General features: G+C 48.4%; 1 protein-coding gene across 2 annotated transcripts; it reads right to left on the bottom strand.

The window, feature by feature from the left end:
- Positions 1 to 487: 487 nt before the first annotated feature.
- On the bottom strand, positions 488 to 112,785 carry SH3PXD2B (SH3 and PX domains 2B; the record flags this gene model as incomplete). 2 transcript variants are annotated; one of them, XM_082652413.1, is made up of 14 exons in its annotated part: positions 112,679 to 112,785; positions 80,887 to 80,967; positions 67,559 to 67,634; positions 60,660 to 60,736; positions 47,692 to 47,783; positions 39,457 to 39,482; positions 32,330 to 32,464; positions 27,783 to 27,887; positions 22,789 to 22,906; positions 19,502 to 19,728; positions 17,403 to 17,452; positions 16,407 to 16,526; positions 5,445 to 6,935; positions 488 to 700 (listed from the first exon to the last, which is right to left on the bottom strand). In XM_082652413.1, the coding sequence occupies exons 1-14, from the start codon at positions 112,751 to 112,753 to the stop codon at positions 563 to 565; spliced, it is 2,811 nt and encodes a 936-aa protein (XP_082508539.1). In that variant the 5' UTR covers positions 112,754 to 112,785. The 2 variants fall into 2 exon arrangements, with proteins under 2 accessions (XP_082508539.1, XP_082508540.1); XM_082652414.1 differs by lacking the exon at positions 488 to 700 and having other exon boundaries at positions 5,379 to 6,935.
- Between the last annotated feature and the right edge of the window lie 31,394 nt (positions 112,786 to 144,179).

Raw genomic sequence — 144,179 nt, forward strand, 5'->3', positions numbered from 1 at the left:
AAGTAATAAAACATCAGGCAATGCTCTCCACGTCCTGGGAGCAGGCGGCTTGGGCAGTCCCTGTGGCCCAAACGTGGCTGCACCCTCCTACTTCCCTGCCCATCAGGCAATGCCAGCGAGAGGTTCAAACTCCCTGGACATGTAAAGTTTTCCACCTTTCGGCACAGAGCCGACATATGGGAGATACCCAGTGAATACAAGGAAGCTTTCTCTTGGTTTCTGGATATTGCAGTTAAAAGAATCAAAGTACACTAAGGTCCAGAGGAGTCATCCCTATTTCTGAGCAATGCCCAAACCTAGCTCACACAGGCTTCTGTTTTTTGATCCCCAAATCCAGGCCAAGATGCCAGGGCACAAAGCTACTCACCCTTTCTTCAGCCAAATAAAATCCATAGACACGTCTTCACAATGAAGCTTGAAACCAGTCAAGCACTTTTTTTTATTAAAAAAAAAAAAGAAAAGTCTAATGGTAAAGTATATAGTCTATACATGCTACAGCTAATTCATTGTTCATCACCCCTCCCCCCTCACATTATATATCCTCATGTATTTTTCGTGTGTGTTAAAAGGAAACAAAGACACCACCAGAATGTGTCAGCTTGCCAAGGGTATGAGGAGTGCTGAGATGTCCAGAGATCTCCAGCATCATCCTGTGAGCAGACGCGAGGTGGTGGGGCAATGCTGTCAGAGCCCACTGCTGCTGGAGGGATGCAAGAAATGGCCTAGTTACTTGGTGGCTCCCTGAAGCAGGAAATGTGGGTTGTAGCCAAGGTGACCAGTTTCTTATCACCCCGTGAGTGGAAGGGGCGCTGCTACTAACAATTACATGGGCACAATGTCACAGACGGGCGTACACTGGGGTAAAATATGGACACCTTAGTTGTGTTAGGATTGCTTATTGCCATCATAAGCCTGGTGGGTGCACCTCCTCTTGTACGTTTATAGAAGACCTGAAAGTGAAGGCTACTGGCTGTGGCACTGGGCTTGGCCTCTTCAAGGACAACAGAAGTTGAGTCCCTTGTTCCTGACTGGAGCCAAGAAGGCCTATTTGGGAGCAGACGATAAAAACGGGAAAGGTGGAATGTGGAAACACGATGGGTGGCTTGAAAACTCCACAAGGTAGCACCAGAAAGCAGACGTTACCCCATGGGGCTGGACGGTCAAGTCTGTGAGAAGGGTCCTCAGCAGGTGGTTCATGAGCAGACAAAGACTCTGGAGCCTCCTGGTTTTAACTCTACAACTCCACAACTCTGTCTGTGACCTTCACGGGCTAAGGTCCATCTAGACGTTACTTGGCCAAGTTAGGAGCAATCCCTCCAGGCTAACGGAGGGCTTGCCGCACCCTCAGGCCTCAACCCAAGCCAGTTTCCTACTCATTCAGGCCACACTGTTTGGCAATAGGGAATCTTCATCTATGGTCTGGTATGGTTGTTTGCAGCAGAAGCCCTGAAGGACAGGCCTGACAACCAAGGAGCGGACAAGACTGCCACGTGACTCAGGTTGTTACATGTACATTATCACAGCCCAAAGTGAAGGGCAAGACCTGACCCGACACTTAAAAACTCAGAAACAATGAAAGGACGGGAGCCAAGCCGAGGCACGAATGTTCTCGTTCTTGATGATGTTGAGTTGCCAGCTACCTGAGGCCAGGAGCGACTTCTACTTCATCCCACTCAGTGCCGTGCACTCGGTACAAACGAAATAAATACTAGACTGTCCATCCCTCAGCCTAAGAGTAGGGTCTTCCAACCTTGGGGAGATTTGGCATCTGTCCTGTAATGTGGCAAGTTTGTTTTCCTACATTCTACCTGGTAAGGAAATCCTCTGTGGGCCCAGAAATGTTTTAAGGCCAAGAACTTTGTCTAAGAAATCAATCACGTGGCGAGGCTTTGGGGAGGACATGTAACATGACTACTGGAAGCCTGGTGAGGCTCTAGCAATCTCCCGGCAGGGCAGGGCATTAAAAATGGTTTGAGCTGCAGCCCAGCTCCCCAAGTCTCATCCTGGGACAAGGACATAAACCCACCAAATGGCAAAGAAATTCTGAGTAAAAAACTTGAGTAAAGGCCTATTTTATCAAGGGGTGGTCCTAAAACGCAGATTTTCCAAAGATTTGGCGTTATGACTACAAGCTGTAGTTTTGCCCTAGGGTGTAAGATAAAACAGCCATCCCGAGAAAGTATGCGGGGGTGAGGAAAGGAATAAAATCCATCCTTGCCTGCCTTTCTGGGCTGGCATTTGGCCTGTGACCTACTGACATGTGTGATGGTGGGGTCAGGAGAGGAAAAACCTAAATTGAGAGGGAGGGTCACCTGCTTCCCTGGAAGCACCATGAACATTTCATTGTTGATGGCAGAGGAAACGTCACGGGCACTGGGGAGAAAAAACGGGATTCAAGTCTCAGCTTGGTCAATATTTGGATGACGCTGACTTCAACCTCTGAACCTCAGTGCTCTCATGACAGATTGGGGCTGATCCTAGGCACCTCACAGGGTTGAAGTGAGGATGAGATTAAAGGACGGAGCGTGCGTAGGCACCGGTAACCTGCCCGGAGGCTGGCACAAAAGTTATTCCTATGGCCCTGGACATTTGCCACGGTGGTGACTCCAGGGGATTTTGCATCTGCTCTATCAAATGCGCATAGAATGGTGGCTACAGTCCTGGATGGTATCAACCTAAGCCCCCAGGTGAGGACAGCTAGGGAGAGCCGTTGGCCCTCAAGACCGTCCCTTGCAGCTGCCTGGGGAAGTACCCTCACCGTGGTAGGAGGAGCTGGAGAGAGGAGTCCTCAGGCCACACACGTGTCCTGAGGAAAGAACAGTGAACAGAGAGAAATGTGGCTTTAGGACCTTCAGTTCACGCCAGAATAATAACAATAAAAAGGCTGATTACTTTTTCATGTGCAGGGAAAATTTTCTATCCAGAAAAAGGCGGAATTAGTCCATTCCCACCCAGCTGACCCCTGGGAAGAGGAAATGAAGCCAAAGACAAACGCCTTCAGTGGAATCTGCACACAAAAATCAAAGCTCTTCACAGCCAGGCACGGAGCCACTCGCAGCCTGGTCTATACCCAGCGCCTAGTACATAGCAGGCACTCGCAAAATACTAGAAAAGGTCAATGAAAGTTGAGAGATAATCAGAAAAAAAAAATTTAGAGTTTTGTCTTTTGAAATGTAGTCAAATCCTGCATAACAGCTTCACGAATGGTGTTTAAACCAAAATGGGTCAAAAACTCAGGAAAACGTGCTGTGGGGCCTCCTCCCGAGTGAGGGGACCTTGGAGGGTGGATGGCCCTCTCCCATTCTCCCTTCTGCCCCTGGCTGCCATCTTCCCCCCAAGGTTCTGGGAACAGGGCTGGGGGCAAGTGGGCACGGCAGGGCACCTCAGGGCCCTGTCCCAAGACTCTCGGGGTGTGGGATTTACAGACCTACTGAAGGAAGGAATAAAGATGCGATTGTGGATCAGGGAAGGATCCAGAGCCCATGTGGCAGTGAGGAGGGGTGGGGAGGGGAGGGGAGAGTGGAAGAGAGCTGTCTGCACATAAATTTTGGCACTGCAGGTAGACGGCGAGCATCCCTGGGAAAGCTGCTCTTGTGGTCCCAAAAGCATGGCAGCAGATGACTACTCTGCATCAGAGATCTCTGGGGGCAGGGCCAGAGGGCCACTTCCTCTTGTCCTGCAGAGTAGGGTGGGATGAGGAGGGGTGCTGCATTCTTACCCCCCAAGGCAGCCTGGACCCCAGGCAAGAGCTCTGGGCTGGAAGCCAGAAACCCTGGGTCCTGATTCTCGTTCTGCAGTGTAGCTGTGTCTCTATGTGACTCAGTGAACCACATCAGTCAAAACGGGTGCAAGGGCTGCCCCGGGTTCCTTCCAGTGAGACCACAGAGAGAGAGAGTGCATGGAAAGAAAAAAAGAGAAAACTACTCTTCGAGTGCCAGAGAGGAGCAGGAAGCAGCAGCAGAGACAGGAGGTTCTGCCTGGCCCTCGGGTCCCCGTCTCCTTATGGGACTACTGCCTACTCTGCCCAGTTTGCTGGAGACTCCGCTGCTGGCCCTTGAGCCACCAGGGTCCCTCAAGGCTGGCATGTGAGACCACCTTGGCTTCCTTTGCTCCATAAGTTCTATCCCCCGGGGTGGGCACCAGCACAGGAGCAGGAAACAGGGCTCTGTGGCAGCACCGGGGCCGTGGGCAGCCTTGTGTGGAGCAACCATATGGGGTCCAGGGCAGCCTTCAGTAGATGCTACAATGGGTTGGAGGGGTGTTGGGTGTGGGAGCAGCCACCCGGCCCCCACATGCACAGCCCAGGGCAGCCAGCTGGCGTCTCCCTCTCCCCGCCTGGTTTGCCTCTTACAGGGGCAGGGCACAGGCATGGAAGTCAGGCCAGCCTGGATGCAAATCCCCTTTCCTCCTCTTCCCAGCTAGTGTGCCCTTGGGCCCATTGAACCCATTTCCTCATCTATAAAACAGGTGTAATAGTATCAGAGAGGGCTGCTGTGAGTGTTCAGCATGAAGGTAAAGTGCCAAGTACAGCGTTTGGCACCTACTAGCTACTCAGCAAAGAGGAACTCCCAAGGGGCGTGGCTTGTGCACGGTCCCCTTATTCAAACAGACCTTGAGATTCTTGCTCTAGGTAGGCAGAAGTGAAAGGCCCCCCCAAAAGCGGGCTGGGGATTCTTGTTTAAAAGCCCTGGGTTGGACCCCAGCCTGCAGCAGGAAAAGGGGAGCATGCTTGGAGCTGGAAGCACTCCTTTAGAACTGATCAGGGTCCCAGCACAGAAGGGAGGCAGCGTGGCTGGGAGGACCTCCAGGCCCACTCCTGGGGCAGCTGCATCTGCTTGAACCTGAGAGGCCCGTGGACCTGAGGCCTCGGGGAAGACACCACCTCCCTGGAACTGGCAACGGAGCTGACTTCTACGGGATGAAGTTCTTTCTGGGACCAGGCATTTTGGAAACTGAGTGAATCAAGTTGCTTGACATGAATGAACTGGGTGGGGTGCTGGGACGGCAGAGGGCTACCCATACTCTGCCTGATCCGATCAACAAGAGACCCTTGCTGTAGTTTCTCCAGATGATGGATTCCGGTCCTAGAGACCTCAGAGAGTCATGGTCCAGCTGTTGGGTGGGCAGGGAAGCTGGGTGGCAATGCCACTGGCCTTAAGGCAGGGACGCTGAGTAGAGAGAAAGGGGTGTGGCCTCTGAGCCTCCAGGGGACGCTGTGATGGGAGGGATCCCTCTCCACCCAGAGAAGGGAAGAAACCACAGTATTCCAGTCTTCCTTCCTTTGAAGCTGCGTGGAGGTTGATAAATTAAGAGGCATATTAAATATGTAGGTAAAGCCGGCAGGGTCGTGCAGGACTTCCAGGCAGGAAGGGAGCAGGCTAGGGCTTCTTTCTGAGATAGTTGGAAGGAATCCACCCCTCCCAGGAGGGGGCCCCGCTTTGCACCTGGCAGAACCACCAGCCGCTGCTGTTCTTTTCCCGGACCTCGAACACCGTCCCCTCCTGGAAGCCGCTGGTACCTTCGTCTCCTTCAAAGTTGGCCACGGCCACGTACAAGTCCTTGGGGCCGTCTGCATTGGGGAAGGGGGCTGCAGCCACTTTCTCCTTGTTTTCTCCCATCTTGCCCATCATCCGTGGCCCCAGCCCACCTTTGCCTCGCATGTCATCCTGCCCCCCTGAGGAGTTGGAGAGAAAAGGTTTGGCTTTTGGGGGGACAAGCAGGGCCCGGCCTGGGACAGGAGCTGCCTTGCCTTCGGTGGGCTCCCGCTGCGGCCCTCTGACCTCTGGAAGGGGCCCTCTGACCTCTGGAAGGGGCCTGGACGACGAGGAGGTTTTCTTGGGGGGTGGTGGTCTTCGAGGAGGGACCACAGGTCTCTGCTGGGAAGCCTCTTGGAGGGGGACTGGCACATTCTTAGGCACAGGATCTGCGGTCTTGGCCGGCCTTGGAGGGGCTCTGCAGGACGTCTCCTTTGGGCTGAGCCCATCCTGTTTGCTCGTCCTGTCCTGGGCACGGCCAGGCCCCTCCCCTGGGAGGAAGCCACGGCTGATGGCCACGTCCTGGCCTCCCCCAGCCTGGGGGCTGCTCTCTCCGTCCAACGAGGGTTTCTCTTGGGACTTGGCAGGCCTGAGCTTGCTCCTGAGGTTACAGATGTCCACTTGGTCTTCGCCCTGAGGTGGCTCTGTCCTGGGGGAAGGAGCTGGTTTTGGCCTAACCTGAGGTTTGGACTTTAAGAAGGGATTCTGGGGAACAGCTTCCGGCCTCTCCTCCGGTGGGTCAGCTTTGGATTTGGAGACAGGTCGGAGGTTGGGCTTCTTCACTTCCTTGGCCAATACTTTATGGCCACACTCCAGCCCCATCTCATTTTTCAGCTGGAACAACTTGCTTTTGTCAGGTTTGGACTCTGGTCTCCTGCTGTCCCGGGCTGGAGGCGTGTGTTTGGTTGGGATCATTGGCAAGATCATGCCAGGAGGCTTGGGTGAAGAACCTCTGAGCTGCTCCATCCTCTGTCGCTCCTGCAGCTCCCCTTCCGACTTGATGATGGATTCTTTCCGGGGAGGGAGGCTGGGCTTCTCCTCCAGGTCGGGGTCTGAGATCTCCTCGTAGCCTGCACACGAGGACGTGTCTGAAGATGCCTTCCTTGGGACCTCCTTACCACCCTTCCAGTCTTTGGACCATGGCATGGCGGAGTCCACAGCCCCATGTGGTGCATCGGGTAGGGGCCGGGACGGGCCGACGGCTTCACTGCCCGTGCAGTTCTCCATTGCTGCTGCATCTCCCAACCGGAGCTGCGTCACCTCATTGGGCAAGGGAGCCAGAAAGTTGGGTCTTGAGGCATTGCTGGTTTTCTTATACTTATCGATGAAAGTCGCTGGGGCCCACCCTTCCTTATCTTCAATCTGAATGTACCACCAGCCGCTCAAGTTCTTCTCGATCACCTGGAAGGGAGGCCAGAGGAAAGCACTGAGTAGGTATGGTGTCAGGGCCAGTGGGCCAGGATGGTCTGGGAGAACCCACATGCAGCTGGGGTTCTGGAATCAGGGATTTTACATTCGTCAGATTCCCAGACAATATCTCTGGGGGACCATCTATGAGACTGCTGTGTATCAGAAACATCTTACATGGGGGTAGGTGCTCGTGTAATTTTGGATTTCCTCAAAATCAGTCCTTGAGATATGAACTGGGGTGTAGGTAGTTAATCTGAGAGATGATTCCAGGAAGCCCAAGTGAGGAACTGAGGAAAGGGAGAGCCAGTTAGGAGCAGGGCCAGTGGGGCTTAATTTAACAGGGATCCTCTGAGAGACTGTGCCGAATCAGACATTGGGGGTGGGGACACTTATCTCCTGACCCCTAGTCCCTCCCCCTCCCCAAGACATTAACCCTCCCCCTTTCTGGGTGATGCCCTTAGGTGGGCATAGGAGGTAGGAAGCAGTTGCGGGGTTGGGATAGAGGGCAGGCCACCAGCGGTGTCTGCTAAAATTCTGAAGAAGTTCAAGGCGAACCCCCAATACAGCCCAAACTAGCCTTGATCGCTGCTCCTTTGGTTGAGCACCAGACAGAGCAGTTGGCTGGTGTTTATATGCCATGCCGTATGAAAAATGTGCATCCTGAAATGTGGGGAGCACACCTAGCTCATGTTTAGGTACAGGGGAACTGATGCTGATGGAGGTACAACAAACTCATCTCATCTCCCTCTCCCTCTGGGATACACACCCATGGACTGGAATGGTGGGTGGAATCACTCATGTTATTTAATACCTTATGTTTCCTGTCTCCTTTTTGTTTAGTACTATGTGGCTAAATTCACACGGGTGAAAGATGCACACGCTGCATGATACGGGCTGAACTGAGTCCCCCCCAGATTATATGTTGAAGCCCTAAACTCTGTACCTTAGATTGTGACTGCGTTCAAAGACAGAGCCTTTTAAGAGGTAATTAGGTTAAAATGGGGTCATTAGGGTGGGCCCTAGTCCAATATGACTGTTGTCCTTATAAGAGGAGATGAGGACACACAGAACATCCAGAATGAGGGACGACCACGGGTGAACACAGAGAGAAGGTGGCCAGCTGTGAGGCAAGGAGAGAGGCCTCAGGAAAAGCCAAACCTGCTGACACCTTGATCTTGGACATCCAGCCTATAGAACATGAGAAAATCCATCTCTGTTGTTTAAACCACCTAGTCTTCTGTGATGGCAGCCTGAGCAAACTAATAAACAGCAATACCACAGCAGGCTCTGTGCACAGGAGAGCTAGTTAATGATTACAACCACCTGATGAGATGGGGATTGTCATCCCATTGTACAGATGCAGAACCAAGCCTCAGGAGAGCTGAGGAGCTCGCAGAGGGTCACGCAGAAAGTCAGTGGTGGAGGCGGGAGTCAAAGGCAGCCTGGTGGGCTCCAGAGCCTGAGGCTTTACTACCCAGCCCTGCCCTGGAAAGTGGACCTTGCTTGGCGGGGGAGACGTGCCTGAGGTGAGAAAGCGCTAGGGGCTGAGGGCTGTGGGTATGGTTCTGCTGTTGTGCTCTGCCACCCAGATCAGAGAGAAAGGCAGCCACAGACCCAGTGCAGGGGCAGAGGCTGGCCTCTGAGATGCTACATCACAAAACAGAGAGGATGGTAAGAACAGTAATGCCTACTTGTAGGGTTTCCATGATGACCACATAAGCTAATGCGTGCAATAGCACTTGGTAAAGGCTGAAAGGAAAATGTTACCTATTAGTATTAAATTACAGGGGAGAGCACTGAGAACGCAGCAGGCATGTGGCAGGCATATACTTAACACGTCCCACTGGAGTCTCTCCAGGAAAGGGTACTGATAAATGGAAGCCCTTTACGTGCTGGTGACCAGCATCTTATCAACACTTGGTAGCTCTGGTAATGACTGAAGGTGATTCTGGGCATACAAGTCATTGTCAGCACATCCGTGAATTCAACAACTGTAAGACTAAGTATGTATGTGAGCAAATGAAAATAGAACAATTAATCAAAATGAAATCTATCAATGAGGAATTTATAAGCTTACACTCCACCATGTACTATGGCAGAAGCTCTCAACATTTGTGTCCTTAATTGCGATGCATGGGAGTTTTCATTTACTAGATAGAGGCTAAGAGCTATTACGAATACAGTCAGTCATACCTAATTAAAAAAAATTTTTGTAAATTAATTAATTTCTGGCTGCGTTGGGTCTTCATTGCTGTGCGAGGGCTTTCTCTAGTTGCAGTGAGTGGGGGGTACCCTTCGTCATGGTGAACAGGCTTCTCATTGTGGTGGCTTCCCTTGTGGAGCACGGGCTCTAGGCACGTGGGCTTCAGTAGTTATGGCATGCAGGCTCAGTAGTTGTGGTGCACGGGCTCAGTTGCTCCATGGCTCATGGGATCTTCCCGGACCAGGGCTCGAACCTGTGTCCCCTGCGTTGGCAGGTGGATTCTTAACCACTGCACCACGAGGGAAGTCCCCAGTCAAACCTCATTTTATTGCACTTCACTTTATTGCGCTTTGCAGGTACTGCATTGTTTTTTTTTTGCTGTTGTTACGAATTGCTCATTTTCACAATATTTCAAACTTTTTCATTGTTATTATATGTGTAATGGTGATCTGTGGTCAGTGATCTTTGATGTTACTATTGCAAAAAGATTATGACTTGCTGAAGGCTCAGATGATGGTTTGCATTTTTTAGCAATTAAGTTTTTTATGGTTGTTTGTTTTTTTTTTTTTTGCGGTACGTGGGCCTCTCACTGCTGTGGCCTCTCCCGTTGCGGAGAACAGGCTCCGGATGCGCAGGCTCAGCGGCCATGGCTCACGGGCCTAGCCGCTCCGCAGCATGTGGGATCTTCCCAGACCGGGGCATGAACCCGTGTCCCCTACGTCGGCAGGCAGACTCTCAACCACTGCACCACCAGGGAAGCCCCGCAATTAAGTATTTTTTAATTAAGGTCTGCACTTTTTTTAAAAAATAAATTTATTTATTTTATTTGTTTATCTTTGGCTATGTTGGGTCTTCGTTGCTGTGCACGGGCTTTCTCTAGTTTCTCTACTCTTCAGTGAGTTGCTCAGGCTTCTCATTGTGGTGGCGTCTCCTGTTGCGGAGCACAGGCTCCAGGTGTGCGAACTTCAGTAGTTGTGGCACACGGGCTGTGCCACAGGGAAGGCGGGTCTGCACATTTTTTTAGACATAATGCTATTGCACACTTAATAGATTATAGTATAATGTAAACACACTTTTATATGCACTGGGAAACCAAAACATTCATGTGACTTGCTTTATTGTGATACTGGCTTTATAGGGGTGGTTTGGAACCGAACCTACCATATCTCCAAGGTTGGCCTGTAAAAGCAAATGCAAAGTCACAAGAATGGAGATGAAAGAATATAGCCTGGGCTTTAAAACCAGAGAGATTTGGGATCAAATCCCAGCTCCACCACTTACCAGCTATGTAACCTTAGACATTTACCTAACCTCTCTTTGTCTCAGATACATCTGTAAAGTGGGCTGGGGACTTCCCTGGTGGTGCAGTGGTTGAGGATCTGCCTGCCAAGGCAGGGGATATGGGTTTGAGCCCTGGTCTGGGAAGATCCCACATGCCGCGGAGCCACAGATCCACTAAGCCCGTGCGCCACAACTACTGAGCCCGCGTGCCTAGAGCCCGTGCTCCACAACGAGAGAAGCCACCGCAATGAGAAGCCTGCGCACCACAAAGAAGAGGAGCCCTCGCTCGCCGCCAACTAAAGGAAGCCCACGCGCAGCAACGAAGACCCAACGCAGCCAAAAATAAATAAATATTAAAAAATAAATAAATAAAGATAAAATGGGCTGAATGTATCGACCTCTTGGGACTTCTGTGAAGATCAGTTATGAAGGATGTAAGGTACTCGGCACAGATAAGTGTCTGTATCGACATTTTAAAAAAAATAAAATGGGCTCAATGTATCGACCTCTTGGGACTTGTTTGAAGATTAGTTATGAAGGACGTAAGGTACTCGGCACAGATAAGTGTCTGTATCATCATTATAATTGTATCATCATTAGTAAAACATGTTTTGAAGATACATGGACCAAGCAAGGAACTAAGGTATTCCTTGTAGCTCCACTGCTAGAACACTGTGGTTCCATTCATGAATCCTGAACACTAAGATGATGTTGAATTGAACCAGGAAGCAAAACTGGAGGAGAAGAAAACAAAGGAGACAGTGTTTATCATAAGAACTCTCGGTTAAACCAAAAACTGTAGGGTCAACTATTTCTCACTCAAGTCCTTCAAGTCATCACTAGCAGAACCTATGCTGACATCACAGAACAATAGGAAAGCAGAGAAGTTTCAAGGATGGGTTACATTTGTGCTTCCTGGGAAAGAATGCTGGGTATGTGAGCTATTTATTGGCTCAGCTTTAGCAAAAACAGACAGAATAAAAGCCAGAAATGAGACAGGGAATGGTTCTGGTTGAAGTGCGGGTGCAGCCTTGGAGGGAGACTCCCCAGCATCTCCAGAAGACCCCAGGGATCCATTTACTCCCTACTGCACACAGCGTCAGCCCTCAGCTTCACTGCATCGTCCGGAACACCTTGAGCTGCCCTAGGTGGATTTCCGAATGCTCTGAGCCAGGGAGTGCTGGTGCGTATTGGCAAATGCCCTGTTTGCCAGCACGCTCAAACAATGGTGTGTGTTTGTACAAAATGCTGGAAACTCATTGTCTTAAAGGAGAAGAAGGTTTTATCATGTTCTTCAATGCTCTTGGGAAAAAACAAACAAACAAAAAAACTTTTATAATATGCAAGCCAGACTTCTGGTTTCAAGATGGGAGACGGAATGAACAGCAGTTTCCCCTTAATGCAATAAAGCCAGGAAACAAATGAATATCAGTAGAAAGCCAAGTGCAGAAAGAGGAAGGGGAGAAGTTAGTGGACTAGGAATTGTGAGGAATCACGGATGGGCAGAAGCTGCAAAGGGGGGCTGTGGCCCAGGACTGCTGCAGGGGGTTTTGTTGCAAAAGGTAGTAGCAGTGTGAGGTCTGCCAGACTTTGAGGGGGTAGGATCTGAGACTAGGAAGGCCCAGGGGCAAGTGACAGGGGATTAACTGGGATACCACGGCAGAAGCAACAAGGCTGGTTGACCCCTCTATGCCCTTTGTTCCATTCCTGTAGGGGAGGTGGTATGAAGGAGGTGATTGCTCATGAGTGGAACAGCGAAAGAATGAGCTTGGGTCAGAGACAAGACACTGCTCAGTGGCTGGCTCAGAAGTCCCCGATCTGGCACTGAAGCCGGTGGAAGTCAACCAGCCCCTTGTGTACACTCCCCAACTGGGCTGTTTGACTGCTGCCTCTTCTTGTACTGCCCAAGACAAGTCCTAACACCATGAAAAGAACTGAAATAAATAATACCAACACCACTGCAAAGGATTTACAACCGAGGAGAGAGATCATGAACAATAACATATTTAATATCCTTATACAGATATAGAAGGGCATCGACATCGTGAAAGAACAGGCTATTATGAAATGAGAACACGTAACTAGGAAAAAGAATCAATAAGTGCTCTTGGAAATAAAAATGATAGTTGCTGAAATAAAATAAGAAACAGACTGAATTGTTAAAGAGCAAATTAATGGACTAAAAGATGAAGCAGAATGCTCTAGGAATGCAGTACAAAGGAATGAAGGTGGAAAATATGAAAGAAACGTTAAGAGACATGGAAAATAGGGGCAGAAGCTCCCATACTGTTTCATAACCATTCCAAAAGGAAAGAATAAAAAGAGTGAAGAGAGTCATTATTTAAAGAAGTAAAAGTGATGGACTTCCCTGGAGGTCCAGTGGTTAAGACTCTGTGCTTCCACTGCAGGGGGCAAGGGTTTGATCCCTTATCAGGGAACTAAGATCCTGCATGCCATGCGGTGGGGCTCCCCTACCCAAAAAAAAAAAAAAAAAAAAAAGACGTAAAAGTGGGAAAATTTCTAGGAAGATCTCCTGAGTCCTTAGATTGAAAAGACCCACCACATGCTGAGCAGGATATAAAAATAAAGAAACATACCTAGACATGCTTTAGTGAAACATCGGCATTTTAAAGACAGTGAGGAGCTCCTGAGAAAATCAGAGAAATGACAGCTAATGAAAAAGAGAACAAGGACCAGGTGGAGAGTAGCTGCTTCCTAGCAACACTAGATGCAGGAAAAGAATGGGACAATCTATTCAAAGTGCCAAGGGAAGATGACTGGAATTCAAAACTCAGTCACTGAAGAATGAGGGGAGAATATTTTTCATAATGTCAAGAAAGCATTATGTACACAAATGAGGGCCTGTCCTTAGTTAAGGATTGAGATGTATGGTCCCATAGAAGCTAACGGAAGGGTAGGAAGGGACACCAGTGTGAACCTGGGGAGGCTTCCCAGAGGAGGCAGGGATTTGAAGAATGAGGTGGATTTTGATATGCCAAGTTCAGTTCTAAGAATGGCCTTGAGAGCCTTCTATAAGAAAACACGTAGTGGGCTAGGAGCTGGGTTAAAGGAAGGTTAAAGGCAGAGAGAGCAAGAGCGGTGGGGAAGGGCCAGCTGAACCAGTGGGGTTCAGAGGAAAGGAGTGAAAATAAGGCTGAATAGCAATGGGAGGAAGAACAGCCCTTGATGTGGAAAGATGTTAAGAGACAGGCATATGTTTCATGTCAGAATAACATACATGTTTTAAACAGCAAAATGGGGGAACTGGGCACAGAATTATCTTGAAGCACAAGCAAGATGCCTTGTGAGTTCTCTCTGTGGATTTGAAATTAGAAAGAACAGATTGGGAGGAAAAAAAAGGAGCAGATAAAAAGCCTTTTAGAGCCTTGGAGGTATTTCCACCGTCCCCTCAGTTTCTCTGTGAGGATTGGGATTTGCATTTTAAAAAATTAGTTTGACAGGCTTCAACCCAGGTTCTTTAAACACCCCTGCAGACAGCCCTCCTGCTGTCTGCATGGATTAAAGGACACTTGGCTTGAGGAGAACTTTCTAGAGAGGCTTGGGCAGAATCAGTGGTGGTGAGACCCAGGATGCACCTTCGGGAAGTCGCCTCCTCCCGGGCTCACTGGGCAGCTGCCCTGGGACTCGAGGGGGAGAGAGGGCGGGGGCAGGAGGTGTCAGAGCGGGAGGGAAAATGGTGGGTTCTTTGGAGGCCTAGAGAAGTGACTAAAGACCCTTAGTACACGTGCCACACTTAGGCACTGGCTCAGTAATCATTTGTTCACTCTTTATTTCCTTCGTTCATTCAAACATTCATTCATAAAGGAATGGCTCTCTGAGCACCTACTGTGGACCAGCCCCAAGGCCAGGGTTAGGGACGAGAAGGAAGAAGAAAACACTTCCTGGTTTTCTGGGTGTTAGCAGGAGGCTAGTGGGGAGATGGATTTTCATTGATTCAACATTTATTGCAAATCTATCACGTGCCAGGCACTGTGCTAGCTGTGGGGATAGAGAAGTAAAAAACAGATACGGTCTCCATCCTCCTGAGATCCCCAAATACTGGGCAGATAAACAGCAGGCTGTCAGTAGCCCTGGTTCTAATCTGGAGACAGACATGGGTTCAAATCCTGACTCTGCCACCTTTTGGCTGTGTGACCTTGGACAGCACCTTTTTTCTGAGCCACAGCTTCCTCCTCTGAAAAATGGGAATTGTAATAGTCCTGCCTCACAAGAGTAAATGACGATATGATTAGGCAAGATACGGCATGTGAGGTGCTTAGTGCAGTGGCCGGCACCTAACTGCTATCCCATTACTTACGGGCTTTCCTGGAAACATGGGAAACACCTTCAAGCTCTAACCCCATGAGAAAGAAAAGAGAAATGGGAGGGGAGAAAGGATTTATGATGGCCTTTATGCAGGGAACGGAGTAGACAAGCAAAGAAGTGGGAAGTAAAGGGGAGAGGAGAGGCAATCAAGGAGGGAGGAGGTGATGAAAAGAGGCAAATCTACAGACACAGGAAATAGATCAGTGGTTGCCTAGGGCTGGGGCAGGGGCACTGAGAGGGATTGAGGAGACGTGGGGAGGCACTGCTAATGTGTACAGGGTTTCTTACTTGGGTGATGAAATGTTCTAATGTTGATGGTGGTGATGGTTGCACAACTCTGTAATTAAACTAAAAACCACTGAATTTTATACCTTAAATCACTGAGTCATATGTTATGTGAATCATATCTCAGTAAAGCTGCTACTAAAAAAAAAAGAACACAGGAATAGGAGATGGTGCCTAGAATCAAAAATCACAAGTAGTACAAGCCTTTGTACAGCAAAGGAAACCACAAACAAAACGAAAAGACAACCCATGGACTGAAAAAAATTATTTGCAAATGATACGACCGACACGGGCTTAATCTCCAAAATATACAAACAGCTCATGTAACTCAACAACAAAAAACCAAACAACCCAATTGGAAAATGGGCAGAAGATGTAAACAGACATTTCTCCAAAGAAGACATACAGATGGCCAACAGGCACAAGAAAAGATGTTCAACATCGCTAATTATTAGAGAAATGCAAGTCAAAATTACAATGAGGTATCACCTCACATGGGTCAGAATGGTCATCATTAAAAAATCTACAAATAAATGCTGGAGAGGGTGTGGAGAAAAGGGAACCCTCCTGCACTGTTGGTAGGAATGTGAGTTAGTGCAGCCACTATGGAGCACAGTGTGGAGGTTCCTCAAAAAACTAAAAATAGAGTTGACATATGACAGTGGCATATATCTGGACAGAACTCTAATTCAAAAAGATACATGCACCCCAATGTTCACTGCAGCACTATTTACAATAGCCAAGACATGGAAACAACCTAAGTGTCCACTAACAGAGGAATGGATAAAAGTGTGGTGTGTACACACACACACACACACACACACACACACACACACACACACACACAATGGAATACTAGTCAGCCAGAAAAAAGAATGAAATAATGTCATTTGCAGCAACATGAATGGACCCAGAGATTATCATCCTAAGTGAAGTAAGTCGGAAAGAGAAAGATAAACATCATACGATATCACTTATATGTGGAATCTAAAATATGACACAAATGAACTTACCTATGAAACAGAAACAGACTCATAGATAGACAGAATAGACTTGTGGTTGTCAAGGGGGAGGTAGGTGGGGAGGGACAGACTGGGAATTTGGGATTAGCAGATGCAAACTATTATATATAGGATGGATAAACAACAACGTCCTACTGTATAGTACAGGCAATGATATTCAATATCCTGGGATAAACCATGATGGAAAAGAATATGAAAAAGAATGCGTATATACGTATAACTGAATCACTCTGCTGTACAGCGGAAATTAACACAACACTGTAAATCACCTATACTTCAAAAAAAATAAATTAAAAAAAAAAAAAGGGAATCACAGGTAGACAAAGTGAGACCACGTCCACTCACCTCGACCTTCAGGCCCGCCTGGAAGCTGATGCCATCAGGGATGGTGGTCTGGAATTCAGCAATGGTGTAATATTCTTCCTCCACTTGGGGTGGGATGGGAGGCTTGGGCAGACCTCGAGGCTGGTACAATTAAACACAGTGTTAAAACCACTGTAAGTCCATTCCCATGGCGCTGAATGGGAGGCGCTAAGGGATTGGGGCACACAATCACCCTCAAGGGGGCGCTGGCGGACCCATTTGGATTCTAGGACACAACAAAGGGGACCACTCAGATCATCGTCTTCTAGATAGGTCACTGGCCTTTCAGCTTTAGGGCAATGAGAAAAAACATGGGACATTTGCCTATAATCATGAAAATTTGGGGCAAGACAATATTCTCTGAACTTAAGAGGCAACAAGTGTTGTGAAATGAACACAAGTTTGCAAGTTAGACCCATTGGTGTGACTTTGGGCAAATCCCTTCCCCTCCTGGAGGCCTGAGTTTTATCTCCTGTAAAATGTGGGTAATAACAGGATCTACCTGGTGGGGTCACGGAGCGCATTCAACGAGTTCATGTAGTGAAACACCGGCATACTGCCTGGCACCCAAAAGGTGCTCAATAAATGGCAGACATTAAAAGAAGAAAGCCCATTTTCAAAGTACTGCTTACAGAGTTAAAAATGGAGTATGAAAGTAAGAGATCAGAACGGCACCACAAGCGAAACGTGTGCCTTATCCCATTTTGGTTTCAAGTTACGTTATTCAAGGAGACTTATCTAAGATAAAGCGGAGTCGGCTCAGGAAGCAGAAAGTACATCCTGAGACCTAACTGTCACAAAGCCATGGGCGAACTGTTTGATCTCCCCGGACCTCAGTCTTTCCACCTGTCAGTGGGATTAGCTTCACAAGGCTGCTGTGTGGGCAGGAAAGAGTGCATCCTTGGAGAAGGCGAGGTGAGTGTCAGGGGGCTAATCTCAGGTCAGGGTCTGGCTCCCCAGTTGCAAGGGTCCACTTACTATGGTCATATCCCGGCGAGGAGGGGGTCTCTGTCTCATCTTGGGTGATCCTATAAAGAGACGACAGATAAAATTCCTGAGGTGGACACCACGAGAGATCTATTCTCTCCTGCAGGAGATGAGGCATCACATTCAGCACAGGCATCAGCGAGCGACTGCGACGCTTCCTATGGGAGAGCCCAACTAGAGAGGGGACACTCAGACTGGGTTCAGGACTCTCTATCAACAAGGGGATGGTGCCCAGTCCTGGAGCAATGGAAAGCCTTCCAGCAAAGGCAACAAGTGCAGGCTTCAGAGTAACGCAGAGGTGGGAGGCTACAAGTTATGTGGCTTTGAGCTGCATGGTCCTCTTCTGGAGAGGGGGTGATAATGCCTGCCTCCTGGAAGCAGTGGTGGAGATGGAAGTCAACAATACAGGTGAGGCTCTTGGCATGTGGCAAGCACGCATTAATGGTACTGCCCCTGGCTTTGTGCTCTGGAACACACCCAAATTAAACAATGCATAAACAGAGCCAAACAAACTTGGACTGAGGACTTCAGGGGTTTTTACTCTGGAGTTGGGCTGCCCCTGCTCTGAGTCTCAGGATCAAGAAGAGGACGACTCTGCAGTGGTCCAAGGCTCCTGGCTAAGGGCAGAACATTGAGGAAGGCACCCCATATGCTGTCAGAGCTGGTTTAGCATGGGTCTAGGCAGAGGTGTAGTTTGGTAGTTGGCCTGTAGAGGAGACTGCAAAACTCTTAAATACCCATTTTTCCTGTCTTCTATTAGAAAAAAAATCACAACAGAGTTTTAGCCAGACACTTGACTGCCTACATAAAGACTACATTTCCCAGACTCCCTTGCAGCTAGGTACTGCCATGTGACTAAGTTCTGGCTGATGGGATGTGAAAGAGTAACAAGTCTGTAGCTTCTGAGTCCAGCCTTCCACTTCTCCCTGCCTTATTTTCCTTGGCCGGACAGGCGGTGAGCCCTCCTGGACCAGGAGGATGAGGGCAACACAAGATAGATACAGCATAACAAGACTTGTGACTGGATAGAGTTGCCACAGCAGCTCTGGACATATACCTGACTGCTCGGTGAGAAAGAAATAAACATCTAAATTACTTGAGCCATTGTTATTGGGTGTATGTGTGTGATAGTAGTGGGGAGTCTTTGCTTGAGCATCTGAACCTATATATCCTAACAGAGACACGGGCTTTCAGATTTTCACTCGCTCCTCTAGTGTTAATGGGAATCCTCCTATGCTCTTGGCCACGCATGATAGGATCCTGCCACGGCATGTCAGTGTTTTCTCAAAGTGGCTGAGACAACTGAGAGACTCAAGAAGTTCACTGACCATAAGAGTCACTTTAAACAGCTGGAGAAGCCCAGCGAGGGGCAAGTGACTGCATCCTTGTGGCTAGTTTTTAGTCCTTTCCCAACAGACAGACTCCTTCTGCCCTGTACAGGGTCACATGCTTGAGGCTGGCATCCTGGGTATGCAGCAGACAACAATAATGAACCTACTCTCAGGTGTGCTGGGAACATTAAATGGTAAAATAGCTTTGAAAAGCAAGATGAGTAAAGAACTATCTTCGGAATAAACCCAACACAGGGTCCGCTTTTTCTTCCCCTGGCTCAGAAATGAGGCCCTGCAGACAGACCACTGGCACTTGAGTCAGAGGGACCTGGGTTCAAATCCTGGCTCCACTGTTCACTAGCTGGGTAGCCTTGGACAAACCCTTTCATCTCTGTTTCCTAACCTGTAAAATAAAAGGAGTAGGTCCTTCAAAGGTTGTTACAAGGAGTCAGTGAGACTGATTATAAGATTCCTGGCACCTAGTAGGGGCTTGAGAAACAGGAGCTCTGGTGATATGAGACGGTGGAAAAAACATGGCTTGAGTAGGAAAGCCACGTCTCTCCACTCAGGTTCTGCAACTTGCTGGCTGAATGAACTGGAACGAGTGACCTGGGGTTTGTGAGCCTGTTTTCTTATCTACAGGATGGTGGGCAGCAGGGCTGCCGTGAGGATGAGGGACAACATGTGAGGACCTCTGGGCACAGAGCCTGGCACGTAGTAGGTGCCCAGCTGCCGGGAGCTCGGGTGGGCGGCACTTACTCTGCTTGACGTCACTGTCGGGCGCCGGGCGGCCTTCAAACCGGCCATCCCTCTGGTTGTTGAGCAGCTCCTTGTCCCGGCCCACCGAGTTCTGCTGCCGGGAGACGCCGTCCAGCTCGAGGACGCCCGCGTGGGCGGGTGAGCCGGGGCCCAACTTTGGGGGTACAGGTTCCCCGCTGCTCTTCTTTAGGTAGGAGGCTGGGGCCCAGCCCTCTTTGCCCTGGTACCTGGGAGGAGGGGGAAGGATGCCCGTCAGGCTGCCCTGCCAGGCCCATGGGAAGAAGTTGCACTCCTACTGTGAATCCCACTTTGGGTCCCAGATGGCAGGAACACTGGACCACGACCTGCCCAGGGCCAGGGGCTGGTACACCGCTTGCTGCCTCCTGATGAAGCCTAAGCCCTCAGCTGGGCCTCCCCAATCTGGCCTCTCCTTACCTGCCCAGCCTTGGCTCTCACGGCAACCCCCAGGTCCCGCCCACCCCACACAGCTTGCGCTCTCCCAAAAGTTCCACCATCTCTCACCCCCCTGCCCCTGCTCTTAGAGACCCTCTGCCTGGAAAGCCCATTCTCTCTCTCTCTTTTTTTTTTTCGGTACGCGGGCCTCTCACTGTTGTGGCCTCTCCCGCTGCGGAGCACAGGCTCCGGACGCGCAGGCTCAGCGGCCATGGCTCACGGGCCCAGCCGCTCCGCGGCATGTGGGATCTTCCCGGACCGGGGCACGAACCCGTGTCCCCTGCATCGGCAGGCGGACTCTCAACCACTGCGCCATCAGGGAAGCCCAAGCCCCTTCTCTTTTGTGCTCCTCTTTCCCAGCTCTGCTTAATACCATGCCCCCTCTCAAGCCTTTCCCGAGCCTCCCTCCACGGTGCCCCCCACTGTCTCCTGCACACCCCACAATCCCAGCACCTATAACACCCAGTGACACTTGGCTGTGACGGTCCTGTCTCCCCACTTAGAACTCGAGCTCCTGGGGGCGAGGATCATGGATGATTCGTCTGTGTGTGTGACGGCCCTCGCTCCCAGTGAGTTGAGTGAAGAAAAAAGGAGACACGTGGACAAACTGCCAGTGGACCTGGCAAGGGTGAGCAGCCACAAAGCTCTGCTACAGCCACTGTCCCCGTACAGTCGTCACTACTGGGACCATGATGATAACGGTAAATGACACTTGGTGAGCACCTACTCCATGTCCTTCCTGTTCCAAGCACTTGATAGCTATTGCTATAGTTCATCCATCCAACCTGAGGGTTGGCAGAAATGGATCCAGACCTAGAAAGCTGGCACCAGAGTCTGTGCTGCTTTGCTGCCTCTTCCCAGAAGCCCCAGCTCCCGGCACAAAGCCTGGCATAGGCAGGGTGGGCCTCCAGTCATATTGCTTAACAAGTAGATTAAACACGCGTTCAGATGAGAACAAAGCAGGTCGGGGGTTGGTTCCAGGGTTACCACAGGTCACTGAGCTTCGGAGTGACTGAGACCCTGACAGACCAGCTCACTGAATTCCAAAGGGGACTGAACGAATGTAACAATCATTTAATTCTCTGCACTATGGAAGTCGGTTGAATAGCATGACCAGAGGGGTTGATTGGGACCAGAGGTGTGCTGGAGTCAGCTCACAGCACTTGTGAGAGCCAGCTGTTCATATCTCTTCCCAACTCGGCATTTAGTGCCATCACACTGGGAGCTTAAAATCTGCCACGGTGGCAGTATTTACACCACAGAAATTGGCAAACACGGCAACTCAAGAGCATTTTCCCCTGGAGAGCTGGCTGTTAAAATTGCCAGCATCCCACTGGTCTGAACCACAAAACAGGTGCCCACACCTTTGGGGACGACATCTAACAGACTGGAGATGATATATGGCAGGGTCACATCTCGTCAAGAATCACCTTAAGAACTAAATAGCACTGCGTTTCAATAAAAAAAAAAAAAGTCCTTTATAACAAGAAGCAAACTTAAAAGGAGGCAGAAATCTTCAGTTTGGTGTCTATCAATCTTAAAATATCCCCTGAGAAGGACTAAATCTTGTGCTAATTGGAAAACGTCAGACTACACACAATCCGGGCATCACTATCAGATAGTTCATCACTTGGGGCACAAAGCCATAAGCAGAGAGGCAACACATGCAATGCTGAGGGGGCTTTGGGGTCAGAAAGGTAGGGGCTCAAAACCTGGTTCGGTCACTTTCTAGCTTCAGTCGAAGCTTCTGATGACCGTGGCAACATCCACTGCAACCTCATGAGGGACCCTGAACCCAGTCGAGCCACCAGAATTCCAGAGTCACTAAGTTTTGGGATAATTTGTTACACAGCAAGGTAACGCCTATAATCCAGATATGTGAGTTACTGTTGTCATTACTCCGGCTTCAAACCTCAGTTCTGAGGAAGCCTTCCTGACTCCCGGGCTGAGGAGCCCTCTTCTGTGCTCCAAAGTCCCCTGTGCAGCCCTCCTACGCCCCACGCGCCTCCCTGCCCTGTACTTGTGTCTGAGTCTGCCTTCTACGCCTGTGGGTCTGAACTACTGTCTCTTTCTCACTGTTACTCACCAGCTTTCAGTAGACAGCTTGGCCCAAAATAGATTTTGGTGTAGGTTTGCTGAATGAATTAAGGGTTACACACTCAGCCCCATGTGAGTGGTCCCAGTGTCCTGCCTCATGTCCGGCTTACATCACGGCACAGACACCAGGTGGCAGGGACCTCAGGCTTCTTCTCTTGCCCTAATTTCCTGAGGCTGCACCCTGCCCGCCCGGGTAACCAAAGAGGGAGTTCCCCGGACTTTCATTACTAAAACTGGGAAAGTCCCAAGTAGAGCACGATGAGTTGGCCATCTTTACCTATGAGCTTTCAATTCCATCACATGGGTGAAAGAGCAAACTGTTTGGAAAGCCGGTCTCCACTGGACTCTGAGAGATGACGGCAAATGATCAGCTTTAGGACGGGCTACTGTCCATGTGGTGTTTAGCATCCTGTTGCTCTCAGAGCGGGGCTGGAGTGGGAAATCACTCACGCAGGGCAGCTTCAGCCTCCACTTACTCATTATGAGACACATCTGGAGGTGGAGACCAGTCTTGCTCAATTGGGTTACTGCTATCGGTGGTTCAGTGTGTTTAGAGACGGTTTTGCTTATTACGCATTTTTAGAGAAGGATATGGGTAGGGAAGGAAGCCAAACAGCACAGAGGAGAAGCGTCCTTTTATAGCTCAGGCTGAAACCTCACCTCCTCTGCAACTGCTTACAGATATCTGTGCAGCTGGAGCCTCTATGACCTGAAACCCACCCAGCTGCAGAGGGTACCTGATCTTCCACCAGCCTTCCAGGTTTTTCTGGATGACCTCCACCACAGCTCCTCTCTCCAGGTTCATTTCATCTTGGTCACGAGCTGTGTATGGGTAGATGACTGTGTACTTCTCCTCTGTGGGGACAAACAGATGTTGGGGTAAGTCAAAGACACTATATAAGCCCCGGGACGTTGATGGCCAAGGCTGTGATCTGAGAGATGCCCTCGTTAAGGAGGGATTTCCCCCAAAGACTTCTGTGCACCATCTCTGTTCCCACCCCCCCACCCCCGCCCCTGGCCCCAATAAGCGACCCTCACTTAGTGCTGGATGACCCTGTGCAAGCAGCAACAGGACACAGGACAAACGGCAGGTCAGTTCCTCTGAAATCCCTCAGCATCACACATTTGCACTCACCTTCCTCAAATCTGTGCCTCAAGGTCACCTTCCTTGACCTTGCCTTAGGTAATACCCAGACCCATGGCACCCTCATCCCCCTTACCCGGGTTTATTTTCCCCCCTTACCAGGAATTACCTTCTAACATACCAGATAATTTACTTATATTATGTTCCATGTCTGTTTCCCCTGCTAGAGTAAGCGCTCCAGGAAGGCAGGGGTTTGAGTCTGTCTTGTTCATTCCTCTATCTCTAGCACTGGGCACAGTACTGGGAATATTTAGGAACTATTTAGTAAAATAGTCAATGTTTAGTAAATGAACAAGTCCCGAAGGCCTGGCGGGAGGCACCTTGCTCATGCTGCAGCAGGGGCGGGGTGGATGTTAAACCCTCCGTGGCTCCTCTGCAGTTCTTAGTGGTGGAGGGTCAGGGACAAGCTACATCTGGCAGCATATGGTTTGGGGTGGAATCACTACCAGGGAGGAGACAGCTAGCAATGCTCATTACCTAGCGGGTAGCTGATCTCCATTTTTCATTGTTTTCAAGCCCCTGGATCCAACCACGCCTGAAGCTTCAATTTTATTTTTTTTAATTTATTTTTTTAATTGAGATATAATCGACTTCTGGGTGTACAACATAATGATTTGAGATATATATCATGAAATGATTGCCTGCTTCTGTTTTCATTAACACCACTGGGGTGCTTTCCATCCCACTCTCAGTGGTTTCCTGCTCCTACCCCCAAAGCCAAGAGAGCTGCCTCGGGCTGTGTCCCTCCCACAGCAGGACCTCACCCCCGACCCCCTGCAGGGCCCCGCTGGCAGGGTCGTTCATTGTCACACTCAGGCAGGGCCCTCCAGAGAGCAAGAGAATAGCTCCCATCCCCAACACTGTCAGCAGTGACTGCTGAGACAGATAACAGATGAGTGTCCCAGGGGAGCCAGTGAGGATAGGAGCCGGCTTTCCTGTTTTGGTTACATTGCAGCCCGCAGGGAGGGACTGAGCCAGCTGTGGGCTGACGTTGATAGTTAGTGTGTCCGGGCTGCCTCTCCCTCTCTCGCTGGGAAAACACCACAGGCTGTCTGTGGCCTTCCCAGCTGGTGCAGAGGGAGGCGGAAAACACACAGGGCGTTTATTTATTTATTGATCTAGCCCCCTGACCTGCGCTGTGGGGGCTGAGCTGACTCAAGCTGCACACGTTCTGTATACAGCGCAGTCAGCTGTTCTCCTCACTCGCAGATGCAGGCTGGGGTGTGGGTGCTGTGAAGGGTGCTGGGGGCAACTCAACCCCGTGGATGCACAGAAGTTTTGTCTGGCCAGGTGAGAAGGGGCACTGCCTGGGTCCCGGACTAAGTACTGTTGGTACTACAGGCCCTGGACTCCTGGGGATTCGCTGGCAACCAGAGACCCTCTCTGGGCTCCGTAGGATGCTCAGGGTTCCCTAACAAAGGGAAGTGGGAGAACTTGTAGACTGCGTGGTGGGTAACACTGCCTGCTTGCCATCCATCTGCCCTTCCTCTGGTGGCACTGCCAGCCTCCAGCCACATGTTTGGGTGAGGGTGACCTCGCCACCACCCAGAGGGATGGGGAGGGTGCATAACGCTGGCCTGGCCAAAGTGACTGGCCACCGTGATTAGTTCAGGGATGGCATATGACCCAACTGGGTCAGTTGGAACCAACTGATCGTGTTGAAGGAGAAGCATTTTCTTTGGTGGGTGCCCCTGAAGGGTGCCTGGAACTACTGTCACCATGAGACAATGGTTCCAGCAAGGTAGAGAATGGGAGCTGAAGGTGGCGAGAATAAGCCTCAGGTGCCAAGGACAGGTAGAAAGGGAACGTTGCCTGCCATCAAGCCACGAGCCACTGCAGTCACCCCCAACAGTGCACCCTGAGGGGCATTTGGGATGGATAAAAACAGGAAGCATTCTGTGCTCTGGATACTGGCCTTAGATAGTTCAGATGCACATCTAAGGAATAATTTCAATGAGACCAGATTCTTGCATCTTTCCATTCATAGAAAAGCACTAAAATCATTAACTTAAGATATCTGGGGCTTCCCTGGTGGCGCAGTGGTTAAGAATCCGCCTGCCAATGCAGGGGACACGGGTTCAAGCCCTGGTCCGGGAAGATCCCACATGCCATGGAGCAACTAAGCCCGTGCGTCACAACTACTGAGCCTGTGTTCTAGAGCCCACGAGCCACAACTACTGAAGCCCGCATGCCTAGAGCCTGTGCTCTGCAACAAAGAAAAGCCACTGCAATGAGAAGCCCACGCACCACAACGAACAGTAGCCCCCGCTCACTGCAACTAGAGAAAGCCCGTGCGCAGCAACGAAGGCCCAATGCAGCCAAAAATAAAAACAAATAAAATAAATAAATTTATATTAAAAAAAAGATATCTGTTTTTTGTGATTAGCAGTAATCTTTTGATGTTAGACTACATGTTTTGTTTTGTTTTTCCAGCCAAAAACTCCTATGCATCCTGCTTCCTCCCTCACCTCTTCGGAGCAGTTCCTCAGAGCTATCTGAGAGGCTGTCTCCCAGGCTAGAGTCCTCAGTAAGGTGCCTGTACAAAACTTAACTCACAACTTCTAGGTTGGGCATTTTTCTTCAGTTGGCAGACATTTTCAAGCTCCCGGATCCAGCCATGCTGGAAGCTGACCCTACCCTAGGGTTTTCAATGACATGAGTCAATACACTTCCCTTTTGCTTAAGCTGGTTTGACGTGGGTTTCTTTTCCCTGGCCACTCAAATGCACCTGATGAAGGGAACAGGTCACTGGCTCAGCATTACAGGGGCCCCCAGGCATCATTTTTTACCCTGGGAAACTTTAGGGTCCCAGGCTGACAAACGCCCTAAGCTCCCTCCTCCCAAACCTACATGCCAACACACAGGGTACAGACCAGATCACCGTCTCTCACATGCAACAGGCACGGGCAGTCCCAGAGCATGCAGATGCAGGGACCCAGTTCCGAATACCGAGCGGGGAGGAAAACTCTGAGGTAGGCACCTTGACGCCAGCTGATGGCATACAGGTCCCCCAGAGTCCGGCGGCGGCCCATGGGCTGGGGCAGAGACCAGTATCTCCATGAGACTGGACGGGCAGCATGTGGAGGCGAAGGGCAGAAGGCAGAGGTAAGAAGAAAGCAGTTCCCGTGTCTTGAGGCAAAGGCGGCACCAAGCACATGCTCCCTCTCAGGAGCAATTATTTCTGCGTCTATGCCACGCCCCAGGTGTCTCAGAAGGACCAAATTCCTGAGTACTAACCTTGAACTTGAGTGAAGAGCCACCCAATAGACACGATGCTATTCCTAGCATGATTATAGAGACACTAAGAGAAGCCCTCATGGCAGGGGGAAGAAATGTACAAACCCTTAGGAAAATGTGGTCTCTCTCCCATCTTCTAGCTGTGTGACCCCGGGCAAGTGTCTCTACTTTCTGAGCTTCTTTTCTCATCTGTAAAATGGGGACAATAATCAGTCCCTTACAGAGACACGCCCCGTGGTAGGAATCATTAACTGTCTAAGGGAGCTATAGTTTCCACGCAGCACATGACTACCCCTTAATCTGAGTTGATTTTTGCACTTTCTCCTCATTAGCGCCGCCCCTAGAGCCTGGTGGGCCCCACAAACGCAGAGCAAAACAAAAGGCATTTTACTCTGCGGGTGCTGGCTGCAATAAAACTAAATGCAAACCACATATGCATTTTTTTTTTTTTTTTTGCTAACCTTTGAGCATAGAAATATCCCTTCTCCTTACCCTCTTTTCTGTTAAATACATCCTCAAGTGGCTTTGTGTTTTCTAAACAGTCAACTAAAAGCCCCAAATATTCAACCCTAGGTAAGGCATAGCCCTATGATAATAACTGTTCCTAGTTATTCAGTGTTTTAGGTTCTTTGCCAAGTGCTTTGCATGTGGGATCTCATTTAATTAAAAAAAAAAAAAAGCGCATGACATAGATACCATCGTTTGCATTTCCAGAGGAAGTGGCTGAAGCCACTTGCTGGCCCAAGACCACTCAGCCAGTAAGTGGTACCAATTCAAATTCGGTGGTGAGAGGCAAGTTCAGGTCTGATTCCAAAACCCTCCCGTTTATTAGCTAAAGTGAACTCATACTCTAGATTGAGGAATGCTCCTGGGGGGAAAGGGGGGTTGGCTGAGCCTTAAGATTTCTGACACAGCGGGAACCACTCTTTAGGAGGGTCAGCTCTGATCCTGACACCCAGTCAGGGCCGTTAAACCAACACAGAAAGCAGACAAAGCAGAGATCTTTACGGATGGCTTCAGATGTCTTGTAAATGAGCTTGGAGCAGCCCCAGCACCTTGGCCATCAGGATAATTCAAGGGAGGAAGCGTGAGGTGTTGACAGCGATCTGGCTGGGCGCCATTGAGGTCCCATGGAGGTATCAGGGCCCCAGCTCCAGCCAGGCTCACCTGGGTTGGCTCCCCAGGGCCCCTAAGAAAGGGCGGGCTTGCTCTGCCCCAACCCCAGGGCCTGGCTTCATGTCCACAGGCTCTAGTCTAGGAGGCTGGGAGGCAGAGGCTGAAGGGAAGGGATTGGGTGCCGCCGGCCCTCACGGTCTCCCCAGCGAGCCCGAGGCCCAGGCTGCTTCCTACCTTCTTCAGGCTGTAGGGAAAACTCATCCTGCACACCATCCTGTCCTTCGAGGCAGGTTGCGGGGACCCAGCCTTGCTCTTCAGCGGTGCTGACGAACCACCAACCTGGGAAAATGAGAGTGCAGACTGATATCAGTTGGGTCAGGTGTGAGGGCCGGGCGTCAGAATACAATATTAGATTCAGCCGCTGCAGGAACCAACGCTCAGCGTCAGGCTCAAAAGTCTCCATTTTATTAGTAGAACACAACTACCCATGTGAGCTGACTGCTAACTGCTAGAGACAGGCTAACAGGAAACCTGCTCTTGAGCCTGGGACGGGGCTGTGGAGGGGAGTCGGGGATGGGGGTGGGGAGAAAGGTTGTCCTAAAGGAGGAGAGTAAAGAACGTAGCTCCCTTCGCTAAGGTGTGCAAGGCACTCATCATTTTACTTGCATTATCTTGTATCATCTTCACATTATCATCCCTACTGCACAGACGAGGAAACTGAGGCTCCAAGAGGCAAGGCTCGTGCAAGTTCACACGGCTTACAGCCGAGCTGCGACTTGCACCCAGGGCTCTCTGATACGGAAACCACTGCCCTCATAACTTATCTGCGACACTGATTTTGCGTCTGTTCATGTCAAGGTAAACCTGGCCGCAGATATAACAGTTTGAGAGGCCGTTCACTGAGACTCAGGCCCTCCCATTTTAGAGAAAGGGCTCTCATGGAGCCTGTGGTAGGCAGAATAACAATGCACATGGCAAAGGGTTTGAATTAAGGTCGCAGATGGGGTTAAGGTTGCTAATCAGCTGAACTCCCAAATAGGAGGTTATCCTGGCTTATCTGGGTGGGCGCAGTTTAATCACAAGGCAGGCAGAAGGAGGGTCAGGGGGAGATGCGGCTGAGGAAGGAAGGTACAGAGAGGGGCAACACTGCTGGTTCTGAAGGTGGAGGAAGGGGTCACGAGCCACGGGGTGTGGCTGGCCTCTAGAGAATGGGAAAGGCAAAGCAGCAGATGCTCCCCAGGCCTGCAGAAGGGAACACAGCCCCAGCACTGCCTTTTTTTTTTCGTCCACTGGGGCCCATTTTGGGCTTCTAACCTCTAGAACCATATGATGATAAATTTGTGTTGGTGTAAGTCACTGAATTTGTGGTAATTCGTTATAGCAGCCACAGGAAGTTAATACAGGCCCCAGCTGGCTCTGACCTGCATAAATGGAAAAATAGGATCTGCTCCCCAAGATCACAAACCTCCAGGCCCCGGAGACCCCAAGGGAGAAGAGAAGGAAGGGGCAGACTCTGGACTAGCTTCTCGGTCTTACAGGGAGGCCTTTGCTTTTGAGCTCCCTGAGGTAGAAGCCACCTTCTGCTTTACTTGACTGGGTGCACCTTTTAAAAGACACGTTTTGGTGGCTGGGAAGTGTGTGTGTGTGTGTGTGTGTGTGTGCGCGTGTGTCTGTGTGAATGAATGGGGTTGATAAACCTGTGAAAAACCAGAAATCAGAAATATGCCATATATGCCTTCCTAAGGACTCCTATTTGTAGGTATCCGCGCGGGGTTAAGGAACGTGTCACAACAGCAATGACAGTAAAGATACGCCAGACTGTCTCAGTGCTTCGCATCTACTACTGACTGGCTGAGTCCTCACAGCAGCCTGTGAGCTGCATTCTGTTACTGCCCCATTTTACAGATGGAGAAGCCAAGCTCAGAGACGGGCAGTGACTTGACCAAGGTCACAAAGAAAGTGGCAGAGCCGGGATTCGACCCAGGCCATCTGGCTTCACAGCCTCAGCTCTTAACTACTGGCACAAATGCCTCATACATTGCTGGAAGGAGAGTAAACTGGTATGGCCACAGTTTGGAAGCAGGTCATTTGGCTGTATCTTAACATTTAAAGTATGCGTATCTTATGGTCCAGCAGTTTTCTGCGTATCTAACCTAAAGAAACACTCACCAATGTGCACACATATATACTGTTCATACTAAAGGAAGATATGGCTTATAGTATGCCATATTTTCACATAGTATGCAGATGTTAAAAGAATAAGAGCTAAATGTTGACTTAAGAAAAAGCATGTTGCAGGTCAAAATGTATAGAATGATACACCACTGGGCTTAAAAAACCTACAAAATTATATATAGAGGCATGAAATACGATGTGTATGTATGTGTGTACATAGTTATATATATGTACGCATGTGCACATATATGTATACACACATGTGTACAAATGTGTACACTGTGTACATACATATACACCTGTATAGAGTTTTTTAAAAAATAAATTTATTTATTTCTTTATTTATTTATGGACGCGCTGGGTCTTCGTTGCTGCGCATGGGCTTTCTCTAGTTGTGATGAGCGGGGTCTACTCTTTGTTGCGGTGCGTGGGCTTCTCATTGCGGTGGCTTCTCTTGTTGCAGAGCATGGGCTCTAGGTGTGCAGGCTTCAGTAGTTGCAGCACGCGGGCTCAGTAGTTGTGGTGCAAGGGCTTAGTTGCTCCATGGCATGTGGGATCTTCCTGAACCAGGGCTCGGACCCGTGTACCCTGCATTGGCAGGCGGATTCTTAACCACTGCACCACCAGGGAAGTCCTATCCCTGTACACATATTTATACACATGTGTGTATACAGTTATCAAAAAGCATTCACCCCAAACTGATAGAAGGGCAGTCTGGGTTTGGAAAGGGGACTAGGCCTGAAGCTAGCGGAAAAAAATAGATTTTAACTTTATCATTAATGTTTCAAGAAGAACATATCCATATATTACTTGGGTAAGTAAAAGGTAATTGAAAACAAATGTTGAGTTTGTTGGCCACTTGAAGATCTGGACATATGCCTTTTCCCTGCTGTCCTCTGGACACACCAGGCTTGGCCCCCACCCCATCCTGCCTCCTCCCCTTCTCCCAGCAACATGTTCTTCCTGACGTCGCTCAAGCTGGCAAAGCAAAGCGGGGTGGGGGTGGGTGGGTGCTCCCTTCTTCCATCCCCACAGAGCATCCCAGTCATACCCACAGACTGCCTGTACTCATTTCTAGGAATTAGAACGTCACATGGCCTCGGGGCCAGCTGGAATTGGTTAGGAACTCCAGCTCGGCAACCTGTCACAAGATCTGGGGTGAGTGACTGAGTCACTTGGAGTCTTGGTGTCTTCAGCTGTGAAGCAGGGATAACAACTGCTGTACTGTGTAATCAAGAAGTTTTGGTTGGCTACTGCTCATCTCCTGACTAATGGGAACATGCTGCAGAGGCTGCCGGAAACAGTCTTTCCCTGTTTGTTGGACCTTAACTAGCCACTGGGGTATCACGGAGATTGGCCCACTAATATCGCTAGTCAATGGCACATTTTAGCTACAACAAAGCCAGTGGGGGTTTAATGCCACTTTTTCCTGGAGAGGATCCACTCATCCCCTGCTCCTTGCTCTCTGTCTTCAATGGTACCAATGCCCTATTGCGGCTAAAGAAGGCAAAAGGGAAGGAAACGCATTTTGGGTACCTATGTGCCAAACACAGGCTTAGGCCCTCTCTATGTACTGCCTCATTTAATCCTGGAAGCAGCCTCCTCAACGAAGTGACCTGGATGGCTGTGACATGCGGAGCTCAGGTGGGAACCCGGGTCAAGTGTCTCAGTCACATCACATTCTGTCCCGGCCAGTGTACAGGCAGACCTCGTTTTACTGTGCTTTGCTTTATTGCACTTCACGGATAATGTGTTTTTTACAGATTGGAGGTTTGCGGCAACCCTGCATCAAGCAGGTCTATTGGTGTCATTTTTCCTATAGCATTTGCTCACTTCATGTCTCTGTGTCACATTTCAGTAATTCTCCCGATTTCAAACTTCTTTATTCTTATTATATTTGTTACATGGTCTGTGGTCAGTGATCTTTGATGTTACTATTGCAAAAAGATTACGACTTGCTGGAGGTTCAGATGATGGTTAGCATTTTTTAGCAATAAAGTATTTTTAAATTAAGGTATGTATATTGTTTTTTTGACATAAGACTACCGCACACTGAACAGGCTACAGCATAGTATAAATGTAACTTTTTTTTGCACTGGGAAACCAAAAAATTCACATGACTCGCTTTATCGCAGCGGTCTGGAACCGAACCCACAATATCTCTGAGGTCTGCCTGTATGTGACCAGTGGTCCCTCTGAGGGCAGGTGGGCTGAGGCAGTGTGTCCATCCCACCAGAGCCCACAGCTGACAGAACCTTCATGAGGACTCCCATGGTAGCCAAAGGCAAATCAACAGAGCAAATCTCCAGTGGAATGCTGGACTCCGTGTCTCCAAGCACTCTGAAACCAGAAGGAAGGTTCCTAAAATGTGAACCTCAGGACAAGTCGATAACCCCTGACCCAGCAGGATGCTGGTGAGCTGTGACCAAGTGGAGTACTCAAGCACTGTGATCAAACAAGGCCAGCTTTCTAGGAGGCCATCAACCAGATCCGTGGGAACGGAGCAGCCTGGATTGGCCATTGCAGCGTTTGCACTCCCAAGCGTTTCCTGTCCCAGAGGCTTGGTGAGAGTGTAGGGTGGAAGGGAGGTGGTCTAGGTCTCCTACCTGACTCATTCTTCTCGATGATGTCTACCACTTGCCCCACGCTGAGGCTGATCTCCGAGCTCTCCTGCTTCTGGTAGTCTGCCACCACTACGTACTGCTCCAGGACCATGGGGTCCACCGAGGTCAGGTCGCCCCCTGGGGATACAAAATGCCAACACACAACCCATGTGTGAAGGAACAGGAGCCAGGGGGTGGGATGGGTCAGGAGGACATTCCAAATAGAGAACGAAGCTGTGACAGGACTTGTCTCAGGGTCACCTCATCCATTTATTCTTTCATTCATTTGCTCACTCAACCACCAAAATTTACCAAGTGCCTGTCCTTGTGCAGGCACTGTGCTAGGCACTAAGGATTCAGAGTTGATGTGGTACTTGCCCTGAAGAAGCTGACAGCGTAGTGGGAAAGTTCATTCATTCCCATCTATCCATTCATTCATCCATCTGCCATTATTCACCCATCATCGTCCACCCAACTGAACATCCATTCATCATTCATCCAACCAAACATCCATCTGTCTAGCTATCCATTGCCATCCATCCATCCCAAATCACTCATCTATTAATTCACGAAGTCACCAGTGAGGTTCCAAACACTCTATTAGATGCTGGGCATACTAAAGTGAATGAAACAGACATGACTCCTAGCCTCGAGTAGCCCAGTCTAGCTGGGGAGAGAGACACGTACACAAGTATATATGATCGCTAAGTATACAGGATAATACTAGTTTTTGATTGATGCATTGCTGGAAACAACCAGGATGCCAGACAGAGAATGAGTGGGAAAAGGATGCTACATTAAATGGAGTGGTCAGCAAGACCCCTCCAGGGAGGTGACATAAAGCAAAGACCTTGGAGGCAAGGAGGCATGAGGAGAATGGGGACAGAGTGGTGCAGGCAGACTGTGGGATGGGAAAGGGCCTGGAGCCTTCTAGGAACTGGCTGAAGTCCAGGAGTGAGCAGAGGGCGGTCCTGTATGAGCTCACCCTGGCAGGCATGGGTCAGAGCAGGCAGGACATGCTGGGCCAAGGCAAGAAGTTCGGATTTTTTGAAACCCTGAAGTAGAAAGCCACTGAAGGGCTTGAAGAAGGGAATGACAAGATTTACATCTTTAAAAAGACAGTTCTGGCTGCCACATGGAGACTGGATTACAGCCTGGCAAGAAAAAAAGCAGGAGACCAGATGGAGGACATGGTGTTTGCAGACAAGAGATGATGGTAGCTTTGGACCAGGGCAGGGGCAGCTGGGGAGAGGAGCCCCTGGGGAGGCCATTTCCACAGGATGTAGCGCTGTGTGGCCCTGGTTAAATACCAAGACATATCTGATAAGTAAATGAAAAGATATCACAGAATATGGATGATGTAAAGGGACATCTGAGTTCAGACACTCCAGAGAGAGGGGGCAGCACTTTTAGAGCAGCAGCTGAATGTGATGGGAAGGCAGACTGGCTTTTGTGGCCACTGGGCCCTGGTTTTCTGAAAGTCCTGATTCAAAGGATTCCCTTCTATTGTTTCCATAAACCACTGAAATATCCATTTATACATTTCTGTGTCCAAATACACCCATAATGAGCCAATTTTGTGCATCTGTTCCCAACTCTGTTGGGTAGTATCTTATTGAAATTGGCCATGGTGGGAGTATTTACACCATGGAAAATGGCAAATGCCACAAAGCAGGGCTTCCCATCAGAGAGCTGGTCGTGAAGTATTTACCAGCACGCCGTTGCACCCCAGCCTCTGGCATCTAGAAGCGGCACAAAAGCCCTCTGTTAGAACCACGCATTCTCCATGTCTGATGCGGAAAATCAGAGCAGGGCGTTGCAGCCGGGTGAAGAAGGGTCACCGCTTCTTGGCTCTGTGACCATGTTCTAGCCATTCACCCTCCCAGGCTGAGGGTAACGGAGGGAAATGGGAGGGCCCAAGGGCAACTCTGCCCCTTGCACCCTGAGTGGAGAAAGCATGAGAAGAGAGAAAGAGAGGAGAAAAAAGAGACGGCAGATGTGGGATGAAGGTTCAGAAGTAGATTGGGAGGGAAGTCGCCCCACATGAATGCCTATCACAGGCTATACACTGTACATAAACTACCTCGACACAACTGCCCTGGAAGGTGGGTATTACCACCCCCATGTTATAGACAAGAAAACAGAGGCTCAGACATATCAGGTGACTTGCCTTAGATCTCACCGCTACCTGGTGACAAGGCCAGATCTGAACCAGGTCCACCTGGTGGCAGTAGGTGAGGAAAGAAAAGATGATAGGAAGGAAGGCTAGTCTGAGATCTTGCTCTCCTATCCCACAGGTCCCCATGACCGCCCCCCAAGTCTTATGTCTTTGCAGCTCTCAGGGTCATCTTCACTACTGCCAGCCTTCTCCTCCTCTGTCACCTCCCACCCAGGTCAGGCCGCAGAGCTGATCTCCTTCCAGCCTCAAGCATGACAGACCACCCAAGACAGCCCGGCTACTTCAGCGGTTCCATCTTTTAGTGGCCCCAGAGCAGGCTGGTCACTGCCCCCTTTCTGCTGTCCCTCTAGACAGTGATCTCTTGACTGTCTCCTCAACCCCCCGGCACTGTGCTTCTAAGAGGTGCTCTTGTGTGAATGAGCGCAGGCAGACGCGCTCCTGGTTACTTGTCCTGGTCATTGTGAGCTTGGGACACATTCCCCAGTGAATGCAATATGTAGAGACTGGGGTCCACAGTTTTTATCCCAGAATATAATCTGCCTCAGGGCTCAGAACCCCAGGAATGCATCTGCCCTTCTGTTTTAACCTCACGCGGGCTGCATCCAGGTAGCCATGCTTCCCGGTGCCTCAACTGGAGACAAAGAACTGGAGAGTGGAGAGAAGCACCCACTTCACAGTCAGGCTGGAAGCTGAGCCTGCTGCCCGGGTTAGTGGCCAGAGACAGCCCAGGTCTCCCAGGCAGGCGGGCCACTAGTGGGCTGGAGGGGCCAGGACGTGTCTGTGTTCACATGTGGGGAATCTCTGCTGCCCCTTGTGGCAGCCGTCAGGATTCCCTCCCGCAGAGCCATGGGTCTGATGTGGGAGGACCTTCTTGCTAGCACTCCATCACCTCGCTTCACCCACATCCTCACTATGCCACATCCTTTTCACCAGGGTCTGAGAAAGGCTTCTTGTGGCCAGGGGTGTGCAGGTGGGACACCCCGTGATGGGTCTCCATCCTGCCCCTCCAGTCCGTCCTTCATACTGCAGCCAGAGAGCTTGCTCAGAAGTCACAAAAATGGTCCATTTTTGTGCAAGGGGAGCTAAGAATGTGTTTTTATACTTTTAAAGATTTGTAAAGAATAAGAAGGAGAATGAAAGGAAGAGGAAACAAAAAATTATTATTAGTGACAGAGTCTGCATGGAGCTTGCAAAGCCTAAAATATTTACTATCTGGACCTTTAGAGAAAAAACATTTGCCAACCCCTGGACTAGAACTTGAATGGCATCTACAAAGGCTCAATAAATATTTGAATGAAAGAATGAATATTTTAAAACAGCTTTAAATGACTTCCAACCTCAGGGAGACATTCAAATGCCTTCTCTCACAGCACTTACAACATTTAATTTTGTTTACGTATCTGTCTTTTCTACCAGACTGTGAGGTTACTTCCCACATGGTGTTGCCGTGGTGGAAACGCCTTTTGCATTTCCTGGGGACCTAGAACACTGTCAGGCACACAGTAGGTGCTTAATAAGCATTGAATGAATAACTGTGTCTTGTTCACTCAGCACAGAGACTCAGTGAACATTTGTGGCGTGAATGAACAAAGGATGAATGGAGACACCTAGAAACCCTTCCTGCCCTACACTGCTGAGGCCTCCTCCTGAGAACACACAGTGCTGAGTTACTGGCAGGCACCTGTCTATCTTACAAGCGACCAAAGACTACTTGTTGCCTGTAAGAAGGGACAGAGACTTTGGATAAATCAAGGTCCACTTAAGCCAGGTTACTCTGTCCAAAAAGTTCAATTGTTGCTACCCGGTTTTAACAACTGATGGTGGCCCAGTTGTACCACATACAATTCCCAGGATTCTGATCAATGGGCTGATCTATTCATTCCTGCACCAGCTCTCCTAACCAAGCTGCCAACTGACTTGGGTTAACTATGAGCAGGGAAAGGAACTGGGGGACTCACTGCAAACAAGACATGAAGCCAGGAAATGAGGAGGGCAGGGAACAGGGTTGAGGACTCTAGGCTGGCACGAGGACATAATGTGCTGGCACAGGGCTCAGGGTTGGTACTTCTTCCAAGACTTGCTCAGGGGCCAGGTCTGAGCCTTACATATCCTTCCTGTTCTTCTATGACAGTAGCTTTTATTTCTATTTATTTACTTTTTATAAGAATGCGTTAGCACTGGGTTTTTAAAAAATATATATTTATTTTGTTGAGCCAGGTCTTAGTTGTGGCAGGTGGCCTCCTTAGTTGTGGCTTGCGGGCTCCTTAGTTGCAGCTTGCTGGCTCCGTAGTTGTGGCATGCAAACTCTTAGTTGCGGCATGCATGTGGGATCTAGTTCCCTGACCAGGGATGGAACCCAGGCCACCTGCATTGGGAGGGCGGAGTCTTAACCACTGAGCCACCAGGGAAGTCCAACAGTAGCTTTTAGACTAGTTTCCTGCCATTAAGTGGCTCAGAAAAGAGTGCATGGAGTTGCTTTTTCAGGACCAGTTCTTCCAGGGCAGGTTGCCTTCATTTTATCCAGAGCACTCAACTTATCAAAACACCATTCATTTGATCTACTAGGAGTCTCAAACTAGGCTACATAGACCATTTAGGTGTTAGGTGGAGACATCTACTGGTGGAGTGTGATACTGCAACCAGGCTCTATAATGCATAGTAATTGCAGTAGCTAAAAGTTGACGCAGCTAGAACTAAGTTCTAGGAGCTACAAGTGTGAAATCAAAGTATTCCTAGATGAGAAATGTCATTCTTGTGGTCCAGCAGGGAATAAGAGGGAAGGAAAAGTCCAGGAGAAGGGAGGAGCTTTGACAGTGTAAGTGTGATTTTATCACTAAGGAAGTGCTATGAAATATTCATGGGACTTCCCTGGTGGTCCAGTGGTTAAAACTCTGCACTTCCACTGCCGGGGTCTCAGGTTCGATCACTGGTCGGGGAAATAAGATCCCGCATTCCATGCAGCGTGGCCAAAAAAAACAAAAAACAAAAAAACCCCAAACAAACATAAAATATTCGCCAAAGGTAAAGTGCCTCATCTACCACAGAATTTTTAAAATGATGAGTAATGGTAAGATAGGCCTTTCTTCCTAGAAATTCACTATACTGCCAGTCTTGCTGAAAGAGCCAGTAAACAAGAGAATATTCCAATAAGTAAACGGTAGAAAAATCAGGAAGAAAAGGTGCTCCTTAAATAATCACATGATCTGTGAAATTTTGGTGGGAAGATTTTTTTCCTGCAGAATGAGCAGGATTTGAGAGCACGTTAGCCAAAGCCTGCAGGAACCAGCCAGGCAGTCAGCCACAACAGGGAAATTCTGGAGCGAGATAAGCCTTCGTCAACTCAGAATTCTCACACAGAAATTTCAGGGCTTGGGCTGTCAACCTTAAATCCTTTTTCAATTTAATCAAGGAGCCTTGTTCTAACATAAAGTAAGTGTTCAAAGGTCAGATAAAAAAATAAGGCAAGTCCCAGCATGGGTTCTCAGTCTGAATGAAGAAAGATGCTATTTTCCACCCAGTCGAACTATAAATAAATCCATCCCCCATCATTGCAGGTGAACGATGTAACAGTGGTCACCACAAATTAGAGCTTCTTCTCTCTTTTCCAGACCAGTCCCCTCATCAAGCCCGTCCTGACTGAATGCTTTTGTTTTCACAAACCAGAGCTGTCTGTTTCCTCTCTCCCTCCCACCCGTCCCCTCCGGGAAAGTCTCTGCACAGTCAAAGCCAGAAACTCTGTGACCAGACGAAGACTGTCTGCTTCTCTTCTCCTCTCTGCTCTTTTCTAAGAAACATATCATTATCCCCAGGGCTCAGGGGCTATTTGTAGCTTTAGCAGGATGCCACGGGTCCGGCCAGTACCTATTAAGCTAGAAAGCAGAGCTGTAAACAGACTGGTTGGGAAAAGACCGGAGTTCACTCCAGATGCCATACCTTGAGGCGAAGAAATCCAATTCCTCTCCACTCTTCCTTGCAGGAATGGCCTTGGGGCCCATAAAGCTGACCACAGGCCTTGTACCCAGGGAGCAGTAAAGGGACCAGAGTTGTTGAATTTGGAATTGTTGCTGATGCTGGACAAGAACACCTGGGTGTTCTGAATTAATAGCAGTAGCATAAAAACAGCACAAACACGTGTCTCTTACAACATGCCAGGCACTGTTCTAAGTGCTTTATACATATTATTATGAATCCTATAATACTCCTGCAAGGTAGATTACTATCCTTATGCCCATTTTACAGATGATGAAACTGAGGCCCACGAGAGAAGGCATCCTTTTCCACTTTTGGAATCTCTGCTTGGCCTCCTCTCCACCCATCCTTATCAACCTCCTCAAACTTCCTGGAGTTCTAGATAAAGAATTTAGAATTCCAGAAAGCTCTGAAGACCACATTGGCTCCAGATGTGGTATGGGCTAGGGCCTTTGCAGATGTGCAGGATGTTCTTGGGTTGCAGGAGGACAAAGCTGGGTGATTGTGAATCTAAGCTTATCAACCCCAGGCCTGTGGGAACTCAAATCTTTCCTCTGTGCATATTCAAATTCTCACCTTCTCTTTTTTGACATAAGGGTCCTGCTGTCCAGGGAATGGAAAGGGTGTTAGGAAGGAAGAGAATTGACTGTGGGGAGAGTGAAGTGAGTATGGGAGCTGCCTGCAAGAGCAGTTGTCACCGCCCAGATCAGTGGCTGATGGAAGAAAGCACAGAGCCAGGCCTGGTGCCGAGGCTGGCAAATGGATCAGGCCCAAATCGACTGTATGCTTGCACCTCCCAGCCTGCACGCTGTCCCCTCAGCCCCGAATGTCTTTCAGAATCCATCCATCCATCCATCCATCCATCCATCCATCCATCCATCCACATCACTGTATCCCCCATGTAGTGCCCAGGGCCTGGACATCGCTCAGTAGGGGTATGCTAAACATCAAATGAGTAGGAGAAAATGGAAAATATTCTTACCAGATTTCTTTTTCCCAACATGTTCCCTGTACAGGAAAGAAAAGGGGTGGGAAAGAGTAATGAGTCAATATCTTTTCTGTATTGCTATGAGTTATTCCGTTAGAAAACTGAGATTTTCCATCCCACAACATCTCCAGTGAATGAGTGTAAAATCCAAGCCAGTCCCAGGGACCTAGACTCTTTAAAATAAAAAAAAAAGAATTCCTTTTAATTTTCTCCCTTTGCCTGATAAGTGCTCTGGTGCCCTGGGGACCAGCATCTCCACTCTATTTGTAGAGTAGGGGGCTCTGGGGAGGAGCTGATAGGCAGCGGGTAGAGGTGGGTATGCAGTCTGAAAACAGGAGTTAGGACCTCACACTGCACTGAGCCTGACGCCCACCTCATCAGGCACCGGTGGAGGCCTTGCTGCACTTACGAGCAGTGCCCTGAGCTGTACAATTGGAGCAGGAAGCGCTCGGTGGTGAGTGGAATACACTAAAACCAGGGAGACATCTGGCTAGCAGTGAACCCTGCACATCTCCCTCATGGTGACACAGAGGACACTATTATGGGCTAGAATCCATACAGAATGAGTAATCGCTCCCATCACTTGTCAACCACGTCAGAGTTTATACACACAACTGCATTATGAACAAAATGTTACAAATCAGGTATTACAACATACTTTTAAGTAAATTATCCCGTTAGTAAAAAGCTTTCCGATGTTATAAAAAGTAAAGGGAGGTGATAGGATGGTTGGGTTGAGATAGATATTGTGGCAGCAGTAACATTAGCTAATACTACAAAATTCCTAATAAATGTTATTTCCCTGTGCTAGGACCCCGTTAGGCACTTCTAGTTCACTCATTTAATACTCATAATAACCACAGGAAATAAGTACTCTCTTGGTGCCCATTTTACAGATGAGGAAAATGAGGCACAGAGAAGTTAAGTAACTTGCCAGAGGTCACACAGCTTGCAAGAAGCACAGCCAGGGTCTGAAATATAATTCACATACCATAAATTTCATCCTTTTAAAGTGTAGAATTAACTGTTTTTTAGTATATTCACAAAGTTGTGCAACCACTGCCATCAGCAAATTCCAGAAAATTTTCATCACTCTCAAAAGAGACCCTGTACCCCTTAGCTGTTCCTCTCCATTTCCATTCCTTCCAGCCCTGGACAACTATTAATATGCTTGCTATCTCTAAGGATTTGTCTATTTTGGACATTTAATATGAATGGAGCCATATAATAGGTGGCTTCTTGTGACTGGTTTCTTTCATGTGACATGTTTCCAAGGGTCGTCCACGTTGTAGCACATATCAGTGTTCATTCCATTTTATGGCTGAATAATATCCCACTGTGTGGATAAACCATGCTTTATCTGTTCATCAACCAACGGGCATTTGGGTTGTTTCCACTTTTTGGCTATTACGAATAATGCTTTTATGAACTTGGTACACAAGTTTTGGTATGGACATATATTTTTATTTCTCTTGATTACAGATGTAGGAATGGAATTGTTAGGTAATATGGTAACTCTAGGCTTAACTTTTTTTTTTAAGATTTTTTTTTTTTGATGTGGACCATTTTAAAAGTCTTTATTGAATTTGTTACAATATTGCTTCTGCTTTAATGTTTTGGCTTCTTGGCCCCGAGGCACGTGGGATCTTAGCTCCCCGACCAGGGATCGAACCTGCATCCCCTGCCTTGGAAGGTCAAGTCCTAACCACGGGACTGCCAGGGGAGTCCCTAGGCTTAACTTCTTGAGGAATTGCCAGGCTGTCTTCCACAGTGGCTGCACCATTGTAGACTCCCACCAGCAACATAGGAAGGTTCCAGTTCCCGCACATCCTCAACACTTGTTGCTATCTGTCTTTTTGATTCTACCTGTGCTAGTGGGTATGAAGTGGTATCTCACTGTGGTTGGAACTTGCATTTCCTGATGGCTAAGGATGCTACACTGAGCATCTTTTCACATGCTTCTTGGCCATTTTTGTATTTTCTTTGAAGAAATGTCTATTCAGTGTCTGATTTTAGAGTCTGGGTTTTTAACCACCATGTAATAATGCTTTCAGTGTAACCTCGAAAGTGGGGGAGCAGGGAGCTAAGCCAAGCCCTGGAGCTTGGGGCTGCCCTCCTGTGTGTCTGGAAGGAGGGGCTGGGCTGGGCCAGTCAGTAGTGATGTCCTCTGGCCAGCCATTACCCAGTGACACTCAGTGTCACTCTCCTGTGCAGGGGAGGGGGAGGGTGACAGTGGAATATCCCAGCTCACACTTCCTGCCACTCATTGTGGACAGCGTCCCGGTCAGAATGCTACCTGGACTGGCCCGCAGAACCCTCACATCAACCCTTAAGGGTCACTCCATTTCGTACGTGGAGACACTGAGGGCCAGAGAGGTGAGGCATCTCTCCCAGGGGAACCCGGGAAGCCTGGCTGGAGCCTGCTCTCCTGACCACACCCTGGACTGTCCTGTGGGGCAAGTTGCCTCTTAGCTGCTGGCTCCAGGACACACCAGCAAAGGTCTCTTAAGTCTACTTCCACGTAAAGCCCTCTTCCCTCGTTGCCATCCAGGCTGCGGCCTGAGCCATGGTCTGGGATACCTGAAATCCCAGCTCCCACACTACCGCGTACCCCTGCTAGCTGTCTCGCTGTCCTAGCTGGAGCACGGGGCTGAGGGGCAGCAGGGGGCTCTCGGTTTCAAGCAGCAGCTTGTGTGAGCTCAAGCAGGCACATTATTTTCTGTGCGACATGCTTAGGGTGATCTCAGGTTTACCCAGGAATGGTAGCGAAAATGGTGCTCCTCTAAGAGCACCATTCATTTCTTTCCTTAGAAACTGCTAGGAAAGACTCCCAGTCTCCATCACAAGCCCTAACTCAGGTCTGAGCGTCAGAATCCTGACCAAGGGACCAACCTCACTGAGCACCTGCCCTCACCATTCATTACTGCCTAAACCACCGAGACCCAGCTGAAGCTGCCTGCTGTGGCCCCAAAGCCACCCTTGGGATTCTCAGCACCCTCCTTCTCTCCCTCCCTCCCTCCCTCCTTCCCTCCTTCCTCCCTCCCTCCCCTCCCCCCTTCCTCCCTCCCTCCCTCCCTCCCTCCCTCCCTCTCTTCCTCCCTCTCTTCTTCCTTCCCTCCTCCCTCCCTCCCCCCTTCCTTCCTTCCCTCCCTCCCTTTTCCTTCAAAGTCCGGCTTAAGGTCAGGAAGGCATCACTAGGTAAGCACCTGCCATGTGCCTGACACTATCACTACCCTTTATGAGCAGGATATTGCCTAACCAAGATGAGAGCAAGGTTAGCCATGCCCACTTTACTGATGAGGAAAGAGAAGCTCAGAGAAGTCAAGTCACTTGTCCAAGGTCACACAGAGGGGAACACACAAAGAGATTGAAAACTTCCCTTTCCTTCCAGGAAGCCTCTTGGAACTAAATACATCTATTTCAGCAGGATGCTGGTTAGCTTATCTCAGCTGTTACTTTGTGCTTTCTTGGGGTATACAGCCTAGGCTGTGTTTTGTATTTTTAGTGGATATTCTATTTGTGCATGTGTTTGTGTGCGCACAGGCCACACGTATCCACATGCTCACATGGCCTTTCCCACCAGTATAGAAGCCCCTCTGAGGGCAGGTGCTGTTTTTCTCTTGTATTATTCCTGAAGGAAGAAAGGGAAGTGATCATTAAACACTACAGATTGTGGTCTTTTTTGTTTTTAAATAAATGGAGCAATAAGATTTCTTCTAGCCGGTCAAAAGGTTCTAACCAGAGGAAAAAACTTTAGATTCTCACCACATGCCAAATGTTGAAATGAATTCTAATCGATTTAATGAGTATATATTAAAAGGAAACACAAAGCATAAATCAACTAGAAAAAAATTAAGGGAACTATCTTGTGTCTGAATGGTGACTGTCCTTCTTAGACTGAAAGCAAATGAAAGAAATCACAACTAAAAAATTGGTTACTGGATTTGACTTCACAAAAATATAAAACTTATGTACATCATAAAATCCAGGAACAAGATATAAATGCACAATAAAAGGGACAAATATTTACCACAAATATGGAAAAGGCTAACTCCTTACTATATAAACAGCCTGTACATATCAATAATAAAAATAGCTCAGGGCTTCCCTGGTGGCGCAGTGGTTGAGAGTCCGCCTGCCGATGCAGGGGACGCGGGTTCATGCCCCGGTCCGGGAGGATCCCACATGCCGCAGAGCGGCTGGGCCCGTGAGCCATGGCCGCTGAGCCTGCGCGTCTGGAGCCTGTGCTCCGCAACAGGAGAGGCCACAAGAGTGAGGGGCCCACATACCAAAAAAAAAAAAAAAAAAAAAAGGCTCAAAATATGTCCACTGGCCCCTAAGGCCCCAAAGGCAGGAACTAGGCTTGTTTTTCTGGACTTTCAGTGTGGGTGGCAGTTGTGGGAAATGTTTGGGGAGTTAACACACTTGAATGGTTGACCCTGTCTTTGCTGGTTTTCGCCCAGAGATGTGGGGGAAGGGAGAGCCATCTGGAAGGCCTGAGATGAAAGATTCTGGTCCTCCCATATGAGAAGAAGCATCTCCACATGGTACCCACTTCTTCCAGTGATGTACAACAATCAAATGGACCAATTAGCTTCTCTCTTACCATCTCATAAAAGATCGCAGAACCCAAGCATCTTGGCCCTGGCAGCCAAGGAGATGTGAAAACTGTGTACCTACTATGTGCCAGGCACTGTGCTCAGCACTTCACACACATAGATGCAAGCCTCACAGTGATTGTGGGTCCCACATCCATGGATTCAACCAACCTCGGATTGAAAATGTTCAGGAAAAAAATTCCAGAAAGTTCCAAAAAACACAACTTAAATTTGCTGTGTGCCTGGCAATTATAGAGCATTTATACTGTATCAGGTATTATAAGTAATGTAGAGATGATTTTAAGTATATGGGATGATGTGCGTAGGTTATATGCAAACACTATGCCATTTTATATAAGGGACTTGAGCATCTGTGGATTTTGGTACCCATGGGGGGTCCTGGAACCATCCCCCCTGCTGGTAATGAGGGATGACTGTATTACTATTCCCACTGAAGAAGTGAGGAAATAGATTTACCTTAAAAGTATAAGAACAAAACTCTAACTCCAGGAAACTGGGGAACAGGTCTATCTTTTGAATTATCAAGCATAATACCCAGGGGGGCTCACCACGATTTCAGCCCCCAAACTCCAGAAAACTAGCTGCTGAGCATGTCCTAATTTTCCCACCATTATTTCATTTCAGTCTCCCAATAACCCCATAATGTGGGTGGGGCAGGTGACGTGGTCTCATTTCACAGATGAGGTAAGCGAGGCAGAAGGGGAGGGGAAGGGATTGCTCTGCCCGGATGGAAGAGCTGGCTGTCTGGCCAGCAGACCGGAAGCTCCCTGTGGGCACAGACTGCATCTGCCATGTCATCTCTTTGTCCCCCCGTGCCCAGCCCGTGGGCTTGGCATTCAGCAGGTCCTCGATACCTATTTCCTGAATGGATAAACAACGCTGGTGCTCCGGACCGGGAACAGTGCCAGGTCTAGAATTCCCAGTCCTATGTTCCTTCTGCAAGCCCAAGCCAGCCAACAAGTGGGGAACGTGGGGCTGTGGGCACCAGAGAGCATGACGAAGCCCCCAAACAGCCTCCCTGACATGCCGGCTCCTCTAGAGGGCTGGCTCCCACCCTATGTTCCCCAGTGTCCTTCCTTCCTGCACGGAGGTGCCTGGACTCTTCTCAAGCACAGCGGGCTGCCTCTGGCCTGGCTCTCTCCCATCTCTGTCAAAAAGTTGGGCTGATGCCTGCTCGGAGCTGGGGACCCACTCACCACCCTCGCCAGGCAGGAGGCCAAAGACATCTGAGCATTAACATTCAGAAGGGGCGCCTGGGCGGCGATTCTTAACCTCAAGTCCCTGAATGGGGTTTGGCACAATTGAGGACCTCCTGAAACAGGGGGCATTTTTCTCGGGAGAAGGAAGAAAGCTTTTATTGGATTCTCCAAATGGTCCACGATCCTCCCCGAAGTTAAGATCTCTGGGAGGCTGAGACGAGGTGGAAGAAAATCTAGATGTCACCGCAAGACAGGAGACAGGCGCAGGGGTGGGGAACAGGCTGCCCAGAACCACTCGGCTTAAAAGTGGCCAAGCAACCTTCCTGGTGAAGGTCCATCAACTGGACGTCTTGAACAGCTCTGGGAGTAAACACACCTACAGTTGGGTATCCAGAGAGGGAAAAATACCATGGGCCACCGCTTTTCGAGCACTTGGCAGGTTCCTGGAATTTTTACTTGCGGCAGCCATTCCATCATCAATGTAATCGTAAGGCTCACTGCTATTTCCGTTTCACGAGGGGTGAAATCGAGGCCCGAGGCTACACAGCCCATGAGTGGTAGAGGCGAGATGTGAACCTGGATGTATCCAAATGCAAACCCAGACTCACCCAGACTCTGTCTCTTAAGTCCAGCTGTCCCTTCTGTGGGAGGCACACACACACAGAGCTTACGTGAAGACTCAGGCAGACCTGGGGAAGATCCACCTCGCCTCTTCCAACCCGTGTGACCCTGGGCAAGTCTCTTTCCTTATTCTGAACCTCAACTTCCTCATCTGTAAAATGGGAACGACAGCTCCTACCTGGCAGTTTTGTGATAGAATGAAGTAGAAACTGAATATGTTAAGCTCCATATTCTTTGATTCACTTCACCTAGAAATTAGAATCAAAGCCAGGGGCTACCAGCCTGAGTTAGCAGTTTAACCCTGACTTCCTGGGAGCACTGTAGACAAAGGTCCCTTGAGAATATATCACCATGTCTTGTTATGTCCATAAAAGCTGGGGACTGTTTGTTTACCAGGCACAAATGCTAAAGACACCAAGAACAGAAATATTAGCCAGGATGGGCTGCAGGCCCATTAGCAGATTTACACTTATTCTGTATCTTTTCAAAAAAAATTCATGTGTTGGCAAGACGTTCCCTTGCAATGTTTTGATTCAAAAGATTTACTGTGGTCCCTTACGGAATGTCATTCCCATGCTTCTGTGTGCTGGCTCTGAGAAGCTGCATTCACTTACTCCGTGCTTGTCACAGGAAATGGTATTTATTGCAATATGTTGACTGTAGAAAGTTTCATCTGTGTGGTAGTTAAACCATTAGTCCTGAGCGATCAGCTCACCCTCTGTGATCTCCGAACTTGATTCTGCATGTAGCCGCGTGTATATATATAAATGGCCTGATTTCACGTGTTAAAGCTCTTTGCTGCTTTCCTTACAGGTCTATTTAAAAAGTAAGCTTTGTGAGTTCACCAGATTCCCTTCTAGAAAGCAACATGAGTTTTCCTAGCTCAACCTACATAAAGTGTGTAGCACGTGAACGCTGAACCGACGTAAGCCTGGGTCATTACTGCTGTCCTGGGCAGTGAGTTACACCCAGAACTCAGAGGACCAGTTCCCACTTCTCCCGTCACAGCGCCTGGCTGGTACTTCTCGGCCCTTCCTGACGGGGCCCCAGCGGACCCCTAACCCTGCCAGCTCTTGCTCCTGTGACTCAGGACAGCCCAGCACCTGTGGTCTGTGTCCTCCTCCCCCACTGCGATTTCTCCATTAGACAGATCCTTTCTTTCTGCAGACGCGTATGAAGCCTTTCCCCGAAAAGGGCTTTTAAAAAAGCATCATGCATCAGTCAGTGTTTCACGCTGGCACAGCTGTTGGTGCCGTCAGCTCTTGGCGTGTAAAGGCCAGCAGGCGGCTGGTATTGAGATTCTGTGCGATGCGCACTGGGGGGCTGGGGAGATGCACTGCCTGGCATCTGGGAGCGCAGCCTGTCCGCTGCGGGGAGAAGTGAGATCAAACCCTGGCCCCGTCATTCACTAGCGATGGGACCTGGAGCAGGTCTCAGTCAGTCACTCACTCACATCCCTGATGGTCCTGGGCACATCTACCTCTGAGGACAGGGCACACAGTCTCTGCCTCGAGGGCGCACCGTCTCCCCTGTTCAGGTATGGTGGGTAAACGCAGGGCATTAGGGAATTCAGTAGTGCACTCAGCCAGCTTCCTTCACCTGTAAAACTCAGCTATGGCTACCTGCAGTCACTACGAAGGCTACATGAAGTGAGGCCCGGCAGGGCCTTCACTGATGTAATCTAGGTTAATTTTTACTTAGCTTTCCTCCCATTCCTCCTGGGGCTGGCCGGCCCAGCAGGAAGGAGGGCTGTGAGGGTATGCTCTAAGGAGATCCACAAACCAACTTACTCTTTGGGGGGATTCAGGTCCTCAGGTCTTGTTTCAAAGAACTGCAGCACCTCATCACACTGAGAAATGTAGGGGGGCAGCTGGATCAGGGCCTGGAGAAGAGACACACAGGTGAGCCCAAAGGAAGGGAAGGGGTGTCAGGAATGCCATTAAGTCAGGAGTCCTCAGACTTGGGCAGGCATCAGGATCACCTGGGGGGCTGGGCCTTACTCCCACAGTTTCAGATTCAGTAGGTCTGGCGTGGGGCCTGAGAATGTGCATTTCTAGCAAGTTCCCTGGTGATGTTGCCACTGCTGGTTTGGGGACCACACACACACACACACAGTATATATACACACATATATATTACAGGCATATTTGGACAAATAATATGTACATATTTAGACAAAGCAATAAATTGTGAACAAGGTCCTACTGTACAGCACAGGGAACTATATTCAATATCTTGTAATAAACCATAATGGAAAAGAATATGAAAAAGAATGTATAGATGTATAACTGAATCACTTTGCTGTACACCAGAAACTAATATAACATTGTAAATCAACTACACTTCAATAAAAATAAAAATTGTGATCTTCATGCCATGTCATTACTATTCTACACCACCATCTCTACTGGATACTGGTGTCTATTAGAGAGATAGCTCATGTTTTATTCAACTAGCTGCTTACCGGTGAACATTTAGGTTATTTCCAACATGTCTGCATGTCCCAACTCATGGATCTGAAGTGTGAAAGTGAAGGGACTATTTTATGATTTGGGTAGAAGTTGGAAGTTCCCAGATTAACAAAAGGTTGAAACACCCGGGACGTCCCAATGCCCAAGTCCATGTTAATCTGCCCCCTCGGCTCATCAGTTACAGAAGCCTCATCTGTCCTTGGCCAATGGGCTGGAGGAGGTGGTGAGGGGCACGAAGTGGGCCCAGGCATTTATTATGCTGGTTTCTCTACGAACAGGTATTCATTCAGTGATTCAGTAGACATTTTCTTTATGCCCAGCACTGCACCGATTTCTGTGGACACAGGACAGAATCATAGGGTACATCCCATTATGAAAGGATTTGAAACCAAGACATGGCTCAAAATGAATAAAGAGCTTAGTTTAACAAATGTTTACGTAAGCCCCCCTCTGGCACAGGTTCTGAGGATGCAAATCTGAGCGTAGTAGGGTTGTTTCGTGCACACACTCTATTATAAACTTCTGTGCAGGGAGAGGGCGAGTGCAGAGGCATGAATTTAAACAACACAGGCGTGCTGTGGAGTGAGGCGGGACCCTGCTCTCTCTGCAGATAGGGCTCAGTTCCCTGGTGCCTCTCATATGCCTTCTTGCCATGCTGAGTGTTGAGTCTGGAGTGGAAGAGACATGTCTTGTATCTTCTGTAGAAGAAGCCTCTAAAAGCTATCCCCTCACAAAGTGATTTTCCAACCCTAGCATTGGGTTATGAGGGACTAATGAAAAGATAGATGGGGGTCTCCAATGTGGTACCTTCTACAACGCTTTCAGAGGTATTTTGACCTGGATGACCTATTTTTCCAAGTTTTAATTTTTAAATTAAATTTTACCACAAATTTTATTGTGGTGAAATACACATAGATCATTACTGTCTTCACCTTTTCAAAAAAATATTTATTTATTTATTTTTGGCTGCGTTGGGTCTTCATTGCTGCGCACGGGCTTTCTCTAGTTGCGGTGAGCGGGGGCTACTCTTTGTTGCGGTGCACAGGCTTCCCGCTGTGGTGGCTTCTCTTGTTGTGAAGCATGGGCTCTAGGTACATGGGCTTCAGTAGTTGTGGTTCACGGGCTCTAGAGTGTAGGCTCAGCAGTTGTGGCGCACGGGCTTAGTTGCTCCGCGGCATGTGGGATCTTCCCGGACCAGGGCTCGAACCCATGTTCCCTGCATTGGCAGGCGGATTCTTAACCACTGCGCCACCAGGGAAGCCGCAGGTCTTCACCGTTTTTAACTGTACAATTCAGTGGCATTAAGTATGTTCACACTGTTGTGGAACCATCACCACTACTCATCCATCCAAGAACTCTTTTCACCTTGTGAGGTTGAAACCCTACACCCATCAAACAACAACTTTGCACTCCCCCTCCCCAGCCCCTGGCAACCACCATTCCACTTTCTGTGTGTATGAATTTGCCTACTCCAGGTACCTCATATAAGTGCAATCATACAGTATTTACCCTCTAAGTGACTGGTTGATTCACTTAGCATTATGTCCTCAAGGTTCATCCACATTGTATCATGTGTCAGAATGTCTTTCCTTTTCAAGGCTGAATAGCATTCCATCCCATGTCTACAACACATTTTGATTATTCATTCACCCCTTGGTAGTCACTTGGGTTGCTGACCTGACATGACCTTTGAGTCAGGCTCTGACTTTAAGCCACTTCCCCTCTCCTGATGTATGACCTGGCCCAAAATTAAGGTGGGGAAATCTGTAAGGTAAGTGGACATGTTTTAGTAGGGTGCCTTCCCTGGTCACTGTCTACTTTCTATGCTGCATAAAGATAGGATGAAGGATGCTGACCTAAGGGCCTGGTATTTGTGGCTCACTGATTTTTCTTTTATTAGCCTTGAAGTATCTCCTGCTCTGTAGCAAACCCCCAGGGACCAGACTTTTCCAGGCCAGAGGCAGGGAGCCCAAGAGGGAGAGAGTGGATACATCCCACTTCCCATTTCTGACCCCCTTCTCTTTCTGGTTTGGAGCAGCGAGTATTCATTTTCCTGCTGTCTTGGGGCTCCCTGTGGGTCGCTCTTTCCTCTGAAATCCTGCAGCTCTTGCAGTTGGAACCACATAATGAAGGGGCTGATTATATGCTGGACCGTGGTGTGTCCTGGCTGCTTCGTGGGCAGAAATCTTGCGGCTCCCCCCAGACTGCAAACACGACATTCCCTTATGTTGGCTCAGCACTTGATGGCTCCCACAATGTGTTCGTCTGCATCATGTCATGTCACCCTGAAAGGGCTGGCCCACTTTAGAGATGGTGAAACAGAGGTTCTGGGGAAGTGACTAGGACTTGAGCCCCCCAGCGTCTCCAGCTCCTCTACCCCAAATCCAGAGGATTTCCTCCTGCACCTTCCCACATGCCTTGACAGTGCTGGGAGGACCCTGACGCCTGGTTGAAAGTATCTGCTGGATAAATGATGTGAGGAAGAGGCTTGGCCGTGGCCACGTGGCCCTGGGTAAGCCCTGAGGTGGCCATGGTTTCTGCCTACAGGGGGCCTCTCTGCTGAAATGGGCAGAGACCCCGAATGGACCAGTGCGGAAGGGACAACGAGGCCCATGGAAACCTCCCGACAGTGCCAAGTTCTCTTTAGGTTTTGAGCAAATCCTAGGAGGTAAAAGCCAAACCAAACCCCCAAAGCATAATACAAAGCCAAGCTACTCAAAAAAGGCAGCACCGAATGCTTTGATATTTGCCCCTTTCATTTTGGAACGACAGGCTAACAGCAAAAACATGACCTGGGGCACAGCAATAGTTCTGCTTCTGAAATACCCCAGAATTGTCTCGTGTTTGGCCAGTATGACAAAGAACCGCAGTTCCAAGAAAACTCTGGTTCTGTTCCGCATGGAATCCTGGCCCTTTGGACAGTTGTGGCTGCTCGATGCAGAGGTAAGAGGAGAGGTGAGGAGGGCAAGTCCTGCTTGCCTGTGTAATAATGAAGGGTCAGACAGATCCAGCTCCTGGTTCTGGCTCTAGCCATGTCCTATCACCTCTGAGCCTCAGTCTGCTCATCTGTAAAATGGAAATAACTAACACCCATCCTGGAGGGTTGTGCTACAGAACAAGTGAGCAAGTGGCTGTAAGGTTTCCATCATATACTAGCTGCTTGATAAACATCCAGTTAACCCCCTGGCTCTCTGAACTGTACCAAGTACAATAGGGTGCTGTGGGACTTCCCTGGTGGCACAGTGGTTAAGAATCCGCCTGCCAATGCAGGGGACACAGGTTCGAGCCCTGGTCTGGGAAGATCCCAAATGCCACGGAGCAGCTAAACCCGTGTGCCACAACTACTGAGCCTGCGCTCTAGAGCCCGCGAGCCACAACTGCTGAGCCCGCGCGCCTAGAGCCTGTGCTCCGCAACAAGAGAAGCCACCGCAGTGAGAAGCCCGCGCACTGCAACAAAGTGGCCCCCGCTCACCGCAACTAGAGAAAGCCCGCGCGCAACAACGAAGACTCAGCACAGCCAAAAATAAATAAATATATAAATATATATATATATTTATTTTAAAAATAGTGTGCTGCTTCCAGGGACGACTTTAGAGTCAGCAAGGTGATTCAGTTCAATCACAACGCCTCGGCTAGAGAGAGTTTGTGTCTTCAACAGAATTTTAAGTGCATAGCACAGTACTGTTGGCCATTGTACAGCAGACCTCTAGAGCTGATTCCTTCTTGCTTGACTGAAACTTCATGCCTGTTGATTAGTAACTCCTCATTTTCCCCTCCCCCCAGCCCCTGGCAACCACCATTTCACTCTCTGATTCTATGAATTTGACGATTTTAGATAACTCATGTCAGTGGAATCATACAGTATTTGATCTTTCTGTGACTGGCCTATTTCACTTAGCATAATGTCCTTAAGGTTTATCCATGTTGTTGCGTATTGCCGAATTTCTTCTTTTTAAAGGCTGAATAGTATGCTATTGTATGTACAGGCCACATTTAGGTTGATTCTACATCTTGGCTATTGTAAATTGTGCTGCAGTGAACGTGGGAGTGCTAATATCTCTTCCAAATCCTGATTGCAATTCCTTTGGACAAATATCCAGAAATAGGATTGCTTGACTACATGGTAGTTCTATTTTTAATTTTTTGAGGAACCTCCATACTGTGTTTCATAGTGGCTGCATTTTGCATTCCCACAGTGTGAAAGACTTCCAGTTTCTCTATATCCTCACCAACACTTGTCGTCTTGTTTTGGTGTTTTTTTTACATCTTTATTGGAGTATAATTGCTTTCCAACATTGTATTAGTTTCTGCTGTATAACAAAGTGAATCAGTTATATGTATACATATATCCCCATACCTCCTCCCTCCCACCTTCCCTACGCCACCCCTCTAGGTGGTCACAAAGCACTGAGCTGATCTCCCTGTGCTATGTGGCTACTTCCCACTAGCTATCTATTTTACGTTTGGTAGTGTATATATGCCCATGACACTCTCTCACTTCATCCCAGCTTAACCTTCCCCCTCCCCGTGTCCTCAAGTCCATTCTCTACGTCTGAGTCTTTATTCCTATCCTGCCCCTAGGTCCATCAGAACCACTTTTTTTTAGATTCCATATATATGTGTCAGCATACAGTATTTGTTTTTCTCTTTCTGACTTACTTCATGTTATTGTTTTTGATACTAGCCATGCTGACAGATATGAGGTGATATCATATTGTGGGTTTGGTTTGCATTTCCCTATTGATTCGAGACACTGAGCAACTTTTCATATACCTGTTGGTCATTTGTGTATCTTCTCTGGAGAAAGGTCTATTCAAGCCTTTGGCCCATTTAAAAATTGGGATATTAGCTTTTTTTGCTATTGAGATGCATAAGTTCCTTACATATTGATATTTTGGGGATTAACCCCTTATCAGATATGTGATTTGCAAATATTTGCTCCCATTTTGTAGTTTGCCTTTTCACTCTATAGATTATTTATTTTGCTGTGCAGAAGCTTTTTAGTTTGATGTATTCCCACTTCTTTATTTTTGTTTTTGTTGCCTATGATTTTCGTGTCATATCCATGAGATCATTGCCAAGAGCCCTGAAATAAATCCATGCATATGGTTAATTGATCCTCAACAAAGGTGCCAAGAATACACGGCGAGGAGAGGACAGCTTCTTCAACAAATGGTGCTGGGAAAACTGGATATCCATATGCAAAAGAATGAAATTGGGCCCTTATCTTATACCATACACAAAAATCAACTCAAAATGGATTAAAGCCTTAAACATAAGACCTGAAACTATAAAATTCCTAGAAGAAAGAACTTCCCCAACTTGCTTCCCGTGAGTGTGACCAGGCTCTGCAGAGCTTCCTCTGGGAGTAAGCAACAGAAGCGGGCTAGATTTAAAGACAGTTTTTGTTGCTGTTGCACCACTGTTTTTATTTTTACTTTTAGGGTATGTGATACCAGTTTCACATTATGGTTGTGATATAAAATTTTCTCTAAAATATATATTTTTAAAGAGGTTAAAAAAGTGAATTAATATAAAGAAAAATATTAATAATAATATAGGTAGTAGAATATGGTAAAAATCTTCAGGGGAGGTCTCAAGGGACTGGAGTCTGGTAAACACTGCTGTTTACTGCCTACAGAGTTTACTTTAAAACATTAGCGTTGGCCAAAATGTTTGTTTGGGGTTTTCGTAAGATGTTATGGAAAAACTCAAATGAACTTTTTGGTCAACCCATTACTACAGCACAGTAGAGGGGGTGGGGGAGGGAAGTATTGGGAATTGGGGATTAGCAGATGCAAGCTATTATATATAGGATGGATAAACAACAAGGTCCTACTGTATAGCACAGGGAACTATATGCAATATCCTATGATAAACCATAATGGAAAAGAATATGAAAAAAAATATATATATAACTGAGTCACTTTGCTGTACAGCAGAAATTAACACAACATTGTAAATCAACTATACTTCAATAAAATAAAAAATAAAAATAAAATACTACAGCATGGGCATACACACTCACACGTTCATAGGTGTGTGTGTGTGTGTGTGTATGTGTGTGTGTTAGATTTAACCTACACTCTAATAATGGTGAGTTAATATCTGAAGTACCCTCATCGGGAATGAACACTTCAGCAAGTAGGAGACTCTAATCACAAGTTCTCATTTGAGAAAAGGCTACTTTGGGGCTTCAGCTATCTTCACCTCTGACCAACACTATAGCCTCTATTTACTAGCATAACAGGTGTCAGAAATAATTTTCTTCACTGGTGAAATGAGGGGTGGCCCTTACATGAACAGAACACGGCGAGCCCAGCATTATACATCCTTCTTCATGGTACCCTGGTTCTAGGATTCTGAACCCTCTGTGTTCTACCTCTTCTTGAAGATTTTACTGTCAGACCATGGTTAGGATTAGCTGATCCTGCCACTAGGATACCATTGCATCTGTCTTAAGGAAACTTTCATGCAAAGCGGTGTCAGACAAGACAGCTGGTATTTCACTGAGTTTACAGAACAACTTGAGAGTCTGTTTAGGGAGCTGCTTGATAACAAATGCTTGTATGTGTGGCAGGATTTGGCTGAGTCTCATTTTCTTTTTTTTTTTTTTTTGCGGTACGCGGGCCTCTCACTGTTGTGGCCTCTCCCATTGCGGAGCACAGGCTCCGGGCGCGCAGGCTCAGTGGCCGTGGCTCACGGGCCCAGCCGCTCCGCGGCATGTGGGATCCTCCCTGACCGGGGCACGAACCCGCGTCCCCTGCATCGGCAGGCGGACTCTCAACCACTGCGCCACCAGGGAAGCTCGAGTCTCGTTTTCATTGTGTCTTTTGATGAACAGAAGTCCTTAAATTTACTGTAGTCAAATAAATGAATCTTTTTATGCTTGGTACTTTTTGTGTCTTTAGAAGTCCCTCTATACCTAGAGATTATGAAGATATTTCCTATTTTTATCTTCTAAAACCTTTTATAATTACCTCTTACATTTAGGTCTTCAATGTACTTGGAAATGATTCCATGTGTGTGCAAGGCAGGGGTTAGTTATCTTTTTTGTTTTTTCCAATACGGATACCCATTTACGGAGGAATCCTACCTTTCCTCAATGATCTACAAAGCTGCTTTTGCTAGTATCAAAGTGTCTCAATACACATAGGTCTGTTTCTGTGTTCTCTATTTTGTTCCAATAGTTGTCTATCGTTGTGCCAACACCATACTATGTTAAATACTGTAACTTTATGATAGGTCTGGTAGGGCAGAAAGTTTCTTCCTAGCTGGTAGCTAGGTTTGGGGACATCTACAGCCTTCCTCTATCTTTACCTATTGGAAACTACCAATTTCTACCAAGATAAGGCTGACAGTGATAGATCAGATCGGCTTAAGTCAGCTCACAACAATGTCAATAACAGAGACCAAATGTTACATAAAGGTCTATGCAGTCTCTAAAAGACTTCACAGGCCTTGTAACAAAAGGGATGGTTTCATCTCCTTCCAGGAGGGCAGTACCCTTGAAGCTAAGCCCAGGGAATCTGGCCAACTAAAACCCCCAAATAACTGCTCTGCTTCTTATGATGCATTAATAGCAGGGGTGGTAACTTGCATGCGGCTCATGTAACATAAGGTAACATAAGCAGTTTCTTCCCTGTGGTTAATCCAGGTCAATTCATGATCTCTGGACCATTCCAAGCATAGCCAGATACAGGCAGCTGCTGCTGTCCCTTATCCCTCCAAGATTTTATATTTCCTTTTCCAAATCAAATGTCCAGGGGTTCGGGAAGCCCTGGGTGAGAGGAGGGTGTGACTGGAGAGAAGTTGGGTGGGCTGGGGAAGAAGCAGGAGAGCACACTTGGGCTGAGGTTTCTGGGAAGGTACCAGGTGGAACTTGCCAGCTGGCTAAGGTGATCGCAAGGGTTCAAAGTTCTTGCCAGCAGGGCCTGGACAAAGGAATTTTAGGCTCTAGAGGTTTGGAAAAGGACAAAGAGCAAAGATCTGAACTTTCCTCTGAGATCTGGGAGGCAGCAGTGGTGTCTTTGTGCCTGAGTGACGAGCCCCGCCCCTCACCGCCATCCCTTTTTTTTTTTTTTTTTTTTTTTGGTGGTACGCGGGCCTCTCACTGTTGTGGCCTCTCCCGTTGCGGAGCACAGGCTCCGGACGTGCAGGCCCAGCGGCCATGGCTCACGGGCCCAGCCGCTCCGTGGCATGTGGGATCTTCCCGGACCGGGGCACGAACCCGTGTCCCCAGCATCGGCAGGCGGACTCCCAACCACTGCGCCACCAGGGAAGCCCGCCATCCCTTTTTTAAGGGTATCCTTAGGAGAGAGAAGAGCCTGAGTCTAACTGCTTCTAGGAAACACATGCTTAACTATTTTGGCCTCTTGAATTTGTACTTTCATAGAGAGGCCGTAAGTGGTATGCGAGTGCCAAGTCCTAAAAGGGTTGGGTTCATCTCTCAAAGTCTCGAATACTATTATTGTGAGTAACCTTGTTGGGCCTCCATTTCCTCATCAACACAAAGGGAAAAAGAACACGTCCTCCATGTTATCGGAGGGATGAAATGTGGTCATGTCTGGTAAAGAGAAGATGCTCAATCAGGAGTGATTTTCTGCCCTTCCATGACATTTCCTGCCAAGAGAGGGGCGTCTATCCCCACACTTTCCCCCTTCAAACTTTTTCTACAGACTTACTGAAGTATAATTTATGCACCATAAAATCCACCCATTAGAAGTACACAATTCAATGATTCAAATTCAAATTATAGAGTTGGGCAACCATCACCACATTCTAGTTTTAGAACTTTTCCATCACCTCAAAAATGTCCCCAACCTCATTTGCAGTCCATCTCCATTTCCACTGCCCCAAGGCCCAGGAAACCACTGACCTGCTTTCTCTAGATTTGCCTTTTCTGCACATTTCACGTAAATGGAATCATACAACATATAGTCTTTTGCATCTGGCATCATGTTTCTGAGATTCATTCATCTTGCAGCCTTAATCAGTATTTCACTGTTGAACAATATTCTATCATATGCCTGTTCCACATTTTCTTTATCTATTCTCCAGATGCTAGACATATGGATTGCTTCCAATTTGGGGCTATTTCGAATTAATGCCGCCATGAACAATTGCATCCAGTTCTTTGTGTGGACAGTTTTCACTTCTTGTGAGTATGCACCTGAGAGTAATCGTATGATACATTTCACTTTTGAAGAAACTGCCATACTGTCTTCCCAAAGTGGTTTCCATCATATGTCTCCAGCAGAATGAAGAGCTCCGCTTTCTCTCACATCCCCACCCCTTGTGTGTCTTGTTGATTACAGCCATTCTGGAGGCTGTGTAGGCATCTCAGCAATATCTTTCATTGCCCTGATGATTAATGATGTTGAACAACTTTTTGTGTGCTTATTAAGCATTGTGTGTCTTCATGGGTGAAGTTTCTATTCAATCTTTTGTCTATTTTTATTTTTTTAATTATTATTATTTTTTGCAGTACGCGGGTCTCTCACTGCTGTGGCGTCTCCCGTTGCGGAGCACAGGCTCCGGACGCGCAGGCTCAGCGGCCACGGCTCACGGGCCCAGCCGCTCCGCGGCATGTGGGATCTTCCCGGACCGGGGCATGAACCTGTGTCCCCTGCATCGGCAGGTGGACTCTCAACCACTGCGCCACCAGGGAAGCCCTCTTTTGTCTATTTTTAAACTGGGGTTGTCTTTCTATTTTTGAGTTGTAAGAGTTGTTTATATAGTCTCAACACAAGTCCTTTCTCAGATATATGACTTACAAATATTTTCTCCTAATCTGTGGCATGTCTTCATTTTCTTCATGACATCTTTTGAAGCACAGAAATGTGTAAGCTTATTGAAGTCGAACATATCAATTTTTCTCTTTTGGTGTTATATCTAAGACTCTTTGCCTAAACCAAGGTCATGAAGATTCTTTTATGTTTTCTTCTAGAAGTTTTATAGTTTTAGCTTTTATATTTAGGTCTATGATCTATTTTGAGTTGAGCTGATTTTTTATGCATGGTGTGAGGTCACAGTCCAATTTTAAAAATTTATTCTTTATTTTTTGGCATATGGATATCCCATGATCCCATCATTTGTTAAAAAGACTACCCTTTCCCATTGAATTTCTTGGCACCTTTGTTGAAAATCAGTTGAGTATAAATCTGAAGAGTTTACTTCTAGACTCTCAGTTCTCTTCCAGTGGTCCATCTGCCTATCCTTACACCAGTACCACAGTCTTTTCTTTCTCCCCCCAATAAATAAATAAATAATTTACTTAGTTATTTTTGTCTGTGTCAGGTCTTCATTGCTGTGCACGGGCTTTCTCTAGTTGCAGTGAGGGGGGATACTCTTTGTTGCGGTGCACAGGCTTCTTATTGCGGTGGCTTCTCTTGCGCGGAGCATGGGCTCTAGGTGCGCAGGCTTCAGTAGTTGTGGCACATGGGCTCAGCAGTTGTGGCTCGCAGGCTCAGTAGTTGTGGCACATGCGTTTAGTTGCTCTGCGGCATGTGGGATCTTCCCGACCAGGAATCTAACCCATGTCCCCTGCATTGGCAGGTGGATTCTTTTTTTTTTTTAAAGAAGATGTTGGGGGTAGGAGTTTATTAATTAATTAATTTATTTTTGCTGTGTTGGGTCTTCGTTTCTGTGCGAGGGTTTTCTCTAGTTGTGGCAAGCGGGGGCCACTCTTCATCGCGGTGCGCGGGCCTCTCACTATCGTGGCCTCTCTTGTTGCGGAGCACAGGCTCCAGATGCGCAGGCTCAGTAGTTGTGGCTCACGGGCCTAGTTGCTCCGCGGCATGTGGGATCCTCCCAGACCAGGGCTCGAACCCGTGTCCCCTGCATTAGCAGGCAGATTCTCAACCACTGCGCCACCAGGGAAGCCCCTGGCAGGTGGATTCTTAACCACTGCACCACCAGGGAAGTGCTACACCAGTACTACAGTCTTGATTACTGTAGCTTCAGAAGAAGTTTGGAAAATGGGTAGTACAATTTTGTTCTCTAATTTTGTTCTTTTTCCAAATTGTTTTGGCTATTCTGAGCCCATACACTTTAGGATCAGCTCGTTCATTTCTACGAAAAAGCCTACTAAGATTTTGGCAGAGATTGCATTGACTCTGTGTCACCTGGGGGTGAATTGCCAATTTAACACTATTGAGTCTCCTAATCCATGAGTATGGAATGTCTCTCCATTCATTTAGAGTTTCTTTAACGTCCCTCAACCATGTTTTGTAGTTTCAGTGTATAAACTTTGTACTTCTTTTATTAAATTTATTCCTAATTATTTTATTCTTTTTGATGCTATTGTGAGTGGAATTATTTTCTTAATTTCATTTTTGGGTTGTTCCCTACTAGTAGATAGAAATACAATTGATTTTTTAATATTTGTCTTGAATCCTGTAATCTCACGAAGCTCATTTATAAGTTCTAGCAGGTTTTTTTGTGGACTCCTCATGCTTTTCTACAGTAGAGTCAGGTCATCTGTGAATCAAGGCAGTCCCTTCTAATCTGTGTGCCTTTTATTCCTTTTTCTTGCCTGCTTACACCAGCTAGAATCTCCAGTAAAATGTAGATCAGAGGTGGAGAGAGCAAATATACTTTGCTTTTGCTCCTGATCTTAGGGGGAGAAAGCATTCACTGCTCCATTGTTAAGGCATTTTTTCTATTCCTACCCTTCTCCAATCAAACTGCTTGTGATTTTAAGTTAGAGGAATAAATACTAAAGAGTAGGGAAGCTAAACAAAAGAAAAATATGCTTCTTTCTTGATCTCAGCCTCAAATCAAACAAAACATAACCAAAAGGCAGGGAGGCCCCTTGTGGTTGAGAACATTTAAGGGATTGGAAGCCAGCTGCACTGTCCAACAGGGGTTGGCCGAATAACTTCTAGAACATTCATGCACGATGGAATACTATGCAACCATTAAAAGCAGGTTCAAGAAGTTTTTTTTAATAGCATGGGGAAATTCTTTTAATATGAGAGAAAAGAGAAAGAGCAACAAAAATAACACATATGGGATGATCTCAATACCATAAAGAAATGCATGCAGAGAGAAAGGAGAGAAAGGAAATATGTAAAAACCTTCATAATTGTTGCCTCTGAGTTGAAGGATCATGGGTGATTGGTTTTTCTAATTTCTTTATATTTTTTTCACCCATACAGATCTTTCACAATGGGCATCCTGTAATCAGAAAAGGAAAAGAAAAAAACAAACAAACAAAAAAACCCCAAAACTACCCACGGGGAAGACACGAGACACAGGGAAGTGTTGGCATTTCTCAGACTTACCTTACAGTATTCATCGATTGGTATCAAGCGTTTGACGGCCACGTCCCGAATGTGGCTCCGTCGGAAGAGAATTTTGCCTGCAGGAGATGAGAGCGCATACAGCGTTGTAAGGGAGCATTGACAAGCTCTCAGCAACCTGGGAGAATGAGGATGTGGCCGCCTCTGGTAGGCCTGAGTGGTACCTAAATTCCTGGCTGCCGGACATCCACAGGGCCTGGATGACCCCATGCTTGGTCCTCCAAAGCCCTCCCTGTTCACAGCTCTAGTGCAAGGGCTTGAGGGAGTGGGGCTCAGTGGGTAAGTTTTGGTGAGATAAGGGAGGCTGAAATCAAACCAAGGAAGGAAGACCTGATGATCGGAGGTCCCCTGTCCAACCTTAAGATTATCAGATGCGGTGAGCAGTTCAGCGAACACTCAGATATGCCCTCACCCAACAGCTCAGTCCCCCTCCCTCCTATTTCTTTGTATACCTTCTGCTCTAGTCTGATGTTTTCCCAATACTCCATGCTCTCTCCTAATTCTGTGCCTTTCCCTCTGCCTGGAATACCTTCCCCACCCACTACCCCTGCTGGGAAACTCTTACACACTTCAAATGGGTTAAGAGTTCCTATCTCTTTCAGAACAGACTTGCGGTTGCCAAGGGTGGGGGGGGGGGTAAATATTGGGAGTTTAGGATTAGCAGAGGCAAACTAGTATATATAGGATGGATAAACAATAGGGTCCTATTATATAGCACAGGGAACTACATTCGATATCCTGTGATAAACCATAATGGAAAAGAATATGAAAAAGAATATATATATGTAGAACTGAATCACTTTGCTGTACAGCAGAAATTAACACAACATTGTAAATCAACTATACTTCAATAAAATTAAAAAAAAACAAAAAGAGTTCCTGTCTCTGATTGTACACATCACATTGTCGATTTACTTGTCTTCTTCCTTCCTACTAGTCATGGGGCTCCGCCCAAATAGGGACTGACTCGGCTTTAGTCAACTTTTTGCCCCGCCACGTGGCACTCACGTCTGATCAATGCATGAAGGTGGATTCCACCTGCCAGGACGACAAATCCCTTCAATTCCTTCGCCAATAAGTGTTTGTAACAGAGGGCTCCAAGCCCTCCTACCACACCGAATACTAACAGCCCATTCACTACTTGCTGGGTGACATCTGAGCCCTGGGGTGTGGTACCAGAACCTCCAGTGTGACGTATGGGCAGAGGACATGGGTCACAGGCAAAGACAAGTATATAAATGATGCCACTGAGGGTCTCAGGAAATATCCAAGATGCTGAAACATTATGGGTGAGGTTTGTTTCAAGCAAATCAGCGGGTTCCCGAGAGTCTTAAAGGCGGTCCTCTCATGGGGAGATGGTGGCCAAGCTCGTGCACTGAGGATCCAGACAGCATGGCCACACCATTCTGGATCTGTCACAGAGGCAGGGGCTGGAAAATCAGAAATAAGACATCAAGGAGCGACAGAGGTGGGGGATGGAGACAAGCCCCCCTGCCACGCTCATGCGGGGCGACCAGGAGGTCTCTAGGGGTCAAAAAGGAATGCACAGGGAGACCACAGCTCTCCAGACTGCAGAGCATGGAGACCTACTAAGAACTTCACCTACTTCTGGTCCAAGGAGGTAGGTCCTGGAGAAGAATTTGGGTTACGAGGCTGGCAGGGTGAGGAGAGGTTAACCACTCATCTGAGATGGTGCTGGTGAGACTGCTGTCTCCATGGGTCGACCTTGGGTGAGCAGGGACAAGACGGTAGGAAAGGCCCATAAAGAGTTTTCATCATAGGACAGAATCGAAAGGGATGATGGGAAACAGCCTATTGACTTTTAAAGATTTGCAATGCAAGGTGGTCAGGGAGATTTGTACCCAAAAAGACCATATGGTTAAGATCACATTTAAAATAATCTGATAACGTGCTCTTGGGCAAAAAGGCACAATCAGGAAATGAAGTAGATATGGTCAACCTAATAGAAATCCTTTTTTTGTTCATTTCCATTTAATTAAAAAAGAACCCACAAGGAGATGAAATACATATTCCTTATATTCCTTAATAACAAGGATCTCCTTTCTTTATAATGGTGATGGGTTTAATTCTGATGAGTGAGTCAAATTTCTGATACACCACACTTGTCAGAAGAGAAAAAAATCTAGAATAAAATGCTTCACAGGGTTCATAGTGCTTGTCTCCGAGGGTAGAAGACAAAGCCTTTTTGTGTTCTTCTTTATACTTTCTGCAAAGTGCCTACTATAAATATTGATTGCTTTGGGAATCAGAAAATGTTCATGTCATTTAAAACGAAAAAAGCAAATTATGCAGCAAAGTGGGAAGGAGTTTACAACCTGGCCTCCCTAGAGCCGATGATATTCCCTCATTCACTCCCTAGGTGCAGGCTCTGTGTGAGCCCTCTGTGCACAGGCCCTGGGGGCCTGCCTTCCTGGCACTAGTGCTTTCCAACAGGGAGGGCCCCTGCTGACATTCTGGGTGGGGCAGTCCTTCCCTGGGTGGGAGTAATAATCACCACCCTCATGGGTGGGACCACTTGAAGATGAGAATTCCTAGGAGAATCCTGAACCTTCAGGAAAAATAAGAAGTGTGTGCCTGTGAAGAGAAATCCTACATAGCAAACGCTTCCTGCCCTCTAATCTATTTCTCAAAATGGGAGAAGGGGTGCCTACCAACAACATTTTGGTGCCTACCAAAAACATTTTGGTCCCACTTTGGTATAATTTCCCCTTCTATAAAATCAGAAGAAGGGTGGAGAGAGGGGTCTACAGGTCTCTTACTGAGAAGGTTGTGACCTGACTCGAAAAATTTACAAAGGGCATGGTGCTAGCACCGCCCTGGCACAGGGCAACCTCAGAGCCACCACGGCCCAAGAGAATTTGCCCGAGGCCCGGCCTGCAGGGGCTGGGAGAGGACCAAGAACTCAGGCATGGGAATAAAGACACAGACCTACTAGAGAATGGACTTGAGGATATGGGGAGGGGGAAGGGTAAGCTGGGACAAAGTGAGAGTGGCATGGACATATATACACTACCAAACGTAAAATAGATAGCTAGTGGGAAGCAGCCGCATAGCACAGGGAGATCAGCTTGGTGGTTTGTGATCACCTAGAGGGGTGGGATAGGGAGGGTGGGAGGGAGGGAGACGCAAGAGGGAAGAGATATGGGAGCATATGTATATGTATAACTGATTCACTTTGTTATAAAGCAGAAACTAACACACCATTGTAAAGCAATTATACTCCAATAAAGATGTTAAAAAACAAACAAAAAAAGAACTCAGGCGCCTTCAACGTCTCCTGGGGGTGTGGCACAATAATGTCACTCCTCTTCCTGTGTGGCCTCAGTGAGTCTCTGGGCACATGTCAGGTGCCCTGCCAGCAGTGGGGACAGGAAGTCCCCTCCGCAGGAGTAGCACGTGCCGGGGAGGCCACAGGCTCCACAGGGTCAGTGAGGCCCCAAGCCAATCCCAGGGGGTCTATTCCTTCCTGTGCTGCCTTGGGAAATGCATTTACCTGGCAGAGCCTCAGTCTCCTCATCTGTAAAATGGGAGAGCAGCCCCTATCTCTTAGTCGTCATCTCCGTGATACACCAGTACAGGGCTTGGCCCTCCCTAGGTGCTTAAAAAAGGGTAATTACTTTGTTTAAAAAATAGGTTACATGATACTGCCTTATATTCTACAAGGAAGAGCACCTCTCCTGTCCTCAACCCCTAACTTGGTTTCTTAAGACCTGCCTCTGACAGGCTAATTCATCATTTATCCACAGCACAGCGGAGTGGAGTTACCGCTCAGGCCCTGGGCTGTGGGGCAGAACAGAGCGGCCAGCGTCCCCTTGGCCGGTGCCTCCAGGTGAAATGCGGATCTGCTGCTTGCCGTGAAGCTTCTGTGTGAGTCACGGAGAAGGAGGGCTAGCGAGCCCGCACCCAGCCCTCCCCTCAGGCCAGCCTTCCTGGAATGGGAAGGGTGATCAGAGGAGAGAACAGCCTTTGGTGGGAACGAGCAGGCTTTTGTTTTCCATAGTGGAGGAAGGCCAAACTGTAATTCTTATTTTTCAAGCCGCATCCTTTGCCAAGTTGGCTTCCCCAGCTCTTGCTGGGATGGAAAATTGCACAGGGCTGCTCTCCCCGCACCCGCCCCCCTCCCGGCCTTTGTGCTAACATGAAACTCGCTTTTGTTCTGCTGACGTGGCAGTCTTGGCAGAAAACTGACCCCTAGGAGAGGGGACGTTTCTCCCACCCGTCCCTGCCCTTGGTCTCGGCCTCAAGGAAAAGCTAAGAGGTGGGCTGGGAAGGGATGCTCCAGGGGTCTTAGGGCCCAACGGGGCCTCTCCAAGCTACAAGTGGGTGTCCTGAGCAGGGACAACGCAGCCAAGTCCCTGAGAACAGCATTTTCATGAATTCGTGGGTGGAAAAGGATTACGTAACCACGAAAGCTTTCAGGGGCTGGGGAGAGGGTCGGCTCAAGTTCTTCCCTGTCCTGGGAAGTTTTTCCACAGCTGGTTTTGCCTTTCACCAGCAAAGAGTTATAACTCACTGCTTTCCTTTTTTTCCTTGAAGAAAAATATACATTTAGAGCCCATTTCAACTTAAATCTCCAGATTGATCATTTAAGTAGGACTCCAAGACATGAAAGGCCCCAAAATTCCAAAGGAATGTCCCAGGACCCTGTTTCTGCCTTTACTGAGAACCTTCCATGTGCCAGGGAGAGAAGCTTGTGAAGCAGGGGGTCACTGTCCCATGTTACACATGAGAAACTGAGGCTCAAAGGTGGGGGGGAGATGTCGTATGCTGGAGGTCACAGGACTGGGCCTGTTGAACTCCAAAGCACATGCTTCAGGTGCTGAGATGTGGCTACTGCAGCTGGCATACCGGCTTTCCTCCAATAAGGAAAAAAATTCCAGTGTTCTCTCCCCGTGGAAGAACTAAAAACATGAGGTTTTTTTAGGCCAATGATCTCCCGGTAAATGGGGGCCTGGCAAATACATCTACCCTGTCTCTAAACTCACTCAATGATGACACGATGTGCTGATTGCAGAATCCTGCAGTGGGGGAGGGGAGAATGGGCCTCTGGGTGATCCATCTCAGTGCCTGCCCCCTTGTCTGCATTACGAAAAAGATTTAAAGGGCTGGCCAGCTCTAAATGTTTGTAATTTAGGGTGATTGCCAATTTGCCGATTACCTGTACATAAAGATACTAGGAAGTGCTTAATTGCTGCTAGTTACATACCAGGCACTTACCTAATCCTCCTAACAACTCTATCATTTAAGAACAACTATGATCTCCAATGTGCAAATGTAGAAATGAAACTCCATGTGCTTAAGTAATTTACCCAAGGGAACAGAGTAGATGATTAGGGGCACTGGGATTTGAACCTGGGCTGTCTAACTTTGGGCATGAATTCTGAGCCTGCCATACCTGTGACTGAATCCCAGCTCTGCCATTTATGCAAGTGATGATAATTTCTTGGAGCCTCAATTTCCTCATCTGTGAAATGGGCATAGTAATGGCTGCCCTTCAGGATTGTTCTAAGGATTAAACAAGCTAATGAATGTAAAGCACTTAGCCCAGTGACTGGCCCACAACAGAGATCTAATAAATGGTAGCTATTATTAGTTGAAGCTATAACATTGGTTTGGGTAACCCAGTTTTTTGAGTTGAAGCCTTGACATTATTCCTTTGGTAAGAATTTTTTTTGGGGGGAAGGGGACACTGAATGTCTTGAGAGCAGGGACCAGCCATGGTTGCATTAACTCCTCCACAGTGCCTGACACTCAGAAGGTGCTTGGCCCACTCAGGCAGGTATGCAGGCAGGCAGAATTTCTTAAATGGCCCCCCAAAGATGTCACACCTTAATCTCAGAGCCTGTGAATACAATGGAATCTCACTCCATGTTATATGATATGCCTCAGTTCATTTCAAGAGAGGGAGATTATCCTGGATTAGCCAAGTGGGTACAAGGTAATCACATGAGCCTTTAAAAGCAGACAGCTTTCTCCAGCTGGTGGCAGGAGGGGAAGTCAGAGATTCCAAGCACGGGAGAGAGATTCAGTGCCCTGTTGCCAGATTGAAGATGGATGAGGAATACAGGTAGCCTCTGGAAGCTGAGGGGGTTCCCAACAGACAGCCAGGAAGGAAACAGGTATCTGGGTTCTAGAGCTGCAATGAGCTGAATTCTGTCCACAGCCTGAATGAGGTTGGAAGTAGACTCTTCCCCAGAACCTCCAGGTAAGTGCCCAGTCCAGCCAAGATCTTGACTTTGGTCTTTTAAGACCCTAAACAGAGAACCCAGCTGAGCCTGCCTGGACTTCCGACCAACAGAGCTGTGAGATAGTAAATGGGTATCCTTTTAAGCTGCTAACTGGGTGGTAATTTGTTATGCACGACAGAAAACAAATACAGGGGGTGGGGGGTGGCTGGGATGAACTGGGAGATTGGGATTGACAAATATGCACTAATATGTATAAACTAGATAACTAATAACCTGCTGTATAGCACAGGGAACTCCACTTTGTTGTACGGTAGAAACTAACACAACATTGTAAAACAACTATACCCCAATTAAAAAGAAAGAAAGAAAGAAAACAAATACAGTAGCCATTATAATAGATGCCACTCACTACACAAACTGTATGACCTTGAATTATTCTCATTTTAGAGATGGGAGAAACCGAGGATCCCAGAAGTGAAGTGTCTTGCCTAAGGTCAAGCAGCTGGTAAATAGCATAGCATCTAACTCCAAAGCCCACATCCTTAGGCACTGATTTCAACAAATGACTAAGGTCTGGTCACTGGGACAATGCCTCAAGGAGGAGGAGGGGAGAGATCTGAGAGCTGTGTTGGGAGCCCAGAGGCCCCATCTGAGAGCATGTGTCTCACTTACCTGGAAGAAAGGGAATGATCCGCTGTTTGGGGTCCTTCTGTCCTCCTTCCATGGGAAATTTGTCCAACATCTGCATCTAAATGGGGAGAATAACCAAAAAACCTGATAAATGCATCTCTGACATTTTAAAGGAATTATGTGAACTGTGTGATTCGATATCTAAAAGTTCACTTTGTTCAGCTTTCCAAACTAATGGGGAAGGCAGTGTCAACTGGACCTAGGATATCCATGCAAACAATCCTCTAGGTCCACAGCTGCCAGACTAGTGAAGGCTCAGAGCTGGGAGAGACCATTCTCAGTTCCCCCGGGCGCTCCAGCCACAGGACCTGAAGCATGAACAACAGCCCCAGAGCCCCCAGAATTCCACAGACGGCAGGTCATCCTGTTTCCTAAGAACTGCCAGGCTGTGTTCAGGAACAAACTATGGAGACTCAATTAATCATCACCTGCGAGATCATGACACGCCCCTGCCTCACTAAGAATTCCCCAGGCTGGCTCAGCTCCATGCCTGGCTCTGTGTCAGGCACATGGGGTGCAGCGATGAAAAGATTCAGTGTCTAGAGAGAGACTGAAAAGTAGAATGGTCATTGCAGGGTGGTGTAGGAAGCATCTAGAGAGGTAGGTGCAGGCTTGCTGTGAGGCTAGAGGAAGCACAGGGATGGGGCACCCAAAACGAAAACCTTTCATGTTTTCTGATAATGTTAAATGCCTCTCTGGCATTTTAAGGAATAAATGTGAAGTATCTGACTGGATATACAAAGCCACCAGGATCTGCTACTTGCGGTCGGGGGAAGTGACATACCTCGGGCCTCATCCTTAGCTGGCCATAATGATACCAACTGCCAACATGGCTTTACAGATTAAAGCTGGGCTGTGTGGTCATAAATGCTGTCACCAGATTTCTGGTTCTTCTCCTGAGCGCTTGGTAGATTTGTACATCCCCACCCCCTTGAAGTGGGACGTGGCCAATTAACTGTGAGCAGGAGAGACGTGGCTCACTTTGGGGTGGAAGACTTAGGACTGGTGCTTGTTTCACCACTCTTCATTTCCATCTGCCACGTGATGGCCATGCTCCAGAGTGTTGCTTCTCTGCCAGCAAGGGTCCAGAGCCCCCAACAACCTCTGATGGACATGTAGCCCTAGTGAGAAATAAACCCTGTGTACAGTGAGGCTAGTTGTCATAGCAGCATATCGTAACCCATCCTGATTAGTATATGGGCCCAGGATTCAAGCAGAAGAAAAGGGAGTCCTGAGCCTCCTGAAGTGATGGCTGAATGTGGCCCATCATTTTACCTCAAGGAGAAAGTCACTCTGGCACTCAATATGTGTCCCTCTGGATGTGGAGAAAAGGGAACCCTTGTGCACTGTTGGTGGGAAAGTAAATTGATGCAGCCACTATGGAGAACAGTATGGAGGTTCCTCAAGAATCTAAAAATAGAACTACCATATGATCCAGCAATCCCACTCCTGGGTATATACTGAAGAAGATACGTGCACCCCAACGTTCATAGCAGCACTATTTACAATAGCGAAGACATGGAAGCAACCTAAATGCCCGTCAATAGACAACTGGATTAAGAAGCAACAAAAACAAATTCACGAGAGGAAAAAAAACAAAGATGTGTGTGTGTGTGTGTGTGTGTGTGTGTGTGTGTGTGTGTGTGTACACATAGACATATACACACACACATACATACATACAATGGAATATTAGCCATAAAGAATGAAATTCTGCCATCTGCAGCAACACGGATGCACCTAGAGAATATTATGCTTAGTGAAATAAGTCATAGAAAGACAAATACTATACGGTATCACTTATATGTGGAATCTAAAAAATAATACAAATGAATGTTTATGCAAAACAGAAACAGACTCACAGACATAGAAAACAAACTTGTAGCTACCAAAGGCGAAAGGGAAGGCAGGAGGGACAAATTAGGGGTATAGGATTAACAGATAGTAACTACTATGTATAAAATAGATAAGTAATGAGGATATATTGTACAGCACAGGGAATTATAGCCATTACCTTGTAATAACCTATAGTGGAGTACAATCTACAAAAATACTGAATCACTATGTTATACACCTAAAACTAACATAACATTGTAAATCAGCTATACTTCAATTAAAAAAAAAAGATGTATCCCTCTGATAGCATAAAAGCAGCTTCGAATAGCCTGGAGAAGTAAGAACAGCTATAGTGTAGGGGGAGGGAGGAGAGACCTGAAGTGGGAGAGAAGAGAAACAAGTTTACATGCCAAGCACAGGTTAGATTCTTTAGACATATCCTCTCACGAAATCTGCAGAATACCCCATTCAAGGTGGACATTATTATCCAGGGAACTGAAGTCCAGAGGAGTGAAGCAATCTGCCATGGGCCTGCAGCCAGCAAGGGGCAGGGCCAGAGACAGAAGCCCACAGCTTCTCTGCCATTGCCTCACCCGCCTCTGAGATGCTACTAAGGCAATTAAAAAGGATTGCTCCCCAGCGCTCAGGAAACAGGGCCATTTATCCAGGCTGGAGCTCCCTGCCTCCTTAGCACTGTTTTATGTGACACCCCTGCGTAGGAGGGTCAGACTCAGCTTGGCTGGCAACCCTGAAGGGCTGCCCATGAGGCTGTGGTTTTATTTGTGATTTCCAACTGGCCCCTATTCTGTGCTGTGCGGTGATGGGGAAATGCTTGGTTCAACATCATTCAGCAGCTGGTGAGGCCACAGTGGGCCTTGCTGGAAAGGGAGGCTTCCCTTTTTGAATCCAGGAGCTTTTCAATGCTGGCACATAGTAGGCACTCAATAAAAACTGGCTAGACCAATGAACGCATCTGAGTGAAATTTGGGAGTGGGGGCAGCTTCAGATGTTTGCTGAGTACCTCCGATTAATAATATTCACATTACTAATATTTAATAATTAGTAACCACTACTAACTGGTTTGACTGTTTACAGTTAATCCTTTTCAGACGTATGATTTTATCTGTCCTTCATAATAATCCTGTGAAAGCAATGGACAACCCCCATGTCACAGATGGAGAAACTGGGGAGCAGGACACAATGAACTGTTTGAGGTCACACAGCTAAGTGGTGGTCCAGCCAGTTCAGGTATCTTAATCTAAATCCCATTCTTTTCCCCTGAGATCACTCTCTTAGGCAGCTTCGGAGTGTCACATGAACATGAAAAATCAGCCTGAGACCGGGTAAGTTTCATATTCCATGCACAGGCAAACAGCGTGCTTCTTTTTTAAAGGCAGGGTGATTAATCAATCTTAGCTGCAGCATCTTTTTAGAGATTTATAGGTTTGACCTAACACTATCTTTTTTTTTCCTTCTCAATTTTATTTGTGAAGACAGTGTTGGAACACCATTCAGGGGAACTATTTTTTTTTAAAGGTAATCTGTCCACTGTACCCCACTTATATGCGCTCTCCCAGGTTCCTGCTTAGCCCCTATCTGAATGTGCACACACTGGCTTAAGAAGCCCTGCCCAGCACTGTATTTCCCTGTGGTCTTCACAGCTCTGTCTTAGAGTTACTCTTCCACCCTGTGTCCTCAGTTGCTTCTATCCAAATAAGTGGAGCTCAAAGAGCTGAAGTGTCTCCCCAAGTGTTATTAATTTGAGGCAGCGGACCTGGGTTTAATGTTGCAAACTCTAACCACAGACATTATCCCTGGGGACCAGACAGCCCTGGGGTTTAATCCTAATGATTCCTCAGGCCAGCTGTGTGTCCTTGGCGAGAGACCGCGCCTGATGAGTCTGATTCACTACCTGCAGAATGACAGACACAGTCTGCCGGGCAGGGGGGTTGTGTAAATGATGTTGTATGTGAACTGTTAAGTGGGGATGCACTGGGTGCTCAACAAGAAATGCCCCCTCCTTGCACTCTGCCTGCAATGAATGTTATTCTGAGAATTATTTGGGAAAAATGTTCATTATTTACTGAGACTGTGTGTGTGTTTTTGTGTTGAGTACACATAACATAAAATCGATCATTTCAACTATTTTAAGTGTATAATTTAGTGGCATTAAGTACACTGTTGTGCAACCATCACCACCCTCCATCTCCAGAACCTCTACATCATCCCACACTGAAACTCTATATCCATTAAACACTAACTCCCCATTCCTCTCCTCCAGCCCTTGGCAACCACCATCCTACTTTCTATCTCTATAAATCTGACTATGCTTGGCACTGCATATAAGTATCTGTCCTTCGTGTATGGCTTCTTTCACTCAGAATAATGTCTTCAAGGTTCATCCGTTTCATAATATGTGCTGGAATTTCCTTCCTTTTTAAGGCTGAATAATATTCCACAATGAGGCTGTGTTTTAAGGTTGGTAAAATTCCTCCGACTACCCAGGTCTCCTCAGTGGCCAGAGCTGGGCTTTCCAATAGAACTTTCTACGATGATGGAGATGTTCTATATCTCTGCTGTCCCTTATGGCAGCCACCAGCCCTTGGAGGGCTAGCTACTGAGCACTTGAAATGTGGCTCCCGCGACTGAGAAGCTGACGTTTTAATTTTATTTAATTTTAATTAACTTAAATTTACATTGAAATAGCCTCACGTGACTAGTGGCACAGGGCTGGACTCATTCTCCTCTTTTAGCCGTATCTAGCTTTATTTCATTTTATCCTCCCGTCAACGGTAACTGCAATCTGTATGACTGCTATTCGCGAGGACAGGTGATCAGAGGCCTGCGAGCTGTTTTGTTTTTGGTCTTAGTGTGTCTGGGTTCACAGGCCACAGGCTGCTTCTATCCAGGGAACTGTCACACTTGGCACTCACAGGCTTTGAAACAGACATGGGTGGCATTCCAGACCCTCTGTAGGGACCCCCCAGACCCGGGATGTCTGCAGCGGCAGGACCAGAGGCATGCCGGGCAAAGTCCAACTGCAGACGGTATCCTTGGAAACTGGAAAGTCCACACCCCTCCCCCCAGATAATAAAAGGAAGTTGGGCTGAGGGTGCAGGGGACTGAAAATTGAGGAGGAAAGTGAGTCAGTCTTGGGGGGTAGGAAGGGAGGGGGAGCCACGTCAAGCTGCCACATCACAAGGGGAACGAGAGAACACTCCATCAGCAGTTTTTAAGACACAGCTTGTGGTGGAGGGAGAGGAGACAGGCTGTCCAAGGAAAATACCGTGGAGGCTGGCGTGGAGGTCCACACGTGGTTTGTGTTAGCGGCAGACTGGACTTGGGAGGGGTTTACTCCCTCACTATGACAAAGGCCTCGCATCCCAGAAGAGCAAGAGCACGCAGTGCAGAAGGGCCGGGGTGACCATCGTGGGCAGCTGCAGGCTGGCGGGGAGTCGCGTGGTTCTCAGAGCAGGACGCTACAACATAGCTGGGCCTGCTCTACAGCATGTGGTTGGCTGTCTTTGGGGACTCTGTCCCCTCGATGAGCTGCTTTGTCTAAATGTCGGCATGCCCCTGGACATGCCCCTTGGAGCCTGCCGCCCCTCCTTGTCCGTCCACTTCTTTCCTCCTTGCTGTCCCTCCCAGTCAGGGCAGCATTGTTCTCAGCCCGACCCCCTTACTAGGCTGCCCTGTGTCCTGCCCCGCCCCCCTCACTGGTACGTGGTAGGCACTTGGGATATATTTATGCAAAGAATGAATGAATCAATGGATGAACAAATGAATGAAAAAGTGGTTAACTGGTTTGGTCAGCCATTGTCTAGGAGAGGAGAAATTATGTTCCAGGTGGCGGCAACAGAACCTGCATTGGACCTTAGACGCAATTGACCAACACACCTTGCCTCTTTCTGTTTTCCAAATTAAGAATTGCAGTTGGTCCCTCCATATCCTTGGGTTCCATATCTGCAGATTCAACCAATGGCAGATCGAAAATATTCGGGGGGGGGGGGAACTTCCAGAAAGTTCCAAAAAAGCAAAACTTGATTCTACCATGGCTGGCAACAATTTACATAGCATTTACCTTGTATTTACATAGCATTTACATCGTATTAGGTATTATAAGTAATCTAGAGATGATTTAAAGTATACGGGAGGATGATATAAGCAAATGCTAGGCCATTTAACACGAGGGACCTGAGCATCGTCAGATTTTGGTATCTGTTGGGCGAGGGGCATGAAGGGAGTGGTGCTGGAGCCAATTCCCCCAGGGATACCAAGGGATGACTGTGCTGTATGAAGAAAAGGCAGCTACCGTATTTTCTCAGCTCTATACCATCAATATGGCAACGGTTTTTCAGATGGAAGGGAACAAATATTCCATTAAGCATATAAAACATGTGGGAGGCACACCCCAATTTCAGAAGACAATGTCTGGGGAAAGAGTGTGTCTCAGGGTTCAGCAAAAGCAGTATCTGGGTATAGATGGTTGGTGGAATCCTAGGCCAGGTGTTGACTAGGAGCTCGCTGGGATGTCTTCCCAGCTGGGCAAGGCCCGCCTAGGGAGCGAGAACCTCAGCCCTGCCCCTCCTACACCTGCTCCCAGAAAAGATGGGAGAAAAACACTCCCTTCCCCTTGGCTTCTGCGGTGGAGCCTGGGGGCTTCTGGGCAGACAGTCCCCAAAGCTCATTAAGTGCATCTGGGGCTACAAAACTCTCAGAAGGGGGACAGGTCAGTTCTATCTCAACAGAAACTGGAAACAAACGATGTTTGCTGTGTGACCTGGGACAGCCTCTCCCGTCTCCGGTTCCCTTCTCTGGGGAAAAACAAAGGCACGGATCAAGATGCCGCCTCCGGCTTGCCTTCAGCTCTGTGATGTGCTGCATTTGGGAAACGGATCCCCCGGAAAGCCCCCGTGCCTGGAAGCAGTCCCCTAAGCATGGCGTGTTCCTGCTTCCAGGACACATGTCATTGGTGCTTCTCTCGAGAACTCCCTGCCTGGCAGGGTGAGCCAGCTGGCTCTGTGCATCCCCCTGGCGCCACCCCCGCTGTCGGAATTCTGCAAGATGCCCAGCTCACAGTCCTGCTCTCTCACACTTCTGCACCTTTGCACACATGGTTTCCTCTGTGTGGGATGCCCTCCCCCATCCTGTCAGTGGGGCAACTCCTTACTCATTATCAAGACCCTGCTCAGATGTCACCTCCTCCAGGAAGCAAGCCCTGCCTGAGTTCCCTGGCTGGCACAGAGGACACTCTTTGAACACTTGCAAACATTTCACTGTGCCCTCTGTGAGGGAAGACCTGGCTCCAGGGATGACCATGACCCTCGGCCTGGGGGATGCAATGAACTAGTGGGAAAACTCAGAGGGCAAAGGTCACATGGCACAGGGTAAAGTGTACCCGTCACACATCCGAGGCGTGTCTGTGCAGGGCTCGTGCTCTGCTCAGAGCAGTCCTCTGCAGGATAGACTATGCCTGCATCTCACAGGGAGGTACCGAACGGGCCTTCAGAGGACAGAACTCTAAGAGCAGACAGATTCGAAGGCAATCCTGGACCTTCGGGAGGCAGGAGCACAGGCTTCAGACTCAACCACACCTGGGCCTGAGTCCAGCCATGCTCCTCTTTAGGCACGTGACTCTGCCTCTCTGAGCTTCCCTTCCCCCATCTGTGACGTGGACACAACACTGACTTCAGGCCTCTAAGTGAGGACTACATGAGATGGCGTATATATGGACATCTAGTGCCTTGTAGTAAACAGTTGCCGATATTGTTATGACGTCACTCAACCAACCACATTTCCGCTAGGCGCTGCCCTCAGCTCTCCAGGCATTCCTGTCCCCACCCAGTGCCCTGTTCGGAGGCCAGCTCCCTCTGTTACACTCTGATAGACTCTCCAGAGTGTGCCCAGATGAGGGCAAAAAGAGAGGTTCAGAGAGGCTGAGGGCCCTGCCCAAGGCCACACAGCCAGTCAGACAGAGGGCTGGGACCTGACACCAGGTCTTCCCACTCCAAGCCCAGGGCTCTACCGCCTGAGCCCTCACGTGAGTGAGACACGTTGCCAGAGCGCCCTCACGTGAGTGAGACACGTTGCCAGATGTTAACCAGTAGTGGTAGGCATGACTATCAGAGTCCAGCTTTCCTAAGACAAGGGAGTTGGGAAATCATATCAGAAGGTGATCTGTCAGAAAGGGGACTTTCTTGCTGGTTGACTGTGAGTTTCTTTTCCCATGTAGGAGCCTGAGTCATGCTCCTTTCTTCTACCCCAGCGGCCTCTCTGCAGACTGTTTCCTCTGCCTGAGTGTCCTGCCCCCACCAGAGGGGACATTTACTTTTTTGTCATCTACAGGTTATTTTCCCTTCTTTGGCAGCAGGTCTCTGATCTCCTCTGGGGAATCTTCTACTCCTCTATTAGTCAGCATGGATTGATGCTGATTCTACTCCAGTTCCTGGGCTGGCCCTGACTGGCCTGGCCATTACCCAAGAGGAACCAATGAGACTTGTGCTGAAACCGTTGGGGTGTTCTCTTTTTCCCTGAAGTCACTGAGCTGACCGCTGGATACAGCTGGGAGCTGTGGCTGCCACCATACCAGACAACACCCTGCCTGGACACAGAGGAGACCAAGAAGTGGAGAAAGGCAGGTCCTGGTTCACCCTGTGGCACCTAGATCCAGCCATACCTGAAGCCAAGTACCCTTAGTCTTCTCAGTTCCATTTAGCTAATCAATGTAATTTTTGAATAATCCATATGGACTGGGTTTCTGTCATCTGCAACTAAAACACTTCTGACTAAAACAAGGTCTCATGGCCAGGAAGTGGCAGCATTTGGATAAAAGCCCAGCGTCTTAACCACTCTATTAAACTGGCATCACCGCCTGCTCTAATCTTCATGCCAATTCCTAGCAGCAACCCACGCCTATCAATAATCCCAACAGCTGACACTAGCTCAGGGCTCGACAGCCCAGAAACTGCTCTCACACACATCATCACTTTTTTACAAAAAGAAATTGAGATACACTTCACATACCATAAAATGCACCCTTTTAAAGTGTTCAATGCAGTGGGTTTTAGAATATTCCCAAGGTTGTGCAACCATGACCACTATCTAATTCCAGAACATTTTCATCACCCTAAAAAGACACCCAGTTCCCATTAACAGTCTCTCCTCCTTTCTCCCTCCCCCCAGCTCCCGGCAACCACTAATCTGCTTTCTGTCTCTATGGATTTGCCTCTTCCGGACACACATCATCACTTTTAACTCCAAAGGAGCCTCGTGAAGTAGCCACTGGTAAGAGCAGAGTGACCAAGACTGTGGACCCCGGTATTGCCTGCCCAGCTTCAAAGCCGAGTTCTAATGCTCATCGGCTGTGTGACCTCGGGCAAATGACTTAACCTTTCTGAGCCTGGGTTTCTTCATCTGTATCAGTTGATAGGCTTGACATGAGGATTAAATGAGTCACTACATCCTGATGCTGAGCAGGCAGTACCTCAGGAATGCAGGCTGTTTCCCTAGCATCAGCCCCATGCTACTGATGAAGAAATCACCATCAGGCACAGAGGGGTTAAGGGGTGTGCCCGTGGCCACACAGAACAGGTGGCTGGGCCCCAAGTCTCCTGACTGAGTCGCCTGCTGTTTCCATTACGCCACACTGGCCGAGCTGCTCCTCCACGAAAGCTTGACCCTCCCCATGCTCTCGGCCAAGTTACTGCTGCAAAAGCCCAGGCTACTCGCCAGACAGGGAGGGAGGAATCATGAAACCATCCAACTTCAGGGTGTCGCAGCCCCATGCGGGCCGGCCTCCTTGCCTGGTCCTTGGGATCAGCCCCTTCTTCCAGCTTCCCTCTCTCAGGTGCGGGGCTCGGGGGCAGGGCAGGCCATTTCCAGGACAGCAGGACCCTCTGGAATTCCAGGACTCTCCCACTCCAGTTGCCCATCTGGGACTCTTTAAAGCTGGCTTAAGCCCCGTCTTTAGAAGACTTTGTTACGGGAGGAGACTCTAAGGCAGCTATTTATGTTGCAGCAAACCTCCAATTCATACTAATTATGCTGGGGTTGGAGGGGAGGAAACCTCACTTTTAAGTTCTGGTAGAAATAAGAAAGTTGAGTTTGAACAGGAGAGTGGAGGGAATGCAGGCTTCAGACCAGGATGCCTTGTGATCCAACCCTGGCTCGAAAACGTTCCCAAACAATGTCACCTTGGGCAAATCCCATGTGAGCAGAGCAACAGCAGATGACAGATAACGCTTACCGAGCAAAGCACAACTGACTGAACTGTCACGGCAGATGTGAGCAAAGTGCTTTCATTCTTAATACAGTGTGTGGATGGGGAAACTGAGGCTCAGAAACGTACAGCGGTGACACTGAGCTGAGACCTGAAAAGGCAAAGCTGAGATGTGAATGAACCCAGGTTTGCCTAACCCCAGAAGTCAAGGTCTGAAGCCCCAGGCGAGGCTGGAATAGGGAACTCGGTAACACAGTCAAGTTCCCCACACACCGCCTGGCCCGTAGGCTGCCAAAGGGCAGCAGCGAGCATTTCTGTCCGCGCCACCAGGGCCTCTTCCCCACCCTCTTCTCATTGAATCTCCTCCTCTAGATGATGCTGTCCCACCCGCCCCACCCCTCTGGCCACAGCTAGCAGGCTCGGGGGGGTGGACTCTGACCCAGGAGGCTGACACTCAGATGCTCTCTCCCAGAGACTGGAGCCGAACCCACCAACTCCAGTGCCTTGACCCAGGGAAGGGCACTTCAACTTGGGGACTGAAGGTGCTGTTTGGCGGAAGAAGCTGGTCCAGAGGGGCTGGCGGGAAAGGGAGCAGTTTCGATGGGAGAGCTTGTGGCCACGGGACACACGGCCCGGGAGCTGCCAGGCTTCCAGTGGGTCATTCTGTCGCTGGTTCGGGGCCCCTGTGAGGCCGGCTGTACTCCCGGCTCTGGTTTCCGTGGGGGCACACTGGCCTCCTCTCATCAGTCCACCCCCACTTCTCTCTGCCTAAGCTAGCTGAGTGGGTGTCTGCTCTGTGGGTGCCAATAAGCCCTAGGCTAGCAATCACCCATGTCACTCACCTCTGCCCCCTCTGTTCCTTCTTGGAAGCATCAGGCAGGCAAGAGGCCTCTGAAAGCAAAAATATAGGTAGCACTGCTGCCCCTGTAACATGGACCCTCGGTGCATGAAAAATCAGTCTAGCGACTTGCAAAATATCTACCCGACACCCACGCTCTAAAGACCTGCCGAAATGGATCACATCAATCACTCTTGCATCTGAGCAAGGGGGTATGGATCTGTCTTTCTCACGCAGGACCACTTTCGGAGGTGTTGGGCATTACTGCTATCGTCTTTCCTGCCTTTCCTCCAGGGTCAGCCCTTCCCCCGCCCATGCCCGTGTCTGCTCCTGCCAAGTCCCTTTTAGATGGTATCTTAACATCTTTAACATAGAGCCTCTTTGGGTACTGACATTTGGTACATGTTTGCTGCGGACCAGAAGAAAAATATCATTTGTATATGATACTGTTTGGTTTGTTGCATAGTGAACACAAAACGTCACTTATGAGTTCATTACATATTAAGTAATTAGGTAACTGGTGTCAACTTCTGTCCAGTATGCAATGACTTGGCAGTTTATAATGTAGATTGTTTGGTGATACTGGGGAAACAGGTTAGGGGCACATTATTATCTCCCCTCCCCCTTTTAAAATATTGGCGCACAGGCTCTGAAAATTCTCTCTTTGACATTTTTAGGAACAGATTAGGTCTGTTCAACCAAGGATGATGGTGGTTAATATCACCTCCAGAGAGAACATGGAAGGCAGAAAGACAGGCTGGTGTGTGGAGGACCCGGGCTGTCTCCTGATGTCCCCACAATGCCTTCTCTACATCGGATCACAGCTGTTCTCTCCAGGTCTCAGTCCCCACCTCCCTGACTGAGAGGCAGAGCAGGGACCAGATAAGCCCACTGGCCATCACATTCCTCAACCATACCGACTGGCTTCGAGATGAGCCTATGAAACACAACACTGTGTTTGCTGGGACTTCTGCAAAGTGACCTTTCACTCTTTCCTGCTAAGTGTGAGCCCAGAACATTGTGCAACCATGTGGGATCTGAGGATAAAGCAACATCAGGACACTGGGAATTCAGAACAAGAGGAAGAAGCTGGGTGAGAGGACACAGAGGAGAACCCTGTATCAAGCTTCACCTGAAGCCTGCCAGTTTCCTTCTCCCAGGACATTCTGTCACACCAGCCCCCTAAATCCCCCCATCTACTTAGGCCAGTTTGAGTTGGGTTTCTGTCCCTTGCAACCAAAGGATCCTAACTGGTACACAGAGGGAAAGAAGACAGTCATCTCGATGAGGCCTTACGTTGGCCTGTGAGCTATGTGAGCCCCTCACCAAGTGGCAGGGAACACTCATGGAGTCAGGAAGCCGGGCAAGTTCCCATCTCCTCCCAAGGTCTGTGTTTTCTAAAGAACTTTGTTACATCATATCAGGCACTGTGACTTTTCATGACACACTTGCTTTGAGTTGCTGGCCTTTGGTGCTGACCCATGGATTAGAGATCGTTTACCCTCCTGGGGAGGGGCTTACACAGAGCTGTCCACATAGGCTTCCTGAGAGACTGGTGGCGCTCATGGGGGTTATAGTTCATTCCTTCGTTTGTTCATTCATTCATTCACCAAACATTCACTGGATACATACAGTGTCCTTGAATAAAACATGAAGGAAAGAGAGGATAATGAAGATGTGGTTCCTGCCCATGAGAGTCCTAGTTTAGAGGGGGACAGGCAGACAACTTCAATAGAGTCAGGAGAGAGGGATGCAGAGCTGTGGGGTGCAGAGGAGGTGGCCTTCGCTGGCCAGGGAATGAAGTCAGACCACGCTTCCCAGAGGATGAGACCACGAGGGGGCTGGAGGGGGCAGGAGGTGTTCCAGGTGAGGAAGAGCTAATGCAAAGGCCTCGGAGGAGAGAAGAAGGCGAGCACGGTGCCCTGAGAGCACGGCAGGCATTTTAGGAGCCGAGCAAGGAGGCTGATGGGAAGAGGAGGCCAAGGTGAGGCAACAGACGTGGGTCTGTCTTGAGAGCAGAACAGGTCCACGAGGTCTGAACGCACTCAACACGACTACACCAGTTCAAGATCTGCACTTCAAGGCCAACAGAAACGGTCTCCAGGTCAGCCTCCTTCTGGAGCACTCAACAGGAGCCTTTATTTGGAAAATACTGAATATCAAAGCATAAGGCAATACAGCCCATTACTTATGTCCCCAGCGTGTCCCCAGACACGCTCCTCAAATTTGCGTGTCACCCCTGCACAGGGGCCAGGCTAATCTTCTCTACATCATTCCAATTTTAGTATATGTGCTGCTGAGGTGAGTGCATAGACATCATTTTAAACAAGAACACTGTGGCTGTGAAGTCAAAGTGGAAAGTAAGTCCAAATAAACTCTTCCCCACCTTGCAGCTCACCGGAGACCCCAAATCCTTACCTGGAGATCAAAGAATTTGCTGTAGCGCCGGTAAATGGCCTCCGTGGAGCCGCTGGACCACGTGACACGGATGATGTAGACCTGCAGAGAGGGATGGAGACAGGCGTGAACACCAAGGGGGTCTTTCCACCTCCAGGACTCAAGACCAAAGCAGTTCAGAGTCAGAAAGACCTGGGTTTGAATCTCAGCTCTGCCCCTGACCAGCGGTATGACTTGGACGGGTTACTTGCTCTCTCTGAGCCCCAGCTTCCTCTTCAATAAAATAGGTCTAAATACCCCCACCTCTGAGAGCTGTGCAAAGGATTACATGAAATCAGGTATAGGACAGCATAAGCACCCTGCTCATCTCAGGAGACGCTGTTACTCTCACGATCTCTTACTCCCCACTCAATTCAGAAAGCCACAGGGCTGGCTCCTTTGTCAGTATCATTCTTAAAACTTGGACTTGTCAGAAGGCACAGCAACCTGCGGCTCTTAGCTCTCTTGTATTTCTCATAAGCTACGCCATCACGCCATTTTCTCCAGTTAGGGCCTGGGCTGACTCATCTTTTCCCTCTGCATGTCAGTTTCTCCATCTGTAAACTGGGTTAACAGCATCTGTTTCCGCTGCCTCCCGGGAGAGTGTGAGGACTCGATTAAGACGGAGGATGGAGACAGCCACTTTATAAACCACAGGGCCATGTTTTCAATCTCTGTCACAAGTCACAGCACACACAGAAAATAATGCATTGACAACAAATTCGGGCAAGCCAAGGTGGCAGCAGGAGGTCGCAGCATCTGGCTGGGGGCTCTGGTGGCCCTGGACACCACCTGGATACTCAAGGGAGAAGGGATCAGCACATCCATTCCTGGCTTGCACAAATTATCTGTGGTTACAGGGTAATTCTGACACTTAAAACATACATATGTGAAAGCTATCTGGAAACAGAGAAATGCTGTATAAACACGAGGGGCTAGGTGTTGTTAAAGAGGCCAGGGGGGTACACAGGCAGGGTCCCTGCCTCTGTGAGTGGAGGGTAAGCTGCGGAGACAGCACATGCATAAGTGAAGATAAGTAACATGTACGCAGGGGACGTCTGTTATTTTTTGCCCAGTACTGATTAACCTTTCCTTCAACCAGAGTGCCTTGACTTTCCTCCTGGGAGCCTCCTTCCCTACCTCAACACAGTCCCTTAGACACCAAGGTGGGTACCACTGTCCACAGTGATTGGTTGAGGAGTGAGCACATGACCCACGCCGGGCCAATCACAGCCAGTAAGAATCAGCCCTGGGACTTCTGCTCTGACCCCTGAGAAAGATAAGCTCTCTTCCTTTGAGGTTGCTAGGCTGTTAGGATGCAACATGGAGATGCCAGGGGGCCATCTCATCATCGCTTGGGAGGAGCCTGCCTGAGAATGAGGCAAGTATCCGTGGAATCCTGATGACACAGTCTGACCCTTAGGTCCAGCTTTGCCTGTAGCTCTATCTACTCCTTGTCTGTTCAGTTTCCTGAGCCAGTAAATCCTGGGCAACACCCACACTCTGGGATTATTTCTGAAGCCAGTTTAAGCTGGGTTTCTGACACATGTAATTTAGTCCTGACGGATGCAGGAAGGGGGGGCGGGAGAGATCTCTGAAGCTTGAAGTCATCATGGTGTACCTTGAAGGACATGTAGATCTAGATAGCAGGAGAGGAAAGAAGAGACCGTCAGTGGTAAGGGATGATGGTGGAGCAAAGACGAGCTCAGGGAGTATGGGGGACCACGCCTAGCAGTGGTTTCCAAAGCGGTTTTAGACAAAGTCTCTTCCCAAATGAGTTCTTGCTAGGATACCTTCATTCAAAACAGGAAAAGGAGGAGCTACGGGGGGCCAGAGCCAGAGCCCATTGTGAACACCAGGGACTTATGGGAGAAGATTTTCCAGGTGAGAAGAGATGAAAAATGTAAAGACAAATCAAGACAAGATGTGAGGTGCCCCTGAATGCCCAGCTAAGGGGTTCACCAGGAACAACCACTCTAAATCCAACATCTATTTCATTTCAGCGAAGCAAGGCAGGAAGGAAGGCATTTGGACTCTAGACTCACGCAATTTCCTAACCCCCAGGGCCTCAGTTTCCATCTGTAAAACGGGGTCATCGAGCCCATCTTACATAGAATTGTGATGATTATCAGAGGTAAAGCTCTGAGCTCCTTGCAGAGAGGAAAAGTTCAAGAAATCTTAGTACCTTTCACTCTGAGTCCCCAGTGTCTACCCGGCCCCAGTTCAGAAAGACAGACTATTTCAACACCAGGGATTCAGGTATCCCACCTCCCCCCGCCTTGTTTGTGTCCACTAGTCCTGGGTACCTCATAGAGCCAAAAGACAGGGCAGGGCATCCTTTGGGAGGCAGAGTCACCCTGGAAAAGTGATTTTACGACAAAAAGAGCTGTCTCCAAAGGCACCTGAATAGTCATTAGTCTTATTAAAAAGAAAACAGGGGAATCCCTGGTGGTGCAGTGGTTAAAAATCCGCCTGCCAATGCAGGGGACATGGGTTTGAGCCCTCGTCCAAGAAGATCCCACATGCCGTGGAGCAACTAAGCCCGTGCACCACAACTACTGAGCCCGCGTGCGACAACTACTGAAGCCCACGCGCCTAGAGCCCGTGCTCCGCAACAAGAGAAGCCACCGCAATGAGAAGCCCGCGCACCGCAACGAAGAGCAGCCTCCACTAGCCGCAACTAGAGAAAAGCCCATGCGCAGCAACGAAGAGAAAGAAAGAGAGAGAGAGAGAAAGAAAGAAAACATCAATGCTGCTTAAGCAAGCCTCCAGCGTGTCGATTTAGAGTGGCTCCCATTCATTCATTCACTCTACAACATTTATTAAACACCTCTTGTGTACCAGGCCCTCTGCCAGGTGCTGGGTTACAATGAGCAGCAGGACAGCCTCGGACCCTGCCCTTGGACAGTGGGAAGATGGGCAATAAACCATCAGATGAGGAAATATGTATATAATTTAAGTTACAGTAAGTGCTAGGAAGGACCCCAAAGCCTGCTGTGGTAGCGCAGGATGGGGATGGTGGTGGAGGGTGTTCTTGGAAGGGAAGGTCCCTCTGAGGGAGCAGCCTTTGAACTGAGACCTGAAGGCTGAGGAACTGGCTTGGGGAAGAGCTGAGGAAAGTGTATTCCAGACAGAATGCAAAGTACAAATGAAGACACGCAGGCTGGAAAATGCTTGGAATGTTTGAGGAACCAGAAGACCATTATGGCAGGACAGAGCTGTCAGGGAAGGGGATGTGGCCAGGAGGGGCAGCAGCTGTATCACAAGGGTCTTATAGGGCTTATAGGCCACGGTGAGGGATTTTTATTCTATTGAAGTTTTGAGGGGTGCAGGGGGCTGGGGAGGAGGCGTTTGACATAATTTAATGTATGTTTTAAAAAAATATCCATCTATATGCCTCTGGCTGCTGTGCAGAAAATGGTTTTGAAAAGGGGCAGGGAAACTAGCAACGGGGCTTTTCCATATCTGAAAGGGACCATGGAACTCAGCCAACCCAATGGCCCCACCTTCCAGATGGGTAAATGGAGTCCCAGAAAATACCCTACCAAAGGTCCCCATCCTGGGGGATGTATAAACAAAGTTTGTATGACTATCTGTGAAGGACAATGCCAATGTGGATTAAAAACAAGAAAAAAATAAAATAAAATATCATCAAAGATTTTAAAACCAACCCAAAACATACACCCATAAACAGAAAAAAAAAATTCTGCTTACATAATTCATTCTTGATCTCTTGTTTAAAATTTTTTTAAAATTTATTTATTTAGTTAGTTATATTTATTTTTTTTAGGTGTGTCACTCTATTTAGGTGTTTTTTCATTTCTGTCAGTAATATTTTCTAGTTTTCTTTCAATTTTTATAAAATTTTATTTATCCAGCATTTTAGAATTTTATTTATTTTTTTATACAGCAGGTTCTTATTAGTTATCCCTTTTATACATATTAGTATATACATGTCAATCCCAATCTCCCAATATTTATTTATTTATTTATTTTTGGCTGAGTTGGGTCTTTGTTGCTGCGCGTGGGCTTTCTCTAGTTGCAGCAAGCAGGGGTTACTCTTTGTTGCGGTGTGTGGGCTTCTTGTTGCAGTGGCTTCTCTTGCTGTGGAGCACGGGCTCTAGGCGTGCTTCAGTAGTTGTGGCACACGTGCTCAGTAGCTGTGGCTCGCGGGCTCTAGAGCACAGGCTCAGTAGTTGTGGCGCATGGGCTTAGTTGCTCTGTGGCATGTGGGATCTTCCTGGACCAGGGCTCGACCCCATGTCCCCTGCATTGGCAGGCGGATTCTTAACCACTGTGCCACCAAGGAAGCCCTTGTTTACAATTGTTTTTTTTGAGGTACGCGGGCCTCTTACTGTTGTGGCCTCTCCCATGGCGGAGCACAGGCTCTGGACGCGCAGGCTCAGCGGCCATGGCTCACGGGCCCAGCTGCTCCGCGGCATGTGGGATCTTCCCAGACCGGGGCACGAACCCGCGTCCCCTGCATCGGCAGGCGGACTCTCAACCACTGCGCCACCAGGGAAGCCCTGTTTACAATTTTTAAAGTTCTGTCCCTATGGTACAAGAACTCTGTAGCAGATCTAACTGGTTTATTGGAATCAACCTCTGAGCACAATGTCTGCATTTTTAGGCACAGATCTAACTTTTTGATGAGAATTGTCCCAATGTAGGGCTTTGGCCTTGCCCACGGTTTGGGGGCTGGTGAAAGAGCCCATGCACTGGGTTCTAATACCAGCCCTGCTGTTTGGTGAAACTCACAAGGTACCAATCTCTCTGGCCACAGTGTCCTTCTCTCTAAAATGAGGACAGCAATCTCCCCTGAGGACTCACTGCAATAACTAAGGTACATATAGGGCTTTGCCAATGCCCGGCACACGTGAGCTGTGCAGTTCGCTTTTCCCTCATGGCAGGTAACCGGTATTCCTCCTTATCTGGTCCCTCCTCTCTCCTTTTGGTAATAGCCCCTGATTTCCCTTGGAGGGTCACCTTTCTCCCGCCCCTAGTCTTTGTGATAGGGAGTATCATGTGTCCCAAGCCCGGCCAACCAGAATCTACCAGTCCCTGATCCCAACAATGGTTCAGGGATGGGCACGTCACCCAAGCCAGGCTGATGAGACTCAATTCTGGGACTTCTGATGGCATGATCAGGAAAGAGACCCTTTTCCCCACTGCAGTGGCGAGCTGGGAGAACTCTACACCGTGATTTAAGATGTAGAAAGCACAGAAGCAAGCAGAGCTCAGAGGGAGAGAAAAGTGGCATGTCCTGTGACACTGCTTGAACCCCTGGACCTGGCATCCCGGACATTCCACACACACAAGCCCAAACCTTTTTTCTTATTTAAAGTCAGTATGAGTTAGTTTTTGTTACGTGCAACCAAAGCATTCCTAACACATCTGACCTTGGCTTTTGGATTATATCCCAAACCCAGTTAATACTCAGTGGCCTGGTGTTAAGCAATTAAAAGCAGACTTTTTCGTAGCAGCATTAGTCACAATAGCCAAAAGGTAGAAACAACCCAAGCGTCCACTGAGAGACGAATGGATAAGCAAAATGTGTAATATTATATTCAGCCTTAAAAAAGGAAATTCTGACATATGCTATAACATGGATGAACCTTGAGGACATTATGCTAAATGAAAAAGACCAGTCACAAAAAGACACATACTATGTGATTCCGCTTATACTAGGTAGTTAGAGTTTTCAAATTCATAGAGACAGAAAGTAGAATGGTGGTTGCCAGAGGCTGGGGAAAGCGGAATGGGGAGTTAGTGCTTAATGGGTTTGGGAAGATGAAGAGTCGTGGAGATGGATGGTGGTGACGGCTGCACAACAATGTGAATGTACTTAACGCTACTGAACTGTGCACTTAAAAATGGTTGAAATGGTAACATTTATGTTATGTATATTTTATCACAATTTAAATAAATAAGTAAATAAATAAATAAGCAGATTTCCTTCAGAGATTTACATAGTGCATGTCATGCTGCCTGGAAGTGACACTTATAACTTTCTCCCTGGTGTAGCCCTCAAAACACGTGCTGCATACCTGAAGAAGAACTTACATCCAGAATATATTAAAAAAAAAAAAAACACAACTCAACAGTAAGGAAACAACCAACCCAATTACACGATAGACAAAAGATCGGAATAGACACTTCATCAAAGAGGATATATGGGGACCTCCCTGGTGGCGCAGTGGTTAAGAATCCGCCTGCCAATGCAGGGGACACGGGTTCAAGCCCTGGTCCGGGAGGATCCCACATGCCGCGCAGCAACTAAGCCCGTGTGCCACAACTACTGAGCCTGCGCTCTAGAGCCTGCGAGCCACAACTACTGAAGCCTGCAAACCTAGAGCCCGCACACTGCAACGAAGAGTAGCCCACACTCGCCACAACTAGAGAAACGCTGCGTGCAGCAATGAAGACCCAACGCAGTCAAAAATAAAATAAATAAATTTATTTAAAAAAAAAGAGAGAGAGGGTTTCCCTGGTGGTGCAGTGCTTGGGAGTCCGCCTGCCGAGGTGGGGGACGCGGGTTCGTGCCCCGGTCCAGGAGGATCCCACATGCCGCGGAGCGGTTGGGCCCGTGAGCCATGGCCGCTGGGCCTGCACGTCCGGAGCCTGTGCTCCGCAACGGGAGAGGCCACAACAGTGAGAGGCCCGCGTACCGCAAAAAAAAAAAAAAAAAAAAAAAAAGAGGATATATGGATGGCAAGTAAGTGCATGAGAAGATATTCAACATCATTAGCCATTAGAGAAAGGCAAATTAAAACCATGATGAAGGATCACCACGCATCCATTAGAATGGCTAAGATAGAAAAAAATACTGACAAAAACAAGTGCTGACCAAAATGTGGGACCACCTGAACTCTCAGACATTGCTGGGGGGATAAAAAGACGGCACAGCCACTCTGGAAAGATCCTTGATGGAGGCTGAACCATGGGGTGAAAGGTTGTTGGAGAAAAGGAGAGTCATACGGGGTGAAGATATCACCCCAGGGATTAGTCTCGTAGCAAAGGGAAAAATGTCCCTTTTCAAGGGAGAGATCTGGCGACCACAACTGTAATAGGGGATCAAACCTAGCGTGACCAATAAGAGGGATAATTAGACTCTGAGGTGATGCAATAGGAAGTATACAAAACCTTCTGTCAAGTATCGTCACCAAAATATTTAACCTGAATCTCAAGTCTCTTGACCTAAGTTTCACTTCATAGGAAGTACAGGAGGGAGAGGAGCAAGCTAAATGACATGTCAGGAAACAATCAGATAAATCCAGAATGTGGGATGGTCTACAAGTCTACTCCTAGGGCACAGCTCAAGTGCTACCTCCTCCAGAAAGCCCTCCCTGACTGCTCCCGCCCCACCAATATCAGGTTGGGTCTCCCTGGTGCATGCCCCTTGGCACCTACTGTCCCATCACAAAGTCGACTACACTTTACAGCAACTGCTGACAGCAGGAACCGTGCTTGTCTTGTACATACACCGAATGCTGTATGCCCAGCTCTGAGCACAATGGAAAGTCTGTACTTTGTGGAAAAAAAATGAAGAAGACACGAAGATGCCAAGAAGTCAAGCCCTCTCTGGCTCCTGTCCTGCTTCACCACAACCCCTCCCTCTGGGAATGAGCAAGCACAGAGACCACACTGGTGTCCTAGGGCCACGGAGGAGGCCTTAAACCGGAATTAGCCACCAGCAAAATCCCTTCTTACACAACCTCAGCATCAGGGCCTGCGTGATTTGCAAATTCTAGACTCCCCAGGTCCGGGTTTCTCACAGGGCCTCTGCGTCACCAGGGCCAGAAGTCCTGGGTTTCTAAACTTCCTCTAAGTCAGCCACGCCACGGTGCTTGGGGTCGAGGTGGGTAGATGACTGGGTCTTGGTCTCCCCCAAATCCTCGCGAGCTTGCAGGCCAGGCTAATAGCTCCCACGTTGTCCTAGAGAGGAGTAGAGGCGCAGAAGTGCAGTGACTTGCCTGAGGTCACAGGCTACACAGTGCAGAGCAAGGACTCTGACCCAGGTTACCTCTAACCCTGACGGCCTTGCTGCACCAGGGAATCACGCCCCAACCCAGTAGCTGGGCCACCGTTGGACCAACGAGATGGCTGCTCATTTTTCTACCTCTTCCTCAGAGCCTGCTGGGAGGCTTTTGAGTTCAGGGCTTAAGAGGGCCTGGATTCACCCTCTGCCTCCATCTCAACTAGCTGCATGGTATTGGGAAAGCAGCTTTACCTCTCTGCGACACAGCTTCCTGCTCCGTAAAAAACGGGGATCGTTACAGTGTGATGATTAAATGAGAAAATGCATGGAGAGTGCTGGGCTTGGGGCCTGGCACACGGTAAATGTTCCATGAAGAGAAGCTATCATCCTCCTCCTCACTTTGAGCTAAACACAGGGACATAAAGCTGAGGGGACCTCGCCCCTGCTCGTTGTCTCTACAGGTGAGCCCCTCCTGCAGCCCACCCTCCAGTCCCCATCTGTCCCCATCTCCCCCCCGGCGCTGCCTCTTCCACTGTCTTCTCCAGGCCCCAGGGGGGTGCAGAGGGACTGTCCCTCCAGGGCCTGGGAACACAGGTCCAGCTCACCTGAGTCTGGGGCACAGGTCTCCCAGCTGCTGGGTGAGTCAGGGCCCTGATCCCTCCCTGTTGGTGTCTGGGGGGGAGACCCTGCCACCTCCCACCCCAACCCTTGGGCCTCAGCCTGAGTGCAGGGGAGCAAATGCTAGGCCACCACACATGTGAGCCTGCTTGGTGCCGGGGCTCTAGCAGCCCTGGCCTTCCCTCCTCTACCTGGGGGTGAGGACCATCCCAGGGAGTCCCAGGTCAGTCTGACTTGCCAGGAGCTGCCATAAAGAGGGTGAAAAATCCCACCTGTTCATAGATGGAATTAGGTGTCATGTAGCCTGGGCCACAGTGACCCCTGTCCTCTGAGGACCACCCTGTCCCAGGGCCTCCAGAGGCCACTTTTCTTCAACTTAGACTGCTTTTGGAAGACAGAAAAGAAAAGAGCCCCCTGGCAGATGCCAAAAGTTCATCTGTGGACCCCACCTCCAGGAGAAGCACCACTTGTTTCATCTCACAGCCACAGCTGACTAGTCCAGGCATGGTCAGTTTCTCGGGAACCTGAAATCAGACCTGCATATATCAGCTCCATCCGAGAGGATGCTCCTGCAGCCTGAGCCACCTCCAGTTTGTGACAGACATTTGGTCTGCAGAGAGGGACGAACGAAGGAGAGGCAGAGAAAGGAGAGGCAGGGAGAGCCCTGCCTGGCTCCCGTCCGCACTCTAGCTCCTGCCTCTGGGGCCCACCTGCCCACCCAGGGCCGCTATGACGCAGGGGACTGGCCTTCTAGTTAATTTCCCTCTTAGCATGAAGAAGGTTTGTGCGCCACTAAAGGAATTCTGTGATACAGGGGAAAGTTCAGGCATTATCTCAGGTAAAAGAACCGTCTAAAACAACAATCTAATCTCAAAAAAATTATGTATACAGTATACAAGTGTACGTGCGTGCTTGTGTGTATTTCATTTGCGTATTACGGTGAAGGCCGACTTAGTGAACACAGAACCAGGGGAAATGAGGGCTGGGGCCCCGTGAGCCTCTGATCACAACATTTTCATCCAAAGATCAATACACAGCCTTGCTGTACGTTTCTGTTTAATGACACCTTATTTAATGTATATTGTTGATTCATTAAGCTTGAACTCATGGCCAGTGGCACTGTAACCCATGCCTGAACGAAGCTTACCTAACACCTCCAAAAGACACGTCACACTTAGGAACACTGGACGGCCCTTCAGCACTCGGTTTGAGGCCATGTTAAACAGCGAAATGACCAAAAAAAGCACGAGATGTATACAATGTGGCAATAAAGAGACGATGAAAAAGACACTTGTTCAGAGTATAAGAGCTGGAACAAGAAGGCAGAGGTTGCCTCGTTCAACCCCAGCTGGGGAAATGCACCTCAGGCCACACGGTTTTTGCGGCCACGCACATGCCCACATCTGCAAGCGACCGGGAAAACACTACAAGTACTGATGCTGGATTAGAAATAAATTTTAGCAAGTAGGCAAATTCCCAAATATGGAACCGGCAAATAATGTGGATGGACTATATTGTATATAAAGTGCGTGTGTATGTCTATAAACCACTGATATATACATACATATATATATATATATATATATATATAAACATGTATATATATGGTTTGCTCTGGGTTGGTAGGAATATGTTAAGACTTTAAAAATTCTCTTCTTGAAGCTTTCTTGTATTCTCCAGATTTTCTACTGTGTATTTTCTTTTATAATCAGAACAAAAATGTCACTTTCCTAGGAGAACAGGAAGAAATGTGTCTCTGACACACTCTCTCGTCTGGAACACCAAGGTTGAACCCCATCTTCCCTCACTATCTCGGCTCAGTCCTAGGGCCGTTCCTCTGGAACATCCTTCCAGATCACGGAGCACCTCCTGGGTGCAGGTACAGCCGATGACAGAGGTGGGAGTGTGGGATGGGAGGAAGCTGGGAGTTGGCAGAGGGTGTCTTAGCCCTGACCTCACTCTAAGTTCGGGAAAGTCTTTTGCCCCTTTGAGCCTTTGTGTTCTCTGAAAGATGGGGATAAGGACACTCATCCTTCCTACCTCACAGGCAAAGATCGAATGAGGTATTTTTTTACAGCTCCAGAAATGGAATCTGTGTTGGTTAGAATCTCCGCTTGTGGCTGGGATTTGAGGGAGAATGTTCCACAAATGCTTCCTAACTCCTCCACAGTCACCTCCTTTGGCAGGTCCAACCCAGCCCAATGGAGTGTGGGCTCCCAGTGCCTGGAGGGATCCCACTAGACACAAAGAAATTTATGTTCCATTTCTAAGGTCAGGTCACCCATGAATAAAGATTTCAAACAGAACAAAGCTTAGAGGGCCTTGGACAACAGCTGGAGCCAGGCCTGGGCATGGCTACGTAACAGAAACAGGCGAGCTCCAGGCAGCTCTGCTTAACTGACATGCCTTATCCCTGCAGACCCACTGGCCCACACCTCTGCCCATGGCCGCAACTCTTGGAAAGGCCCCAGAACTCCATCGATATGCCATCCCCAGGGCAGGATGATATGAAACAGCTGTTGCCCCACCTCCGGAGCACTGTGATCTCATATGCTTTCATCACGTGAACTAGAGAACATGAGAAGGTGTTTTTGCCCAGTGAATAAGATCCCCGAGGCACGGGGGAATGTCCTCCAATCTCACTTTGCTTTGCAAATCTCTATGGTGGGGTTTCTAGGGCTGGCAAAGAATCTGGTTGTAATTCCCCGCTGATATTAATTAGAAGGGGTGTGGCTTCTGCACTAGTCACATGACAAAGTGATTACATTTTGATCTGGGTTGCAGTGGCCAGAGGTTTAAATCTGGGGGAGGGTCTGGTCCAAGCGCTTTTCAAAGTGACGGTCCTTAGATCACTGTCTCAACGTATGCAGGAGCTCGGGCACACCGGCCGGTTTTAGGTGATTCAGGGCTCGGCACTAAACTGCAGGGAATCCCATAGTGAGAAAGTTAGTCTCTGCCATTCCCTTCCGGCCCTGACTGGCTCAGAAAGTTGGCAATAGCAGCTTTTCAACACCCCTTCCAACACTTGCTGGTCTCATTTCCTGAAGAAGGGACAGAAGACCTCACGGCAGGCAACGCTTGCCAGGAAGAACTTTAACACACTGATTTTCTTCTTCCTTTCTATTTAGTTTCCTTCTATTTCTAGCGAGGGCTGCTGGTTTTCCATTTATGGTGGACAGCTAAAGTTTCCCTTTAAAAATAATTGAAGTAAAAAAGTGAGTCACTTTGAAGAATACTGAATTAAGAATATGTAGTACAGGGGGTTTGTGGCTATGCCAAACATTGTGATGGTGCCGGTAGGATGATCAACAATGAGGGCGGTGCTGTTTTAGTGAACTCCTTGCCATTCTCGCTCTGTCTGGGGCTCTGTTGTTTACAGGCCAACAAGCCCACATTTCTCAAGCTGGAAGCCCTCTCCTGGCTCTACAGTGCTGGTGGGGAACCTGGAATGACCTGGGAGACCAAAGAAAACATCTAAAGAGAGGGCACCAGTGGGACAGAGAGTTGGGGCTGTTTTCCTGCAAGGGCTGTGAGAAAGGAACATCAGCAAGACAGAGATCCGTGCTCCATTAGCAATGTCTGCCCTGGGCACCTGGGACTGGGAGGATGTGTACGGCACACATCCCTGATTCTAGAGCAACCCCTCCATTTAACAAAGGGACCGAGGGGGGCTTCCCTGGTGGCGCAGTGGTTGAGAATCTGCCTGCTAATGCAGGGGACATGGGTTCGAGCCCTGGTCTGGGAGGATCCCACATGCCGCGGAGCAACTAGGCCCGTGAGCCACCACTACTGAGCCTGCGCGTCCGGAGCCTGTGCTCCGCAACAAGAGAGGCCGCGATAGTGAGAGGCCCGCGCACCGCGATGAAGAGTGGCCCCTGCTTGCTGCAACTAGAGAAAGCCCTCGCACAGAAACGAAGACCCAACACAGCAAAAATAAATAAATAAATAAACTCCTACCCCCAACATCTTAAAAAAAAAAAAAAGCATCTCCCCGCGAAGCCCTTCCTGACTCCTGACACTTACTACACCTTGTCTCGTCCTGTTTAAAAACAAAACAAACAAACAAACAAAGGAACCGAGGGGTGTAGCGACTTACTAAGGGTTCCACTCTTAGCTATGGACTCTTCCCACTTCCACGGCAGTATCCAAATTTCCTTGCAAGCTCCTCATGCCCCTCTGGGCCTCCTGCACAACGACTCCCCCAGAGGACTTTAAATCTGGAGAGTTCTTAGGTGATTAGGCCAGCGGTCAAACTGTCCTGCAAGAAGCCCCAGGCTCCTGGTGAGGTGGGTCGGGCTCTGGGTTCTCCATCCTGGTTTCCACGAGGCACTCCCACTTTTAGCTCTTCTATATATGGAAGAGGGTGTAACCTGGCAGCCTGCAGGCCCAATCGCCAGACCTTGTGGGTCCGCGCTGCCACAAGGCAACCATCAGTGGAGACTTTAGACAGGGCCTGGGCTCCTCCATTGCCCACAGTCCTCCTTCGCCTGCTTCAGGCCGACAGCTGGGGGTTCCAAGACTTTAAAATATACAAAAACCCTGCTCTAGACCGTCCCTCATTTTATAGTTGGGGTTACGAGGTCAGAGAGGGGAAGGGACTTGCCAAGGCCACACAGCGTGCAAGGAGGAGAGCTGGAACCAGACCTAGGGCTCCTCTTGGGAGGTGCTGAGGATGTCGGAGTTCCACTCCAGAATGCTGTTTCTCAGACCTGAGAAACAGCAGAGCCCTTTTTAGCCAGAGGGAGGAAAAACTCTTGTCTCTCACGCAGCATACTGAGGGGCTATGGCTTCTGCCCACGGATCACACAGTTTCTGCAGCAAGTCCTCAGCCCAGGATAACTAAAGCTGTCCTGCACTGCAGCCAGAGCAACCTTCATTAAATACAAAAACACGTGCAGCCCTGAAATCAAGCAGCAGCGTTAGTTTCGAGATCTAGATGAACCCACTCCTTGCAGAGAGGGCTCCTGGGAATATGTCTGAGGGAGTCCAAGAGTCTATAAACCCTGGTTTAAGAAACCAGCTTTAAAAGGTAAGTGTGACCTCCCCGGCCACCCCAATAAAGCTCCCACACTGGCTGGGTTTCTGGGAGCAGCTTGGTAATGAATGGCTGGGCTCCATATCCACCTCGTTGGCTATCTGCTGCCCAGGCTTAAGGTGGAGGACACAGTCTGGGGCGGGGGTGGGTGGGGGTAGGAGGGAGGGAGGGAGGGAGAGAAAGAGAGAAGGGTGGAGGAGAGTGGGAGAGAGCAAGGAGAGGGGGGAGAGTGAGGAGAGGGCAGAGGCAGTTGGATGGGCTCCACCGGCTTAACTAATGGGAAACATGATTCTGCTCTCCCCGTGGAGACCACACGTTCCCTTTGGTTCCGATCTGTCAGCTCTCTCCAGCTGTCTGCCCAGCATCTGGCCTATGTAGGTCAGCACTCCCAACCTCTTTTTGGAATTGCAACACCCACAGTGTATTTGATTTCCTAACACCCAGAGCAGCATCGCCACCGGAAGTGCTGAGGAACGCATATTTATCTTTTTAAAGAAGGTACATTAAGTTTAATCCTGAGAAATGCCGCCTGAGTGTCATGTCAGAGTGAGGCAGGACCAGGATGAGTGGCGGGAGGGCCGAGATAAGATCAGCAACCACGCTGGGGAACCTGCTGCTATGCGCTGGCCCTGTGCAAGGTGCTTTACCAACATCCTGTCAATCATCATGAAACACCTGGCGGGACAGGGGGTCCGCCCTCAGGTTGGGGAGGTGGAAACCCAGGATGCCACCATGCCTGAGGTCACGCAGTTGGGAAGTAAGCGACTTCAGTTCCAAGCCCAGCTCCTTCAGCCTCTGAAGTCCCTTCTCCTCCTTCCAGACCCCCAAGGCCAGGCCTTGGCTCTCCTGGTCCCAGGCCAGAGCTTTCCTGTCCCAAGTCAGCATCAGGAATCACCAAGCTCAGGCGCCAGAGCAAGTGACACTCTGGGGGTGGCCGGCTGCCAATTTTTCTCTTTTCAATTAAGCGATTGCTTGGAATAGGGCCCAAAGACAAGTGCTTGTGGTGTGAGTGGCAGAGAAGATGCTTTTTGTCCCCAGCCCACTCAGGTGGGTGGTGGAGCTGAGGTCTCAGACTGTACCTGGGGGCAGAGGGGTGCCAGGCCAGGAGGTGGGAGACAGGGTCGGTCTCTCTAAAGCACAAATTGAATCGTGTCTCTCCTCTGCTTCAAACATCTCAGTTCGTTCATTCATTCATTCAGCAAATACAGACAAGGGCACCTACTGTGTACCAGGCTCCCTTCCGAGGGCTGGGGATATGGCCGTGAACGAGGAAGACAGAAGTCCCTGTCCACCTGGAGCTTTCAGCCTAGTGGAGGAAGACAACAAAGGCATGTCGGGGCACCTGGCCAGGTGCTCCCTTGCCTGTGGTCCTTGCACCTGCCACTGCCTCTGGAGGGAGGATCTTCTCTCCCTTCACCTTTGTAGCAACTCTTCACTTCCTAGGTGTCAGCTTAGAGGCTGCCTCCTCTTGGAAGCCTTACTGGAGACCCCCAGTCTGGGTCTGGCCTCCTTTCTCTGGGTTCCCACAGCCACTAGGGCTGCCGTCACTCAGCACACATTCCTCTGGGTGTGCTGTTCTGTTCACGTGACTGTCACCCCACTCCCCTGGGAGCCCTCAAGAGACAGGGGCCAGGTCTGTCTCATTCACCACAATCTTTCCAGTGCCTGGTGACACTGGGCTCTCAGGAACTGCCTGGTGGGAGACCAACAGGCGGACAGACAGACAAAAAGCCAAGACAGGGCCACACGGTCATAAATCAAGGTGACCTCACTCAAGGCTCTCTGAGTCTGGGGTAACAATGCTCTTGGAATGGCTGAGTGAACAGCTCAACTGCCAAGGGTGCTGGAAACAGAACCAGCTTTGTTACAGAGAAGAATGCAGGCACAGGGCCCAGCCCTGGGAGAGAAGTCCACGTCTCACCCCAAGACCTCTCTGGACAGGAGATGGAGAAAAAGAGAACAGCGCAGGAGCAATTCCAACTGCAGGTGGAGGCAGCATCCCATACCATTTGAGAGTCAGGGCAGCCCGAGGGAATTCTTAGGAGGTGATGGAATTATGCTGCATCCTGTTTCGGGCGGTGGTTACGAGAACCTACGCATGTATAAAAGCTCATGGAATGCTATACCAAAAAAGGGAATTTTCCTGCACACATGTAAGTCAAAAATTAAAAATAAAAATCACTCCTTAGTGTCATTAAAAAAAAAAAAAAAAGATAGACACTGGCTTTAGGGTACCCAGGTATGATTCTCGGCTCTACAGCTTAAAGCTGCTGTGGGACTTTACAAGTCATTTCATGGCCCCGAGCCTCTATTTTCTCATCTGTAAAATGGAGAGAATAGTCGTACCTACTTTATAGGGTTGGCTAAGGATTCAACAGGCTAATGCAGGACAGGAGCTTGGCACATGGCCTGACTTACAGGAAGCTTTGAGTGCAATCACTGATAACCCCATTACAGAGGTGAGGCGCTGGTGGCTCAGGCCGGCCAACTCAAATCTTTTGAGGTGAACTAAGTGAAAGGGAAAAGTCACGAATGTCACTCTGTGAAATCCAATCAACAGCCTCTCCCTGGAGCCCATCCTTCCACGACTGCCGGAGCCTCATCCAGATGGCAAGCAGCATGACCCACTTGCAGGGCCGGCCGGGTGCAGCACCTCCGTTCTTCTAGATGGAGACACGGAGCTGGTGGAAACACTTGCTGGACTGGGTGTGCAGCGCCAGCCCGGGCCTCTGGCTGCCAACTCACAGCCTTGCACACATCTGGCCCGAAGCGGCATGGGGAGCTTTCCAATGGCAAGCAGAGGTGCTGGCAGCTGGAGCCAGGCTCGGCCGAAACCAACCTGAAGGCTAGCTTTCTAGGAAAGCCTCCAAGGCAGGCACTGAGGCCTCGTGGAGATCTCCGAGGCTGCCAGGCCTCAGAGGAGCCCGGGGCAATGCAGGAAATGGAGCCGAGAGAGGGCCTCTCCTGTGTTAGCAGGGTTGCCTAGGGGGAGAACTGGGCGGCCAACGAGAGCACCCACTATGTGCAAGGCACACAGGCAGTAGGAGTAAAGCTGTCTGAGTAATGAAAAAGAATCAAAATGAGCCACGTTTACTGGGCTGATTGGGCACTATGCTAAGTCCTTCATTTATGTTACGTCACGGGATGTGGTGACACTGGCTCAGACGAGGTCACACAGCCAGCATGTGGCAGAGCTAAGATCTAAACCAGGGCCATGGGGGACTTCCCTGGTGGTCCAGTGGTTAAGACTCTGTGCTTCCACTGCAGGGGGAACGGTTTGATCCCTGGTCGGGGAACTAAGATACCACATGCCACGTGGCGTGGCCAAAAAAATAAAGTAAAATAAACCAGGGCTGTGGGACATGGTGAAATAAGCCTGACATATGTGGTCAGATGGGTCTTGGTTCACACCTAAAGGGCCCAGCACAGTGCCTGGCACACAGTAGGTACTCAACAGAAAAGACAGTAGTAGAGTCTTCTCATAGGCCACAGGCCCCATAAGGAGCGCTTTACAGCTGCTGTTGGAGCACAGAGGGGATGAGGGCTAATTCTGTTGGTGGTACCTAGAGAGGCTTTCCAGATGAAAAAACAACTGCTCTGGATCTTGAGGGATGCATAGGAGTTCTCCAGCTGAGGACCAATACTAATGAGCACTTGTGAAATCCCCAGCACTCTGCTCTCAGGAACCCTATGGAGTGAAGCTTACTATCCATCCCATTTCACACCATAGTAAACTGATGTTCAAAGGGGTCAGAGGGCTGGTCCAAAGCCACACAGCTGTTTATGGAGGATGCCAGAATTTGAACCCAGGTTTGTTTGACTCCAGAATGCCCCTTCCAGTCCCCCAACCAAAGCCAAAGACACAGCAGAAGAAAACTGCAGAAGCTGACTGTCTAAACCAGAACAAGAAATGTGGGGTCCCACAGGCAGCGTCTCGGGGAGTTTTGGGCTACAGCTGCCAGCTCCTGGGCGAGGAGGCCCAAGAGAATGCTGCGAACTCGCTAGCCACACCATGTGGAACAGGCAGCCCAGTCTCAAGACAGCAGCAATGCAAATAGCACAGACTTTCAGTTGGATTGACCTGGGTTCCAATCCTGGCTACACCACTTCCTTGAGCAAGCTACTTAGGAGCCTCAGTTTCCCCATTTGGTAAATGGGGATGCTAATACAGTCAGCCCTTGGCACCCAAGGATTCAACCAAGCTCAGATAAAAAAAAAAAAAAAAAATTCCAGAAAGTTCTAAAAAGCAAAACTTGAATTTGCTGTGACCCAGCAACTACTTACATAGCATTTACATTGTACTTACAGCTATCTACATAGCATTTACATTGTATTAGGTATTATAAGTAACCTAGAGATGATTTAAAGTATTGGAGAGGATGCGCAAAGGTTATATGCAAATACGACACCATTATATACTAGGGACTTGAGCATCTGTGGATTTTGGTATCCATAAGAGGCCTTGCAACGAATCCCCCGTGGATACCAGGGGATGACTGGAATAGTATTACCTGTCCCTCAGGGCTGTTGTAAAGTGTAAATGGGATAATGTCTGTAAGATACCTGGTACAGTGGTGGCCCTTTACCCCCTTCCATGCAAAAGTAAGTTCCTCAGGCCCAAATCAAACCCAGATCATTAGGTTGAACTAAGTGAAGTTGCCACTTGTTAAGTCAAAAATTGACAATTTCATATGGCTCAACCTAGTAGCATCCCAAGGGGTTATAATATTATATCTGTGTCCACTGGACTAGACTGAGAATTAGTTACTTTTCTCTTGAGTGTTTACTATGTGTCGGGAACTGGGATGACTCCTCCATTTACAGATGAAGATACTGAGGTTCTGAGAGCTTAAGTGACGTACCCTAAATAGCACTGGTAGAAAGTGACGAAGCCAGGATTTACACCCAGGTCTGGCTGCCTCCAAAGCCTGTGCCTTAACTACTATGATACAGTGCTCAGTCTGGTGTCAGTGGGGGGTCATCACAAGGAATCCAATTCTGAGTCAGCTGAAGGATAACATCAATGGTCATCATCCTAGAATCACGGGACCCAGGGATTGAGGGAGCCCAAGAAGTTATGGTTTCATTCAAGGAACACACTTGGCACCTGTCCTTAGACTATGAGGGATTCAGGGGCTGGTGGGAGAGGAGGAGACGAGTCAACAGAGTCATATCCAATGGATGAGCACCACGATGGGCTTGGTCCACTAGGAACCTCAGCATCAAAGCTGAGTGCCCTGGTTGGGTGACAGGCAGAAAGGGGTCAATTAGGATTTCTAGGATACTCCCTAAACAGCTGCCCCCTCCATATAAATGCAGCTTCATCTTCCTGTCCCACTGGGCTTGGGGACATGAAGAAAGAGGAGAAAAGAACTAGATGAGAACACAGAGGGACTGAGCTCTCAAACGCTGGGGACAGCCATCTATTGGTATCAGAAGGGGAGTAGGGATTCCTCCACCAGATAAAGTAGGGGGGCTGCAGAAGTGGGTTCCAAACTTTGTACAGCCAAGTAGCTAGCCCCTTCTCCCACATGAAATCGTATGTGGTCCTGATGGTCAGGTTCTGTGGGTTCCCTGGCCACCCCTGTACCCATGCCCTGCTGGGCTCCTCATCTGGCAGAGACTATTCCTCCCAGCCTTGATGTGAACCCCTATGTGGACTTCTCTGCCAGCTTCCTGCGCTTCATACACAAGTCTATGAGACAGGAAAAAAGGGAAAAGGGAAGCAGGGTCCCCTCTTTCTCCCTCTCTCCAGGAAGCTTTCCTGACTCTGCTGTCCTACACTGTCCTCTCCTCTCTAGAGAAACCTGGGATAATACATAAACATATAATACAATGTAAAACAATGTAACGGCTCACAACCACCAATGGTCTTGATGTGTTTCCTATAAAGCTACACTGTATTACTGTTTCCACCCAGCAGTGGTGGAAAGTAAGACCCAGCATGTGAAGTAACCTGTTCCACAGAGTTGGTAATAAAGTCTGATGGCAGAGGCTGAGGTCTTAACAAGCATCCACATTTCTACCACCAGAGACGAAGCTTTGGTTATACTTCTTCCCAGACCCTTTTTCTATATGTTGAAGTAGTTTATGAAATTAAGATCACATTGTATATACATGATCTTTTTCACCTGTGTTACATGGTGAGCATTTCCCCATTTCATTAAAAATTCTCTCAGCAAAAATTATAAAGGATCCTTAGTGGTCCATTTATTTAATCATGCCTCCAATGATAAACATTTTCAGTATTATTTTAATTACCACACTGCTAAATATCCAAATATACAAATCTTTGGGGAAGACTGCTTTTAAATCTTAGGGGGGTGCATCCTGGACTAGTCCATTTAGAGTATGTTTCTCAAGGTGTGGTCATTCCAGATGACCTGTGTCACATCGTTCGAGGTTGCTTATTAGAAAAGCGCATCAAGGGCTTCCCTGGTGGCGCAGTGGTTGAGAGTCCGCCTGCCGATGCAGGGGACGCGGGTTCGTGCCCCGGTCCGGGAGGATCCCACGTGCCGCGGAGCGGCTGGGCCCGTGAGCCATGGCTGCTGAGCCTGCGCGTCCGGAGCCTGTGCTCCGCAACGGGAGAGGCCACAGCAGGGAGAGGCCCACGTACCACAAAAAAAAAAAAAAAAAAAAAAAGCGCATCACTGGTCAGGGAACGGTAAAGATGATGATGGTAAAGATAATATAACACTAACAGGTAACTATTCATTCAGTACTTTTATGTGTCAGGCACTGCTTTAAACCCTTTACATAAAATAACCCACAGTAGGTACTATTCTTACCCTCAATTTACAGATGAAGAAACTGAGGCACAGAGAAGTTAAGTCACTTACTAAGGTCACACACTCTGCTGGTCACCGGCAGAGGCAGGTCAAATCCATGCTTAACTTCCAAGTCCAAACTCTGAAACTTCTACCCAGAAGTTTTTCACCTTTTTTTGTGTGCCACGGAGCCCTCTGGCAATCTGATGAAATCTATGGTCCGCTTCTCAAAATGATTTAAAAATGACTAAATTAAAGCATATAGCATTCCAAATGAAATACTGAATTGTAATAAAAATGTTTCAAAAAATAAAATTATGAACATATGTACACTTTTATTAATGCAATAAATAACAAAATCCAGCAGTGGGTCGAATAACATCACAGTTCTGAAGCAGTGATGAGGATAAATGCAACAACTGTAAAGTGACGTGAAAATATCTGTGAATTTCTACTGGTGACAAAGTCACAGGTATTACTAATATCACTGAGGGTCGCTGCCTTCATTCATAATGGAAGGCAGTGCTAAATTGCTATTGGAGGTTAGTGAGAATAAAGATGTACTCTTCCCCCTTCCAAGTTCAAGGACCCTCCGAATTCCACCCATATTAAAAACTCTGCCAGTTGGCTTTCCCTGTTCCAGAGCACCCACCTCCTCTTGACCCCAGCTCAGAGCGCCACCTCTCTGGTCCAGCAGGGAATGGGGAATGGGCAGTCCAGGCCTCAGACCCCTGCCCTGTCCCCAGAGCCCTACTGCAGGCCCCACCACAGCCCTTATGCCGTGGTGACGTGTTCCAAACAGATGGTGACCTCTATAAGGACAAAGGCTGCCTGGTCATCTCAGCCTCTCTTCGGCTTGGGGCCAGGCCTAGCCCAGGGCAGACAACAAACACACATCTGTGCAACTGACTGGCAGCCAATGGTGGCCCGAAGCCACAGGCTGCTGATTCACACCTTGGCTGGGGAGGAGGAAATGCTGACGCCACTGAGTGGGTTTCTGGCTTTCTTTGCCAGTGCAGTAGGCAGGGGGTCCATGCAATTCTGCTTAATTAAGCAGAGTAGAAAATACTCTTGTTATGTGCTTTAAGGCAACGTTTCCCTTCAAATCTAGGGGGTGAGTTGACTATACCCTTCTTTATATTCAATGATAGGCAGCAGAGCCGAGTGTCATCCTGGGCAAAGTACTTTATCTTTCAAAGTCTCAGTTTCCACATTTGTGAAATGGGCTAATAACAGTACCTATGTAGCAGACATCTGTTGTTTCCACCTGTCCAGGCTCCATGCCCCCTTCTTCCAGCAACAGTGCTCTGAATCTCCTACAACTATTGGCAATTTCAGTGGGACTGTGGATCACAGTATCCTGCCCTTGCCTGACCAAAGGATGGTCAGGTGATTTGGCTGGGCCAATCAGATTCTCTCCTCCTAGAACTGGACTCTTGAGTGGCCAAAGGGACTGAGGGATGGAGCAGGTGCCTGCTTCTGGTGATGCTCTGATGCCCACAAGCAGTTTCAACTCCTTGTCCTTTCTGTGACTGGGGGCTGAGCCAAGTTCTGCCAGAGCCATCTTTCCAATACATTTCCTATGGCTTAAGTTCATTAGGTTCACTTCTGTCACTTGCAGCCCAAGAATCCTAATACTCCTTACCTCACAGAACTGCTGCTCAGATCCAGCGACACAAAGCATGAAAAGCCTGGAGCGTACAGTAAGCACTCAAATAAACGATAGCTATTCAATAATAATAACAACAATAAATGATTGTTAAGTCTTGAGAACAAAATGAATTTGGAGTTATTTAATCCCTCCCAAATTTCAGAATTCCTACTGGCTATCATAGACCTCTTTAATATTTCCCATCCCTCCCTCCCTCTCTAACTTTATCTTCACTGTCTGCACAGTCCTCCTGTGGACAGGTGCTCTCTCTCTCCCAGGTCTGTCTGTGTCTGCCCCCTCCATTCTCCTGTGAAAGGTGCTCCCCCAGCCCATCAAGCCGGGGGAGTGCCCCTGAGTCCCAGCTCCTCCCAACCACTTCCATCTTGGATACCTCTGATCCTGAGTCCTGGCCACCCAGCCACGTGTGTGTGCGTGTGTGGGGGGGGAAGGCGTGGCCTTCTTGAGGGTAGAGTCTATGCTTTCTTATGTATGTATGTATGTATTTATTTATTTATGCCACACCACGTGGCTTGTGGGATTTTAGGTCCTCCACCAGGCTTGGCCCAGTCAGAAGCCCCCAGATCCTTGGGGCCCCCAGCCACCTGTCAAGCTCCATCTCTATTACTCAAATCTCTCCTGCTTTTTTCAAACACGCCACATGCCAGGGTTTCAGCTTCCTTTCCCTCCTGTTCTGTCTGCCTAAAATTCCTTTACCCTTCTCTACTTGACAGCATCCCTCCCATGCTTTGTGACCAGCCCTGGGTCACCTGCACTGCGTTGCCTTCTCCAAGTCCAACTTCCCCCAAACCCTAAGACACAGGCCCCTGCTCATTCCCAAGTTCCAGGCTAGCCCTGAAAGGCCATCTACCTGTCTCTCAGGACACTGACCTCCTTGAGGTCTGAATCCCCGCTTTGCATATCTGTGTATCATCCCTGTGCTCAAAGGTGCCTGGCCCCTAAAGGGACTTACCTTTGTTCAGTGGATTCTCAAGAAACATTATCAGTACTACAAAGTACGAAGGTTTCTTGGTTGTTGTTTTATTGAAAGTGGTAGTCTCGGCAGCATTACCAGATAAAGCACAGGATGCCCCAGGAAATGTGAATTTCAAATAAACAATGAATCATTTTTTAGTATAAGTAGGTTCCAAATATTACATGTTTATCTGAAATTCAGACTTCACTGGGCATCCTGTATTTTCATTTGGTAAATCTAACAGCCCTAAGTTTTGGGATGGCTGGGGAGACGCCTGCAAAAGCAGGCGGGAGAGCTCTGCGCATGGGCGTCCGCACGCGCGCACACACACACACATGCACGACAGATGCACCTCTGGTCCCTTCTCCCTTCACCGTTTAAAGAAGGCCCCGGGCTTGGGCTCATCGCCCGCCTGCAGGCCTGCACCTGGGCCAGCACGTATGAGGAGAGAATGCCCTGTAGTTTGGATAATGGGGCAGAAGAAGGATGGCTTGCGGCAAGGCTCGGGCTTGCGGGCTCCTGGCAGAGTCCCTGAGGAATGAGCCACACCAGCCCCTGCCCACTGGCCCCCAGGCAGGAGACACCAGGCCTCCCAAGTCTATCACGTCAGCTTGTCCCCATGTCCTGGCAGGGGGCAGGGATGCCAGCTCTGCCACCCAGGATCTGGATGACCCCACTGGCAAGGGCTCTGTGAAAGGGACCACAGGGCCCCAGTTTCTGGGCAGTACCCCGGGCCAGGAAGCTGCAAGGACGGCTGCCCCAGCGGCATCCTCTCAGGCATTCCGCACAAAAGGTCATTTAATTTCCCCACCAAAGCTGCCCACTTCCCAGAGGAGAAGGCTCAGGGCCAACAGCGAGTGGATGACAGTAGGTCCCAAATATTACATGTTTCTCTGAAATTCAAACTTCAGACCAGAGCCCAGCTGCTGGGCGCAGAAGCCATGCTCACAACCCTCCGGCCACGCGGCCTACTGAAGAAGCCTCATCTTCTCTCCTTGGGCCAAGGGTGTTCATGCGTCATCACTTGCGCCCACCAGGCCGACAGGATGCTCATCTAGTGGCTCCCTTTCCTGCAGCTGCAGTGACCTGCAGCTGGCCTTGGCCTCCCAGGGGAAGGAGAAAACTGAGTCACACCAACCAAGACCGTTCACCCTATCAGAGCTCTTTCTCCAAGGAAAAAAGCACGCATGATTTGCAACAGGATATGAGTGTCCTAGATGAGAAGTAGTACCATGCATGGAGTGGTCCCCTAGGCCTTTTTTGGCAATGTGGTAACTCTGCCGCTTGCTGACGCCCGTGCACCTCAGGGTGGGTGACAAGCGGTTGGATGATCTGCCCAGGGGAGTGGGACAACAACTCTAACCTGATTGACCTCAGGGTGCAGACTGCTGAACTCCGGCCTGCAAGTCTTTCCAACCTATTCAGATATAAGCACTACAGGAGGGAGGGCCAGGCCACTGAGCAAGGAGCATTTCAGCCAGAAAAGCGTCTGCTCAGGCCTTCCTCCCCTTGTGGTATTTTAAACTCATCTCTTGCTACTTCTTGGGCTGGAGGACTGGAAAGCCACATCCAGAGCCCTGGTTCCATGGCAGGAGTTGGGGGAGAGTCTCGGAGGCCAGCATCTGTTTGGGGAGGACAGGCTCTTGGAGGAGCTGGAGGATTCGGCTGCCTCAGGACAGGATGAAGTGGTGGGGATGTGGGAACCTGGCTGGAGCCGTCACGGTGTGGCACTGCTTCTCTTTTAAAATGAGCATTCACTGTTTTTATACTTTTACTAAAAACAGAAATACGTGTTCCCCACAGGACATTTGGAAAATAGAGAAATGCAATGCACAGATGAGCAAAAAAAAAAAAAGTGACATATATTTTATCAGCTATGTTTCTGTGCTTTCACAGGCGCCTTCGCTTGTAACCAGGTGCGAGTCAGCCTGAGCACGTTGTTTTGCCAACAGCTTTTACTATTTCATATTCCCGTGACAGAAGATGGAATTTTTGCCAGCTCGATGGTATTCTAGCTCGTGGATACAGTACGTTTCATTTATCTTGTTCTCTACAGATGGGTGTTTAAGTGGCCCCCAACGTCTACTATCATAAATGATACTATGTTTGTACACTCCTAATATAGCTCATAGTTATCGAGCCCTTACTCTATGCCAGGCCCATTTAATCCTCACGTCAGCCCTAAGAGATTGGAACTATCATTATTCCCATTTTACAGGTGAGGTACAGAAAGGGTAAGTAATTTGTCTGGGGTCACACTGTTGGTAGGTGACAGGGCAGGGATCTGAACGCATGCTGTTTGGTGTACTTTCCCTGCTTACCAGAAGCAAGGAATGGCCCAGATTCCAAGTCTGAACTAAAGGGACATTCAAGTAACTCTTAAGATATGACAGCCCCACCCGCTTTGATCTTGAGACAACTGCAAGAGCCTAGAGTGTAAGAGCCCAGGCTGAGGAGGACCTGGCAGGTGAGGTGAGAGGCCTGGCTTCTTGCAACCATGGACCAGAGGGAACAGGATGGCACAGCGCAGGTGACAAGGTCCATCATTTTTCAGTCCGAAGAAAGCAAGAGCCATTAAAAAAAAACCGACCCGAGGGGGCTTAACGCCTACTGAGGGTACTACCTCTGTGTGACGCAGACAGGCTGCAGGACAAGAACCACCTGTAGAGGAGGTAGGCGGGCTCTGCGTTGCTCACGGGCCTGTCCCAGGGCAGCAGGGTGTTCTGCTTGGGGGCCCGGCACCCCAGAAATGCCTCATGAATGAAAAAGCATGGAAAACAAAGAGCAGGCCCCTAGGGCAGGAGGCAGGAGAGAGGCAGAGATGAGGAGCATGGCTATTACTATCGTTAATGCTAGTTTTCATGACTACCACTGATTGAGTGCCCTTTATACAGAAGGCATCAGCAGTGTGTGAGAGGTGCCCTATACCTGTAGGTAAGCGCTATTACTGGCCCCATTTTACAGACCCTTGGGGAGCTTGTCTGCAAGGTCACCCAGCCCAGGAGCTCATGAAGAGAACTCAAATCCAGGTCCTTTCTTCATGCAGTAATGGTGCGTCCATAAGGAATGTGCTAGGAGCTGGCATTTATCCCTCGGCAGGAGGGATGGAGAATAGGTTGAATGCATACATCATCTAAACAAGCACACAATCATCTTAGAAGGGTGACACTGTCCTCATTTCCCAGATACAGAAACTAAGGCTGGGGGTTGAGTCAGTCACCCAAGACCATGCAGAACTTGAATGTTTGTCTCTGATACCCAAGTTCTTTCCACTCAAGTTTGTTGGCCTGCCATGCCATGTTTCTGCAAAACAGGGTGCCAGGATGGCTGGGATGCTGGGGGCAGCAGGGGATGGGGCAGGCTGGAAAACAGAACGCAGCTAATTTGGGCAGCACATTCAGTTTGTTCCAGACCACTGAGCCTGCCAGCCAGAGGTCTCCCACAGACTGAAACAAGAATGTTGATAATAATGCCTAATAAGGGCGTGACCCATCCTGCAAAAGTCAGCTGCTCAGAGGAGAGACCCGTTGCTCTTAGAGTCTGGCAGGTGGAGAGGGAGGTTTCAAGGCCAGCAGCACAGGGCCTGCCAACCCATCACTCCAGGGGCATCATCAACCCAGAGCTTCCCTGGGGTGAGAATGACTAAGGGTTGGTGGCAGCTTGTGCTTCATCAGTCCACGCTGAGTGAATGAACAGTGAGATGAGGGAAGGGCCAGGATGGAGAAACTGGGGCCTGGAGGCTTAAATGATCCACCCAAGGTCACTTCGCTCAGGGGTGGGATCACAGGGCTGCCGCATACACGTACGCCAATCCCCACGCTGCCACTCTTTGCTGTGTGACCTCAGGCATGTGCCTGTACTTCTCTGAGCCTCCAGTCTCAAGGGGAAAACGAGAACACTAGCGTAACTATCTGAAGTACCAGGATCCTGAGTGTATAAATAAATCCTATAAATGAACAGAAAACCAATAACTCAATATACCAAAAAAAGGGGCAAAAGATAAAACGGGCAATTAATTCACAGCAGAGGAAACTCAAAAGGCTGACAAAGGTGTGAAAAGATACGTAACTTTACTAGCAAGCAGGGAAATGCAAACAAGCACTGCCATGAGATACTATTCCGTACCCACTAAAAAGTCTGACAATTCGGAGTGTTAGCGAGGAGCCAGAGCAAAGAGACCCCCAGACACTGCTCCCAGGGACGTTAAATGCACAGGTGAAAATGCACACACCCCAAGAGCCAGCAATCTCGCCTCAGCTGTACGTGCAAGGAAGCAGCTACAAGAAAGTATCCTAAAAATCTCCTACAGGAGCTCGAATAGACAGGGGTATATTCATAAATGGAATATGAATCAGCAGTTAAAATGAACTGAAGCTACATGTACCAACATAGATCTCAAAAGTGGAATGTTTTGTAGCTTTAAAACTTTCCATACAAGATCTTGGGGACTGCTGAAAAGGTACAAACATTAAAAGGTACACGAGGCCTAGCTGGGAAGGGGCCTGATTGCCACAGGGCACAAGGGACCTTTTTGGGGGTGATGGAAATGTTATAAAACTGGATTGTGATGATGGTTGCACAGCTCCACACATTTATCTAAAGAAATCAGCCAATTGTACACTTACAATGGGTGAATTTATGGTATGTAAATCATACCTCAGTAAAGCTACTGAATAAAAAAATCATATCTGTTGGTCTATTTTTAAAATGTGCATGGGAATGACAAGCACCAAATGTAGGATATTGTTTTTATTTCGGGGGGAGTGACTGTTGGAGTGGGTGCACAGGGGGCTTTGCATGTGCAATATTTCATTTCTTACAAAATAAAAATGATTTGAAATGAATAGGGCAAAACGTAAAGATCTGACAGCTGGATGGTAGACTGACAGATATTTAACTTCTCCTATGTATCTGTATACTTGAAATCGTGTATTAGTGTATTGGAAAAGTACCTATTTTAAAGGGCTGTTGTGATGACTAAATACACATAGAGAGCTTAATCCAGTGCCTAGCCCACAACAATGGATTAAATTTCAGCTGCTAAGATTACTGCTTCTATAACTACTTCTAGCATCTTGCTCTTCTTAACATCTAAAGATCTTAAGACAGAGCAAGCCAGTATTTCCTGGCCCCTGCTAAGGGAGACTTTTTTCTAACCCCAAGGCTTCTGTACCTCCCTCTCCAGTGCTGGAAATGGGGTGATCCAAAAAAACCCTGCAAAACCTACAGGGAGCACTTCCTCCTCCCCTCAAGCTGGAATATAACCTAGCTGGGGAGGGTGTCCCAGGGTGTCACACTTGAAAGCCCCCTTTCCATTCATTTAGAAAGCCCTAGGCTCCACGGCAGGAAGATGCAGGCAGAGAAACGCCAACAGACGGAGTGCAGTGGCTCCAGGGAAGCTTTCTCCAGATGATAATACTGTTGATACTACTGTCAACAATGATCCCTACCCACCCATGGGGATCTCGGAGGCCCTGGGAGCTTCTGCCCCTGCATTCTCCAGATGTGGCCTATGGCTCTGCCCTTGGGCCCACTGATGATGTCTCTGCCCACAAGTGAAGGAGGCTGGGGCCAGGCGTGATGAAGATGCCACCCTGATCATGGAGAAGATGCCATTTAAGGTGGAACAAGTGGCCCAGCCTTGATGGGCAGCCCTGAGCTCCTGGTGAAGCTCTCCAACGAGATCTACAGCACCTGTGACCTGTTCGCTCCCAGGCAACTGAGTGATGAGACAGGTGGAGGCTGAAGTAGCTGTAAATAGGGAGCAGGTGGTGGGAAGCCTCAGTAACTAACTTGTATGTTCTCATGCAGTGTTTGGGGCAGGACGGTTAGAAGCCAGGGTGTGTGTGATTTCGCCCTCCTGGGGGACGTGTGTGGAGACATTTTTGGTTGTCACAATTAGGGAGGGGGATGCTTACTGGCACCTAGGGGGTAGAAACCAGAGATGCTGCTGAACATTCTACCATGCACAGGACAGCCCCTCACAACGAAGAACGATCTGGCCCAAAATATCAACACTGCTGAGGCTGAGAAATTCTGCCCTAGAGGGACGCAGCACTATTTACAATTTGCAGATTATAGAAGCAGTTTAGAGAGGTAAATTGACCAGCTCAAGGTCACACAGCAGGAAGTGGCTGAGCCCAGGGCTGTCCAACTCCTCTGCTCATGCCATCTCTCCAGAGTGGCTGGGCCAACTTCAGAGAGGAGGATATACCAAATGGGAAAAAAGTCCAGACCCATGCCAATAGCTACCTCCATGCCCATTCTTTCTAGAGTGGCAGGGGCAGGTATGGTTTGGGAACAGGGGCAGGGGTCACTAGCAGTTGTTGATGGGTTTCCTGCCATCACAGCACTTAACTTTCTCTGTTCCTGTGGATGACTCAGGCTTCAGTTCAACCCATTGCCCCTATTCATCCGATGAAACCAGAAGGCTGGCTAGAAGGGAGGGGGCTCCCTTGCATCACAGGAGTGCCTAAACCCACATGCAGAAAAATAAATTCTTGGTGAAATCCCTCCTCATGTGACTTTGGCATGTTCCCAGTCAGAGTAACATGGATACCACAGGGCAGGGAGGCAGGCATCTGACGGTTATGGAATGTCAACCCTGTCAGTCACAAGATCCCTTCTCCTAGGAAGTGGGCACCATTACCCCCATTTTACAGATGAGGAAACTGAGGATCAGAGAGGCTACACAGCAAGCTGGGTGCCAAGATTTAAACCCAAATCCATGTTAATATTTAGAGACCTGTCTGAAGGAGCCCCTAAAAAGTGGTTGAAGGCTTACAGAGATGCCCCTCAAAGCTGCCGCACCTCCAGAAAACTGGCAGGGAGGGATCTAAACAGAATGAAAAGCCTCAGAGTGATCACAAATGATGGCAAAATTCTCAGTTTTTAAGAGGACTTTGCGTAGGGAAACTACGGGGTATGAAATCTGCAAAGTGGTGTGACCTGGTGGAATAACACTTTTTGGGGTCGAACATACTTGGATTTACATTCCTGTTCTGGCCCTGACTGTGACCTCATCTTTCTGAGCCTTAGTTTCCTCATCTGTCAAATGGGCTTAAGAACCTGTGCCTGATAGTCGTGTGATGAGAGAGGACAGGAGAGAGTGGATGATGATGCCCATTTCTTGGAGGCTGTATATATTCTGGTGCTCCCAGCTCACAGATCTGGTGGGAGGCAGCATGGGGAATTTCAGACTTCCTCCTGTCTGCCATGTTGGTAAAAACTGTCTTCATAGCAAAGAGGCAACTCAGTTATACACTCAACAGGCTCAAACAAGGAACCAAGATTTGGTAGCATTTGAAACAGTTAAAAAGAAAGGGGGTGCGGGGGAGACAATTTAGCCCAGCTCTGGAATCAAGGGAAACTTCACTCTATTTAAAGATGCCACAGGTCCAGGAAATAGCTTCCCACCGCCTGGCTAAGGCTTGAATAACTGGCTGCCCAGCCAATAACAATACAGGCTCACACAGCACACCCTTTCTCGTAGGGAGTGCAGAGTGGCTTCCCCGCTATCTCCTTTCAGAATTGTATAGACTATTCGTGTAAGGCAGGTAGATCTGCTTTATAAGAACGAGCCTCTTAAGAAAAGAGATCCCAAGACGACTTGCAGGGAGGTCAAGGAGCTGAGTTTAGCCAGCCAACGCCCCTCGCTCTTTATTGTTCTATACTTCTTTGTTAGGATTTTTTTTCCCTCCCTCTTGCTCTTTTTTCCTTCCTGGTTAACTTCTCTGCAGCTAGGCGCTGCCACTGCTCCCTTCTCACCACCAGAGACACCATAGCCCCCTTCCCTCCTGCAGAGAGGCCTCCCCAAGGCCTCACCTGGGCCCAACACCACACAGCCCCATTACCCCTCTACCCAGAATCTCTGAGGTAGTCCAAGGGCCCCTTGAACCCACAGATTCAGCTCCTAGGCTGGTGTGGAACCCACTTCCCATCTGGCGGGTCACCATCTACCCCAGGTACACCTTCCAGAGGCAGGGAAAACCGAATGCAGCTCCTCCTTCTTCCAGAACCTGAAGCCTCCCTGCGCCTCAGCCCATCTGAGGGTCCCGTCTGCAAAATGAGGCTACTGGCCCATTTTTTCAAGTCCCCGCCAGCTCTAAACAAGATTCCCATTTTGCCAGGGAGATAACCAAGAGAAAACTTTCATACATTTTTAAACAGAAGTTATTGGAGAGAAGGGGCAGGGATCTTTTTCTTTTTTAAAAAAACTTTTTAATGGTGCAGGCACTCAAGGGATCCATTCTCAGAGATCTCTATCGCTCCGGCTGGCTCCTCCAAAAGGACGGAGCCAACTTGGGGATCCCTGCTGGGGCTACCTGTGGCTGGGCACTGCGGGTCTGAGCGCCTCCAGACAAGGAGGGACAGGACGGGCGGCCTGAGAACAGGCGCCTCTCTCTGTCTCTCTGTTCCCTACACCGGCCAGACTTTTCCACGGATGGGCAGGACGGGAGTTGGGGGGACAAGGAGCAGACGGAGAGGGGGAGAGGGGCGGCAAAGAGACAAGGGGGGGACGAGGCGGGAGGACACGGTGGAGGAGCGGAACAGGGCAAAAGAGAGGAGGGGGAGGGGGAGAGAGGGAGGAGCCGGGAGAGACCCGGGCCGCGCAGCAGCAGTGCCGAGAGGGGAGAGGAGGGGAGGTGGGGGAGAAAGAGCAGGAGGCAGAAGTTTTCAGAGCCGTGGGGGCTCTAGGTCGCCCCCGATGGGGCACGGGCTCAAGGGGGCGTGGGGGTCGCGCGGCACTCACATAATGCTTGTTGGGCACCCGCCGCTTCTGCACGTCCAGCACCTTCACCTCCACGATGCTGCGCCGCGGCGGCATGGCCTCTCCTCCGCGGGGCCGAGTGCGGGTGCGGGGAACGCGGGGTGTTGGGGCGCGCCACAGCGGGCCGGGAACAGCCGGCCGAGCGGGATCCGGGGGCCGAGCGGGATCCAGAGCCCGGTCCGAGCACGAGCCGCCGCCGCCGCCCTTCGCTCCGCGCGCCCTCCGGCCCCGCCGCCGCCCGCCCCCGGCCCGCCCCCGACCCGCCCCTCGGCCCGCCCTCCGCGTCGTTGGCCCGCCCCCCTTAAAGGGCCCGGCCCCCACGCCCGCCCCCGGAGCGCGGACCCGGCTGGCCCACGTCCGGCCTCGTCAGGGCCTTTGTCCCGGCGGCGAGCCCCCGCGGCTGGGGGAGGGGACGGGCGCGCATCAGCCTTGCGATCACTGATTGACCGGTGGATTCATTCCCGCACTCACTCCTTCTGATACCCACGGTCTGGCGCCGGATGTGAGGGCCAGACTCCAGGGTTCAAACTCCGGCTCTGCTGCTAATCGACTCTGTGACCTTGGGCAAGTGGCTTAACCTCTCTGGGCTCTCTGGGTTTCTTCATCTGTAAAATGGCCCTAGTGCTACAGCCTACCAACCGGGGCTGTCCTCAAGATTAAGTGCATGTGACGTCGGTGGCACTATAAATGTTGGCAGTCGTAAACAGCCCCAAGCCATGGGGATTCAGGGAGGAGCAAGAAAAGCCGCCCCCTCTCCACCCCCCCAACAAATGCAAGTATGATATAATGACAAGAGTAGCAGCAAAACAGGGTAAGAGGGTGGTGAATGCGTGAGGGGCAGTGGATGCCTGTTAACAAGGCCACTGATTCCCAGATGTGGAGCCCTCACTCTATGCCAGCTGCAGTGCCTCCTGCTTTTCTTTGAAAATTTCTCTTTGAATTCTCAGGGCAACTGCGGGGGCAGGGGGTCGGGGGAAGGTGGTTGACCCGTATTACAGAGGAGGTGACTGAGAGCAGCCTCTGGAGTCACAGAGCTGGTGGAGGGACCCCATCACTGGCTGGCTTGAGCCATATTTCACAAGTTAAAGTTAAGGGTGGCCGGAGCTGCTCCACATTTCTTTATCCAGTGCCTCCTAGAGCCCTGGCTGGGCACTGAGTCATTTTCAGGTGGTACTGGCTGAGCAAACATCTGAATGAGTGTACACATAATGCATGGTTAGGAGGTTTAGGCCCCTGGCCAGTGTTCTCACACTAGTAAGCAGTAAGCAGGGCTCTTTCCAACAAACCGCACAGCTCCCCTCCAGGCCTGAAAGAGCCCAGTGCCCCTTACCACCCTGGGTCCAAGGTCAGTCTTTGAAAGATGGTGGGAGTCATCCAGAAAGGACGCTTTTCAGCAGCCCTGGCCAGGCCACTGGAGAGTTTGGTGCTGATTCACTTTGGATCTGCGCCACCACTTGCCCCTCTGACTTTCGTGCCAGGTTTTACCTTGCTCTGGTTCTGGAGGCTGGCCGGTATGGATTTCACTGATGGGTTTCCTGTCCTCTGGCTTCCTGCTGGGCTTGGCTAGTGGGGGTCCTTGGCAGGAGACTGAGGGCAGGAGAAGAGAGAGGTCTGGGTATTCACTTCCCAAGCTTCCTTCCTGCTGGGTTGTCCCTGCCAAAGGTACCTTCCCCATACCGGCTCGCTCAGGGCTCCCTCTAAGGGTGGTAACCGTCCTGCCAATACTGCACCCTCCTTCTTTGGTTCCCCAAGCCCTGCCCACACCTTTATAAATGAACTCTTTGATAAACTTTCCTTTGTGACCCAGTTTGTGGGTGGCATTTCTTTCATGCTGGGACCCTCATTGATATAACTCCTGTAAGGCACCTTCTTCTGAATCACAGTTGCAAGTCAAAGAGTGTGGAAAGGTCCAGTATGTTGAAGGCCTGGCTTTTCTGTGCCTATTGCCTCAATCCTTTGCATGAGCCAAGCCCTCCTAATAAGGCAGAACCACAAAGGGCAGATGCTACAGGAAGTCTGTGAATCCGCCGGCTTCCTTGGTTTTCCCAGAAAGGCAATGAGACCTGTCCCCAGTTGCACCCTGAGCAGCAGAGCCAGTCCCCAGCCCTCCCGAGTGTGTTCACCTCTTGCGCTGTGGCAGACCTGGCCAGGGGAGACAAACCTTTCCTCCACCTGCCCGTAGCAGAGATACAATACCTGCATCTTTCCACACCCTTCCTTTTTCTTTTCTATTTTTCTATTGTAGTGAAATATACATGACATGAAATTTACCACTTTAACCATTTGTAAGTGTACAGTTCCCCGTCATTAAGTGCATTCACACCGTTGTGCAACCATTACCACCATCCATCTCCAGGACTTTTTTGATCTTCCCAGACTAAAATTCTGTACCCCTTAAACACTAACTCTCCATTCGCCCTCCCTAAGCCCCTGGCAACCACCACTTACCAAGTGTGAGACCTTGGACAAGTCGACCTGCCTGTACCTCCATCGCCGCATCTGTAAGATGGGATAAGAATAGCCACTGACCACATAGGCTTGTTCTGAGCTCTAAATGAGATAACACAGGTAAAGCACGTGTATTTTTGTTACTTTGCTACCAGCCAATCTGTTACCCCTAAATATCTCCTTTTAACCTGCATCGAAATCCCAAAGCTAATTTCAATTCTGACTCTGCCTTGACCTACATTCACTCTTCCCAGTCCGGACCCTCTTTATAGCCCCTGATTGCGTGTCCCACCTCACCTGCCACCAGTTGTCTCCGTTTTCTCCCAACAATAGAAATGACTTGTCATCTCCAGAAGAAAACATATTCTGTTTTTTCTTACCAACATGCCTTGGCATAAGCTATTTATTTCCCCACCTTCTCTGCTGGTGACCTCTTATTCAGCCTTCAAAGCCCGGCCTGAATGTCACTTCTTCCAGGAACCTCTGCCTCCCAGATATCACTTCCTTCCCTCACTAATACTGTGTCTTGTTGCAGCCATCACACTGGGCTGTAACTGATGACTTTGCCAGACTGTGAGCTCCCAAGGAGCTGGAATGGGTCTTATTTGTCTCAAATCCCCCCAGCATCGGCACAGACTAGCACAGAGAGGCCCTGAGGAAATGCTTGTAGGATGAATGAACCCGTCTCCATCTCCTTAACTCGAAACTCAGTCCTCACCCGCCTGGTTAATCAGAACTCCAGGCTGGGCTTGTTTTGTCCCTACCCATGCCCCAGAGACGTCTTCACGCCAAGCTCCATTCTATCCACACTGCTTCTGGGAACACTGGCATTCTCCCTGATTGTAGTGTGGAGCAGACAGGGTAGAGAAGATGGTAAATCCGCTGCTTTAGCTGACTTTATCCTTCTAAATTCCTGCTTCAGAAGCGCATTTGCAAGTCTGAGAGCTACAGACCATAGAAAATCAATGCTAGAGCCAGTGGACCACAGAATTCCACATGGCAGGTTTATTTGGGAGGAGGGCTGCACATTCGAGGAGCATTGAGTCCATCAGCGTAAATTAAGTTCTGGTCTTTTTGTGATTTTTAGTGTCTGCCGGGCTGGCAGGCTGCATCTTTCCAAATCCCAACTTTCCAGGATGGGCAGCCAGGCCCAGGAAGCTGAGGCCTGCTCCTTTTCTGCTTCTCTCTGTCAACCGCCTCTGAGAAGGCACCAGGATTCTTTGCAGGACAAAGCAGGAGCCTTGGAAAGAGACTCCTCCCCACCCCACCCCCAACTGCTGTCTGATTGGCTGGCACGGCAAGAGGCTCGTAATTAACACGGCCAGGCCTGCGAATACCGAGTGGCCAGGCACATGTGGTCCTGTGGAATAGGTCATAGGTTGTAAGGAAGCAGGCCTTAAAGCAAAATTCCAGGTGCCCAGGCGGCAGGGCAGAGCCTCCCGGAGTGGGGAAGAGGTTGAGTGAAGTTTCCTCAGCGGCAAGAAGGCAATCATGAGTTCCTTCCTCCCATCTCCCATCTTCTTCCTCTTTCTTGGAAGCCAGAATGATCTTGCTCTGAAAAGGAAGCTCTGTTCATGATGCTCCCCTGCTCAGAACCCCCCACTGCTCACAGATGTTCCTGTGCTTTAGGTTGGCATTCAAGGCCACCATTACCTGATCCTTTCAGTACTGCTTTCATCTAACCCTATCCCGTAGCAGGGCACAGGCTCCGGACGCGCAGGCTCAGCGGCCATGGCTCACGTGCCCAGCCGCTCCGCGGCATGTGGGATCTTCCTGGACCGGGGCACGAACCCGTGTCCCCCGCATCGGCATGCGGACTCTCAACCACTGCGCCACCAGGGAAGCCCTTTTCCCCTACTTTTTAAAGTGTGTGTGGTAATGTAACTTTTATCCAGCACGTACCAAGTGCTATGTACAGCCCCAAGCATTCCATATCCATTTCCCTAATTTGCCCCAAAAATCTGCGGTGTGAGAATTATTTTCCCCATTTTCATGTGAGAAAACCAAGCTTAGAGAAGGTGCCAAGAGTCATAGCATGGAAAGGTGGTGAACCTGGGATGTGAACTCAGAATTACTGGGCTGCTTGACCTGTGTTCTTTCCATTGAAGCCAGAGCCCCCTTAAGGAAGGGCTGGTGTCTTCTAAATGTTTGTATCCGCTCCCCTCCATTAATAGGTGTCTCTCTGCTATATACTGAATGTTTGTGTCCTCCCAAAATTCATGTTGAAATCAAATCCCTAATTTGATGGTATTTGGAGGTGGGAGGTCTCTTGGAGGTGATTAGGTCATGAGAGTAGAGACCTCATGAATGGGATTAGTGCCCTTTAAAAGAGACCCTGGAATTAACATACACACACCTAGATATAAAACAGGTAAACAACAAGGACCTACTGTATAGCACAGGGAACTACACTCAATATCTTGTGATAACCTATAATGGAAAAGGAGCTGAAAAAGAATATATATATGTATAACTGAATCATTTTGCTGTACACTTGAAGCTAACACAACGTTATAAATTAACTACACTTCAATTATAAGAACAAAATTGTGTAAAATCAAAAAGTCATGAGATATATGCAAAAGGAAGCTTATGAACGAACATTTTTAGAAATGTAAAGAAAACATCAGTTTGCATTTATTCATGAGCTCACTATTTACAGTAAATATACAATAGCAAAAACTTCAGAGACTGAAAATGAGGCCCAGTGAAAACAAAAATTCCAAGGCTGCAAAAATGAACAGTGAAACATTATGTTACTACATTGTATCTAAATGTATATGAGCTATAAAGGGCTCCTAAGTCTTTTATTATTAAATGTAATATTTCATAAATAAATAAATAAAGACTCCAGAGAGCTCCCTTGTCCCTTCTGCTATGTGAGGACACAGTGAAAAGACAGGCATTTATGAACAGGAAGTAGGCCCTGACCAGACTCTAAATTAGCACCTTGATCTTGGAATTCCCAGCCTCCTGAACTGTGAGAAGTAAATTTCTGTTTTTTTTTTTAAAAATAAGCCAGCCAGTGTATAACGTTCTGCTACAGCAGCCCAAAAGGACAAAGACACCCTGTAAAGCCATCCTCTATCCCCAGCTAGATGGGTCTTTAGAAAAGACCAGTTAGATAATATCTATAAAAGCCAAGTCCTCACCCCAGACCTCAAGGACCAGCAGGATCTGGCCTCTGCTGACCTCTTGCCCTCATCTCATGCCCCTCCCCTGGCACACTCCCTCCACCCACTCTGGCCTTCTCTCCATTCCTAGAACACTCACCACTTTGCACATGCTGTTCCCTCCTCCTGGAATGCTTTTCCTTCAACTGGCCCATTCCTGTCTTTCAGGCTTTAGTTTAAATGTCATCTCTTTGGTGGCTCTTCCTTAAGTAGCCCCCCTCATATCTCTCCCACGTGTATTTCCTCCACAGCACTTATCACCATTGTCATCTGTATTAAGAAAAACTGCAGTTCTTCCCTCCTACAACTGTTTCTCTCCTGTGTGTCTCCTTTACTACTCACACAGAACACTTTACTTCTGGTCACCAAATATCTGGAGGTTTCCCCCCACATCAAGCAATTCTCTGTGACACCAGCTGGGTGTCTATAATTTAATTCAATTCTGACACTATCTACCTGGAGATAGTATCAGATCCCACAGGTTAAGGGCTCAGTCCCACAAGGTTGCTCCCATCCCACTTCAGACACCAATTGTAAGTAGTAGGTCCCCAGGCTACCCATGACCCGCTCCTCAGGTTCAATTAATTTGCTAGAGTGGCTCACAGAACTCACAGAAATGCTTATTTATGTCTACCGGTTTATTAAAGGATATGATAAAGAATACAGAGGAAGGGAGAGGAGAGAAATAGGTGAGGGAGATTAAGAAGCACAAACTTCCAGTTGCAAAATAAATGAGTCATCGGGGTGAAATGTGGAGGGAATATAGTTAATAATTATATAACACCCTTGTATGGTGACAGATCATAAGTAGACTTATCACGATGATCACTTTGAAATGTATAGAAATATCAAATTGCTATGTTGTGTAACAGGAACTAACACAGTGTTGTAATTTTTGTACTTCAAAAACAAACAAACTCATAGAAAAAGAGATCAGATTTGTGGTTATCAGGGTTGGGGATGGGTAAAGAGAATTGGATGAAGGTAGACAAGGTTGTAACCTTCCAGTTATGAGATAAGTAAATACTAAGGATGTAATGTACAACACGATAAATGCAATGAACAATGCTGTATGTTATGTATGAAAACTAAGAGAGTAAATCCTGAGTTCTCATCACAAGGAAAAATATTTTTTTCTATTTCTTAAATTCTGTATCTATATAAAATGATGGAGGCTCACTAAACTGACTGTTGTAGTCATTTCATGATGTATGTAAGTCAAATCATCATGCTGTACACCTTAAACTTAGACGGTGCTGTATGTCAATTTTATCTCAATAAGACCAGGAAAAAAAAATAATACAGATGAACAGCCAGATGAAGAGATACATAGGACAAAGTCTGGGAGGGTCCTGTGCAGCGGAGCTTCTGTCCCCATGGAGCTGGGCTGGATTGCCCCCCTGCTGTGGATGTGTTCACCAACTTGGACGCTCAAAGAACCCCCTACAATTGTAATTTTATGGAGGCTTCCTCACGTAGGCATGATAAGTTATTAACTCCATTTCCAGCCCCTCTCTCCTCTCTGGAAGATTGGAGTGGGGCTGAAAATTCTAAGCTTCTAATCATGATGGCTTGGTCTTTCTGGTGACCAGCCCCCAACCAGGAGCCATTCAGGAGACCATCCAGAGTAGCCTCATTAGAACAAAAGATGCTCGTAGTGTTCTTATCACTTAGGAATTTACAAGGGTTTTAGGAGCTCTGTGCCAGAAACTGTGGACAAAGACCTATATATATATATATATATATATATATATATATATATATATATATATATATATTTATGATCTCACATCATCCTTTTATTTATCATCAACTAGAAGGTTGGCTCTATGAGGGCAGTTCAGTCTGTCTCATCAGTTATTATCCACCAATGCCAACACAGTGCCAGCAGGCTCTGAGTAAATAGTTGCTGACTAATGAATGGCTGTCTTCTCCACAGGAAGGGCAGGACCTCTTCTTTCCCACAGTGTCTGATCCCTCCTAACTGTTCAGCAAATCTTTGTTGAATAAATGAATGAATGATGAATGGGTGGATGACTGGATGGATGAATGCATGAGTGTGTGAAAGATCATGTTGATCACAAAAAAGATTTGGGCTTAACGTTTCAGATCAGTGAGCACATACTCAAGAGCCCTCTGAGGGGACCAGGCCTGGTGACTCTCATCTTGTTCACAGAGCCTGGAGAAACTTGCAAAGACTAAGTGTGTTAAAAAAGTAGAGGTCACCTGCAATTGAGCTGTTTCCCAGTCAGATTGGGTGCATTTCCTCATTTAGCCACAAGGTGGCAGCATGTCATGGCCGCCAAGGCACTACTGCAGTCACCGCCCTCCAACCCCGCCCTCCCCCCCACCAAGCCCCCACCAACCCATAGGAGCAACAATGACTGTTTAATCATTCCCAGTGCTTCCCATACCCAACATTCCAAGGTGAATCTACGTGCTTAGTTACCCTATAAGTTTGTTCCAATGGATATGAAGGTTATGACTCAGCCTTGACTACTCAGATAAAGTGTATCAGACCATGACCCCAAAGGGCAGGTAGCTCAGGGAGCCCAGTTATGTATTCATTAGTATTTATCTATCACTTGTATGCAAGTATTTACCACTTATACAAACAGATGTTTATTGAGTCCCTAATATGTGCTAGGCACGGTACGAGGTGCTTAGAAGATCCTTTTTCCTGTGGCGTTCATGTTCTAGCAAGGAAGGCAAACAAAAAGCAATAAACGGGGCTTCCCTGGTGGTGCAGTGGTTAAGAATCCACCTGCCAATGCAGGGGACACGGGTTTGAGCCCTGGTCCGGGAAGATCCCACATGCCGTGGAGTAACCAAGCCTGTGCACCACAACTACTGAGCCTGCGCTCTAGAGCCCGTGCTCCTCAACAAGAGAAGCCACTGCAATGAGAAGCCTGCGCACTGCAGCGAAGAGTAGCCCCTGCTGGCCACAGCTAGAGAAAGCCTGCGTGCAGCAACCAAGACCCAATGCAACCAAAACTAAATAGATAAATAATTTAAAAATTTTAAAAAGCAATAAGAAATAAGGCAATTGTACAGCACATCAGAAGGTAAAGTGTGTTATGAACAACCGATCCAAGCGGCAGGGCTCAGGAGGCAATGGCCTCCACTTCCAGAACCCGGCAGGACACACACTGGGAAGGGAACTGAGCTAGAGCTACCTGAAAGCCCCCTGCCCCAGGACAAGGGACCTCTGAGGCCTCTGTGCCTGGTTACTCCCACCAGAAAGAGACTGAGGGGTGGGCCTTCAGAGCAGGGGTTCTGAAGGAGAGTCACAAAGAGACCAATGCCAGGGACTGGGCAGAAAAGGGTCTCAGTAGTGGTGGGAGCCTCGAAAGACCCTACAAAGCTTACCCTGAGAGACAGAGCTATAGGTGTTCCCGAGATACAGCCAGGACGATAGGGAGGGAGGCTGCAGTGGCTTTGAAGACAGCTGGGGGGATACGATCAGGTCGCTTCCTGCTTGTCTCCTAGGGTCCCCGAATCCCCGTCTCCAGCAAAGTGCTTGCCTTGGCCTCGGGCTCTGTTTCCCAGGATCCCAGACTGGGAGAGAGGGGTCTGTTTGCAAGCTGCGAAGTGGCACCTCTTGCCACAGGGACTGAATTGTGGATCATGTGAAATGGCAGAGAGAAAAGAATCAGACAGACCTGTGGAGAGAAGCAGAAATGCGAGTTGAACACAGAGTCTGGGCTTCCTTTCAGGCCAGGGTCAGACCCTTCCAGAAGCCCCACTGCATCTCTGTCCTGTAGTTACTTAATACACACCAGCGTCCCTTTAATCCCTCTTTTTACTTGTAGTAGGTGTGAAACTCAGGTCACAGATATAGGTGTCCGAGAACGACATCATTTCTTAATTTTCTTAAATCAGCTTAATTTTTGATCCTGCCTCCAAACTGCTCAGCCGCTCTTGGGGTAACCCCTCCCAAGGTTCTAACAGGATTTCACACTAAGTGGAGCCCCAGTAGCTTTGTTTCCATTCATCATGTCCAGCCATTCATGCCGAGTCACCCTTGGCTCTGGCCCATATGGTCCCTTCATGTCCCCTGCACGGCAGGTCCACACCCTGCTACGGGCACGGGATCCCTGGGGAAGCTTGGGGTCCAGCGTCCCTGGTAACTCCAGGGTCCCTGTCAAGGTGCAGTCTGGGAGCAGGTACAGCTCCCTTCTGCTCTCAGATCTACAGACCCTCCTGCACCTCCGAAGCCTGGGGACGGCTCCTTTTGTCCTGGGGGAAATTCCTTATTGATGCCCACCAGCCAAGCACCCCAGAACACACCTGTAGGAAGACACACCTGTGGGTGTGTTACCTGCCTCTTTAAGAGGGACACACACCAAGGGGAGCTGGGGCATCTGTGGGAGAGAGCATGAGGAGGGGCTTGGGGTCTGTGTTGGAGAGTGTAAGGGAGGGCTCGAAGAACCAGGGTTTGTTCTAGGTTGGGTGCTGTCAGGAAGCAGGGGTAATTGGATGATCAGGCAGTACTTTTCACCTAGGACGCAGGAGAAATGGAGCAGCAGTCACTTGGGTCAGGCAGGAGGGGGATGTTTGCTCATTTGGAGGTGGCCTGAGGGTGGCTGTTTTCACCTCTGCTTGGGTGTGATGAAGGAGTGTTCACTTTTTTTCTGCTCCATCACCGTCACAAGGCGTCCTCATCTGACACTGACGTTCTGGGAAATTGTGTACGTTCAGGACCGACTGGCACAGCCTGGCCGGGAGCAAGAGGCCAGCTGTTAGCTGTCGTCCAGCAGGTCTGCTTCTCCCTTTTTCACCCTCTTCTTCAAACCCTGTTCTCCTCAGGGGGCTCAGGTTTGGTAGGGAAAAAGCCCTGCTTTAAATCTCCCAGGAGACAAGGAAGCCCGGAGCCTGCTACCTGCTTACGTCAGGGAAGAAGGGATGTCTACAGGGAGGAAACAGGAAGTCATTTGTAGACACGTGTTTCTGGCCTTATGGGCTTGAGGGGGGGGTCTCTGCTGAGTCTAACCAGGGTCCCCATGGCAGGTATGGGGGTCCCCACTTTATAGAACCAAAGCTCAGAGAAGGGAAATGTATGCTCTAAGGTCACATAGCTGGCAAGCAGTAAACTTGGATTCCAGAGCTCGTTATTTAGTTGTAGAGAGACATTTTATGTTGAGAAAGAGGTACAATTTGAATTAATGATATGAATCGTCAGCCTGGATGTGCTGGAAAACATTGCAGCAAAAAACAGATAAAGCAGAATAGAAAGAAAAAAAGAAACCCAAGAGGAGATGGGCAGGTTTAAACACCCATCTCTTTCTTTGGTAGGTCAAATAGGTAAAAACCACATATAGACAGAGAGAATTGGTTCCTGACTTTTTGGAGAATTTAATGAGCTCGATGAACTCTTGCTCCAGAAAAATGCACATCTGGAGGTAGGTTAGTATTTTACATGTATCTGAGGGGCTCATTCCACCAGCCAGGAGCTCCTTGAATCCCTGATACTGAAGACTTTAATCATAATTGAACCCAAATGTAGGAATCAGACTTAAATTTGAACCCCAGCTCCACGTCTCTGCTGATGTGACTTTACACAAGGTATCGAACCTCTCTAAGCCTTAGTTTCCTCATCGGTGAAATGAGGATCACAGAGACATTTCTTAGACAAATATTATATCATTTATATGTGGAATCTAAAAGATCGTACAAATGAACTTATTCAAAAAAACAGAAACAGATGTAGAAAACAAACTTATGGTCACCAAAGGGGAAGGGGGAGAGGGATAAATCGGGATTTTGGGATTAACAGATACAGACTACTATGTATAAAATAGATAAGAAAAACAAGGACCTACTGTATAGCACAGGGAATTATATTCAGTATCTTGTAATAAACTATAATGGAAAAGAATTTTTAAAAAGAATATATACAGGGGACATATGTGTAACTGATTCACTTTGTTATAAAGCAGAAACTAACACACCATTGTAAAGCAATTGTACCCCAATAAAGATGTTAAAAAAAAAAAAGAATATATACATATATATATGTATAACCGAATCACTTTGCTATACACTTGAAACTAACACATTATAAATCAACTATACTTCAATAAAAAAATAAAAAGCAAAATAAATTATTTTTAAAAACCACATAAAAAGACCCCAAAACAAACAAAATAATAACAACAACAAGAAAAGAGACATTTCTTGCAGGATCCTGGGGGGATTAAATGAGAAAATTCTTGGAAAGGGCTCAGCACAGAGCCTGGCACACAGCAAGCTCTGAGTGGATGGCGGCTCATACTACTGTTACCATTAGAATGATAGTGGAGTTCGTGGACACACCAAATCTTGTCCTTTGCAAAAAATATACATTTTTTTAATCCTATCTGAATCCTATCTTGCAAAAAATATACATTTTTTTTATCCTATCTGAAGTAAGAACAGTTATTTTAAACACAAAAGGCAGAAAGTGTATTGTCCATACCCTTTGCTCACAAAGCAATACAATGAGATGTGAATAACACGTTTAAACTAAAGGAAAAAACCCAAACTACTTAGAAATGGAAAAAACAAAACAAAAGACCATTCTCCTGAATAGATCTTGGACCCAGGGGGAAATCAATAAATGTGCTTTTACTGGGATGAAGAATCAGTTGGCATTTCTGCCTGTGTCCCAGGGGTTAGAGGTGCCCCTGTTTCCCTGTGTCTGACCGCCTTCAGGGCCATTTTCTTTTTTCAGCAGAGTTAAGGACAGACAGTGGAGTTTTCTGTAGGCACGGAGAGGTGTGGGAGGACCTGGGGACAAAGGCCAGGGTAGAAGAGCCTCCTGGGAGTGGAGCCAGGACCACAGTGGCTTTAACTGTGGCCCTTATTGTGAACTTAATTAGTAAAAGGGAAATGGATTCCGGAAGATAGAGGCTTTCCAAATAGATGCATTCAGTGGCACTGGGGACAATCAGGAAGTACTAAACAGAAATGGAGATCAATATTGATTGCTTTGAATCTGAACAGGCTGGGAAACCAGAGAATAGAGTTGGGCCTAGAACATCACGATTCTGAACAGAAAGCAAGTAGAGATAATAGGGAAAGTGGGGGAAAAGAATGACTGTACGGAGTAAGAAAGGCAAAAGGAACAATTCAATTAGAGAAAGATTAATAATTGAGTTGTATTTAAAAGCCAGCTAGTGCAGGAAGGCGCTGGCGTAAACAGAAGGGAGAGTTGAAAGATGGATGGCTGTGAGTTGAAAGATCGTAAGTAATGAGGGAGGCAGGGCTTCCCTGGGCACTCCTTGGGTTTTTGCTCTGACAGAAGACAGACAATGGAAGAACATTTTTGTAAATGTCCTTCATGAATTAGTATCTTGAATGCAAATGGGAAGCAAGGTCATGAAGGCAATGATGACAGACAATTGAGATGCATTAGTGACTCAGGTCCGGGGAGGGGTCCTGGAGCCGGGGAGGGCTTGCTGCAGGAAAACTAAGAGATGATCATGGACAAAGATGAATGGAGTTTTTCAAGAATGCTGAGATGGTTGGAGGGAAGGCCTTTTTACCCTTTAGAAAAGAACGGTAAGATCACATTTGAAACAAATCTTTGCAGGGCGAGAGAAGCGCTGAACACATTACATATTGCAGAGAACTGTGGAAAACCCCCGTTTGATAATGAAGATTGTAAGAGGTGCTGAATTAAATATCGAGCATGCGGTAGCTATTGTATTCATTTATTAGCCAACATTAACCGTGTGTTCCCATGTGCCTGGCACTATGGTCATATGACAGTTAATATTTACCTAACACTTGCTGAGCTCTGGCATAAGTTCTGTGCATATATGAGCTTATTTAATCCTCAGAGCAACACTGAGAGGGAAGTGCTATTGTTATTCCCATTTTCCAGATGAAGAAACTAAGGCACAAAGGAATTAAATCTTTTCACAAGGCAGAGCTGGGACTAGGGTGAGCTGAGTGAGGCACTTGCCTGAGATGCATAGTTTAAAGGGGTGGGGGGCAAAAGACCCCCAGTAATCAAGATAAGTAATAAGTACTATGTAAATGCAATATCTAAAGAAACCAAAATTAATGCGGAAAAAAATCTATGATGAATAAAATACCAGAATTTTAAATAAAAACGGAATCAGCTAGGTCACACAGCTTGTAAGCGGCTGAGGCAGGATCCAAACTCAGGCAGCTAGCTGCAGAATCCATGCTATTAACCATTACCTCATACTGCACTCGAAATTGACCAACGGGCTGCATCTGCCCGTTTTTCCTCTCTCTGCCCAGTGCCCATTCCAGGGCCTGGCACATAGTAGGTCCACAGTTCATGTTTGTTGAAAGAATATTGAACGAAGACATGGGCCTTGTCCTCAGGAGCTCTCATACCACCTACTATGTGCCTACAATTGTGCTATGGGCTTGCTGTGTGTCACAGATTGTACGTGTTTTATAGTTACCAAGATAAAGTCAAGCTAAGCCATGGGCAGTGGGAGTCCAGGGGTAGGAAGGACGCCTTCAGTCTTGCCATGCTGTGGCAGGCTTTTAGAGGGGGTGACATTTGAGCTGGGCCTTCAAGGGCTGATGAATTTCTTTGGGTAGGAAAGGGGAACGCTCCCTAGTGACATGGCTGAATCCCCATGCATTGCTGAGTCAAGAAAACTTGTCTGCAGAGTGATGTTTGTTATGTGGTACCATCTACATAAAGAAACCTTCTCCAAGTATGCATATGGCTGCACACACGTGTGGGGAAAGATCTGGGAGGATGAACACCAAACTCTGGGGAGGGCTGCATGGGGGTGTGGGCACCGGAGGGGTCTTGAGAGAGCCTTCAGCTTTACCTACAAGGTCCAGCTTTTAAAAAACCAGAAGACAGCCATTACTGCTTGTGTAATTAAACATTACTTTATCAAATAGATCGAGGGGGATTTCTAGGAACTGATATGGAGTAGTTTCCAAGATACACTTTTTAATTGAGATATAATTGACATATAACACCATACTGGTTTCAGGTGTACAGCAAAATGATTTGATATTTGTATGTATTGCAAAATGATCACCACAATAAGTCTAGTTAACATCCATCACCACACATAGTTACAATTTTTTTCTGGTGGTAAGAACTTTTAAGATCTACTCTCTTAGCAACTTTCAAGTATACAATACAGTATTATTAACTATAGTCACCATGCTCTGCATTATATCCCCATGATTTATTTATCTTATAACTTGAAATTATAAGATAATTTTGACCCCCTTCACCCATTTTTGCTCCCCCGCCAGAACCCTGCCTCTGGAAACCTCCAATCTCTTCTCTGTATCTATGTTTTGTTCTTTGTTGTTTTTTGATTCCACATATAAGTGCGATCATACAGCATTTGTCTTTCTCTGACTTATTTCACATAGCATAATGCCCTCAAGGTCCATTCACGTTACGGCAAACAGCAAGATTTCTTTGTTTTAATGGCTGAATAATATTCCAGTGTATATCTATATACATGCATACACATATGTATACTACATTTTCTTTATCCATTTAACCATTAATGGACCCTTATGTTATTTTGTGTCTTGGCTATTGTAAATAATGATGCAATGAACATGCTGGTGCATTTATCTTTTTTAGTTAGTGTTTTCATTTCCTTCCAATAAATACCCAGAAGTAGAATTGCTGGATCGTATGGTAGTTCTATTTTTAATTTTTCTTTTAACTTTTTGGCTGGACCACAAGGCATGCGGGATCCTAGTTTCCCTGACCGGGGATTGAACCCTCACCCCGTGCCGTGGAAGCACAGAGTCCCAACCACTGGTTTGCTAGGGAAGTCCCTATTTTTAATTTTTTGAGGAAACTTCATTTTGTTTTCCAGGGGGGCTGCACCAAATTACATTCCTACCAACAGTGCACAAGGGTTCCCCTTTTCCCACATCCTCACCAGCACTTGGTATTTCTTGTCTTTTTTTTTTTTTTTTTTGCGGTACATGGGCCTTTCACTGTTGTGGCCTCTCCCGCTGCGGAGCACAGGCTCCGGACGCGCAGGCTCAGCAGCCATGGCTCACGGCATGTGGGATCTTTCCGGACCGGGGCACGAACCCATGTCCCCTGCATCAGCAGGCGGACTCTCAACCACTGTGCCACCAGGGAAGCCCGGTATTTCTTGTCTTTTTGATAACAGCCATTCTGACAGGTGTGAGGTGAGATCTCATTGTGGTTTTGATTTGCGTTGCCCTGATGATTAGTGATGTTAAGCACCTTTTCATGTACCTGTTAGCCACCTGTATGTCTTCTTGGGAAAGATGTCTGTTCAGAACTTCTCATTTTTTAACTGGGTTGTTTGTTTTTTTGATGTTGAGTTGTATGAGCTGTTTATAAATGTTGGATATTAATCCCTTGTGGTATACTGTTTTTATTACCATAGCTTTGTAATATAGTTGAAATCCAGAAATGTGATGCCTCCAGCTTTGATCTTCTTTATCAAGATTGCTTTGTCAATTTGGGCAAGATTCATTTTTATGTGCAAAAAAGCAAAGGGCAAAAAAGTACTTATAGCATGTGATCTTTTTTGTGAGAAAGAGAAATAAGACTCTATGTATATATGTACATGTATCTATCTTTTTGTTTTGTAAAAATGGAACATGGAAAGAATAATGAAATCATGAGAATGATTACCAATGGGAGTAGGTATGAATGGAGCAGAAAAGATAGGAATGGAAGAAAGAGTCACTATCCTTTTATAGTTTTTAACTTTTGAGCCATGTAAATAGTTTACCTAATCAAAAAATAAGATGAAATAGAAATGATGGTAAAAGCAACCCTAAATTTAAATATAAATAGAAACAAACGAAGCCGTCTGTCAAATTGATACCAACCACCCAGACAGTGGAAGTAGTTCCATGACTGTGACTACGTACTCTTCTTCAGATTTATATATATTTTTTAATTAATTTATTTACTTATTTTTGGCTGCATTGGGTCTTCATTGCTGTGTGCGGGCTTTCTCTAGTTGCAGCGAGTGGGGGCTTCTCTTTGTTGTGGTGTGCAGGCTTCTCATTGCAGTGGCCTCTCTTGTTGCAGAGCACAGGCTCTAGGTGTGCGGGCTTCAGTAGTTGTGGCACATGGGCGCAGTAGTTGTAGTTCGTGGGCTCTAGAGCACAGGCTCGGTAGTTGTGGTGCACGGGCTTAGTTGCTCCACAGCATGTGGGATCTTCTGGAGCAGGGCTCGAACACGTGTCCCCCGCATTCGCAGGCAGATTCTTAACCACTGTGTCACCAGGGAAGCCCCATTGGATACATTTTAAGGATGAAAAGAACTTCAAATAAATCATGGACTTTACTTAGCAGAGTTTTTGTTATTGCTAGTGATATTGGTGTAGTAGTTTGTGTGTACTGCGAAACAGAGTTATATATTGATGTTATTGTGAGCGAGTTCGCACTCTGGAAGAAGGAAGATGCAAATAAGAATGGGGGAAAGTGCCAAAGAAACCTGTGGTGTTGGACTTGAATAGGGACAATCATCATAAACTAATAACTAAAACTAAAGTAAAGCAGCAGTGAGCACATCTATCCCCTAGGTGTTGGTTTCTAAATACCATTTCTCACCAAAAGGAACTCTTTGACCAAATGGCAGATTCCTGGGTTGGGGCAAGGAGAGTACAAGGTAAGTCTGGAGCATAAAGACCGATGAGGACAAGATGAAAGGACAAAAAGGACACAGGAGTCTGCTTGAAGGGGTTTCCACTGGTCAATTCGGGCATGATTTAAATATCAAAAAGAAAAGCAATGGGAATAGATTATAATATATTGAATTTTTAAAATCCATGAATTTATAATGACATTGAAGAAGAGGAAAGAGAGTTCTCTTTTAGAGTATCAACTAATACATTTAGAAGGGATAAGAGAAGTATAAAATCACCATTTTGCAACCAATAATTGATTTCAGGCAAAGATCATGAGTGAAAGTTAAAACCCATGCATGAAATGTTGCTGAACAGAGCCGTCACACGATCTTGCAGAGCTGTCCTACGCTTATCAGTTACAAGAGGACTAGGGTACAGTGAAGCAATCTGGCCGATACTATCTTCACCAAGGGTGACAGCCATCGAGTTTTCCCTGCTCAGACGGATGCGGTGAGCGCTCATCCGGAAGGCTGCACAGTAGAGCTGTTATATACACAGGCTGTGCCTCCAGACTGCCTGGGTTCAGAGCCCAGCTTAACCTCTGTGCAACCCTGGGTACGTATCCTCTCCGGGGCCTCATTTATAAACTGGAAATACGAATAGAACTTACTTCCCAGGGTTATTGTGAAGGTGACATGACCTGGCTTGGGGAATGCCCCTAGAAAAGAACACACTGGACACACAGTAAGCACTTAGTTTAAGTGTTGGTGGCTCTTATCACCAGGGAGCCACACTGCCTGGGACACAGATGACGCTCAATAAATGTTATTTTCGGGGCTTCCCTGGTGGCGCAGTGGTTGAGAATCTGCCTGCCGATGCAGGGGACACGGGTTCGTGCCCCAGTCCGGGAGGATCCCACATGCCGCGGAGCGGCTGGGCCCGCGAGCCATGGCCGCTGAGCCTGCGCATCCGGAGCCTGTGCTCCGCAATGGGAGAGGCCACAACAGTGAGAGGCCTGCGTACCGCCAAAAAAAAAAAAAAAATGTTATTTTCATCCTTTTCCTCTCTCCTCCCCATCTGGCAAATAGCACCTGGGCTTTGGGGCTCTTTGGCCTGGGTTTGACCCTGGTTCTCCTACTGAGTGACTGAGTGACCCTGGCCGGAGCAGCAAACCTCTTTAAAAGCCTCAGTGTTCTGAATGGGCCCTTGAAGGATTATGGTGAGGATTAAATGAGAAGGCTCATGAAAAGAGCCCGGCACATAGCAGGTGCTCATTAAAAGGTAGCTTTTATTGGCTGTCATGTCAGCTGGGGGCTGTTGGGGTTCTGGGCTCTTTAATCAAGAGTCCTGTCTTCCTGACTCCTGCCACATGGGGGCAGCCACTGCCTTCTTATTTCTTAAGTGCTCTGGGAGGACTTCTTCCAGCAGGTGGCTCACTCGCCACCAGAGTGCTTTGTCACCTCTCTTAAAAGCATCCTTGAGTGGACAGACAAGAGTCCTGGGTGACAGACAAACCCATCAGATTCTAATTTGTTTCTCAGTCGATTGCTTCTTCATCTGAAATGGGTGGTCAGACAGCCCATCACTCCAAGCTCTCTCTGGCTGGGACTGCCACGCCCATTCCAGGCACCCTGCTGGGGACCCAATCTTCTAGAGAGACCATGCCCAGGTACACAGGTGAGCCCCCACCTTATCCTCCATGTGAAAGGGGAGTCGTCTGGTGGCAGTGCCGTGCTTGGAGATGCTAGAATTGCGTAGTCAAAGATGCGTACTCAGCCCATTCACCTGCCTTCTGCTCAGTGAGCCCTCACGGATGCGGAAGGTGCAGGGCATGATTCAACTCCAGGCTTAGTAAGTCGGTTTTCACTCATTCACAGTTTATGATGGTTTCACTCAGGGGGCTGGATTAATGCTTAATGTTCCTGGGCAAGGCTTGCTTGGGGATGGAGAGGAAACACTTCTCCAGTGAGTCCTACCTGCCCAACAATGTGCTAAGGGCCCTGTCAGGGTCAGAGGGAGAGAGTGACTTGCCCAAGGTTACACAGCTAGGAGGGGGCAAGCTGGATCTGAACCCCAGCTGTTGGACATTAAGGAACCACGATGTGTCCCCCCATTCTCCATCCAGTACCAAACTGGCAGCCTTTGTGGAGGGTCAGCGCTGTGCCCAGGCCTGTCTGGGGGTCTCTGGGAGACTCGGGGAGAAGGGTCAGCTTTGTTGGCAAGATAGGACCCATTTATTGCTATTATTGTTTATTACTACCCTCTGAAACCCTGGAGGAAGAGAAAGAGAACGAGGCTCGAGGAAAAGGAGCAGGGTTTCTCCCCCTCCACCAGACTGATGATTGAAAGGAATGTTTTCCTTCCACTTATATTTCATCTTGGGCTTCTTAAAACTGTTCTTTTTCAGTTGTTTGACTAAACATATATTTCTGTGAACATCTGCACAGATTTTTTGTTGTCTTGTCATTGTTTTCCTAGTGACTGGTGTTGTAGACAGAGTCTGGGTTCTGGAGTCACGCTGACCTGGTTTTGAATACTAGCTCTGTTGCCAAATGAGCTGTGTGACTTTGGACAAGTAAGTGAACTTCTCTGTGTTTCATCTTCATCTGTGAAATGGACATTAGAATATCTTTCTCATGAGGTTCTTTAGAGAGCTTTAAAACATACTTTCTATCAGGAAACATTTCAAACACAAATAAAAACCATGGAAAATACAGTTTGAAGTCCCATGTGCTCACGTGCTCACCTTATAGCTACAGCAGTCTTCAAGTTCTAGACAGTCTTGTTTCATTAGTTCTTTCACCCATGTCATCCCCTTCCCACTGGATTATTTTGGAGCAAATCCCTATCACTATGGCATTTTATTTGTAAATATTGCAATACGTGTCTCTAAAAGATAAACACTCTCTTTTAAAACATAACTTTGGAGAGGCTTCATGGAGCTTATTCTCTGCGGCCAGGATTTTTTTTGTTTTGTTTTGTTTTGTTTTGTTTTGCGGCACGCGGGCCTCTCACCGCCGTGTCCTCTCCCGCCGCGGAGCACAGGCTCCGGACGCGCAGGCCCAGCGGCCATGGCCCACGGGCCCAGCCGCTCCGCGGCATGTGGGATCCCCCCGGACCGGGGCACGAACCCGCGTCCCCTGCACCGGCAGGCGGACCCTCAACCACGGCGCCACCAGGGAAGCCCTATTATAACTATTCTTGAAAAGTTCTAATGGGAGCTCTCATCAGATTCAGTAAATTTTATTAAAAATCCTGGCCACGGGCTTCCCTGGTGGCGCCGTGGTTGAGGGTCCGCCTGCCGGTGCAGGGGACGCGGGTTCGTGCCCCGGTCTGGGAAGATCCCACATGCCATGGAGTGGCTGGGCCCGTGAGCCATGGCCGCTGAGCCTGCGCGTCCGGAGCCTGTGCTCCGCAACTGGAGAGGCCACACAGTGAGAGGCCCGCGTACGGCAAAAAAAAAAGAATAGTTATAATAAACATCCCAAATGCTCTTATTGGTTGTTGGAACATCTGAATGCAAACACAAGCAGTAGTTGACCATAAGACTACTGTGTTGTAATCTGGTTACAGTTATATTCCTGATGATCATTTGTTGGGGGAGTGCTACCTACTGAACTATGTTTTTACAACTCTTTGAGGTGAGAATGACTATCTTCATCTGTAGGCAAGGAAAAAGAGACATGAAGAGGTTAAGGCTTTTCCCGGGTCAACAGCAGTAAGTGGTGGGGGTGGAATTTGAAACTAAGGCCTATTAGACTCCAGAGCCCATGCCTTTTCCTCTGTCTTGTGCTGTAATCTTTAGAATTTCGATTGGCTTCTCTGTTGAGATTGTAAATTCTTCAAGATAAGGGCTCTACCTTAGATGACTATTTCCACAGTTCCCAGAAGTTTGATGATTGGCTAACAGAAAGTCCAGAGTAATCTCTGCAAATTGGTACTTAAAAGCAAAGCTTGTCATCATCATCACCATCAGTTTGAACGAACAAGTGCTTGTTAAATATCTCTACATGGGACTGTACTCAGACCCTGTGGGGAGTAAAAGACACAGTCTCCATCCTCAAAGTTATTTATAGAATCTGCCAGATATTGATTCAGACATAACAGCAACAAGATGGGAAAATGGGTTGGGTATCTTACTGCCTACGAGGGTGATTTCTTATCTGCCTCAATGGCCTCATGTTCCACATGAAGGCAAAGATGTGAGTATGAGCTGAAAAATATTTATCTGGGCCCACTTTGTGCCGCAAACAGTACTGGGATCTACCACTACTAGGGAGAGATAGTAGGAAACAGGATAATGGGGCAGACAGACAATAATACAGGCGGACAATATACAGCAAAGGAAAAACCACACAAGATATTTCAAGTAGGGATAAGTGCTAGAGGGAGACAAGCAGGGTGATGTAATAGAGGGTAACAGGGAACGAGAAGACCTACTTTGGATGGGGTGGTCAGGAGGACACCTCTGAGAAGGTGACATCTGAGCCATGACCTGAAGGTTGAGCCACAGGCAGCCAAGTGAGAAGCCACAGAAGACTCATTCCAGGCAGGGAACTGCACATGCAAAGGCCCTGAGGTGGGAACAGGGTTGGCATGTTTGTGGGACAGTAGAGGGCCAGCGTAACTAGAGCATGCTGGGCAAGGAGGAGAGTGTGGTAAGGTGAGATCAGAGATATCGGTTGGCCAGGGCCAGAGCCCATGGGGACTGTGAGGCCAGGGGAGGAATTTGGAGTTTACTCTCCATGTGATGAGAAAGCACAGGGTGATTTTGGAGCAGGGAGTGGTGTGATGTGATCTGACCTTGTCACTTTCTAGATCTAAGTCCCTCCTCCGAGCTCCAGGTGGTGAGGGCTCCTGCATCCAGCCAGCGGCCTTGGTGCAGCCCTGGCGCTCACCTCTCTGCAGGGAGCCACGCTTCTGGTCTGGACAGGTCCAAACACGAGGTAGAGCCAGCTCACCTGCTTTCCTCCTGCCTCACCACCTCTAGAGGGGTCTTTCTGAAAAGCGAAATCACACCCCTCCCTGTGGCTCCCATCACCCTCTGGATAGAGTTCAGCCACTTTAGCTTAACTGGAAGGTGACCCCCTGACCCCATGACCTCGGGGCGTTTGTCATGCTCTTCCCACTGTCTAGAATGCTTTCTCCCACTGGTTAATCTGGTGACTTCCTAACCATTCATCGAGGCACTTCCTCTCAGAAGCCTGCCTGAGTTCCCAATGTTTGGCAAGGTGCCTGTTTCTATTGGTGTACTTTTTCGGTGGAACAAAACAGAATACTCAAAGAAAAGATGCTGAAGCAATGAGAAACATCATTGCATTTAACGAATAGTCTAGAGATAAGACGGTTCCAGAGTTGGTTGATTTAGGCACAACTAGATTTTCCCTCTCTACCCTCTCATTGATGGTGATGACTCTCCTCAGGGTTGCAAAATGGCTGCCACATCTCCAGACACATCTGCATACGACATCTGGAGAAGCTGTGATCATTTCTTTCTCGTAGCAGGGGGCAAAAGCTTTCTCAAGAGTCCCTCAGGTTCCCTTGGCCTGGATTGGATCAACTGCACGTTCTGAAGCACTTCCAGATGAGGAATATGGAATTACCCGATAAACTCAAATCAATCAGATTCTCTCTTTGAAGCTAAGGAAGGATCGTCTGATTGAAACTGGGGTTTTATTAGCAAGAGAGGAAGAAAGGTTATTACCTAGTGTGGCAGTCAGCCTCCAAGGTGGCCCCAATGATCTCACCTGCTGGCATTCATATCTTGTGTGGTCTCCTCTTCCATTGTGCTGGTTGGTCCGTGTGACCTATAGCACAGGGCAGAAGAGATGGCATGACACTCCTGAGATTAGGTTATAGAAAACTGTGGCTTCTCTCTCGGCTGCTCTGCGGATCACTCGTGCACACTCTTCTTCTCTTGGATCACTTGCGCTGTAAGAAGCTCTGTCATGAGCAGCCTTGAGGAGAGGCTCACACGACCAAGAGCTGAAGCCTCCAGCCAACAGCCACGTGCGTATGCTTGGAGCAGACACTCCAGTCCCTCCAGAGACTGTGGCCCTGCTGACAGCTTGACTGCAACCCCATGAGAGACCTAGAGCCAGGACCACCCAGCTCAGCTGCTCCTGGGTTCCTGACCCTAGAAACTGTGGGAGATAATCAGTGTTTGTTGTTTTAGGCTGCTTAGTTTTGGGGTAATTTATTATGTGGCAGTAGATAACTAATACAGCTGGGACACAACAGCGGCTACCATGGTGCCCCCCACCCAAGGGGTTGTCCTCCTATGGCCTGTGAATCACAAATCAGAGCATCACTTCATAATCTGTGTATGTCTCTTCCCCTGCCCCCCACAAGCTTGGAATGCCTTGATTTTTCATTTGCTTGTGCTCAAGGTACTAGAGTGTGTATGTGCATGTGTGTGTGTGTGTGTGTGTGTGTGTGTGTGTGTGCGCGCGCGCGCAGTCAAGTCACCAATCTTCCCCTTCAAGGCTCCTTCCTAATGGGCTCTCTATGGACTCAGGAATGTCTTATTTCCTCTGTGTGCCCCGGGTCTGGCCCAGGCCTTGGCACAGAGTAGCCTCAGAGAATACAGAGAGAATCAATGAAGTTAACAGGATGCTGGGGCAGGTGAGAACCCACTTGGCTGCCATGGCAACCACAACATGGAGAACTCAGAGCAGCCTGGGCGCTGCTAAGGAGCTGGGAGGTTTGGCAGTAATTTTTCCGTGAAATGGCTCAGGGAGGTGGCAGTTAGTCTCTATTCTCACCACCTTGGAAAGAGGGCACCCGGAAGCATGGGGGGTGGGGTGGGGGAGGCAGCCAAGTGCCTTTGCCTGCTTGGTACACTCCCAGCTACAAAGCCCTCTCACTTCCGTGTCCTTAGTGGTGCCTCAGCATAACTCCTTCAGGCCTGCCTTTTGTTTACTGAAGACCTACTATGTGCCAGTCTCTCGGCTGAACACTTTATGCCCAAGGATCAGCCATGGGAAGAGTTAGGTAAAAGGAGGATAAGCAGGAGGGTGGGTAGGATGGAAAGAATATTCCAGACACAGGAAATAGCATGTGAAAAGGTCCTGGGGTGAGAAAGAGAATACAGTTGGAACTCATGTCTCCTTGGCTCCATAAATGAGTTTTCCGTTATACACCCTGAGGCAAATCCTCTTATTACCAGCACCCTCAATATGAAAAGTTCTTCCCATCCCCTCCAAAGGGGTGGGATCATAGAGTTGTAGTGTCATGGTTTGGAAAACAGGCTGCCTGGGCCTGGCTCTGCCACTGAGTAGCTGTGCTTACCTGGGGTACTGACCTCAGTCTCCTCATGTGCCAGATGGGGATGACAGCAGAACCTACCTCATAGGGTCTTTGCAACACTAAATGAGCTTATGGATGAAAGGCACTTACAACACACAGGTGTTATCTTGTGGGGAACAGAGCTGTGCAGAGGCAGACCCCAACTGGGTCCCTGAGGAGGGCAGCCCTCTTCGGGGGCAGCCAGGACAAGGGGAGGGTTGGCCATCGCCCTGCTGAAGTGGGGCATGCCGTTAAGTCCATTCTAGCCTCCCGCTTCTGCCTGAGCCCCCCACTCCTCTGCACTGATCAGAAAGGACCTTGGTGTAAAGGATGGGTCCTTTGTCTGAAGCCTCCAGCTTCTGAGAGCTGGAGACAGTGTACCAGGGCGCATTTTCTCCATTTCCAGACAGTTCCAGACAAAACCAAGCGTGACTGCTTCGGAGGAGCATGGGGGTGAGACAAACCTACTATTTTAAGGCAGCTACAGGAGCTCCATGTGCGTTCTCTTGTCACAGGCTTGTCAGAGGAGCTGGAGCAAACCTGAGAGGTCGGTCAGGGGGGCCAGTGCAAGCCAGGGGCTGGGCGAGGGGAGGGCTGACTCACATACAGACCCCGGGAAAGCTATGGTTGAAGAGGAGACCAGGTGCCGCAGGCGGACCCCCCAGTGAGGGCGTCCACAGGGGACAGAGAAAATGTTTCAAATCACAAATGCCCACAGGGATCACGTAGGCTGATGCCTCCATCTTATAGATGAGGAAACTCAAGTTCAGAGTTACGTGTGGCGGTGGGAGACGCGTAGTTTTCTTTACTTTATAAATCGACACACATTTTTTGTTTTGTTTTAAATAATCACTGTGTTAAATAGCTAAATAATGTATGCCACCTCAACGCATAGGTTCTTTGTGGTATTTTAAAAGAACAAAAAAGATGTGTGTGAACTGACTTAGATCTCTAACACTTGTTAAGAAAAAAAAAAGCTGCAGAAGAATATGTATAGCATGTTACTAATTATTAAAAAACAAAGCCAAGCCAGGATGACACATTTCAATAGGTCCACGTGTGTGTGTGTGTGTGTATATATATATATATATATGAAGGCCTCAAGAAAGTTCTGGAAGGGCGCTCATCAAGTCGTGTAGGATGGTCACTTTCCAGAGGGGACTGGATGGGGAGTGTAGGGCTGAGGGAACCTCAACTTCATCAGGACGGTTTTAAGTTTTAAGAGAATCTTCTCATATATTACTTGTGTCATTCAAACATGGAATACAAAATATTTTTTTAAATTATTGTCAAAGTGTTTGACCCCAGGGTTACATTTGTCCAGAAAACATTTCTCTTCTGGGTATCAGACCTAGTAAAACCCTGACCTCTCCTCTCTGAAGCCTCACCCCTGCCACCCCCATCATGTGTTGGATTTTGTAAAATACAGAAAAATGATGAAAATGCTAATTAAAAGACACTCACCCAACTCCACTTGCCCAAAGGCCGTGAGAAGATGTGTTTTCTCAGGATGTCTCAGGCTTCCGGGAAATTCCCGAGCCCTGGGGGCCAGGCTGACGGGGGTGCTCGATTCCAGGCGTGATTAGAGGTGGGGAGAGGTGGGGCCTCTGGGCTTCCTCCTTCAGTTGAGTCTGTCCCCTCCCCCTTGTGTGTTTCTTCTACTCTTTGTCTTGAGACAAGTGGTCAGCACCCTGGATGCTTTTACCAGAAAAAAGCAGTTATCATGAGTTAACTATGTTCCCAGATTTGATCTTTTTTTCTAAATTAATTTTTAGGAGCACAGATCAAACAAGAATACATTCTCCTCCGGGGATGAACACTAGAGAGGAGGCTCAAGTCCTTGTGGATAACGCTCATCTCCAGCAACCACTGTTAGCAGTTTGATGTGGATCCTTACAGAGCTTCTCCCCTGCATTGCTACCTAGTTATCTGTACTCATAAAACTGTCTATTTCACTGTTGTGTACTGTGTGTGTACACGTGTGTGTGTATATGTGTGTGTGCATATCTGTGTGTGTACTGTGTATACATATATGTGTACTGTGTGTACATTTGTGTATGTCTGTACTTGTGTGTACACGTGTGTGCAGGGTTATTAAGCATGCCTGGAGCCGGCTGTGCACATTGGGTAACTGTTGTTTGATGTCACTAGACTTTGCCCCATGAGGCAGACCTGCCTTTGTCCTGTTCCTTGTTTTCCCGCTGCCTGGTGGACAGTAGGTGTTTGCGAGGGCCCCCGCACTTCAATCTCAGGCACTGCCTCCGCCTGGGCACTTGGGCACCACATCAGATATCCTGAACTCTGCCTCTGTTCTTAATGGTGCCTCTGAAGGGAGGCTAGTCGGTGTCTGAGGGGGCGTGGCCTGTCAGAGCCGCTCTGGTGGGAGGGATGGCCCAGGAGATCTGAGCTTGTCCAGCGACCTCCCGGACAGAAGAGGCCAGTCTGGAGGCAGCTTCCGGGAGGGAAAAAGAGAGCACTGAGATATAAAGTAAGCCTCTTGACCACAAGAAATAGGACTACCCTCTTACCCTACTTCTGTGGAATTAATAATCAGATCAACTCGGACCCAAGGCTCTCGCTGCCCAGCTCTGCATTTGGAGACAAGTCTCCTCTTAGGCCTTCACTTTCTTACCTGACTGACCATGCTCTGTCCCCGGCATATAGTGGGTTCTCAATCAGCCTCAGGTTATATTTTCTTAAACCAAGGGTCCTACTGTGCATCAGATCATGGTGCTGAACTCTGAAACAAACTTCAATTTGATAAACGTTTATTGGTCCTCTGCTGTGTGTCAGTATCCATTAGGATGCTTTTGGTTGCATGTGACAGAAAAAAAAAGCTCATGTAATTGAACAGCCAAGGGTAGATCAATCCAGGACTTTTGGGTTTCTCCGTATCTACTTCATGGGTTGGCTGCTTCCATAAGGCATCTGCGTCAAGCAGACCTTCCATCTGTGGTCTAAAGATGGCTGCCAGCAGTGCCCAGAGTTAAATCTTTCTTCATTCACATCATGCAGAGAAGGACAAGCAGCTAGTCTAGCGTTTCCAGCAAAACCTTGAGATTCATTCCTGACAGGTCATCTTGGGTCCCAGGCCCTCCCCTGAGCCAGTCAGGCCAGCTGATCCATGGGCAGTTAAGTGGCCAGGCCACTCACAGGTCAACCCTGCCGTGGGGTCAGCCAACTTCCCCGACTGCCACATAGACCAAGGGTTGGGGAGGATGCTGGGCAGCAAACCCCTGTGCCCTGAAGGCTATAGCAACACTCACCCTTCACTCACACCTGCAAGGTTGGAAGACGGAGTGAGTTTCAGTAGAACATAGGTGAGGACTGCGGTGCCTGTGTCCATACACGGGAGCTGGGCTATGTCCTGGAAGAAGAGGTGTAACTACCGCAGTGCTTTAAAAATCACCTATGAGCATCCTAGCTTCTAGAACCTGGATTTCCCAACAAAGAACAAGATCCACTATTTCATGAACGAGGAAACAAGAAAATCATGACTTGCCTGGATCACACAGAGGCTGTGGCCCAGCTGATGGCAGAATTTAAGATTTTTAATTCCCAGGGGAGTGCTCAGCTTAGTGCTGTGATTGTTGCACCAAAGGTCACACCCATGCGGGGGGCGGGATGGTGAGTAAATGCTCCTAAGTGGAGATGAGTGGGGTGTGTGCCATGGGGGATCCCCCTGGGATGTCTTTTCATTACGCTGGTGGGCTTGGCCCTTTCTAGTCCCATGTGGCTCCACACTCTTGTCTGATAGGCTTCTGGTTGCTCCCTGGTGGGCAAATCCCAGAAGCTCACCTGAATTCTTGGTGTTGTCTCTCTGGAGTCATAGGAAGAAAGGGGATGCAGAGGCAGAGAGACCTACCATTTGCTGGCTGTGTGACCCTACGCAAGTTCACCTCTCTGTTGCCTCCTGAGCTGTATAATGAGACCAACCACCCCTACCTCTCCAGAGGTTCAAGAGGAAGAAACAAGATAAGATATGGGAAGTGTCCAGCGTGATGCCTGCCTATGGCCAGTGCCCAAGAAGTGTGCGTGGTTCCCAGTGGGGCCACAGATGGTCCATTCCTTGGGCACATGCTTGCCCTCAGAGTAGCTACAGGCTTCCTCCTGGGAAGGAATGGGGATTCTGCCTGGTGTCTGACGGTTGGGCTAGAATTGCTTCTAGAATGATCCGGGCCAGCCTGGGAGCACCACTCCTGGGCCTGATCTGCCCACTGGCCACCCACACTCTTAGGAGGCTCTTTTCCCCAGCCCTGCCTCTGGGGCTCCAAGGTGAGGCTTCTGGGCCACCCGCCCAGATGAGCTGCAGGATTAATACAGGGTGACTCATGTGCAGAGAGGGAGGAGGCCAAGACAGGGGATCCAAACAAGACAGAGAAAGACTTATTTTTTCCCCAGGGATTATGAGAGGCTCTGAAAGGGACCCACACATCATCTATTATTCACGGGGCCTGAAGGAACCCGTGCAAAAAGCCCAGCTGGAGAGCAGGGTGGGGTGATGGGGTAAGAAGCGGGAGGCACCTCACCCAGTGGCAGCCCCTCCAGGCCGGTTCCCTCCCCAGTCAGGGGGAGCTAAGCTAAAGCCTTCTGGAGGGACCCGTGTCGCCTGTTCCTAGAGGATCTGCATTGGGAGGGGCACGCGGTAGCTGGTCTCCGCGGCACCAGGCCCTTCTGCAACCTTAGTGTTGTGGCCGTCCAGCTGTGCCATGTATAATGGCTAGTTAACCCCATTGTATGGATGAGAAAACCGAGGGGCAGAGAGGAGAAGGGACTTGCCTAAGGTCACACTGCTATGAAGTGGCCAAACTGGGAACGAAGGAAAGGGAATCACTCATATGAAAGGGGATCAGTATTTGTTCAGCATCTAGCATGCGCCAGGCACAGCCTGGGGATACAGCAGTGAACAAAGCCAAGTCTCTGCCCCCAAGGGGCTTATATTTTATTTGTGAGGTGAGATGCAGTAAGCAAGCAAGAAAGAAATGTACGAAATAATTTTAAGTAAGGATAAGCGCTAGAAAGAAAAACAAATGGGGTGAGGGAACAGAGACAAGGAAGGACAGGATGGCAGCAGGGGCAGGCTGCCATTATAGATGCAGTGACCAGGGCAGGCCTTTCTAAGGAGGTGGCATTTGAGCTGAGGCCTGTATAAAGCAGGGGACTGAACCCTGTAAAGATTCAGAAAAGCATTCCAGGTGGGGAGAACAGCAAGTGCAAAGGCCCTGAGGCTGGAGGGTTCTTGAGTGTTCAAAGCACTACCGGAAGGCTGGGGTGGTGCAGGGTGGGCAGAGTGGTAGGAGGGGCCGGAATGTGGGGGACCTTGCAGGCCGTGGTAAGGACAGATGCTTGTGTAGAAACACAAGGTGCTGTGGCTCCTGAGTGGGAAGATTTGTACTGTGTACCTCATGATCGCCTCTCTGGGTTAGTCCAGGTTTCCTGGTCTCCTTCCCTTCTGAAGGAACCAGGGACACTCAGCCTACAGAAGAAAAGAAATGGGAGTTCACAAGTCTGTCTTCACACATCAGCAGAGCTGCTGCCACCAACCTCCACCTCATCCCTACCATTTCTTTAGCTTGGCTGCAAGGTGCCAGGCCTGGGAGATGTGCACATCATTTTGATTAATGTATGTTTCATGGCAACCCTGGGAGGAGGAATCCCTACATTACAGGTGAGAAAACAGGGGCTCATGAGGATGGACTGACTCAGTCACACAGCTGGCTGTGGAGCTGATTTGAGCCCAGCCATCAGCGACGATGCTCTTAGCCCAGGGCAGGTTTTGAAGACGCTGACATGTCTGCTGCTGGGACGCCCTCCAGACCCACAACCCCTCCCTGTTGAGGCAGATGTGCACTTACTCACTGGATGCTCACATCTCCAACCTCCCTCCCTCGGACTTCCTGCAGGGACCTTGGATACCCCATCGGTCACGAGCATTATCAGCCTCTGATAGGGAACCACAAGCCCAGCTGACTAGGGAGTTTCTGGTGAGAAATTCCGTCCCAGCGCTTTTTTGACCTATTACGAGATGAGCAGCTGTGAGAATGGAAAATGGAGATTCTGTTGGAATCTTTTAGATTCTTTTAGAATCTCTTCTAGAGTGAGAATGAGGCTGGAGACATTTAGAAGGAGATGTCAAAGTCTTAAAGGGTTCCCTTATCCTTTGGGCCACCCAGAAATGCTGCTTCTTAGAACGTATCCAGGGGAAATCACAGGGTGTGTGCAAAGGTAAATGTATACACAGTGGGGATACACGGTGTTGCCAAACCAGCCATTTGTGACTACTGTGCACTCCAACTCGTTGGTGCCCGAGCCCAGACCATCCCAGTTGTTACATATTTTGAAAGTCGCTCCTGCATCTAAGGATGTTCACTGCCTCCCTAATGTTAATAGGAAGAAACTGGAAACAACCTAGGTGTCCAAGAAGATGGGATTGGTTAAATAAATGGTGGTACATTCATAGACTACTGCAGAATGTTGAAAATTGGGCTCCTGAAGAATATATGAGGTTATGGGAAAATCATGATAATCTGTTGTTAGATGAAAGAGGGTTACAAGACAGCACACTCCCAGCCTAGGAGACATGATAAAGATTTTTCTGATTCTGGCAACATGGCAAACTGAGCTGACACTTCTCCATCCGCACCACAATGAACAGAAACATCTAGAAGTGCTGGATAATATAAAACAAAGGTATTAAAAACACTTAGCTGAGCTTAAAATAAATAAAGGGAAATCCCCACTGGGACAGGAGACATGGGCTTGACATGAATGTGGTGGCAGGTAGAAATGAGATGCCTTCATGAAGCAGGAAACTCAGCAAGGCGTTTCCTTTATAGTGGTTGCTTATATTGTTCATCAAATATTTCCAGAGCATTTAAATGCCTGTGCAGTTGTCCAGACTGGGATGGCTTTTCCATCAGCCTGGGTCCCTGAATGAGGTCACACTGAAAAGGATTCCCAGCTGATCCCTGACGGATATGGTGAATAAGTTATAAATA

This window comes from Grampus griseus (assembly GCF_964374135.1).
Source record: "Grampus griseus genome assembly, chromosome: 3".
NCBI lineage: Eukaryota > Metazoa > Chordata > Mammalia > Artiodactyla > Delphinidae > Grampus > Grampus griseus.